The sequence below is a fragment of the Rosa chinensis genome, chromosome 2 (genome assembly GCF_002994745.2).
Source record: "Rosa chinensis cultivar Old Blush chromosome 2, RchiOBHm-V2, whole genome shotgun sequence".
Taxonomy (NCBI): domain Eukaryota; kingdom Viridiplantae; phylum Streptophyta; class Magnoliopsida; order Rosales; family Rosaceae; genus Rosa; species Rosa chinensis.
The window spans coordinates 53940697-54069428 of record NC_037089.1 but is presented as its reverse complement, the minus strand read 5'-3'; the positions used below and the strand labels follow the sequence as shown (position 1 = coordinate 54069428).

The following is a 128732-nucleotide window of genomic DNA, read 5'->3' as shown; positions in this document are numbered from 1 at the left end:
CCAAGCCTGGCGGTGGAGTCCAGCGGAGATGGTGCTAGCGGAGCACTCGACAGAGTTGGGCGGAGAGGAGCCGCTGGCTAAGTTCGGCGGAGGTTTTGCCGCTGAATGGAGCTGGGCGGCAAAAATGCCGCTGACTAGATCCTAGCGGAGCCACCGAGGTTGCTGCCGAAGCTGGGAAGGCAAGCGGAGCTGGTAACCGCCGGTGCCGTCGGAGCTGTACCTTGAGGTTGGAGGGTACCTGCTGAAGTTTGAGCTGGCGGTGGGTTACCGCTGGGTTGTGCAGGCGGTGGCCGCCTGTGGTGTTTGGCCAGCGGTGATGCTCGGCTGAGCTTGGCGTTCACCTGGAGCTTGGCGGAGATCACTGAGCTCAGTGGGGAGCTGGGGATCGGCGGAGACTCGGAGCTCAGTAGGGAGCTGGAGCTCGGCGGAGACCACGAGTTCAGCGGAGGCCCGAAGTTCAGCAGACTTGGAGCTCCAAGTTCAGCGGTGGTAATGGCTGGCTGCCATGATGAGGAACTCCGAGGCAGCGGCAGTTTGAGTCGGCGGTGGTGGCCAACGGAGGTGAGTTGGGCGGATGTAGGGCCGCTGCAGTGAGCGGAGGAAGCCAGCAGAGGGGAGAAGAAGAGTTTGGCGGAGGTGGTTGGGTGCCCAGAGCAAATCTCTGGGTGTCCAGAGAAGTTTGGCGGCAATTTTTCAATTTTTTTTTTTTTTTTTTTAGGTTCAGCGTTGACCAACCTTGTCAGCGCTGACCAGACGTTGACCGGACCCTGATGGGCGTTGACCACTTCCGCCAGGCGTTGACCGAGCTATGTTGAGCGTTGACTTGTCCCGCCGGGCGTTGACCACTTCCGCCAGGCGTTGACCACTTCCGCCAGGCGTTGACCACTTCCGCCAGGCGTTGACCGGCTCCGCTGGGTGTTGACCAACCCCGCCGGGCGTTGACCGGCCCCAATTTGATGTTGAATGAGCGTTGACTTCGACGCTTATGGGTCAAAGCTCGTGGTAGGTGACGAAGCCTTTGTGTTGGCTTCCCACAGACGGCGCCAATGTTAATGCTTAGATCCGTGGGATCTTATTAACGATAAGTAAAGAGAGTGAAAGAGAGATTGACACAAGATGTATAGTGGTTCGCCTCCGCATGAGCGGGAGACTACGTCCACTTGAAAGCTATACTAGTGTGTCGAGCCTTGCGGCCTAACAAGATTACAAGAGATGTAATGAATGTGTTGAGTTGTGGGAGGAGGCATTCCTTTTATAGATGAAGGAATGCCTCTCATTTACTTGTTCTTCGATGTGGGACAAGCAAAGTTACTATTCTAGTCTATTTAACATGTAGAAAGCTATGTTGTAGTGGCATCTTGGCAAGGGCGGAAAGGTGGCTTCCCGACGTCGGATTTGCGACTTCCGGATACCGTGGCGTAGCTTGAACATAGGGCTACACGATGCATGTCTCGGTTGGGCCTTGCCATGTCTTGTGGATGTCCCAAAGTAGGTGTTACTTATGCTTGGTGATGTAGTAAATACTCTATATTATTGGAGGTATGTACAGTTTACAAATTGTCTCTTGCAGAGGAGAAGACCTAGCAGGAATCTTGTTGAACTTCATACTCTTCTTATTTACTTTTCCATCGATCGTAAGGGGGTAGAATTTCCCAACTACGTTGAAGATTAGGTGCTAGAGGAGCAGATCGAATATGGAAAATTACTGTATTGATGATGATTTGAGTCATCTGACTTTCGCCCAGATGAAAGCTCTTTTTGAGTCCATGTTGGGTGCATATAATATCCAGATTGATGATGATTTGAGTCATCTGACTTCCGCCCAGATGAAAGCTATTTTGGAGTTCATGTTGCGTTCACGTAATATCCAGATTGTTGCTTGTAAGGAGTCTGAACCTCCTTCGCGCTTCAGTAAACAGATTCTTGAGGCAACTACGCACTATAAGTATAAGAAGCCAATAATCACCTTCTCCGGTAAGGAAGACCCTGTCGAACACCTTGAGATCTTCAGTGCTTGGTGGGAACTACAAAATGTGTCACAAGAATATATGTGTGTAGCTTTCCAATGGACCTTGACAGGTTATGCTTGGACGTGGTTCACATGCCTGCTGGAGCCTATGTCTATTAAATCTTTCACCCAACTCAGTCAATTATTCATCCAGCAGTTTCCGAGCATCGATGATTACAGCTTCGAGTCTCCCTTTACTAGCAAAGTCCTTGAGGCGCCTCTACCGCGTCGTTTTAAGATGAATATATAATTTGATCAAAGTTTACTCTGGTGAGGGAGATCCTACTGAGCATCTGGGGGTCTTTTGTTCTTGGATGGACCTTTATGCTCCATCAAGAGCAGTTATGTGCCGAGCTTTCTCATTGACCTTGACAGGTGCAGCTCGAGAGTGGTTCAGGAAGCTGAGACCTGGGTCTATTGGTTCCTTCACCCAACTCAGCATATTGTTTATCTATCACTTTGCGGGAGCAGCTGATTACACAGCTAAATCTCCCTTCACTAGACAAGTCCTAGAGGCACCTTTACCATCTAACTTTGATATGTACAACCACGTGGATTACTCTGGTGAGGGAGACCCTAAATTGCACGTCCTCCGTTTTAAAGTGGTGACCCAATTTTCTGATTTTCCGGATGCGATTATGTGCCGTGCTTTCCAGTTTACCTTGAAGGGTGCGGCATTGAAGTGGTTCAGGGGATTGAAACCTAAGTCTATTGCTTCTTTTAATCAGCTCAGCGAGTTATTTACGAGTGAGTTTTGGAGTCCAATCCATGAGACTAAACCTGCAACATACATGTTCTCAGTGAAGCAAAGGAAGGACGAACCATTGAGGGACTTCGCATGGCGCTTCAAGACTCAGGCGGTCCTGGTTGAGCGTGACGAACTTGTGTTTATGAGGGATTTAATTTCAGCTATAAAGAGTAACTTTAGGGAGAGGCTCGAAAATAAAGCGCTCTATAAATCTCTTCAAATGAACCTTCCAAATACGAGCTGTTGAACAGAGTTTTTTTTTTGAAATAAAAGGTTCATTTCATAGATGACCAGCTAAAAAGCCAGAGTCTACATACCCTTATAAGACAGAAAAATGGCGGGGTAACAACCAAACTCCTATCTAAGTACTGCAAACTCATTACAGGTCAAATGGAGCCTACTTTTAAAGCGGACTCATAAACAAAGAACAACTCCGTGTCTTCTGAGGCAAAATCATCTTCTAGCCAACCATCCCGCCAATCACGCAATTGTGGTACGAAATAGAAAAACTACTTCCCAGCAAACAAATAGGAGCCAATTCCCCATCTATAAGCCACTTTCTCCAGTCCAACTCAAGATAATTACCAATTCCGGAGAACCATGATCTAAGTTATGACCGGCACTTTAGAGACCATAAAGGCCCAACATCGCCCAAGGAGGTCCAGGTCTCGGGCTAGGTCTGCCCAAGCACTAGGTAATGAATGAGTGTGTCAAGGCACCCTCCCTACTGGCCCACAGCATGGAGCCCATCAGCCCAAGGTTAGACCCAGGCCCAAGAACCCAGGCCCAAGCCCGAGCAAAAAGGACAACAGCGCAGGCTGCTGCTGCCGCTTGTCGTCCCTCCTGTGGTCGCCCGGTCCACCGCACCATCAGATCCGGCAGAAACCGTCCGAGTAGAGACCACCGACGATCCAAGTCCTGCAGTCAATACCTAGGCAGAATCAAGAACGATCCACTCCCAGCCTTCAATCTGCAGTCAACACCCAACCTTCGACCTGGTCCCGATCCTCTTGCTGCACAGACGGCGCAGCCACCGAAACGACCACACCTCCGCGCTCTACCCTCACCGGCGAGCTATCTGACGAACCCAACTTCGCAATCTTCACCGGCAAAACAACAGCGAAAGCAACCTAGCAACTCTCGCTCCACGCACCGATGAGGTTGCCTAGAGAACAACCTCGACGGGCCTAGAGCAATCGAACAGCGGTCAAGCGCCGCCGCCAATATGCACGAAACCCTAGGGTAGGGTTTCAACTAGAGAGATCGTTATAATATGGTTTTCTTTCCCACTTCTTATAACTGTTGAACAGAGTTGTCACGTATTCTACGTATGAAGAGGAAGTTCTGCAGCTGGATCGGAACTAGCTAGTTGGGCTCATGAATACTCATGTTATCGATCTTTTAGGATAATCCCCAATTTTATTAATTATTATAGTATTTGGAGCTTTACCAATCTAGGGTGGGTAGATGATCATGAAGAAAATGTTTTAGTTTTCCTGATAACTTGTTTAATTAATTATTAATTATGTACGTGTATATTTCTTGCTATGTTTAACTATTTAAACTTGAATTAATTAGTCCTGAGTTGTGGTATCATGATGCATTTTGATATATGCTATAGATTTAAGATACATAGTTTCTTAACCACTGTAATTGGCCTAGTGGTTCTTGCCTAGTTGGGTGTGCTCCCTAACTTAGGTTCGAATTCCGAAGCTGTCAAAGTGGCCAGGTATTGTACTGCAATGCACAGTTAAAGCATTTCACATGCACTGAAGGAGTTTATTTTGGGCCTAGGAAGCTTTTGGGTTCCCCTTGACAAAGACAAAGACAAAGTCCAAAAAAAAAATATACCTAGGTTTGCTAGCCTTGAATTTTGATGATGGAAGAAGAGGCACCTTTACCGCTTAAGTTGAAGATTCCCGAATTTGAGGCTTACTCTGGTGAGGGAGGTTTTATGGAAGATAGGGAACCTAGTCATCCCTTTACTACAGAAGTTGTTGAGGCACCCGTGCCACTTAACTTTGATGCCAAGAATATATTGAGGCTCTCTGGTCAGGGTGATCCTGTCGAGCACCTTCAAGTCTTTCGTTCTTGGATGGAGCTGCAAGGTTTGTCACAAGCATTGATGTGTCGAGTTTTTCCCCTGACATTGAGTTGTGCAGCTCGGAAGTGGTTCAGTTCCTGCCTCAAACCTGGGTCTACTGGTTCTTTCACCCAGCTCTGCGAATCCTTTATCAGCCACTTTTTCATGGGAAGGCTTATTCTGGTGAGGGGCAGGGGGACCCTGCTGTACATCTTGATAAGAAGCCTATAACACTCTTGTTTTATGAGTCCATTGTATGAAAAGAAGCCTATAACACTCTTGTTTCAAGTCAGGCAAAGGAAGGATGAACCGTTGAAGGACTTCATGGTGAGCGTCAATAATGAGGCAGTGGCTTACTATGATGATGAGGTAAAAATTAGGGCTATGATTGCAGGTCTACAGGCCAACCACGCGATTGTATATCAGATATTAAATCGAGAACTATTGTCCGACATTGCAAAGGACCCTCCAATATCATACGCCGACCTCCTCGATAGAGCTTCTAGGTTTTCCTATGGTTTTGACCAAATGATCAATGGTATTATAGCTAAGAAGCATGCCGAAAAAGGAGCACCTGACAGGTCTAAGAAATAAGAGGAGACGAAGCAGGTCACCTACTAAAACTCATGATGCAAGGAGACTCCATCACTAAAGGGATGATGCCCAAGTTCTTTTGAAGGCCATATTGCATGTGCAACTGCTTAGTGGAGAAGTCTGTCATGTTTATTGTGAGTTAGAATTATATGTCTTTTCATCGCCTTATGTTGATGTTTATGACATCTTAGTGACTACTTACATTGGAAGGAGATATTCCACTGAAGTCTATTTCTTTTTATAATGCTTTTTGAAGGTCATGTTGCATATCATGTGAACACCTTTTGTTGATGTTTAAGATGTGATAATGATTATGTATATACATTCTGATGGGATCATTCAGAAAGATTGAGCATTATGACTTTTATTGCTACTAATTATTGTCTATTAAATTAATCTCATGGATTCATGATAATGATATGAATCATACGATGGCTTTTCTGATTATTTCTTGGATCTATCAATGACCCTGTTATTTCAATGACTTGTTGTTACTGGTTTCATTGACGTGGCATTCTTCGAAATTTGTTTTGATCGAGTCGTGATTGTACGATGTACATACACAGACAAGTCCTTGCAGGTCGAGATTGAAAGGTTTGAAATAGCCTTGCAAGCTGAACTAAAGTCTTTTAATTTATGATTTAATCACGTACATGTTTTCTGACCAATTTATTCTTTTTGTTTTGTTTTGTTTTCTGGATGGCAATAAAGGAAAATGGAAGGCCTGTTCTTTAGTATCTGTGCAGGAAAGAGTCGTGCAATTAGTTTGTCTGCAGTCTGCACTCAATAGCAAGTTAGCAACTGCCATTTTTACGTAAAAATGCATGCAAGAACTGTAAAAATGTCTCTTATTATAAAAGCTAGCTTCCAGCTGCGCACTGCGTTCAGTTACAATACATTCAAGCATATAACTACAATGATTAAAACAACAAGTCACAAAATGAAAACTGACCCGTATCAGGTCCTAAGGACTCGCAGTTGTTGATTTGCGAATTGATATCAAAACGAGATGAGATTATGAGATTCGGAGGAACTCCTTTTTTGTGTCAGACATATCATGAATCTAAGATCTTATTGGCTAGCTCACTATGATAAAACTATCTTCCTTGCCCTTTTCTTTTTTGTCCTGGAATCTCTTCCTTGCTCTAAGAGGGTCTATATATGTAGATTAGCTTGTAGTTCCTTTAGGACAGCAGTATGCAGCATTTGGTATGGCCGTATGGGTTTGAATTAAGGTCCATGTGAGCAGGATTGGCATTGTTGTATTGCTTGATTTGCTTCATATACTGTTGATAATGTACCAACATATATAGCAATGATGTTTTGAAAAAATGTTGATTCATTAGTTGCATTGGCAATATATGGTTGACTCTCTGACTTAGGGAACTCTTGATCTTCCTCAGTTTTCTTTTAGAAAGATTGGATTGCATCCCTATGCTCAGTCGAGGGTAGTCAGTTATGCTTAATAAGTGTTTGATGCTCTGTGATTGCATTATGTTGATAATGCCATACTACTTTTTTGCAGAAAGATACATGGATCAATATGATTGAGAATTTAGTATTTCTGGTCTCATCTAGATCTGCATTATCCCATTGTTTCGTGTCAGTTGGATGTTTCTATGTTCATACTGTATTGATTCGATGATCTTTATGATTTCTCAGACCAACGAGTGATCCGAAGATATCAATGATTTGATTGATTTCTTGTTAGTGGTTTTGTATGATAGTACAGTTTTGAGTGATGCAACCTTTCTTGGGAGTCAGTTATGACCCTATTATGTTCATGATGCAGTATACCGTATGGCCAGGCAGGCAATTCAAGTGGGAAATTCGTAGCATACATATATCACATAGCTGATGATAGATTCCATTTATTGGAATCTAGAAGAGAATCTGCAGTCCAGCAGAGAGTTTTAGATTGAATTAGTGACATGCATACACAGAATCTGGTCCGAGTGACGTTCCCTTTGATTGAAAGGAAGATTCTTCCTAGATTTTGTTGGATTTCAGGTTTAAGAATAGGCCGCCACCGCCACTCCCACCACCACGATATATATACCAGCTTTCGAATCCCTCCAGCTTCTTGGTTTTTTCACTTTTTGGTCTGAAAGCTTATGTGAAAGCCAAAGCCTTGCCCAAAAAGCTGGAGAGAAAGCCAGTAGGTTTCGTGGGTGTTGATTAATTACATGTTTCATCTCAAGCAATATATTGTCTCTCACACTAAATGTTATAATTGGATGAAAATAGAAGTAGGAAGGATGAGAAGGTTGTTCTTGCCTTCTTGGAGACTGCATTGTCTTATGAGATTGTCTTATGAGATCGAACATATCTACAGGTGACATCATATGGCTATTTTTTTTTCTGTTCGGTAACAAGAAAATTTCTTTATTACTACTAGTTGAAACTAAGATTAAGGTTTGGAAATCAAGTGCATGTAAAGTGGATTGATAGTATTTGTCATCTAAAAGTTACAAGTAGTACACATGTAATTTCTATATGAGTATTAAAAAAATTCTCATTTACGATTATGATATAATTATACATTTACACATCAATACGGTCAGTTAGAAAATGTATTATTGTGTATTAAAAGTACAATTACGTAGAAATTAAAGGATGTCCTCTCTCTTTCAAGACTAACATTCTTTACGTGAAAATCACACATACCACAACTTTTAAGAGACAAATCCATTATGTGTCAGGGAGCTCAGCTGTAATTGGAATAAAGAAGGATCGATCACAGTCTTACCAATAATGATACATGAACAGAATAAAATCCGCACCTATTCCACTCAGAAAAATTGATTGTGACAAGTGCGTGACATATAAACTTGGACGTATGGAAACCAACATTCTTTCGCGTTGATAATGATGCATGCAAAGGTCACTCTATCATTATCACAACACGTGTCGAACATATAAGATACACACTGCATTGTCTTTTCTATTTTTTACTATGAAAAATGGGAGCAAATGTTCAGAAAACCCTGACGGAGGAGAACAATTTTCATCTCTCTTTCAAAAATCAAAATCCCACACACACCCGAAGGCTATAAAAGTCGAACTAACCCTAAACCCTTCAATTCATTAGAATTTCACACCTGCAAGCAAAATCCAAATTAGATAGACACACCCCAAAGGTATTAAACAAAACACATGATAAAGAAATTAAAAACCTTCAACATCGAGCGTGTTTAGCTGTTTAAGACCAAATAAACTACATTTTCTCAAATCTTCTAGTTCTTTTTGTCAGATGCTTAATTTTTTTTTATCAGCAAATAGGTATGTATATCTTTGTTTTCATTACGAAATAAAAATAGGAAAAAAACTAATACAAATTCATTGCAATTCATCGTTCAACTACTTGAGGCTGCAGCACCGTGTGTTATAGTTAGCCTTGGTTTCTCATGACCCTAACTTGATCTCTATCTGAATTTTGTTTTTGTTGAAGTCTGTTTGGGGAGAAATTTTATTCACACATTGCTAAATGATATATACACATCTCTTACTAAATACACAACCTATTAACTTTAAAATAAATATTTGATTAGAAACACAACCCCAAACTTCCTAAACTATCCTCATTCACAATACACAATATCTTTTCATTAAATACCTATCCTTTTTTTTTTTTGCTGAAATAAATTGAGATAAATATTTGGTAAGAGACAACCTATTTTTTTCCTTATACAAGAGAGACTACCTATTGCATTGTTGTAGTTGAAAAAAATAATAATAAAAAAAATAAACAATACAATACCCAAAGAATGACATATTACTCTAGAAGACTCAACATCAATTCCTCAATGACTCAATGTGAGAGTTTCAGTAAATCACATGGTCATCACTAAAGTTGATACAACGGCACCCAAAGAATGTTTTAATTGCTTTTCACTTGTTGGGTCGAACATACTTAGATGTCAATGGGGAATTGCTTGTCATTGAGGACTTGACCAAGACAATATTCAGATGTCAATTGTTGAGATTTGTGAACTACTGATGATGAAGTTCGAGTGAAACAAAACCAAGAGTTTTTGAGGAATTTTTCAACGGTTTTCACTTGCACTTGTTTGTCCATATCATTTGGACAGTTAATACATTTTTGAAACTAGATTGATAAGAAGGCTGGATCCCATGCTTGCTTAATTATATATTGAGAATCAAATTCATGATATTCATCTGCGGTAGACCTGGAAACAAAAACAAAAAAACTGCATATGTTTCTTAATTCCAACTATGTTTCTTTATTGTTAATATAAATATCTCTTTTGGTAATTTAACTTACCCATAAAATGTGATGTTGGGTGTGTGAAAAAAGAAATGTGTATTTAGTATTTAGAGGTGTGTGAATAAAATTTCTCCTGTTTGGGTGGTTTGTGGCTTTCTGGTTTAGATAGAAGAAGTGGGTAAATATTACCATTATTACACTTGTGTGGCTCAATTTAGTTTAAACATTAAATTGACTTATGGTGATATGTCAATCTTTAGTAAGGATTAAAATATATGTATCTACATATTTATCGGAATTTTAACAAAAAAAATATTGAAAATATCAGGGATATTTGGAAAAATATATCTTAGAGTCAATATATTGGAATTACATATAAATACATATGAATATCAACTTCATCTACATCCAAAAAGAGACTCTAGGTGGCTGAAAAGTCACTATCTGGTCTACGAAAGTACAATAATCAGACCAAAACATATGACCCATATGTACAAATTGTAGTGATGAACATGATACTTATAGATCTTTTTAGAGCTGCCAACTTTTTACACTCTTGTGCGAATTATAACTCAATAGTATGTTTTCTGTGTCTGAATTGAAACTTTATTAATATAATTGAGGTCAATCCCATGTAATTGAGAAAGATGAAGTGAATGAGTTACTTTTTGAAACATAGCTCCATCAAGTTTGTTTTCTTTTGCTGAAATTATTCCATCATGAATTCTCCTCACCCATATTCGTCTGCAGGAAATGTCTTCTCACCTGAATTCCACTTCTCACTCGAATTTCCCTCGAATGGAATGCTCCTCACTCAGATTCGCTTTGAGGAGATTTCGATCTCCTCACCCATATTCGCCTTGAGGAGATCTCTTCTCACACAAATTTACATTTAGAGAATTACTACTTCTCATCCAGAATCACCTTGAGGGGATTTCTCCTCACTTACTCAGATTCACCTTGAGGGGATTTTGCTTCACTCAAATCTGCCTTCAGAGGTTTCACTTCGAGGTAACTTTCCCAAACAGGTTAATTTGCCTCTTTATTAGACCATATCCTAACTAGAAACCGTTGTTAAAATTTTACACCCTGATATAACCTCCATATTCCATAGTGTATGTTTCTCTACAAATAACTGAGTTTTGGTTCTAGTTAGACCTCCCCAGTTGCTATTTAGACCTCTTATAATTTTGTAAATTTTTATTTCCTATTTTACCCACTAAAAAATAACAAGAAAAGAAAAAAATTTCTATTCATCACAAACTCAACTATTTGATCTTCCTCGCAATGAGACCTTAAAAAACAACAAGAATTGGTCTTTGGGCATGGATCCGAGAAGCCAAACCTCCCTTTTGAGCAGTAAAATGAGCAAAGAATTTATCAAATCATGCTTTCATATTCCATATTTTCTTTTTGCGCGTAACAAATTCTCTATTTCATTTCAATTTAGAAAAGATCATCACATCATCATCAAAACTGCACTTTCCTCCAAAAAGGTTAAATCTTTGCTTCACAAAACATTATTGATGCATCAAAAAACCAAAATAAAGACCAATTCTTTGTGCGAAGCAATCCAATTTTGGTATCTCTCGCTTTCTCAGACCCAGGAAGTATAGAGCTCACTAAACCCAATTCAATATCTTGTTTTTCTCTGATTATCGTTTCAACTTATATAAAATTATAAATATGGATTTGGCAAGCCTTCAATTTGAACCTCAACCCAACCACATACTTAGCTGATAAGTCCCAATTCAATCTCAAAATCAAGAACAAGTAGTCAATGATTATTGAAGCCATTATTGTTTATATAGAGCTTGGGTGGAAAAAGAATAAAAAATAAACCTTTTTTTTTGTTTTTTTTTTAGAGAAAGACCACAAATTTTATTGATAGGACTAATTTATACATGAAGTAGAAAGAAGCCCATCAAGTTCTGGAGGCACACTCCCACTCCATGAAACTTGCAGCCCTAAAACTAGAGCATATTTAGCTAACTTGTGAGCTAAATTATTCGATTCCCTATAGATATGAGAAAAGAAAGAACTTGCTAAATAAGAAAGAGATGCAGAAATATCATCAACAATCCTTCCCAAATCAGAAGTATCATCACCTTTAGCTTTGATAGCTTAAACTATTTGAAGGCAATCAGACTCAAAAATTACAGGAGCCAAGTGATGATCAATCACCACACTACATGCCAACCTACTGGCTAACGCCTCAACCACCAATGGAGACAAAACATCATCGCACTACCCACAGGCACCAACGACTACAGTACCAGTAGCATCTCTAATCACCACACCCAATCTGCCTATATGCATTACCTGGTGGGTTGAACAAATGAATAGATCACTTCTGCAAATTTTCAGCCAAATTGATGATCGTTAAGGTATAAAACTAGATTAAATTAATGAACGAACCGAATCTATCCAACCTGAACCGTTCGTGTTCATAATTGTAAATCACAGTTTTGAATGCCTTAATGATTATCAATTTGGCTGAAAATTTGCAGAGATGATGTACTCATATATGCCTAAAAACTGAACGGTCGAGATGTGGATATGCGATCGAAAAGTGGGTATATCAAGGAAATCCTTGGATATTAATATCTATATAGACACACACACACACACATACAAAAAGTAAATAAAACATTGACTATATGGTATAGTGCAGTATGATGGTTTTTTTTTTTTTCAATGTCAAGGTATCCCAAAAGCTTCCTAGACCCAAAGACAAATCTCTTAGTGCATGTGAAATGCTTCAACTGTGCATTGCAGCATGATGTCTGGCCACTTTGACAACTTCGTGAATCGAACGAGGGTAGGGAGGTTCCCAACCAGTACGCTAAACCACTTGGCCGTTTACAGTGGTTGCGATAAGATGTTTTTCAGTTATACGTACAAATTTGTAAAATTTCATTTTTAGTCTACTATTATTGTTTAGAATGAAGTCCATTGCATCATAGTGAAACTATATTATTTCGTTAAACACAAAATGTTTTCCATTTTAATTTTTCCATGCATGGAAAAGTCTATGTAAGCAGAAGATTGGTTGTGGTTTGGTTTGCTGATCATCTTAGGATGGTTTAGGTGTTGTGTTTAGTCATGACGGAAATTTTATTGTCGGATTTGTAATTCACGAGTTTCTCTTATCTTTGCTATCGGAGAGGACGAGAGGTTTGGAATTTCTTCCTCTCTATGAGGTCATCATCAAGTTTTTTTAGAAAGCAAGCGACTTTAAATCTATTTAGATGTACAATATCTTTCGTATCACCTTTTAGTTGTGGAGCATAATAGTTGCCTCAAGTTTTCCTTCCTCCATTTTCCGTTTCAGTAGTAATTCTGGACTGCCTTGCATTTGGTTGTTGGGCATGCAAGCATTCAATTACACGTGGATGGATGTATTAGAGAAGCTTTTTCTGGGGTTCTTTTTTTTTAGTTATATTTATTTTTATGAAAATTATTCTATACATTGACGGTGTAAATGATCTAATACTTATAAGATAATCTCAACCCCTAATATTTATAATTAATATTTTTATTAATAATCTAAAAGTGTATTTAAAATAATCTAACCATTCATTTATGTCGGTGTATTGAATCCTCCTCCGTTTTACTAAAATTACATCTTCCACAAAGAAAGAAAAGAAAGACAAAATGGTCCACAAATCAATCAATCATATTTGGGGGATGGATTATTTTTATGTTCAAAATTTTTTATCAAAACATTTGAAGAATTGAATTAAAATTAAACTAGATCATTATATATTTTTCATTTCCTTCTCTATCAACCGTGAATTATTCTAGAAAAACACAAAGCATTACCACATTTTTTTTAAGTTACCCTTATTCTATTCCATGACAAATACCTATCCTCCCACATTCTATATCATATCCAACAAGCCTTATTGTTCCTCTAATATTCATTACTTCTCCAATATGCATGCCACTTCATCTACTAAATTTGGAAAAATAGCCTCTAAGCTACTCGAAGGAACTGGTATGGATCACAAATGTCTAGTCAATAGAGGAGAACCTGCTTCTTGCCTATGCACTCTATAATTAGTCTTTTATCCATTTCTTCAAGTTAATTAAAACCCTGGCCTTAATCAAATTGATGTTTATCTTCCTGTAGATTATACGTTTTTGTATCTGCATTCCAGCTTTGCAAAGGGAACAAACAAACATAGAAATTTTTGATGCATTGGTTTTAAATCAAAGTGTCAAAGTGGCGCGCGCGCGCACACACACACACATATATATATATATATATATATATATATATATATTGATGGGATGCTTAATTTGTACAAACTTCAAATAAAGTTCCAAACTAAACCATAATAAATCTAAAATGAAGTGAATTTATTAATCTCCAATAACAGAGTAGTGCCAACAGCATATTATTGTCTGTTTTAAAAAATTAATCCACAATTAGTATCAACCCATTGTCTAATTGACAATGATTCTTCCTCGATTGAGTGTGGAAAAAAAAAAGGAGGAGTTGACAAGTTAAAGGTGACTTTATTTTCTTTCCTTAAAGTAGGGTAAACTTGTCCTAATGCATATTGACCTTGTTATAAAGAGGATTAGATGCTTAATTAGTCAACTATTTTAATATGTAATCATGTACCTGGATTAAAATCACTCAGAAGTTTAAACCACTAATTAATGAATGTAAAGTTGCTGAGCTTTTTTCTAGGAGAAAATGGAAAGAGGCGCTGACATTTATATCGAAGTATATACATTATGGGATCGATAATACTACACATCCTTAGAAGTTTATTTGCATATGTGAGACTTGAGACTACTTGAGACTTAAGTTAAACAATTGAATTTTTTTTTTGAAGATTAGGAAAAAAGGAAAAAGCCTAAGGCCTACGCTCTCGAAAACCCTAAGGCCTACGCCATTCAATTTCTCGACCTCGTCCGGCGGCGCTCGGCTGTTGGGATAGCCTCTGGCCTCCCGCCGTCATGGGGTTGCTGCCGGACGGGAGAACTACTGCCCATGGTGACTTCGTCGGAGGAGGAATGAGCTCTGGGTTTTTCAGTTTGGTTCGGCTGGGATGGTTTGATGGTGGTGGTCGGACTGTACAGGCTGGTATTACGATCCATACTGATGGGTTTCCTGGATCGCCGACGTCAGGGATCTCGATCGATGGCGGTGGGGTTTTGGGCAGCTTGGATCGGGGATTTGTTTGGTCCGTAGTGATGCAGGTCGTGGCGGCGGAGCTTCGGCGACGTGGTGCTGCAGGTCGTGGCAGCAACATGGATCAGGAGGTCGTGGCTGCGATGTGGATCAGGCGACGGGGGTCGGACGGATCTTGCCGGACTGTGCAGTGCGGCGGGGATGGGTGGAGCAGGGTGACTGGCCCGAACCGGTTGATGGGCCGGGGCGAATTTCCTTGAAGACTACCATGTTGGGCTGCAAATTGATGGGCTAGGTTTCTGCCCTAGTTCAATGTTTAGTTGGGCTAGGGTTTGGGGCCTAGGCCCAATCCTATGTTTTTTAGTTTTATCTAAATTACAATAATTCCTGGTATTAGGAAACTACGCACCGATGTGCACTCTATGTCTCTTTAGCGTCTCTGGAGTAGTACCGAAGGAGGATATCCGCTATCTCTACAATCTGAAATGTATAATGAGTGGGTCTATTTCTATGTACCATTGTGGGTACTACCACTACCTTCTTGTCTGTCTATGTCCTTAAATGATAGCGGAAGGGTATGTAATGGCCTATTCTGGCTTGTGATGAATATACTATTTCGCCTTGTGGGCTTGATTCAAAAAAAGAGACTTAAGTTAAACAAGCAGAGAATTTATACATGTTGACATTAAGCATGTGTGATTGTTGTGTTTAACACGTGGACTAATTTGCTATGATATCTTGAAGAAATTTAAGCATTTAACTCCAAATCAATAGTACATGAAAAGACTCAAATCCTTGAAAATTCTACTATAGAGTTTATCTTCTTTCCAATGAGGGCAGCACCACACAATCTGCTCATGGTAAAACTTTATATGAGTTTAAAATACTTTTTATCTTCAACAGACGGTGGTTCATATATATACTATCAACTATTATAAGTCACTTACAGACGCTTGAGCAATTGATGCACGCTAATGTTTTAGTTTTTATTTCTTTAGATGATTCTTTAGAATTGTTCAATGTTTCTAAATTAGAGGAGCTTCAAATGTAAAGACATTCAAGATAAAGGGGAGGTTGGATTTTAACGTTGATTTCTTAGTTACAGGATGCATGAATTCTCCTTGTGAAAGACCTCACCATCACACAAAAAGAAAAGAAATGGGATTGGGGATCCATAAAATTAGAAGGAAACTTTCACAATGGTAAAGAAAGGAAAAAGAAGGGAAACAAAGTCAAACTTGTGCTTAGGAGATATTGAAAACAAACCTTATTGCACATTGACATTATTGCATGAAAGCTGCATCTTATAGGTGTGGCAAACATAGTGGTGCATAAATGAGCCAGGTTGAACCCTAAACTATTCTCTATAGGGCTTCTTAGAGGGTAATTGGTGGTTCTTATCAAAATCTATCTTCCATCAGGCTAGGACTTATTCTTGTCATGCTTTTGGAGTAACCTACCACAATCAATTTGTTAAAATACAAAAGAATTCTAACATTATGGATGGGCAATACCATTCAAGTTGTAATATCTTTTACTCATAGCGTAATAGGTGTCTAACTGTGTTTGTTTTGTTCTTGAAGAACTTTTATTTATTTCATAAGAAAGATTACAAATGTCGGGTATAACTCACGTACTGTAGCATGAATGACTCCCATAACGAAAGGAGTGCAAGTGCCTAAGAAATTTTATTTATTTTATAAGAAACATTACAAATGTCGGGAATAACTCACTGTAGCCTGAATGATTCTCATAACGAAAGGAGTACAAGAGCTTAAGAAATTTTTATTTATTTTATAAGCAAGATTACAAATGTCGAGAATAACTCACTATAGCCTGAATGACTCCCATAACGAAAGAAGTGCAAGAGCTTGAATGTTATTGCTCATATATTTCATCAAGACTTGAGAACAGCCACACCAATGCTTTATTAAAAAAAAAAAGGGTGCAAGTGCTACTTATTTCTCTCTCTTTAACACTGATTAAAAAGTCTAGTACTATTAATGATGGACATGAGCCATCTCTAACCATAAAACTCGGCCATTCTCACGGGCTACAAAACGAGCAATGGCATGGGGAGCTTTGTTTTGATCCTTTGACGTATGTATCTAACGGTGCTTAATTGCCTATATACTAAAATTACTTCAATAATGTTCCCTTGTCGTACCCCAAATAAGGTAAGACATTATTTGTGATATCGGTACTTAATACATTGTCATCGTCTCAGAAAAAAGATGAAATAGGATCATAAAAATCTTTGTTCACTTAGAGTACGAATGTAACTCTTATCACATATTGAGTAGAAATAATGCTATAAGGATTGAAAATATCAAGAATTTCAACGTTATGACACAATGGGAAAGTGCATAATATTGCAGCAGTAATGACACCTGTGATTGGTCATTTGAAGTCATCCAATGGAACCCAAAAACTACCAATGACACCCATGATTATTGGGTTTGAGATTTTTTTTTTTTTTTTTTTGGGGTCTTCCTCTGAATTCTGCACTTTCGAGCAATTTTAAAGTTGGAATACAGCACAAGAAGAGAAAGTAAATCTCAATCACACAAATTGGCTTCACAATTCATATAACGGGTAAATCAAGAAGGCATTTTTTTTTTCCTTTCTAGAAAAGGAAAATCAAGAAGTTTGAGAGAAATATTTAACACTAAACTAAACTCGTTAGACAAAAGTTGATGGGTTTGGCATTTCTAATGAATATAAAGAGACAGAGATTTGGAAAGGTTGGTTTTGTAGCGGAAAGCAATGCAAGAAAGGAGATGCAAGGATAAAAAAGTTCACATACTTTTCTGGTTGTCTCTTCATTTTCATTAGCAAAATCCAGGTTGGTGATATATGCACAAATCTTTTATCATCAAGTGTCATGTATTAAAATAAAACACAGATATCTGTGGGTATCAAACCATCAATCATATATAATTCCAAAATTATGCTTTAGAAAAGAAAAAATAGAGGGGAGAGATAGGAACCTAGAGCCCAGTTCTCAGTTCTCTCTCAGCCTGCTTCAGTTTCTAAGTTCATTTCCATAGTTGATATTTTTCATTTGTTTATATGAGTATAAGATAAATTAGACACTAGAAGCTTTAGTTGAGGTTAATGGGTATCCATCAATCATGAAAAATTCATTAACTAATGATTGAGAAAAAAGATATTTTCTTTTACAAACTTGGATTATTCTCTCTTGTTTTCAGCAATATTCTTGCAGGTTTTTGTGATGTTGCTGTTGGGTTTGCTTTATTTTCTGGCCACTGCCCACAAGCATAGATTCTTATCTTTCACTGTTGCAAGAGCTCTAAGGGATGGATGAATGTGCTCATCTCTGCCTTGATTGATTCTCTTTGCTATCCTCCTGCTTTTGTCCTTTTGTTAACCCTCTCCTTTTCATTGATGCCTTCCTAGGCGGTTTTTGGCGCAGTGTATAGCTGTTGTGCACACCTTTCCTCCACAGTGATGTGCATATTCACACATGTTTGTTCTATTTTCTCCCATCCCATTTGGTTATAAATACAGCATTGCCATTCTGAGTTTTCTACATTGCAGTGCAGTACCAGCCTCCTTCTAGCTCATTGCAATAGGTGGGGTGTGGAGCACAGTTACCCGAAAGGAAAAGATGAGCTATTCACGTTCTAATATGTCTTCTGGTTTGTTTCTTGACTAGCTTAGCACCTCTCATTGCCTCTATTTTCTCGAGTTCTTTCCTTCTGCTGTCATAGTGTGATCAGCTATATAACTATTCTTCCATTCAATTAGGCAACTTGGTTTATACTTGCAGAATCCTTGTTTATTTGCACCACCTTTAACTTGTATGATTGCTGAGTAGCGTCTTGTTCTTACGAAATTCAGGTAGCAGAACTGCTCGAAGAACACTCGAGTTTGGAAGGACACATGTTGTGAGGCCCAGAGGGAAACATCAGGCAACAATGGTCTGGCTACACGGACTGGGGGACAATGGCTCAAGGTATTATCGCTATTCCCATTCTGAACTAGTTTCACTCGTTATGAGTGATATATTATACATTGCAAGACCTTCTGAAGTCCTCTATAGTCTATCCAGTTAGGGAAGCTATGACTAGTGTGCAAACTTCTTTCTACTCAGCTCTGGGAAATTGCACGCTTCATATTAAATTAAGTTCATCATAGAGTTTGGTATTCAAGCATCATTTTCAATACACAACCAAAGGATAAACCTTTTTTTCTTTTTTGCTATGATCTCATGGGAGAGGTTGGTGAGAACTCATAAACTATGTCTATATTTGGTGTTTATTTCCTGATTTGTGATCAGCAGTAGATGCAATTCCGCTCCTTTCCTTCTGTATCATGTCCTGTATTGGAAGGATTGACTTTTTTGTTTTATAAACAAGAAAAAGAAACGTTTGCAAGAATGTCAACATCTTGCATGCTCTACAATTTGAGCTGGATGGGGGCTCCGTATAACAAATCTATTAAACACCAAGCATCTTTCTTTTTTGAGAATCTCGTTCTAATTAATTCGATTAAGACTTGATAGAGCAGCAGCGCCATCAGGGTATATGATAGATTGTGTGTCCATGTCAATTCTTGTCTGATTGATGTTGACTGTTTAGCTTATTCTGGGAAGCCTTGATTGGGAAATAGTATATGCCAAATTCATGACTGGGGGACCACTAGTTCCCTTTGTTCTCTAAGTGGGAAACTACAAATGCACTTTAGCTGCAGATAGGCATATTAGATGTAGTAAATACAGATTAGTGTTGCATGATCAGCAAATAAACTGGCTCTGTTCCTTTTATCCTCAAGCGATTGCTGTCTCATTATTACCCACCTGTGCTTTTTCTTTTTCTTATGTTGATGCTTTCTGAAGTAGTGTGATCCCATCTATGCCTTGGCAAAAATACTAAGCGGTGGCCATAATGCCTGTTATAGTTTAAAAGAGCTGCAGAAGCTCCATTTGCAAATTTAGTTTTATTTTAGCTGTTTAATTATCTGCTTGATTAATACTCTAAGACTTGCATTTCTCATTTTCTACTCCTTCTGGCAACAGTGCATCTCAGCTATTGGAATCTCTCTCTCTCCCAAATGTAAGTATATATGTATCTTCAGAAGCTCACAGTATTTGCATCTCTTTTCATGTATGGCTGTGTCACCGGTACTAATTCATTTACCTATTTGTGCATTATCATCTAAATTTTTAACTATATGACAGATAAAATGGATCTGTCCAACTGCTCCTACTCGTCCTGTGGCTATACTTGGTGGTTATTCTTGCACTGCATGTAAGATCATATGTTCTTCGAATGTGTATCAATATAAGATTCATATCTGACTATCTGTACACTTATATCTCTACATCTTCTGCTTTCTGATGTTGATAAATATATTCTGAATAGTTACGACTGTTTATCAGGGTTTGAAGTGGGAGAACTATCAGAAGATGGCCCAGATGACTGGGAGAGTTTAGATGCTTCAGCAGCACATATTGTGAACTTGTTGGCAGCTGAGCCAGCTGATGGTACTCTCAATGCTAAACTAATTAAAAATGATCAACTTGCTGAGATTTATCATATTCTGATGCAATAATTGATAGAATGTTCTGTGCTGATTGTTTGCTTTGCTGAAAGTTTAATTAGCATATCACTTTTTCTTGTGACAGTTAAAGTCGGTATTGGAGGCTTTAGTATGGGTGCTGCAATGGCCCTTTATTCTGCAACTTGTTATGCTATGGGTAGGTATGGAAATGGCAATCCATACCCTCTCAATCTGAGGGCAGTTGTTGGACTTAGTGGCTGGCTTCCAGGAGCAAGGTACAGCAAACTTAGAGATTCTCAATGTAAATAAGTATGAAGTTACGAGAACTAAACAGCAAAATGTTTGTTGGCTTCCTCCAACTCACTTCATACAATTTTCCACTTGTTGAATTGAGTTAAAATGTTGAAAGACTCCATGTTTGACAGTGAAAGGTATATGCAGGAGCTTGAGAAACAAAATAGAAGGGTCACATGAGGCTGCAAGGCGTGCTGCATCGTTACCCATTCTGCAGTGCCATGGAAATGGTATGTCCGCATAATTCTTAAGCTGATATTTCCATTTTCATTTATTTGAAAGGTTTCTAAAACAACTTGATATATGTGCACATGACAAGATAGTAGTTGCAATGGAGATTTTCATTTCCATGAATAAGAATATCTTTGTAGCTCTGATGACTCAGAAAGGCTTGAAGCTAATACTTTTCTGCTGTTGTAGCTGATGATGTTGTCCCCTACAAGTATGGAGAGAAATCGTTCCAGAGTTTGAATTCAGCAGGATTTCGATTCCTTACATTCAAACCCTTTGATGGGTAAAGTTTCCGATTTTAATTAGCAAAGTTGATTCAATCTATTTTTCATTTTGTAACTTTTTATCCATGATGAAACTCGACTAGATTTTCTGAATGTTTGGTTTAATTCTGCAGGCTTGGCCATTATACAGTCCCTAAAGAGATGAATGAGGTCTCCAGTTGGCTTACTGCAAGGCTAGGGCTCGAGGGTTACCGCTCCTGAATCCAACAGTTTGTAGTCGGGGCTAAAGTGAAAGTAGTAGCTAACAATAATGGGTGAGAAAGGGGTATGTACAAGTAGGTAGTATACAGAATGAGGCATGGAGGGTATATAGTATAGCTAAATTGATCAGTAATATCCTTGTGTTCTGTATCTCTACAAATAAGTTTTCTTCATTACACTTCGGTTCAGTTTTGGGTGTATTTTGTAGTCATTAATGTGATACTAATATAATAATTTGTGGAGTTTTACTTCTGCTTGCTCTTTTCTCTCCCTCCCATCACAATTGGAATTGGAATTGGAATAAAACATTCATCAACTATACGCACAATAACATCAATCCAAGCGGGCAATTTTGTTAAAGAAAGAAAAAAACCAGAAATAAAATGATATATCAACTGAATTACAACAGAGACCAAAAAGAATAAACCAAAAATGCAAATTCTGTCCATGGCAAAAATATCATTACCAATATACTTACACTAGCATTGTCACCACGGACACGAGCCTATGGTGTTTCTTGCAATGGAATCATAGAGAATTAGGCAGCCTTTCGAAACTGGGAATGCCAGAGGCAGTCTTTGCCTGAGCTTATGAAGTTGGAAGGAACTCAGCTGCTTGTCAATAATCATCTGCAAAAGCAATCTGATCATGACGCACCAAACTCCTTGTGTGTCGTCTAATTGTTCTGGGTACCTTTATGGTCATTCCTAGTATCATTGATAGCTTTAGAATCGCTGTACGGGGAGAGAGGAGGGAAAGAAGGCATAGCCTGCAAAATGAATTTGCGGCCACTTCTCAAGCCTTTAGGAGACCTTGACCGCAACTTCTCAGCTCGGGATTGTGGAGGTGACACACGTTTCTGGTTTGGTGAACCTTTGACAACCTTGGGGGGGATAGAAGGTTCCTTCAGTAACTCAGGTATATCATCATCCATTCTTTCATAACTGGCACCATCAGAACTGAGCTGAGAGGGCCCCTTGCTTTCAAATACTTGTGGGGTAAATATGACAGGTGACCGTCCCCTTTTCAAGTGACCAGTACCTGATGGCTGAAGCCTACTTGATTGTAATTGGGCTTGCGAAATTTTTGTGCGGTTTCTCATACTTGATGAAGCTGAAGAAACCCTTGTACTTGAGCAAGGATTTGACAATGGCGTGAGATTGCTTATAACAGAAAGTCCTTCCCATGGAGAGTACGGATCCATATCCGAGGCCTTGATGCAATCATTCCCACCCTTAATAGTATCCAGCTTCTCAGCAGGGTGGGTTTCCCACTTTTCAGCTCGGTTGTATTCATGGTCTGTAATTTTAGCATACAAGTAAGAGATTTATTGTATTGAAGGAAGAAAAGAAAAAGGAGACCATGTCAATGCAAATGCAAATGTTTGTGTAATTCACATTCTGTGAATGTTTCATGCATGAGGATAGGAGACATCAAAATTAATAGCTGATTTCCTTGGAAGATATCAAGTGCGTAAAGACATGAGACAAAACTGAAATATCATTTGTTGTCACACGGACGGAAAACCTAAGAGAAATTAGCTTTCTTTATTTTTCACCCCCAAAGAATAAGTGGATATTCAAAAGATATACCTCTCTCTCTGTGTTCCTAACTGTGGCCATAATAGCAATAGAGAATTCACATATAGAAATATGAATAACAAAGAGAACCATGCCAACTAACCTGCCTTAGTGCCACACGGATTTTGGCAACAATCACATCTACATGCGCCAGAACATCCAACATTAGCCTGGAGAAAATACAAGGGGCAAAATGAGGTAATGACATCAGGATAAGTCGAGAGCATAACATTAACCAACTTCATATGCCAATTCTTGTTCCATGAGCTAATTAGTCGTTGCTTTTCCATCATATCATTTATATGAAAACATAAAATTATTATCTAAATTTGGAAATTCTACCATCCATCAGTTCAGGAGCAGAACCAGAATGCTAGGAGAAACAGCATGTTTCTGAGCATGATACCAAAGTCAAAGCCATATATACATATCGAACCTGGAAGCATTCACAGTATTTTTTCAGGCACTTTGACTTCTTGCAATTGCAACCTCTCTTGTGCCTAGCTGATGATGGGGTCGTCCAGTCTGCTTCTTCCTGCAAAGAGTTCTCACGCTCAAAATACTCCCAAATTTCCAATTAAGCAACCCTGGAAAGATAAATGCTTTAACAGGAGTTACCATAATGTTAGGCAAAGAGTTGATTTCATGCTTCACAACTTTGGGAGCAAATGCCAGCGGATTACGGGATTCAATTTGCTGACGTGCATCAAAAACAGTGTCCTCAAACTCAGGCTTGTTGTAGCAGTTTTCACATGCACATGAATCCAAACAAAATACTCCAGCTGCAAAGCACTCACAATAACTGCCAAAGACAGAGCAAGATGAAAAAAACTGCAAGAATAAATGGCGCGTTGTGTGTGTGTTTTTTTTTTTCCTTGAACACGTTAATGAGAGAATTCCGTGTTATAAGCAGAAATTCAGGTGCTTGTTGATCAAGTTTTCTCTAGGAAAAAGGTTGGACAGAATTGAAAGTCTAGAGGAACAGTTACTAACTACCTTGTTTAATGCATCACGCATTTGAATCTACTTCATAGCCCAAGTAATGATACAACAATTTCTAAGAGTGATATCAACAAAGTTGGTGTTCACTTACAGTTTCAAACATTTAGACTTCTTACAGTTGCAGCGTTTGCAGCCCTCACTTATCTCTGCACCTCTTCTCCTAAACACATTTCAAACATGCAATATTATGTGAACCATGTAAAAAGAAAAATGAAGAATCATTGATTAATAGATTGATAAAAATGTACTTGCCTTTTCCTTTTTTGGCTCAGTTCGTTTAATTCCTCAATCTTGTTTGCATCCTGTGAAGCATTCATCTCCTCACAAGGAACTGAGTGCTGGTCAACCAGTATCTGATGCATAGAATCACATGGAAGGTATGGCACACCATCAGTAGAATAAAAAGTGAAAGTAGTGTGCGCAGCGGTTTGACTTTCTTGTTGATCATTGCCCACAGAAGAATAATTTTGCCCAAGTACAACTGAAATAAAGCTACTACTTGACTCATGTTCTATGTTGTTTCTGTTGTCATGCTCCAACATCTGGTCTGGTGTACTCAGACAACCAGTTGCTTTCCTGCTTAGCAATACATCTGAGCTCATGGATGTAGATCGAGTAATGCTATTCAGATGTAAACCAATACCAGAACGAATAGGAGCTGAGGTGGAAGAGTTTCCACCAATTTGGCTGGATCTAACTGACTCACAGAGGCAAGAAGACAATTGTGAAGTGTCACAGCTAACACCCTGCAGACTGCTGAAGGCTTTGCTATCTAAATGAGAAGAAGCTAGAGTCTTCAAGTTTGTTAGTTTGGATTGTGACCTTAAATTGTCAGTATCATGCGTCAGACTGCAAAGACTTCGATGGTTACCAAAGTTAGAACTCTTCTGGGCTACTGCAGTCTCAAATTGGAGATGCCTACGTATACCACGGTGGTGTTGACTAACCTCCTACAATTGAAAATAGATATTAGTCTATTGCATATATGAGTATAGTTTGCATAAATATAAAGAAACTAAATGCCTATGTATACTCATGCACATCGTAGCGCGCACACATAAATGGACAATGCAACATGTAATCCACATAAACAAAGAGATTAAGAACAAAAAAGAGGTACTCTCAAACTACACAGCCCCCTTATTTGAAGAGACTCTTTTCAAGAAAAAAAACTAAATAAATAAATAAACAGATCATATTGTCAGGGCTGACTCCAAAATTTTAACCAAGTACGAAGAATGATATATCATATATAATTTTTACCACATATTCTTTTAGTACTTTTCTCTTGCTCTTATTTGAATCTACATGTAATTGCACAGTAGCATTTTGTTCAACATAATGATAGCCTGCACTCTGCAACTTAACATGTAGAGAAACCAACATTCAATAGATAAATATATGTACTGAATTCAAATCATTTTCATATTCGTTCATAGAAATGCATCCACGCAAATACATTCACCTTAGCTGTATTCTGTCCACGGCTTTGTGCTCGGGTGACAAGATCTACACTATTTTTATCAATCTTCTCAATGATTGTGGTTTCAATCTGTGTCAGTGAAGGTAAAGGCAGACCCACTTCAGCTTGATTCAATGTTGGAAGGGGTTCACTCTTTGTACTACCATCAATAACCTCATGAACTTCCGTATTGGATTCTTTGCCGGCATTGATACTGCTCTGTATATCAGCAGAACCTGTACAGTCTACCTTCGCAGGGTCAGCCAAATATTCATCAATACACCCTGATGCACTGCACAACTGGACCTCCTTCTCAAAACTAGGGTTCTGGAATATAGTTGTATTACATTCTTTATAACCTGCTTCAACTATATCATTCCTGAAAACATATAGGATATATATGTCAATGAAAAAAAAAAAGAAGGGGGGGTTGTTTTGTTTCAGGTTGATCGAATTAGGAAAAAAGAGATTCAACTATAATGTAGGAAAGTATAATAAACTTATGATAAGATTAGGGTATCTCACACCTTTCCAAGAAACTGGTTTCGCGCTCCAGATCAATATGGGGAGATGTAAAGACAACTGGTGGCGTTGGGAAGAAGGTTCCTACTAATCTTTGTGAATAACTATCACTCTTCACTGTATTGATAGGAGTGAGATTGCTAAGGAAATTGGAGAAAGGCGACTCCTACAATACAAATAAGTCAAGGCACGAAACTCAGTTCCATCATTAACCAAGACAAAGCAAACAGCAGTGACCATCTTTCCTACACTATTATACGAATTACTCAACAATAGCCTTCTCAGCAACAACAGAGGGCTATCACATTCTTCTCAATTTAGTTCTTATTTTCATTCCACATCACTCAATTTCTTCAACTAACACAAAATAGAAACCCGAAAACAAAACCTAAATGGTCACCAAAAAACAAGATGGAAACCCTACCCCAAATTTTGGTTTATAGCTCTCATTTCTTAGCAGCCAAACAACAAACCCAGCCACACCCAATATTACTACCACAAACGAATTAGGGACTCAAACCACACCTCGACCACAACAATCGAAGCCATAACCTTTCAATATACACAATCACAAAACCAAAACGACGGCGTTTACAGCACACTCAGATATTAAGAACCGAATAGTTACTTGCACAGCCGGAGACGAGGCTTGGGCCGGCGATGAGGCGGCAGCCGCGGCAACCCGATTCGTTTCCGGTGACCCGTCCATTTTCCGAGCGCAAACTCACCTAAACCCTCCCAACTCTCTCTCTCTCTCTCTCCGCACCGCCAACGAAAAATTTGGTTGAAAAGTTTTCTGGTCAAAATGACGACATCATCAGTCATCATCGTTTTTACCCTTTTTGAACCAACACGAGCGGGAACAAGAGTCAGACTGGGCCACGTGTCCCTCTGACTGGGCCTTCTTGGGCTCAATTCCTTCTGGCCCAAATTTGGTTTAAACCCTAATTCCCGCTCCCACCTCCCCTTTTCGCTCCACGTGTAACTCAGAGTGAGTGGGCCGTATTGGGCTCATAACTTAACCGAGCCTCCCCCAGGCCCAAATTCAGCTAAACCCTCTGATAAACCCTAAATTCCCAAAACCTCAAAACTACCCCAAAACTTCTTACAGAGAAAACTTGCTCTGCTCTTCTTCCTCTGTAGCGATGAACTTCAGGTTCCAGAACCTTCTCGGAGCGCCGTACCGGGGAGGGAACGCCGTCATCGTCAACAACACGGAGCTAATCTCACCGGTGGGGAACAGAGTCTCCGTCACCAACCTCCGTGACTCCGAGACCATAACCCTACCAATCCAATCCTCCTCCAACATAACCCGCCTCGCCGCCTCCCCCGACGGCGTCTTCCTCCTCACCGTCGACGAGAAGCACCGCTGCCTCTTCATCAACCTCCGCCGCCGCGTGGTTCTCCACCGCATTTCCTTCAAGAGCGCCGTCGCCGCCGTCAAGTTCAGCCCCGACGGCGGTTACATTGCGGTGGCCACCGGTAAGTTGGTCCAGATTTGGCGGTCGCCTGGGTTTAAGAAAGAGTTCTTTCCGTTCGAATTGGTTAAGACTTTTGCTGATTGTGATGATAAGGTTACGGCGTTGGAGTGGAGCCCCGACTCGGTTTATGTGCTGGCCGGGTCGAAAGACTTGACTGCTAGGATTTTCTGTATGAAAAAGTTTAAATTGGGAGGGGTAAAGATTAAGCCTTTTATGTTTTTGGGGCATAGGGATACAGTAGTGGGTGTGTTTTTCAGTGTTGATAAGAATGCCGGTAAGGTAAGCCGGGTTTATACAGTTGCGCGTGACGGTTATATGTTTGTGTGGGGTTTAAGTGGAGATGATGAGGAGGTGCCGTCTCCCGGGACACCGGAGAGGGATGGGGAAGGCAATGTGGAAGGTGATGGTAGTGTTGTCGTGAAGAAAAGGAAGGGTTTCGAGGGAAATGAGGGTGAGTTGGATAAAGAAGGTGGTTATTTGATAAATAGGAAATGGGAGTTGTTGAAGAAAGAAAGTTTTGGGCAGGCGTCAATGAAGGTTACGGCATGTGATTATCATAGGGGGCTGGATATGTTGGTTGTGGGGTTCCCAAAGGGTGTATTTGCGCTGTATCAAATGCCGGATTTCGTGTGCATTCACAGATTGTCGATATCTAGAGAGAAAATTACAACAGCAGTTTTTAATGAGCTTGGGAATTGGCTGACATTTGGGTGTGCAAAACTTGGACAGTTGCTTGTATGGGAGTGGCGGTCTGAGAGTTATATTTTGAAGCAGCAGGGGCATTACTTTGATGTGAATTGTGTTGCTTATTCGCCTGATTCACAACTCTTAGCCACTGGGGCAGATGATAACAAAGTGAAGGTAAATGAGTTTTTAGAACATAAAGCTTTTTTATTCAAAGATAATGCTTGGCTAGTTTTATGTAAGTAGTTATAGGTTCCAAGCTCTTATCATTAGAGAAAGATGAGAATAAATTGTTAGCTCCTTTCTGCAGACCTCATATAACCTCCCTACAATAGGAAGGTCTTTTGCATGCATGCATTTGTTTGTGGGTTTTGTGTTCAAGATAATTATTAAGGTTTTTTATTTGATCCAGTTGTAGCATGTACTGTATTGAATAATAGTGCACTATTACTTTTGTCTACTATCACTTGTTTTTGTTCAAACCTCACTCTATTCTTTTATTTTGAAGGATTTGACATATGAGAATTCTAGAATTGTCTAGTGATTTCAAATATGCATGATTTGGAATGAAGTGATTTATGTGTTTTTACAGTACATCATGCCTCAGCTATCAAATGGAGTTTTCCAAAAGAATCAACTATTGGCATTCTTCATGCATGCTTCACCTTTACAACTGCATTTTCAGATATGTGAATCATTAGATAATATTGCAGACTTAATCTTATTGGTAACAGAATTCATTTTTGAAAATTTATTATTTTCTTTGTTCAGGTCTGGAATGTTTCTTCAGGATTCTGTTTTGTAACATTCTCTGAGCATGAAAATGCAATAACTGCACTTCACTTTTTGGCGAACAAAAATACGCTCTTAAGTGCCTCTTTGGATGGGACTGTTCGTGCATGGGATTTTTTCCGTTATCGAAATTTTAAGACATATACCACCGCAGAACCAAGACAATTTGTTTCTTTGACAGCAACTCAGAGTGGTGAAGTGATTTGTGCTGGAACTCTGGATACCTTTGAGGTATTGGTTCTTCCTTGCTCATAGTACATTGATTTTATTGTTTCATTTTAGTTTCTGTTTCCTAATTTTTCTTAATATTATGCATGCTAGATTTTTGTTTGGGATATGAGGACAGGCAATGTGAAGGACATTCTTAGTGGTCATGAAGGTCCTGTACATGGTTTGGCGTTTTCTCCTACAGATGCAAATGTGAGTCTATTCATATTAAATGTGATTGTCTAGGCTGGTTTGTTTTGCCTAAGAAATATATTGTGCGTGGCGATTTGATATGTCTATGCTTCTACAGCTCTTTAGTTGGTTTCTGTTTCTTTTTCTTTTTTTTCCTCAAGTGTGTTTCTCATTGGAATTCACTGTGCTTCCCTTGCTCTAATAACTGTTTTGTCTTTAGAGCTGCTCACCTGAGCGATTTTTTTTAGCTCCTTCCACCACTTGGCAATTTTGGTCATTTGTTAGAAGCGGTTCAATTTGATCTGACTGCTCAGTTCAATTGAGCTGTCTAAATAATCAATTATAAGTTTGTGGGAGCATGAAATGTTGTCTTTCACATGTAGGTTTTAGCTTCATCGTCGTGGGACAGAACAGTTCGGTTGTGGGATGTTTTTGAATCAAAAGGTGGTGTTGAAACATTTCCACACACACATGATGTTCTTACAGTAGTTTACCGCCCAGATGGAAAGCAATTGGCTTGCAGCACATTAGAAGGTCATATTCATTTCTGGGACCCAATTGATGGTGTATTAATGTATACCATTGAGGGTCGTAGGGATATTTCTGGTGGTCGTCTTATGACTGATCGTAGAACAGCTGCCAACTCAAGTTCAGGAAAGTTCTTTACAACCTTGTGTTATTCTGCTGATGGGAGTTACATATTAGCTGGGGGAAGTAGTAAATACATCTGCATGTATGATGTTGCTGATCAGGTTAGTTTGCTTAATAGTAAAACATCTTCACTTAAGTTTATATTTATGTGATTGTTTGCCCCTATTTAGCATCTGTCAGATTCTTTGAATGGCTTGTCAATGGTCTTCAGTTACTTCATTTTGTTCAGACATCAAATTAATGGGTCTGTTAATTGGATTTGTTTTTCCAGGTATTACTGCGGAAGTTTCCAATAACTCACAATTTATCTTTGGATGGAGTTCTTGACTTCTTAAACTCAAAGAATATGACAGATGCTGGCCCCCTGGATCTAATTGATAATGATGACAGTGATGTAGAAGAAGGTATTGACAAACAAACCCGGGGAAAGTTGGGTTATGATTTACCAGGGTCCATGCCTAATCGTGGAAGGCCTGTTGTTAGAACTAAATGCCTGAAAATTGCACCCACTGGTAGGAGCTTCTCAGCAGCAACAACAGAGGGAGTTCTAGTTTATTCTATTGATGATTCCTTTATCTTTGACCCAACTGATCTCGACATGGATGTCACACCTGAGGTACTTGGTGAAACATTAATATTACTACTTAACGATGCCATTGCTTATGATAGAGTCACAGTTGTGAAAGATTAATGGTCATGGAATATTTTACTTGTGCAAATATATAGCGAAAAAAGGACATGACATTAAGCCAACTATTAGTTAGCTCTTTTATTGTTATAAAGGGTTGCTATGTTGACCCTCTGAATAAAGAGGAGATTTTTATGGTTGCCTGGAATAAAGGGGCCAATGGCGCACCTCTGTAAAGAGGCGGGATGTATTAGGGTAATGGCGGCAGGGAGAGGAGAGGGAAACTTTTATCTTACTATGTCCACCAATGTCATTTTACTTTAGTGTGGATATGGGAACTAAAATTTTTAAGTAGCTTACTGAGCCAATTTTGGGGGTCTAAACAGTAATCACCCTTCATTTTAATGCAGCTATTTCTTGGTAATAGTAGAACTTTTCCATTGGTTTTCTTTTCTTTGACATTTACTTTCTGTTTATATTATTCTACAGGGAGTTGATGCAGCACTGAATGAAGAACAAGTAACCAAAGCTTTAATCCTTAGTCTTAGACTAAATGAAGACTCTCTAATTAAGAAATGTATTTTTGCTGTCAATTCAATAGACATCCCTATGGTTGCCTCATCAATCCCTAACAGATATTTAGAAAGATTAATTGAGGTATTTGCACATCTTTTGGAAAAATGCCCACATTTGGAGTTCATACTTCAGTGGTGTCAGGTACTTTTTCTTGACTTCATCTTCTATTCATTCTTAGATGCTGCAGACCTGTTACACTGTTTTGGGATTGAGATCTCACTAGTGTTTTGTGATTGATTTGTCTTGCAGGAGATCTGCAAAGCTCATGGTAACTCCATTCAACAAAATTCTCAAAAACTGAAGCCTGCTTTAATATCCTTGCAGAAAGCAATTACGAGAACACATCAAGATTTGGCAAATACATGTGATTCCAATGAGTGTACGCTCCGTTATTTATGTTCAAAAACCTCTATTGAAAATCCATGAAATGAAAATGATTGCAATGCTGCTAAAGCAATTGGGGGAAAATAGAGTAGCATTTTGCATCAGATGTTCAGCTGCCATGTGCTATATCAACACACTTTGGGTTCGAACCCTAGTTACACCGGGGATTGTGCTCAAGAACTCCCAATATGTTGGTTAATTGCCACTGAAGAGAGTTGTTAGTCGTGGCAGGTATTTTGGCGTCAGTTCATGTCATCCATCTGTTGTTAAAGTAGATTTTCTTGAAACATGGTTTGACGCATGTGCGTTGCCCTGGCATAGCATCAGGCATATATCTGCAGTTTTGTTGTACTTAAGAACAAAGAGAAATACATGTTAACATCTCCTGTTCTCCAGATTGCTTTTCTGTGGAGTTTGGAATGATATGAAAGAATGAATTGATTTATCTTATTTGCTTTCAGTCTCATCTCATTCCTTTTTATTTTGAAGGAATAATTTTCGTAGCACGTACTGTATCAAACGTTCGTATGGGGTGATTTTTCCAGTCACTTTGGCTACTGAAATTGAATATTGAATGATTCCGAGTATAATATGTGATATTTCCATCATTCTGGTTTCTGCAGTCACAACTTTAGACTATAAAATCTCTAACGGATTTTGTTTTGTTAACAGCCAAACGCACCTTCTCCATCAAGTATACCAAACTCTCAATCATACCTACTGAAATTAAAGGACATCCAAATCACACTTCCAATGTCATCCATATCTGATGTAAAAGGCATCAATACACCATAAAGGCTGGTTTTGTAAACCCGGTGATGTGCGGCAATGCTGCACATCACAATTAGAGACAGAGGGAACTTTGATTTAGAAATCTAAGTTACTGCTCCGCTCAATAGTTTTACTGCAAGTCCCCCATTTCCAATTCAAATCTCCACATTGAAATGCACCTTAGGCCCACCCACGAAGGTATAGATTATCTCCCAGACCCAATCTCGCACAAAAACTTCATACTATGCACGCAGATGAACAAAGAATAACTGACATTTTATTGCTGTATAACAAAAATTTGAAATTATTGACTCAAGGATACAAGACAACTACTTCTGTCACTTTCAGAAACAACCAAACTGAAATTTGTTATACGTCTTCAGATTCAACAACTCATTCAGACTTCTCCTGATTGGCTGCAATATCCTTAAGCTTTTCCTTAAGCTCACCGTTCTACACAAAGCATACCACAGTTTAAAGTAATGCAGTGCCCTGGATTTATAACTATTAAAGATAAAACAAGAACTGAATCACAAGAACTAACCTGATGCATATTGAGAATAATATCTGAACCTCCAATAAACTCCCCCTTGATGAAAATCTGTGGAAATGTTGGCCAGGTGCTTCAAGGAAAACAAAAACACTGACATTAAGAAAACAACACCAAATTCTAAGTTTATCTAAACCACCAACCCTGCCTCTGGACAACCAACAAAATTTTCAATTGTTACTCAAATAAAAACCCAGGGAACCAAGCCACTTCTTATTATTAATACAATTATACATTCTGGCTGAACCAAGGGTGAGGAGACTAGTCCCTAATTCCAATGAAATAATGAATATGATGGGTACTGAAAAAATTACAATGATAATTCTTCATTCAACCATGATTTCTTAAAATACTTTATGTAGTTCACCGGAACAAATTTAATTACCCTCATAACTATAACCAACCTGGGCCAGCAAAAGGAAGTTCTATAAACAAAGCTGTGAAAGCTTTGGAAAATATAACACAAATAGTACTGCATACCTATAGGCTTTCACAGCATTTTTCAGCTCAGGATCTTCCAAGATATTTCTAGCACTCAAAGGAACATCTGCAAGGTCCAGAGTCATCATAAGAATACTTTTTGCAATAATTTTAATTATCAGAAGTTAACAAGTTGCACACAACATATGATAAATATATATATATAGTCATCATAAGAATACTTTTTGCAATAATTTTAATTATCAGAAGTTAACAAGTTGCACACAACATATATATATATATATATATATATGTGTGTGTGTGTGTGTGTGTGTGTGTGTGTGTGTGTGTGTGTGTGTGTGTGTGTGTGTGTGCAGCTAGGAGGCCACTATCAAATATAATTGAATAACTAAAATTCGGTGTGTTTGCTTCATATCCTTAAGTTGTACCCAGGAATACATGACTAGTTTTTTCAAGTTCATCAAATTGTATAATCCAGGTACCCATTGAAGAGGTTGACCTAAAATAACTTCAATAAGTTCAAGAACCTAGTCCCTTCTGTATTTAAATTTCACCGAAAACAATATTGTACTTCATGTGGAATTACTACATGGACCAAGTTATACCTTGCTATATGTTCTACCCATTGCAGTATTCCTAATTCATTCATTTAGCTTGATCACATATAAAACAACATGGACAATCTTACGCATGTATCATCATATGAGCCTCAATGTATGTGTTCAAAATTGTAAGCCTTTCTTTAGATAAAAGCCATCACTGTGATGGAAAATATGAACAATCATGGAAACAGATAGCTTGCAATGTTTTTCTTTTAGTATTTCTAATCCTCTGAAAAATAGATTGATTGCTAAATGAACCTAACAAATCCATGAACGACGGCTGCAGTATCAAACAACTAGTCACTTACGGTATAGTGATAACACTCTCACTGCAAGTGAGCTGAATCCGCATTGAGGAGAATCAGGCACTCCTTTCATATAAAGCATTACAGGGTTTTCCTTGACATCCTGCACCACAAACAAACCAGAACCATTTAGTGCGACGACAGAGGGGACACAAATTCCTACATTGAGAAGTCATTCGGCATATACCTACCCGTTCAACGATGTCCTTCAAGCTAAGGCCAGAACCCTTAAACTTATCCGTGGGTTTAAAGTCATCATGCGTATCGGGATCATTCGGCACAGAGGTGGAGTATCTCATTCCATTGAGATAAAGTAGCCCAGGAGCCTAGTACCAATTCAAAAAACTATACCGTCATTAAGAGTACATGAATGATAAAACCCAATTCAAAACATGGGGTAATTTGATACTAACACAGTCAAATAACCCCCCCTCTTTTTTTTTGGGCTTTAATTTGGTTCGAACTAAAGCACTAAACCCTTTCGGGTTTTTCAATCTATTTGGTAATTTACTAGTTCAACCATTCAGATGTGGAAAACCCTTAAAATTCATAGTGGGAAACATCATAAAGAAAGAGTCTTTGAAGCTTACAATTGTGGAAGAACGAGAAGCTGGGACGCTTGAAAATGAGAGACCCTTGAAGAGCAAATTTGAAATAGACCTAGCCATGCTGTTCATCAATCAAATTGCACAAAGTTAACAATTAGAACAAGTTTGTGCGGTCGAAAACCAAACGAAAGATTATTGAGTTACCTGAAGAAGAAGAAGAAGAAGAAGAAGAAGATGGAAGGAAGAACCAACAGTACTTTTCCGCCTGGAACTGGCTGCTGTCCGTCTGCTATGTACTTCTGTTCGATTGAACCTCAAGAGTAAAACGGTCTTTTTGCAATTGTTTGCACCACTCTATTTTTGGTTTTACGGTTTTACCCATTTTAACCTAATGTTTTAACGTTAACCCAATTTAGTTAGAATTTTTCTATTGAAACTTCCAAATAGAGTTTTTCTATTGGAACTACCAACGCTTTTTACACATACTATCAAATTTTCAAATATTAAATTTACTCATTAACCCTCACTAAAGTTACTCAAATAACTTCACTAATATAATTTGCAAACAAACTATTATATTTAAAATAAAAAAACTTAGTCACTTTTATAATTACTCCATAAATCTTTTTTTTTTAAATAAGAATTGATTTCATTAGTAATCAAGCCATGAAAATAGGTTAGAGTCTAACAGAACTTACAGACGGAATCTCGGGACAAACCGGATAACCTATCCAAGTCACAACTTGACTCATTAAAATCTAAAGGGACGCTCGCTGAACAGCAAGCTTAAACTACGCAAGAATAATCTCGCTCTCTAAGGAAAATATATTCATCTAGTCTAATCTGCCAATCACACAATTGTGGTACAAATATCACTAGAAAAGTCTTAGAAAAGCTTATAGAAATTATCTCTACTTCAAAAGGCTTGAGTCCAGAATGTCTAAAAGCATAGAGAACTCAAGAGAGTGCTAGTCCCTTCCCCTTAGGGTTGGAACCAGCACCATCTTCAGCCTCCTCAGTAGCCAAAAACATCGGCAACAGGTTGCTCTTCGGGCTCTTCTTGAGGGTCTGCAGTATATAGCCACTCTTTTCAAAATTGAGCCAAACTAGCCCAATCACTTTTGGCCCACAAAACGCCTCCTTAAGCCCAGCCAACTACAACCCAGAAACCAAGGCAATCAACCCTAGTTCAAAACTACGGTTTCCCATGCATCTTTCCGGACCTTCTTCCTGCCCGTAGCCTTCCGCCGCACTGACCTCCATCAGACTAGTCTCAACCACCGGCCCAATCATCGTTGCCCTCCTGCCACCTCCACAAAGTGCGGCACACCGACGTCACCATAGCCTAAGTCGAGGTCGTCCTAACCTGACACCACCGAAGGAACCAGAGCCTCCAGCCGCCCAGACCTAACCCCAAACTCAGTCAATCAACGTGGCCACGACGATGCAGATCCCAATCGCCCCAAAAACTACTAGCGTCGACACCAACGTCGCAACTCCGATTCGATCCACCAAACCATGTTAAAAAAGCCACCCTAAGCCGATAATCGACTCAACCGAAGCCTTCGAAAACCTTGGTCGAGAGCCCAATGCCGTCGCAGAAGAAGCCACAGTCTCCCCAAGCCCACGCCGCCGTCCATCGCCTTTGTCTGGTCTAGAGAGCACGAGACTCCCAGCCACCATCAGGAAACCTAGGTTTCGCCTTCCCGGGTTGCTTCGTAAGTTTTGGAGGCCCTCTCATTAATCCTCCCCCCTTGTTACAATGAAAATAATTTAATAATCGGAACCATTCATTTACTCCATAAATCTTAATTACAAATCCATTTCTTAATCAGACAACATAAATCTCTTTTTCAATTAAAAAAAAATCAAACACAAGTATTGTAACATAATGTGAAGATCATTTATCTTTGTAAAAGGATTAATGAGAATGAAAAAAAAAATAGTGATAAACCGTCAAATTGGGTATATACCTACCTTTATGGATAATTGGGCATATACCTACTTGTTTAGTGATCACTTACCTGTAAAGTCATTCGAACGGTAAGTAATAGTTTTGTAACCATCAAATTGTACCGCCCATTAGTATGATACAATTTGATGGTCAAACCATCTATCCTATTGATTTTTTTTTTCTTGCAACATGATTTTGAAAGAATAATGCAAATATAAGTTGTTGTTCAAGTAAATCCAGAATATGTGTCTGGCCCAAACTCGAGATTACTTGCTCTAGTTGAAATAAGGTTTATATTAGAGATATTCTCGGAGAATCTTAGGAGATATCCAATCAATGTACGATTATGTTTCCATGTACAACTCTATGTCTATGCTTATAATTCTCTATATAAAGAGACCCCTATTATCAATGAAAGTATGATTCAATTCTCTCCCAATTCAGTTTTTCTTAAACACGTTATCAGCACGAAGCTCTAACCCTAAAACAAATAGCTAAACCCTGATTCAAGAAGCTAAAAACCTTGAATCCGAATACAAAACCTTGAAGCCTTTTCTGCCTCCACCTCACACCTTGAAGCATTCGATCTCAGGAGTCCAGAACCGGAGGAGCCACCCCAAGAACTGGTCGGAAACCTACCGAACTGGCCACCGGAAGCTCCATCCAACCCGCAACAAATATTCCACCGTTCACCATCTTCCGGCCATCCAATTTCAACCAAATTGTGTCACCAGATACCTCTCAATCAGAAAATTCAGGAACCGGAAGAAAAAGCACAAAAACATGCCTAAAAGTGAGTGAACCGGAAGACTGAACCTTCCAGCAGAAAACCGGCAGAAGGAAAAGAAAAGAAAAAAAAGGAAAGGAAAGCCCAAGGCAGAGGCCCACTGACGCAAACCCACGCCACGTCATCACCAGGACCCGCGCCAAGTCAGTAAGAGGAACCACTCCACGTCAGCATCGGGACCAGCGCCACGTCATCAAATGGGACCCACACCGCGTCAGCAAGGGGGACCCACTGCCACGTCAGCTCCCAGGTCAACGTCAGTCAACTATCGGTCAACGCCGGTAAACCCACGGTCAACCACTTTTCCTACCACTTTTTCCGGCCAACTTTTTCGGCGACCAATTTCGAGGTATTTTTTTCTAAAAGTTCCCGTTTTTACATTTAATTTCTCTTCTTTTTCGGGGACTTGCAACCTCCCTTCTTCTACCCCCCTTTATTTATCATAGGGGAGACCAAATTAAGCCGAACTGTGGGGGTTTGTGCTCACTCCAAGCTTAGAGCTTGTAGAGTCCTCCAAACTTAGAGTTTGTTGAGATAAAACGATCGACCGCAAACATCATTGTTTCTATCTAATCCAACCCCTCTTGGAATCGAATTTCTTGGAAGCGACTATGCTTAGAAATTTTATTTGTTTTCGTGGTAGCCTTTTTCACTCCGAAACTAACCCTAATTTCTTGTTCTTTGTCAGGATGAGTAACCTGAACAAATTGGACTTTGCTCCATTGGGAACAACTGGCTCTGAATATCACAGGTGGGTTCGTGATGTCCGCCAACATCCAAAGGCCGATGGAATCCTGGATACGATTCTCAAGTCTAGCCAGGACGTGTTAACTGTTGAGCAAGCTCAAGCTTTGGAAGCAAATAGAGCAACCTTAGAGGCAAATAAGGTTAAAGTCATCATCCTAATGACTCGTCATATGGATGATTCGCTCCAGTACGAATGTATGAATGAAGAAGACCCCAGAAGGCTGTGAGTCTCACTCGAAGAAAGATTTGGCAACGTCCGTGACTCCCTGCTTCCTGACCTAGAAGTGAGATGGCATAACCTCCGCTTCTGTGATTTCAAGTCAATTCTTGACTACAACTCAGAAGCACTTCGCATTAAATCCTTAATGGAATTATGTGGTAAAGAGATCACAGATGCGATGTTGATTGAGAAGACTCTATCTACCTTCCCCGTCTCTACATTGATGGTTACTAAGAACTATCAAATCGATGTTACTGCAGGACGAATCACAAGGTTTCATGATCGCATTGGAGTTATGAATGTCACTGAAAAGCATAACAACATCCTTGTGAAGAACTATAATTCGAGATCCTTGGAAACAGAGCATATTCCGAAATCCAATTATAGTCGCACCCCTAAGAGAGGGCGCCAGGAGTGAAACCCTAATCTTAGAGATACTTCTGGATGTTCTGGTCCATATAATCACTCTACTTGGGAAGGTAACCGCCACAGTAGGGGTACACAGAACCGAAGAGGTCAACGTGTAAAGAGAGAGAGAGAGGCAACGCCTCTGGCCATGTTGGTGGTGCCACCAATACTAAGAGCCATCTAAATGACGTTTTCAAAGCGCCTCAATCAATGGAGTTCGAGCAAAGAGGTGTATGTTCTCGATGTGGAGTGTCTGATCATTGGGCACACATTTGTAGAGCTCGTGAAGAACTTGTCACCGCCTACAGAGCATATTGTGAAGCAAGATAAGCTCACTATATAGAACAAGAAGATTAAGAAGATGATCTAGAGTGAAGGGTTGAAGACTAGAAATCTGGCTGGGATCAATAGATAGCCAATTCTGTTTAAGTCTTTATTTTTTCCTAGAGATGTAATAGGCAATTGCCATATATTTTTGTAGTAAATGCCAATGGTTTAGTCTTTCTTCAAAGTAGGCTCACCCAAAGTAAGTGTGATGTCTAGGAAGGTTCTGAGATTAGTGGTACTTAAGCGAGATTTGCTCCACCGACATCTCTCTACTCACCTGGTCACATTTATTTTGGAATTACCGAAAGAAGTTAGACGACTACCATTGTTTTGCATTAGCTAGCATTTTGGATTAGATTTTCTTCGATCAAAGAGACAATGATGTAACTCTGTTAGCTTATGAATAAAATTTCGAGTTCTTTTTATTATGACTCCATTTTGATTCGGAGCATATTACTTTGTGACTATGATGGCTGAGCCATCAGTATTAATTCAAGGACATGGAATAGCTCAAGTTCCACTCACTACAACAGAAAACCTCATTTACGAGGAACCTATTCCTCGCTGAAAACTGACATTTCGTCGCTGTAGTATTTCTGCGAGGAAATTTTTTTCGTCTTCAATTCGTCGGAGAATGCTCGTCAAGAAAAGCTTCAGCGACGAAAAAATAATTTCCTCGCCAAACACTTTTCTCGATGAAATTAATTTGTCTCGCTGTTATTCTTTAGCGACATTTTTTTTCCTCACCAAAACTCATATTTTTTCTCTTTAAAAAAGTTTGAGGATTGGAAAATAGTCGTTAAATATATTCTCCGACAAACTAAATTTCGTCGCTAAATTAATTATTTTCTTGCTAATGATAATTAAGAATTTGAAAACTATAAATAATAAAAGAATTAAACTCCGGTTTTTGGGACGAAAATCTTTTCATTGTTATAAATAGCTTTGGGCGAGGAAATTTTTCCTTGCTATAAGCTGTTTTTAGCGAGGAAATTTATTTCATCGTAACATGTATCCTTCAGTGAGAAAAAATTTTCTCGCTAAAGGTACTCAACAATGAAGAAAGCTTTTTTTTCATCGGTATAAGATCTAGAGTCTATAGTGGGGAAATATTCTTTTTGTTGCTGTTGTCTACTTATTACAATAAGACTTGTTAGCGATGCATATCAATTATTTTATTTTACAAAGAGGATTCTTATTCAAGACTAGTTAAACATTCAACTAAATAATAAAGGAAATAAAAGCACATAGCAAGGATTTTGGAACAAAAGAAACTTATATTGCAGCAAACATGGTTTACATTTGATCTATAGTACACAACTCTATTGGTAGTTCATTATTCTCAGACTTGAAGGAAACGATCCAAACCTATATTTCAATGGCAAAAGTACATTAATTTGCAGCAATTTGATCTTCGTCAACAGAAAGAATGCTGAAATTGGATACAGTAGCAACATCTTTACTCTTGTCAAATTTGCAGGTACCGCGATCAGTCCCACTGTTTTTAAGGGTAGTCCTTCTCTTGCTCCAGTCCTTGACTTAGTCCACCAGTACAGCCTGAGTCACACGAACCGTATCAGTACAGCCTGAGTCACATGAACCGTATTCTTCTGGATCACACTGCAAAATGTGCAGGCTCATAAGACAATGTCATGCCATCATAACAGTCAAGTCAACTATAGTGCATCATCAATCCATTAGAGATAAGGACGCAACCAACTGCCTAAACAAACACAGCTTCTACCACCAGTACTGAAAACTTTGCAGATATTATAAAATGAATGTATGTGAATCCTACTTGAAATCCCAATAGACAAAAAAAAAAAGAAGCACCTAGGTCCTAACAGACAGGATTACAAGGAGACTCATATTTTAAGCAGGAAAAGGATATACAAAAAACCATCTCAATCAACATTATGCTTTCTGTTTGATCTTCGAATGCAGAGTGCAGATAAAAACTTCAAAAAAGTAAGTAATTCTAACCAACTTGAAATCTGTAATGTCAAAATGTACACTCACTCAATCATCTGGAAAAGTTCAATATCTTGAAGTAAGGATACATCATAGATCTACTTAATATTCCATCTGCAACATACTAATATATACGTGACGGAGATCCAGATTCTACCACTGTCGAATTAGCTAGGCTTAAAGCCTTAAACTCAGTTAAGAAATTAGGTAAAGCTTCAGCCTTTAGGTTTCGTGGATAAAAAGTTCAATACTTTTAAGGATAAACATATATAAGATTGTAAATTATGAGCAAACCTCATGATCACAGTCCACAAGCTGCTGCTCACTGAGACTCACAAGCTCCCCTGTTGTCAAATAATGATCTCCTTCCAGTGCAAGCTCCCCTTATCTACAAGAATACAAGCAATAAATCATCATAGTATGTGATTCTTGTTTCTTCAATCAGTGTGAATTGCTTCAAATATCTGAACACACAAGTCAACGATAATACAAAAATTTCAGTGGGTATTAATCAAGGTTTGTTTCTATTTGATATTTGGTAGTGTTACATATATATATATATATATATATATATATATTCTAAAATAATTCATTTTGATGATCAGATACCTGGTAATTTATACGATATGTTCCAAGATAATTTGATGCCATATAGGTTCTGAACTGTGAGTGGTATAAGAAATCATGTGACCAAAACAGGAAGAAGAAAAAAATACTCCAACCTGTGTGTTCTGTTTAGCAATGTAAGAAACGTCTGAATTGAAGATGAGCTAGCTTCTCTGTATTTAAAGGACACAAGCCTTTGTTTTCTAAACCGATCCTAGTGACAATCAAAGACCTCTTTAGAAGGAACGACACCCATCTCACCTTACCTGCAAATTACTGACGATAATGGGGTAGGTTAGTCTATTAATTAGCTCTTATCTCATAACCTAAGAAACTGAATTAGCCAGAAATTAGAAGAACAAAACCAGCTAATCAAATGCATTGAATTGTCAGGAAAAAAAAATCATTGGTTTATCAAATTATCTATTGAGCCATGAAAAATATTCAACAAAAGACAGAATCCACTATCTGCTTTATATCAAGCAATACATGCATTTATCCTCAAGGACAACAAAGTACTAAGTATGCATATATAGACTCCTACTTAGTACATGAAACTTTTGATAGATTTGACATTGATCGAGGTAAAACAATATTGTGCTGTGTAATTTGGTAGGAAAAGAATAAGGAGTGATCTTTGGCACTGATGAGTGCATGAACAATCAAAAGATGCATAGGTCAAAACTAAAACAAAATAGAAGTCAAAGAGCTTAAGAATAAACAATGAACGCCAACTTAATTGAGAAGATATGATATATAATATGAAATAATCACAAACGAAAAAGAAACCAATTATTTCTCTCTACTCCTATTCTAGTTCAAATGGGCGTGTAAAGTCCTAAACTGACAATGTCACTGAGAATTAACCCACCAAACTACCAAATCACCCAAACTACACCAATATCCGAAAACCCAAATTGCAGGTGTGGGAATGTAAACTGACCTTGTGGAAGTTGAGACTCCAACCTGAAACGTGGAACCAAAATATGGCAGCACAGACCCAAATCGATCAAACTTTTATTTTGTTTCTGAAAACTAATTAGAAGAAAACATTCTCAATTCAGGGTTTAACAATTGCACAAATAATCAAATGAATAAGAGGGCAATTGAAATTACCCCAAATTACATACACTACGACATCTCACATTTAGATTCAGCAGAAAATAAGACCTTAGATTAATCAAGCTATACAAGAATGATATATAGGGAGGAAGAAAGATAAATCTAATCTTACTCACAGATATTAGAGCTTCAAAGATGGACGTAATCGGCGCCATGATCAACATCGCCAACTGCTTCGTCTTCGACCAACAACAACACCCAGTCACAACCCTTCAGGCCTTCATATCTTTATCATTGTCTGTAACATTGAATTGGCTATTATATTGTATAGAGAACCTAATAAAAGAGTTGAAGTTAGAGACGTACCTGAAGGGAGCGACTGAAGTGAAGCCAAACTCTCAATACCAGATCGCTTCTCCAGTGATAGAGCAAACCCAACGAAAAATTGAAGGAAGCCCCTATTTTGGTTGATTGAGATCTCCCCAATCACCATCAGGAAGCCTATTGATCACCCATCCAGTCTAGTTTTTCAGTTTACCCCTAAACCCCTGCCGAGCACTCAGACCCATTTCTTTTGTCCTTTAGGGTTTTTGTTGTGTTACTCTTCTGACCGATTTTTCATTTTTATCTTTGGGTGCATTTTTTTTTGTTATATTGCCGCTTGAACTTGCAAATGTCCCGCTTTTTATTTTTATGTTTTCGAAACCCGCCTTCTCTAATTCTTTTTCTTACCTCAACAATATAAAAATATAAAGTTTAGGTTTAGGGTTTAGGGTTTAGAGTTTAGGGTTTAGGTTTAAGAGTTTAGGGATTAGGGGTTAGGTTTTAAGGCTAATGTTATGATAATGGCTAATTGAATGATTATTTTGTAAAAGGTTTTGCATATACAATCTATGTACAAAGATCTAAGTATTTTGCATAGACAATCTAAATATAAAGATCTAAAGTTTGAATGGTTAGATTGTCAAAATTAAACTGCATAGTGTGTAGCATCTAGAGTACAACCCCCCATGCAATCATATTTCACGTTCGTCACGCCATCGGTCAACCAAGAGGATATACAAGTGACGACAGTTGACTAATTCGATCGGATTCGAAAATATGGTGAAATTGGCTAAATTTTTTACCACACTCATAATTTATTGTAACAATCTCATCCAACGGTCAGTTTTCCCATTTTGTTTTAATTGATAGTGGTTGCTCTTTGAAGTCTATGATATATAAATATAGGTTCATAAGAGTAACTAAGTTTGATCTAGTTGACCGAATTTGAAACGAGAACCAAATTGGCTGGATCTTTTACAACCACCATAAAACATTACAATCTCTCCATCGAGCGGTTGGTTTATCCATATTCATTTTCCACTTCATGGTTGCTTTAGAATGTATAAGAATTTAAATGCAATATATAAGTCAATACAACTTTAGGAAGCAAATTGGTATAGGTCAACGTCTTTATAATTAAAATTGAAATTTTTATCTTATGTCAACATACATCGATCGATGGAATATTTATAGACGTGAAGTGAAAAAAAAAAAAAAACACGTTTCGCGGTTGTCATGCCATTGGTCAACCAAGAAGACATATAAGTGACAACGGTTGACCAATTTGATCGGATTCGAAAATGTGGTGAAATTGGCTAAATTTTTTTACCACACTCATAATTTATTATAATAATCTCATCCAACAGTCATTTTTCTCATTTTCTTTGAATTGAAAGAGGTTGCTATTTGGAGTGTATGATATATAAATATAGGTTTATAAAAAAATTAGTATCTTTAAAGATTTATTTGTAAATAAAGTCCGCAAGTCCCGGCCCAAAAAAGCCCACAAGGCCCTGCCCAAAAAAGCCTGCAAGGCCCGCTTTATATGGACTGACTTGGATCCTTCGATTTACTATAAAACTCAGCCCGTTATTATTTAAAAATGTAATAAGGCCCGACCCAGCCCGTTGATGAGGCCTAATGCAAAGCACTTTGTATAACACGGACTTTTAGCGAGGAAATCATACTTTTGTCACCATTGAATTTGACGGGTTTTACATAATTTTTCGCCAAACTAATAATGACTAAATCGTTATTTCCTCGCTAATTGATGAAAACACGGACTTTTAGAGAGGAAACTATTCTTTTGTGCCATTGAGTTTGACAGGTTTTACATAATTTTTCGCCAACACAAATAACAATGAGATCATTATTTCCTCGCTAATTGCTTCTTTTGACGAGGAAATAGTTCCTCGTAAAGACGAGGAAATAGTTCCTCGTAAAACATGGACTTTTAGCGACGAAATCATACTTTTCTCGCCATTGAATTTGGCGGGTTTTACATAATTTTCCGCCAAACTAATAACGACGAAATCATTATTTCCTTCCTAATTGCTTCTTTTGACGAGGAAATAGTTCCTCATAAAACACGGACTTTTAGCGACGAAACCATACTTTTGTCGCCATTGAATCTGGCAAGTTTTACATAATTTTCCACTAAACAAATAATGACGAAATCGTTATTTCCTCGCCAATTGCTTCTTTTGACGAGGAAATAGTTCCTCATAAAACTCAGATTTTTAGCGAGGAAACCATAGTTTTGTTGCCTTTGAATTTGGCGGGTTTTACATAATTTTCCACCAAACTAATAACGACGAAATCATTATTTCCTCGTTGAAAGTCATTTTCGCGATGAAAAAATCCCTCACCCTAGTCTCATATTTCCTTGCTAATAACATGTTGATTTAGGAGACCAAACTATGGTCACATTTAGTGATGAACCGAAACATTCGTCGTAGAAAGTGGTGTACAGTGAGGAAAATATGTTTCTCGCAAAAAACCTAACGACATTTAGTGAGGAATCGAAATATTCCTTGTAAAAAGTGACATTTATTGAGGAAAATAAATTCCTCGTAAAAAAATTGGTCGCTAAAAAGACTTTCTGTTGTAGTGACTTGTCAAATGGCACCTTGATTACTGTCACAAAAATTCTCTACACTCTTAGGGCAAATCATACCCTATAAATAGTTAACGGATTCCATGCGAAAACGCATGTAGAGAACTGAAATAAGTTCCTTTGCAATACCTCTAATGATTGCAGACAAAGGCGCATCTTAGAGAAGTTTATGTGTCTCTCTAGTGGATTCTATGTCACTATTCGAGCTATTAATCCAATAAAAGTTATGAGAGAAGATCTCTTGGATTTAGACACATATTGGCTTTGTCATGACAGGATAGACCATCCTAGTCATGATATGATGATCCGTCTATAAAAGACTTCACACGGACATCCATTCTTTTGAGCTAAATGAAGCATGAATCAAAGGTTGATTCTTGGACTAAGTGTGACCGCCGCCGCTGCCCTTGGCACCGCTGTCGTCCACCACCAGCCTAGGGCTGGCGCAGTCCCTATCCATGACACCATGGATGGCGTCCATCATGGTGATGGCGCCCCAGATGATGCTGCAATCACCAACTTGCTTCAATTAGAGTTTCAGACGCTCAGCCCCAACCAAAATGCTCATTGGTTGCTTCTAAAGCCTTTCGCTCGTTTTACAAATTATGTTCATTAGGGAAATTAGGACTGAGACCGTCCTATGCAAAGGATATAAAAAAACTCATTATGTTCTTACATAGAATCCGTGGACTAGTTCAACCAACTTGCTGACGTTTAAATATCTCATGATGTTGGTTGAAACGCAAACACACTGGTCACGTGTTGTGCCATTGTCCACTTGTACATGCTGATTATGCTCCACTCCTAGTAAATATCATATGACAACGGACTCACTCCCCGGATCATCCTAATTTCGTCAATTGGACTTGACGATGCTAGAGAGTTTACATCGAAGACTTTCGATGGTTATTGTATTGGGACTGATGTTGGACATCATATTCCCATGAACACACCCAAACGGTCTCGCGGAAACGACTACGATGGTGGTCCGGACATTGGTAATGTGCACCAATCTCCTCATATCCGCTTGGGGTGATGCAATATCACATGCAGCTATGCTAATTAATCTACGACCCACCGCTACTCAATCTAGCTCTGCGTTATAGCTAGTGACTGGGTACAAGTATCGTACTTACGCATATTTGAGTGTGCTATTTATGTACCAATTGCGCCGCCACAGCGCTCTATGATGGGTCCTCACAGACGAATGGGCAACTACATTAGATTTGAGACTCCAACAATCATCCGCCACTTCATGCCATTGTTAGGCAATCTCCTTACTGCTAGATTTGCATATGTCACTTTGATGAGATAGTCTTCTCATCATTAGGGGGAGATAAGAACACAGATGTTTAGCATGAACGACAGGAATTGTCGTGGTCTGTTCCCACTATGTCTCATCTCGATCCCTGTTCAAGTGAAGAGATCACACAAATATGCCTGCAAGGAAGGACGTTCCTACGAGAGGACGTAGCGTCACCCTACACGGAGGTAGGCATGGCGCCAACGCCAAAGAGAGTGGCACTCTGGCGTTACAGGCCATGGCCCCAGCTAGGATACTTGGGAGGCCCATGAGTTCGAAGGATACTTTGACACATTTCAATCCTTTGATCATCAAAACTCAAAATCCGTCTCATGAGAATCTTCCGGGTTATGGTCATCGTTGGGGGACGCCTCAATGTCAGAACCTATTCTTGAGAATATAAAGCTCTATGAAAATTACACTAGTGTACATGAGATGTGGGATAGAAACTCCATCATAATTGATGCATTTCGTTGCGCATGAGTTTGTTGAGTCTAATGATATCGAATCACGCTCCGTAGATGAATGAATGTCAACGTTGAGAAATTTGGCCTAATTGGAAAGATGCGATCTAGGTTAAGTTGGATTCTCTAACGAAGAGGAAGGTTTTGAGCCAATAATGCCAACACCTTCTGACATAAAACATGTTGACTAATGGGTCTTCGTTAGAAAGCGTGATGAGAAAAAGATATGGTAATCTCGCCTTATGGCGCAAGGCTTCTCACAAAACGCCCTGGAATCGACTACGATTACGATGAGACAAATTCTCTCGTAATGGAAGTTACTGCACTCCACTACCCTTTCAGTTTGGTAGTTTCCAAATAACTGAACATGCAGCTTACAAATGTGGTCAACACGTATCTCTATAGGGATCTAGATACGGAATATACATGAAGATACATGGTGGACTTCATTTACCCAAGTTAAGAGGCTCTAGAGCACGGAGCGCGTTTGCAATAAGGTTAAAACGCTCACTAAAGTGACTACTTGATTGGGAAGGGATATGTCCGCGCGTGTCCATAACAAGTTTCGGATTCTATCGCGGTTCATGTTGGACATGATCTTCATTAGAACCCCTTAAAGAGTTAAGGGAAACCGCTGAACACTTGAAATCCGAGTTTGAGATGAAGGATTTTGGGAGAACACGACTATGTCTCGGTTTGAAACTTGGGCATCGTTTTGATAGATGCTTAGGCATTTTGACAAGGTCAAGCCTTCATGCACCCCCATGATCGTCCATTGTCTTGATCCTGAAAAGGATCCTCTTCGTCCAAAAGCGACAACACCAAGCATAATTAGCAACAACAGACTCTCCTCAAGATCAAAGTGAACTAGGTTCAATCTGAGGACAGTGTGGCAGACTTTCTCACTAAGTCATTGCCTAAATGGCTAAATTCCACTTTTGAGAAACATGTTGGTAGCATCGTTTGCGGAAGTTATCCGAACTCCCATGACCGTTGTCATCAGGGGGAGATGCAGACATCAAGGGGAGATGTCTACATGTATGGTCTCGAAACGTGAAGGGTGTGTTGTGCTCTTTTTCCCTTCGACCGAAGTTATTTTTGTCCCACAGGGTTTTTGTTACTCGGCAAGGTTTTTAATGAGGCAACGAGAGGAGCACCACGTTTGGGTGACACAAGGGGGAGTGTTCAAGTAAATCCAGAATATGTGTCTGGCCCAAACTCGAGATTACTTGCTCTATTTGAAATAGGGTTTATATTAGGGATATTCTCGGAGAATCTTAGGAGATATCCAATCAATGTACGATTATGTTTCCATATACAACTCTATCTCTATGCTTGTAATCCTCTATATAAAGAGACCCCTATTATCAATGAAAGTATTATTCAATTCTCTCCCAATTCAGTTTTTCTTAAACAGTTGTTAGATTATGAAATTACAAAGTGGATATACATTTAATCACAATGGGGTTGAAGGAGTTCACTCACCCAAGACGAACCTGAGAGTTGTCAATTTTGTATCTCTTGTTTTTTATTTTTTGATGCAACAAAGAAACTAAAATTAAAAAACAAAGCCTCAACCACATCCTGCTCCCAACTGATTTAAATAGAACGCTGGGACAAATGAGAAAATACAATGTTGCATTCAGTCGAGAAAATACACTTTGACCATAACTATACTGATACCCTACCCTGTAGCATCAAATGAGAAACAAAATTAATGTTGAAATTTACTTTCTTTCATACGAAGAAGTAAAATCAATGTGGATATTAAATAAAGAAAAATAATAATGAGAATGTGCAAAACTTCATTATGCGACAAAAAAATTATCTTGTGTAACACACATTACTCAACAAAAGAGGAACTTTGAAATTTATTGATACTTAGAAAACCAAAAATTTATTAATACTAAAAAAAATGAAATTAATGCTCTTCATTCTCTGGCTGCAAAATGACCCACATAGATTGGTAGAATACTTGGTTAAGCTTAGTGTGGACGTGTCTCATGGTAAGGACATGGTTAATCATGGCATGCAGAAAAAGGAAAACGAGAATCGTCCCCATATGCTAACTTTCCTCACAACCAACAAATCTGTGGGGCTGAGTGCAGAGCGTCTCCTATTGAAAAAGGGTAAGCACGTGGAGAAAGGAGACCACGTACTGAATGTGACATAGGTCATGAGAGGTAGAAAGAGGGTTAAGCTAGGGTTTATTAAGGGTTATATGTAGAGGTTGACATCTAAATCGCAAGATTGGTAAAACTCTAGAATTACTCCAACCGAAGGTGAAAACCAGTGGGAGGTGGTTTCAAACATGTAGCTATCAAGTACTAGATTCTCTCTTTCTACTTTCTTGTAGGTACGTGACATTAGAGTTAAGTAACAATTTGAGTGCAACATACACCACCAGATTGATGAGTTTGATATCAAATTTTTATTGATTAAGTGAGCTGCATGTACTTAAAAACTCAAAAATTGTTATGGATTATCCGATGTGCAATTTTAATTCAAAAATCACCTCGGTTGTATCCAACCCTAGCTAGAGGATGGAACGAAACGAGATGGGGAAAGTTTAGGACTACCAAGGGTCTAAATGAGTAGTTTAGTACTTTTCATAATTTAGTGGAAGTGTGAATAGGGTTGATGTTAGAGGGTGTGTGACCATAGGGTCGGGTTAACTCCTCTGCCTACCTTTAGTTTGATGACTTGATCTTTTCTTTTGTGTTACCCTCGAAAGATTCCTTGCGTCCTTGGTGATAAAAGATGCCTCCTAAAGAGTTTACCTGGGAACAATAAATATGCCAAGTGGGGCTCCAGCATATATCTCTATATAAACGAGCAATGTTTTGTAGCATACTCAAACTCGAAATCAGATCTCAGATCTAAGGATCCCAGAAGTTGCAGAGGTTAGTTTAACTCGAAGAAACTTTTCTTTATTCCTTTTAAATGATTCATGATTCATGTTTTGGTAAACTATTGTAGTAACTAAGTCATATACATGATTTCATATAGTTCAGGATTCGATTTTGTCGAGTGATCCAGATTCATATTTACTGAGAGATGGGAAAATCTGCCATCGAAGGATCAGGAAAAATTCATGATCCTGGGGGACCTTTGACCCTTTTCAAGTGGAACATGATGATGATGATACTGTCATGTGTGCCTGGTGATTTAGTGGATGCTTTGTTCCTTCTACATCCCTATCATCAACGAGGATATGAAAACTCTTCTTCCCCTGCTTTATATGGCAGGAGTTCTGTGTTCGTCATCCTTCGTGTACATCCTTGCTAGTCATGTAAGTTTTGATCTTGATTCTTGTCCTTACTTTATTGTTATACCATCCGGTGAAAGTTTAGCAGCTTAGGTTCTTTATTACAAGCATAGATGAGAATTTAAGATTATGTGATAAAATTTGAAGCTTTTTTCCTTTTTTTCCTTTTGATTAAGATAATTAACCAATTTATTATTGTTTTAATTAGGTACACGGAGTGATGGCTTACAGAAGAGTGATCATTTAGAGACAGCTTGTTTCTAAATGATCTATGCCCTATAAATCCACCAAATGCACTTCGAATTTGGTATATTTTTCAACAAAAATATGCGAAAATTCGAGTGATACTTTGAATAGGGCATGTAAAATCATTAATTAATTTTTTTTTTTTTAGTTTTTTTTTTTTTTTTATTAATTCCATTCATTCACAATGTGAGTGAGATTTGACCCGTAAACTCCAGTGTTTGTTAAGTCAACTAACAAACAAGATTATTGTCCTATAAATTCACCAAATACAACACTGTTTGATTTTGTATCAAACTTATAAACCTTTTTGGCGTGGCTGCCTGGCAAAACCAAGTATGGATGAACAGTGTCAGCAAGCAATCTGCGAGCATCTCAGAACCATGAGCCAAGTGGAGCAGCTTTGCGTCTAGGTCTTGTTAAGTATTTGTAACTAATGTAACGACCAATGTCTTGGAGCAGTCATGATTAATGAAATCAGCTTTTATATCTGGGTGCAATATCTCCAGTACATCATCTGTTCAGTTTGATTTCTGTTTTGTTCTATTGTAGCAATATTGCCTTTATCTTGCTCTTGACTTTCAATAGCTACACGTGATGCTAAACTCAAAGTACCTAATTGAAACTGGGACTCTGAAATGCCAAGATCATGATTAACTTGCCAAGTTCAATTTTGGAGTGCAAGTTAACCTTTGCCCAGTTTTGATCAGAGGAAAAGTAAAATAATAAGGTAATAAGGTAGTAAAAAGTAATATTTGATGCAGTGTAGTCTGCAGACATGAATTATGTGTGCCCTAGCAAACACATTTGGCATTATGGGATGAAACGATTCTGTAAAGCACAGTTTACCTTAAAAAAAAAAATCAAAAGCTTCTGAGTTCATTTAGTACTGAACTAGATATTAACAATCACTAGCAAAAAAAAAATGGAGATAAAATCTATGCTTAACATTCTATTATTCACCAAGACAGGAGTGTCCCAAGAGCCTAAAGCCGTTAAATATTGTTCCAACAAATAAAACTCCATGCTTTTGTTTTGTCATTCAACACTTCTTGGTCGATGGCATGATCGTTCCTGAGCAGACATTATTTGAAAAGTGCAGACTCAAATGTTTGAACTGAAAGCCAAAACAACAAAACAGTCGCAATGAGTTGGCAAGAGAAAGAGGAAAGAAGGATGACAAAAATATGCACAATATTGGAAAAATTACAATGATCCTTCTAGAGTGACTCACAATTGAAACATGACATGTCTTTTGTGAGAGCAAATTGATCTCAGAAACAATGAGCTGCAGTCACCTTCTGTTATTGTACGTTGGCCATTGATTTCTCCATCTCAGTCTTCGAGGACGGGGTGTGCTTTCTGGTACAGAAGTATTGCCCCATCTAGAGGCATGCCCAGCCTCTTCCGATAAGGAGTTGTTGCCCCATCTACTCTCCTCTGATAAGGAGTTGTTGCCCCATCTGTGGACACGATTACTCTCTGGCACGGAGTTGTTACCCCATCTGTGGACACGATTACTCTCCTCCGGCACAGAGTTGTTGCCCCATCTGGAGGGACGGGTAGTCTCCGATACGCTGTTGTTACCCCTTCTAAGGACACGGTTAGTACCCTCCTCAGATAAGGAGTTACCCCATCTAGGGGCACGGCTAGCCTCCTCCAATGAGTTGTTGCTCCATCTAGAGGTATGGCTAGTCTCCCCTGACAAAGAATTGTGGCTCAATCTGGAGGTACGAGCTGTCTCGCCATTATTATTTGGTGCTCGCCAACGTAGACCTCTGGGACGGGATGTGCTATCTGATACAGTGTTGTTCCTTCTAGCAGCAGGGATTGTGTCATTGTCTTGCTGGACCCTAGTCATTCTCCCTGATCTTCTACTATGAGTTTGTTCCATGTCACTTGAACTCTCCATCAATTGAGAAAAAATCATAATCTCAAACGAGCGAAACATAGCACTTAAAAGGGAAGTCATCCAGCCACCATCTGTTGATGGATCCGGAATAATATCATCTCCAGACCCTACTTGGACTATGCTAAGTACATCTTGCAAGTCCCTTTGACGTTCCAATCTCATCCAATCACGATGACGATTTGGATCCACCTCTGATGGCCGGACATAAGGGTGTTCAGACCTCGCATGCTTCCTCAGTTCTGAATAAGTTCCATTAAAGTCGCATGTCTCAGAAGAGCAGCTCCTCACTTTGCAATTCATGAAGTGACGAGCAGCCTCTACAACAATATACCCATAGATCTTTCCCCGACAAAGAGGGCAAGCTGGATGTGGTTGCAACTGACTTCCACAAGGGCTGGTTTGCCCAGGCAGCGATTCTTCTTCCCTAGAACCGTGAGAGGCTGTGTGTGTCAGAGGAAGTTCTTGCAACATCATTGTTGTGGACTCAGGTACAGAAGACTTACAAAACTGGTCAAGACAATTTGAGTGCCGGTAGCTTGTATTGCACATGTACGGCCTGCAGCCCATCTCATGAGAGGAACATTTTATAAGAACAGCATTATGTGGGTGTTCCATGCAGATGGGGCATCTAGTATCTTCCCATTCTTTTGCGTTCTCTGTGCTTTCTAACGGACTATTCAACTTGTATTGCTCAGCATCCTCAGAGGTGCAAGGATAAGGTGATGCCCTAGATCGATCAAGAGACAAGGAAGATGATCGTCTGACTTTGGGCATTTTGAAGTTAAGATACCACCAGAGAATACTAAAACTACCTTTTTCAACACCTAACACCAGCAACCATTATAAGTATAATCTGATAGAATGTGTAAAATTACTTTATCAGAAGTAAATGCTTCTAAAAGAAACATAAAACAACAGAGAAACATTATAAACTGATTGCAGATGTTCAAAAACCAAGTTAAACAATGTTACAGGTACAGATTTTTCAGCTTTTAGTATCATAACATATGATGACATACATGAAAGTCTCATGGAGAAAAGGCCTGCTTTTTAACCGTACTAACTGGATCCCTAATGTCTATATTATTACGACCCACAAACACATGGAACCAAATCCGTATAACAAACAAATCATTCAATCTGAATAACCGATCAATCTGAAACTTTTGAAACCTATCTAGATTTAACTACAAACCCTACTATATATACACAAACAACTACACCTAAAGATACTCATCACAACCCTCTTAGCCGCTACTAAGTCATAAACTGTAAAACCTAACACCACCAAGACACCTTCTAGTTCAATTCCCTAGGCTTCACATCAAATCACTAACCTTTGCTTTCCATCTTGGACATGCATATGTCATCCACAACACAATTACCATCATCCCCTATACCAAACAATCAAAACAACACACCCACATAGTGTCCACGCAACCAAATTGCTCTAATACAAAAACCCACAATCCTTACCTACATTCCTTATAGTTGACTATCCCATAATTTAAAAAAAGCTCCCAACTTTGAAAACAGAAACACAAAACAAAAGAACCCAGAACGTTCCTCAGAGCTAGAAATCGAAACCCAAAACAGAAACGAATGAAATTCCAAAAAAAAAAAAAACAAGAAGAAAGACAATCGAAACAAAGCTAGGAGGTAATAATAAAGATTCAATCTTTTCAGTGTTAACGGAGTCAAACAGCAAAATCGATCAAGACCCATGTAGAATTGGGATCTGGGAATCATGATGCGATAAGAGAAATTGTGGAAAAAGTGAAAGATCGAGGAATTTACCGGAGGAGAGGTCTTCTGTTGTTGTTCTGGGGAGGACTCGGGCAACTTTGAGACAGAGCAAAATAGAAACAAGGGCGTGGGTAGCTGCCTATATAGAGAGAGAGAGAGAGAGAGACAGCGCCTTCCACATGATATACAGAGGACGAAATTACGATAAGGCCCTCGTTCAATTGGTTGGCGTGGGAGGGACTTTGTTGTAAATTGCTACGGCGGTTGCTCGGCGAGTCGGCGTCATTCATACTCTGTCTTTTTTTTTTTTTTTTTTTTTTTTTTACCCTTTTTCACTTTCATTCAAATTCAAAAATAATAATAGTTTCTCCACTTATGAATAACAAGTACCTTTTCGTTACTGTGTAACGTTCACACGATTAGATAATTGATTAAGAAAATTATGCTTAATCATCTTTGAAATAAATTTCAATGACAGAAAAATATATTTTAAAGTTAATATGTTTTATTTCTCACTCTCGAATGTAAATCTAAAGATAATTTAGCATAATTAGTTACGGACAGTTCTAGAAATATATACACAACTATCATCAGATTTCAATCAATAAAATCAGGAGTAATACAGTAATGACGGGAACGTACAAAATTTGTCAAATTGAATAATACTGTAATGGTACTGTAAAAGCAATGACTCAAATAGAAAAGTTTGAAGCGAATAAAAGAGCTATAACAACTACCTACAACTATAAAACATCCTAATTTTTTATGACCTATACAACTCTAAATAAAGAAAAATTCTAAGAGAACTTGTAAGCATAAATTATAATTACACACACTAAAATCGTGTCATTATATCTTCAACGATTATACGTCATAACAAATTATTAACAAAATTTATCTAAACCCACAGATTCATATGGGCAAAATCACTTGAGCATATAATAGTGAAGTCACACACCTTAAGAATAGATCTAAATTTAGATAAAACAGGAAATTTTATATAGAAGAATCTAATAAAGGTATTGACTTGGAGAAAAGAAAAAAATATGTGATGAGGGAGTTTACCAGGAAATTCGCTAGCAAAGCTTATTTCAATTCACTACACGGGACATGTTATTCACCATAGGGGTCATCATGGGCCGGGCTAGGGCCGGCCCTACCCTAAATTTTAGGGCTTAGGGTAGGGTCGGGCCGGGCCTAGTCAAAGTCAACAAAATTTAGGGCCGGGTAGGGTCGGGCCAGGGCTTAAATATGCTAACCCTTACCCGCCCGAAAAGCCCTATCCGTTAGGGCCGAAAGGGCCGGGTCGGGCCGGCCCTCAAATAGGGCCGAAATGGGCCAAAAAAGGGCCTTATTTTGTTTAACAAAAAAAAAACATTATTTTTTTCTTCTCAAAATATGGCTTAATGGTATATATTGGTAATAAAAGACTCATTGTTTTTTATTGAACATATTTAATACACACACACACACACTTGTAACTTATAACATTTATTAATATTAGTTAAGGGGGTTATATTCAATTAACTATCTATATAAATCTCTCAATATTAATTGTTGTGTAAAAAAGAAAATAGAAATTAAAGAAAACAAAACTTATGAAATCAATTACAAAGAAATAAATAAATTGCATACTATAGAAAAAGAGAAACATAATTAAAAAATAGAAAAAATAAAAAAAATTTAGGGCTTATTCGGGCGGGCCAAAAATTTCGAAATGTAAATTGATCAATCTGACAATGGTCATATGCATATACAACAGTAGTAGGTATTGTGTAAAAAAATTATGTCGATCTGCATTAAATAAGGCACCAAACGGAGCGGTCAACACTTTGTATAAGCAAATTTCCGTAAGGGGAGCGGCACCTTTTGCCGACAAACATCCCCGTATTTTGACAGCAGGTGATAGACCCCCTCCCCATGAGAGTGTGGGAGCTGATAGATCAAAAAAAAAAATTGCAAATTCTTGGTTATGAGCATATTTGTGTTAGGTTTTATTTAGGGTATGGAGTTGACCGGGTCGATAGAGACCCAACCGAAGGTGGAAGTCACTGAAATTTTTACCGCTACCATATATTCATATACGGACGACATCCAACGGTGCATTTTAAAAAATTCCATTTCGTCCCCCATTTTGCTCATGGAGGATAACAAGCCTAATAAACGAGTTATACTACATTAATAGGCATATAAGGATTATATGTGATCCAAAAATTCTGAAATGGAAATCGACCAATCTGAAAATTCTCATATGTTTATAGAACATTGATAGGTATTGTGTAAAAAATTAGGCCGATCTACCATGAATAAGGCGCCCAATGTAGCGGTCAACGCTTTGCACAAGCAAACTTCCCTACGGGGAGCGGCACCATGCGCGGACAAACGTTGCGGAATTTTGACATCCATAAGTAGACCCCCTAGCCATGAGAGTGTGGGAGCTGAAAGATCGAAAAAAGTGAATTGCCAAGGACCGGTTAAGAGCATATTTGTTTTATGTTCTATTTAGGGTATTGAGTTGACCGGGTAGATCGAGGTCCAACCGAATGCGGGAATTGTTGAAATTTCTACCACTAACATATATTCATATGAAAACAACATCCAACGGTTAATTTTAAAAAATTCCATTTCGTCCCCTATTTTGCTCATGGAGGGTAACAAGCCTAATAAACTAATTCTACTACATTACAAGACATATAAGGATTATGTGCGATCCAAAAATTTTGAAATGAAAATCGATCAATCGGAAAATTCTTATATGTTTATACAATAGTGATAGATATTGTGTAAAGAAATTAGGCTGATCTGCCGTGAATAAGGCACCTAACGGAGCGGTCAACGCTTTGCACAAGCAAACTTCCCTAAGGGGAGCGGCACCATGCGAGGACAAACGTTGCGGAATTTTGACATCCATAAGTAGAACCCCTATCCATGAGAGTGTGGGAGCTGAAAGATCGAAAAAAGTGAATTGCCAAGGACCGGTTAAGAGCATATTTATTTTATGTTCTATTTAGGGTATTGAGTTGACCGGGTAGATCGAGGTCCAACCGAATGCGGAAATTGTTGAAATTTATACCACTAACATATATTCATATGCAAACAACATCCAGCGGTTCATTTTAAAAAATTCCATTTCGTCCCCTATTTTGCTCATGGAGGGTAACAAGCCTAATAAACTAGTTATATTACATTACAAGACATATAAGGATTATGTGCGATCCAAAAATTTTGAAATGAAAATCGATCAATCGGAAAATTCTTATATGTTTATAAAATAGTGATAGGTATTGTGTAAAGAAATTAGGCTGATCCGCCGTGAATAAGGCACCTAACGGAGCGGTCAACGCTTTTCACAAGCAAACTTCCCTAAGGGGAGCGGCATCATGCGCGGACAAACGTTGCGGAATTTTGACATCCATAAGTAGACCCCCTACCCATGAGAGTGTGGGAGCTGAAAGATCGAAAAAAGTGAATTGCCAAGGACCGGTTAAGAGAATATTTGTTTTATGTTCTATTTAGGGTATTGAGTTGACCGGGTAGATCGAGGTCCAAACGAAGGCGGAAATTGTTGAAATTTCTACCACTAACATATATTCATATGCAAATAACATCCAGCGGTGCATTTTAAAAAATTCCATTTCGTCCCCCATTTTGCTCATTAAGAAGTTAACATTACATTGGTAAAATGGTTTCAACTCGACCAATTGATTATTTTTAGTTATGTTGATTACTTGATTTATTTCAAAATTGGTATTACATGAATATATTGTCCAATTTGAAATAATAGCTTTGTAATTATTACAGTTAATTAGTTAACAGTAATTATTGGTAAATATTAAAATACCCATAAGATTATATTAAAATGGCGGCGTTTTTGCCGAATTAACTGTTAATTCTTTAAAAAAAAATATTTTTTTCTTCTCAAAATATGGCTCAATTTAAAAGACTCATTTCCTAATATGTAGATTGAAATAATTTTCTACACTTCCATAGTTTTATACATATAACACATGTAATAGAAAATAACAAAAATAAAATATAAATTTTAGGGCCGGGTTAGGGCCGGGCTTTTAGGGTCGGGCCGGGCCTAGCCCTTTCGGGCTCAATCGGGTCGGGCCGTAGGGTAGGGCCGGGCTTTATTTGGTTGACCCATACCCTACCCTAAATAAAAAGGGTCGGGCCGGCCCGCCCTAATGGAAGGGCCGGGCCGGGCGGGCTTAGGGCCCAAGGGCCATATGATGAGGCCTAATTCACCATAACGGACTAGACCAAAGGAGAAAAGAAAAGAAAAGTAGCCAAAGAGAAGGGGAGAACTAGAAGCAAACAATCAAAGGTGGAGCTTCATGGACATTCATTTGATGATTTAAAGATGTAATCAAACATAATTTTTGAATTTATTAATGGCACATGCGTTCACATCATGGGTTTAGCTTCTTTCTTATCTTTCGTTTTTTATTCAAAATAAATTACTCTTTATACTTTTAGACAGAATAGTTTTTTTTTTTTTTTTTTTAGAATTCAGACAGAATAAATTTAACCTTCTTTAGTTCTTTTACTGTTTTCTTTTTGGGTGTTGCTATTCACATACCATTTTTCTCTATTCACACACCTCTTCTAATTTTCTATTACTTTAATTCAATCATTTTTATAAATTACCCTAACTATCCTCCCATGTAAATCTTTTTCTTTTTTCTATTTGGCAATTCAATCATGAATCAAACATCATTATACAATAATTCAATTTTTTTTACCTATAAATGAAAGAAGAATAATACGTTTATTAAGTAGAAAGACCTGTATTATTAGATAAAGAATATGTTTCCCTGGTACACCTTCATCCAACTAAATCCAAATTGTAAAGTTTGTTCTCATACTTTGCAAAGTACTAAACTCAATGCTTGTTTGTTTATGACTCTTAATCCAGGTGCATCATCCTCAAATCGAAAAAACTATATATATGGAATCAACGTTTTATCCACTTCAGCCACAAGCTTCCACATTGCAGCTGATAATGTACACAAAATTTGGAGATGCTCTACATAATATTGAATGCAATGAGTTGCAATCTTCATGTCAGGAAAAAATTATGTTCTACTAGCATAATATAGTAGAACAAATCATATTTATAATCATAAGGCCATCATTATTAGGCTGTTGTAAAGTTCTATAGTTGCTCAATGGATTCGAATACATCAAATAATTTCAGTTAGAATCTTACCAGGAATAATGGATTCAAAGGGGCTCGAATGATCACTGAACTAAATTTTTTTTCCATGACTTCATTGCAAATCAAATGTAAAATTTTTCTCAAAAGATGGGTCTAAAGTTTCTTGTTTAAACTTCAAAATATCATAATAGAGAGATAGAATGACTATGTTAGAGAAGTTTTTGATGAAAAAGAAAAAAGGGAATCGAAAAGAGTTTTAGGGTAATTTTAATGTCCTCTGTGTTTGCAAGAAAATAAGGGTTTAAGATTTGAGAATAATTGACTTGCCAAATAGAAAAAAAGAAAATGAAACATAATTATAAGGAAGGGTAGTTAGGGTAATTTTTTTTAAAAAATTGAATTAAAGTAATAGAAAAATAAAGATGGTATGTGAATAGAGAAAAATGGTGTGTGAATAGCACCACCCTTTTTTTTTTAGGAATTGATATTTTCATATTTTCATTAATTATCCATGACCAGAAAGCACATACATCATATGTTGTCATACACCAAATAAAACCTAGATAACCTAAGCTACCAAGCAAATGACAGGTAACCCTCATTGTAAACAAAATGTGCACAATTTTTAGACCTAGCCATATGAACACAAATCCAACACTACCTAAATCCGTGCTAGAGCAACCCTAATTGCCTAGAGACCTAAGTTGGTATACAATTAGAGAAGCTAAACTTAAATAGTAAAAGACTAGAATCCAAATGCTATGTATCGAGAAACAGAAAGCTTAGAGCTTCCCTTTGCCCTTGTCCTTAGGGCTAACCTCCTTAACAGTAGCACAGCAACAGCAGTAGGGTAAATGAGACGTAGTGGAGCCACACCCACCTTCTTTTGAGAGCGAGGATTCTTGTTCTTGCTCCCAAGTGGTCTTCCCACATCCAAGAGAGGTGAAAGTGAGCTTTGGATGGTTACGGGTCAGAGGTTTTCCAATCAGGAAGGATTAGGAGGAGTTGCGAACAAGACCACCACCAATCTTCCCGAGGTTAGGAGCGCTGCCTTCTTCAGCGAGTGCAAGGGAAGCAGCGAAGCTTGTGGTGACAGCATCAATATATGGAGGTCATTGGGTGGAGAGAAGTCGAGAAGAGAGCGATAGAAGGGAGCTAGGAGGTGGAGGCTAGGGTGCCGTTGAGAAGCTAGGTTGAGAGAAAAACTCTCCTAGGTTTTTTTTTTAAACCTACTTTTACTGTTAAAAATTCATCACTCTTTTTTAACAAAAATGCTTGAGATCCCAAATAATTATACCAAATATCAATACCAAATGATGTGGCAAGTGCCATATCATCAAACTATTTTTAGCATGTATTCTTATGTTTTATTTTTATTCTTTAAAATGGAAAGATCAATAATTAAAAGTTATTATTGTTTAATTAGAAAAAAAATGTATATGATAAACAACAACAAAAGGAATGAAGAACCCTAAACCAACCCCTTAAATCATGGAGACTTTAACATGCAATTGTAGGAAAAGGCCATCAACCAAAACAGAGTAAATAGAATACAAAGTTGTGTATGACTTAATTCATTAGTTCATTGGCAATTGAATAATGATCTATTATATACTGCTAGTGGTGGTGGGCTTCATCCTATTGGAAATAGAGATATGTAGTGATGAAGTAAATGAGAAATAATGATTTTCAATTGATGGCCAGATCCATCTCTACTGGGTTTCAAATGAGTTTCAAATGAATTTAATATGAATTCTCATATTGTTAGACGGAGAAAGAAATAGTTGTACTATTATATACACGGTCTCTCAAATTTGATGTAATTTCTTTGAGCTATTCTCTAGATTTCTTTGCTCTTTTAATTCTGCAGATGTGGTTGTTCTGTTTGAGGAAGGGCGGTAGCAGATTTGGTTTTTAGTGAATCACGTTCTTCTTTTTTGCTGATTAATTAGTTTTCTAGATAAAATCAATGAAATTTGCTGAAAATTATTAAATTGAATGTCATGACACGTAAGACGCTAACTCAAATGCCATGTCATTTGGTATTACTTTTTGGTATAATTTTTTGGTGTCTGTAGCACTGCTCCTTTTTTAATAGTAAGCACAAGCAAATTCAGAGGGTTTAGGGGAGTCATTATAAGTAGTATTCTAAACCTAGGGTTATGTATTAGTTGATGGCGGCCTTTGGGCGTCTGGTTGTCGAGTAGAATGTGATCTCTGATCTTGTAGTACGTTTTGTACTCCTCCTAAAGTCAAGGGTTTGTTCTTGGTGAACCAGTGTGGTAACATGAGGTGTATCAATTAATTTTATTACAATTTATTTTGTGTATCAATTAGCATTAGTGCTATAGTTGACTTACGGGGGTGTATTCAATCTAGATTTTAAATGATTCTGTTTGATTTTTTATAATCCGTGGACTGTCATGGATTTTGCAGAATTCATGGATTGTTTTTATTCCATATGGATTTAAACAGATTCTAATGTATTGTATTTTGTAAGATTTGTTTGGATTTTGATAAATTCATGGAATGTTACTTTGAAGGGTTTTCCTAATTTGCATGTTGCATAGCATCAAAAGAGAATTCAACTCCTGCATTTTTTTGCTCGACCAAAAGAAAATTTTGAAGCAGATAAACAATTGAACATGATGAGATTGAGATAAACAATATAGCTTGATGAGATTTGTTGGACAACATGTATTAACATTTGAACCCAGCTATTTACCTTTTTAATTACACTCGAACTAGTTAATGCATCTCCTTATTTTGTAATGTTATATGCAAGATAATTAAGTTCAATGTAGAACCAGAAGCAAAGTACTCCTCTCATAAGTAACAAAATATATCCATCATTGTAACACTTGTAGTAAGCTCTTTAGTCAAATATGGCTCTGAAGGTACATGAGGAAGAATGACAATAAAGTTCTCACAATGAATCACAACAACCCGCAAATGTTAGGTTATAGGTTTATTGACAAGAATATTATCTAAACCTAATTCTAATCTCATCAACGACTAGAGGCTTTATTAAGGGAGGGGTTAGATCTGAAGCTTCTAAAATGCTGATCTAGAATTTGTTCGTTGTTGCAGCATTCTGGTGCCACCCCACATACTCCAATGTGTGTTATCATGTAGATTTACGACTGATATCCACTCAATTAATCAACTCTGATATCCTGGTTTTAAACACAAGAGAGATAGTCAGAAACTATAATTGAAAATTTGCTAGATATAATACAAATTAGGACCCGTATAAAATATTTGAAGGCATCTGGAAATCCTTGATTCAACTATGAAGATAATTATCCATGATTGTCATGAACTACAAATAAATAAACTTGCACAAAGATAACCAACTATGAGCTCTTGGGTTCCCTTTCTACAAATTGCATATAAATCAAGAAATTGTTCCACATAATCTAGATGAGAATTCTAAGTGGCTCGAAGTGATACCTCTGATGCAAATAAAGTATCACATAGAAAATAGGGAGCAACATTAGAGTCAATATGGAAATAGCACTACATTGGAGAATTAGGCAGAAGATACTAAAATGGCACAAAAAGACTATAGTAACCAGTCATTTGCAAAATCTACTGCACTAAGCATCTAGAGCTTTACACATCCTCCTATAGAAAAGAGTTTATGCTTTCCCGAACAAGTATGAGAATAACAGAACTGGTGCAAGAACTATTCTACAAATACATCAAAATGCAATTAGCATCATTGCATCAGTAAATCAAGCTATAACTATGTTGTGTAATATTAACAAAAGATTATATGGAGGGGGTGGCAAAAAAACAACCAAGTAACATTAGAATAAAGATACTAGAGCTTCTGTTGATAACAAAGATTGGTGGGAAAATACCTATTAATTTTTTTTTAGCGTCTTTCAAATTAACAAGGCAAGCATACCCTTTCTGCAAACTCAAATACTTCTATAAACAATTACGTTATTGGCAAATACAAAGTCATTACTCATAACAAATCATGCTTTTCCTTTTCAACAGAAAGATTACACATTATCCATAAACATTAAGCTGCACAGCAGAAGCATCTGGCAAAGTGCTTAAAGAAAAAAGGGAGAAGCAAACAGTTCGACAAATGAGAAAGACCTCGATAGAAACTCAACTCAAGCTAATCAAGTCTAGCAAGTAGACACTGCACTTGAAAAAAAAAATGATTCAAACAAGCTAACGTAGTACAATAAAAGTTCTGAACACTTAAAACTGTCAAGCATTGAGATGAAATTTAAATGGGATATTCTCAAAAGCACCATTGTAATCACACAAGACCAAAAAGCTCCTTCCTTCGCTGGAAACCAATGCTTAATACACAAACTTTATGTATGATTCTGAATAATCAACATCAACTATAATTCAGAGTTAGATATGAAAAATTTATACTCAAAGAGGCTTTACTTTATTGCTCTGAAAATTCCTAACAAAAGGCCTCTCTATATCTTCAGAAAGCTGAACAACCCAAAACCAATAGTCATCAAAATCATACCTATTTCAATTATCTTGCTCAGAGCAGAAACTTGAGGAGCTTTCTCGAAGATTCCATGCACGTAGCTCTTGCTGAAGCAGCGGTGGCCGGCGTCATATACTTGGTAGAGGACAACGGCCAGATTCGTCTTGCTCACTGCCACCACTCGGATCTCGTCGGCTCGACGACTGGATTTTTCGGCTTAGATAGACGGGTTAGAAAATTGAGCGGAGCGCGGTAGCTGCGACGCCGTCGACTGCGGCAGAGCTGGACATGGCTGGTAGTCTTCTCCAGATTGCCGTTCGTATTTTCATCTTCTCGATGAGAGAGATATTGTCGAAATCTCAGCTCTGTAGAGCAGATTTCTGAAAGGGTTTGCTATTTATACCGAGGGTCCTAAAATCCTTCACAATCCATCCACAATCCATCACCTAATAGAATCCTTCAAAATCGTTGGACTGTTGAATACCACTAGATTTATATTAACTTTTTAAAATCTGAATTGAATACCTCAAGATTTTAAAAGACTTTTTAAAATCTGAATTGAATACCTCAAGATTTTAAAAGACTTTTTAAAATCTTGATTGAATGCCTCTAGACTTCCAGAATCCAAAACAATCAAATAGACTCCTAATTGCATTCACCCCCCCTTAGATTAGCATTGATTACTTTTCTTTATGTATACGGATGTAATACTATATAAACCTTATTGAAAGATGAATAGAAATATCACATTATTCTCGTATACTTTATGATACAGTGGAAGTCTGAAAATACAAGGACAGAATCTGTTTTCTGGGAAACAGGGATTGCAAGTGATTCATCCTTACTGGGTAGCAGAAACCAAAATTAACGAACAGAACACTAGATTTTGGTTACGCAGTGAAAACCTTAAATATGAGATTAAAAACACTGCGGGGCTCTTACTCTTGAGAACCTAAAGTAAGAATTAACTTATGATGAATGATATGTTCTTTACAAACTTGAATAGCACAAGCTCGGCTACAATGATTAGATGAAAACTAATACCAAGTTTGTCTTCCGTCTTAAACTCCTTCTTCACTTGAACGATCACCAAATATCGCTCTCCTTTCTTCACAGCTCCTCTGCTGATCTCAAAAGAAGTTATGCATATGAAACAATGATCAAGAACACTTAAACATGGACCAAGTGTTTTGACTCTTGTGAAGACTCAATTAGCAAACATGCAAGACTCTACCAATATTCTTGCGTTTCCAAAAGCCTCTACCTTTGCCGTATGTTTTTCCATAACCAACACAATCAAAACAGCCTTTTTACCCTGATCCCCTTCTACAAGGAAAAACAAATCTTTTTTAGTTAACAAAATATAAACAATTAAGGAGACTAAATCCTAAAATATTTAGGAATCAATTACACCCTATTTAGGAATCAATTACACCCTTTTACACGGAGAAAAATATCTTCAAATAAATAAAAGATATTAAACCCATTAAGCTGCAAAGATATTTTCCCGTTTTGTATGGAATGCCAACGCACCAAGTTGATCAAAACTTGTACCTACAAAGTCTTTTCTTATTCAGTTTGGTGGTGACGGCTTCATTTTGGAATCGTAATATGCTTGGTAAACTTTATGTTCATCAGGTTGGTTTTTTGAGCTAGTGGTCGTCTGTGCATGATTAGTGGGGGCTAGTTTAATTGTTGCGACTGATTCGTCAACACCTCCCTACTCAACGGCAACGTCTTAGTGTTGCTCGACAAATGAGTCGGTGGCGGGTTTGGGCGCTGAGGTTGGCAGTACTGATCCATTCTTGGTGCAAGAAAGATAGGGTGGCTATGGGCCGGGTCTTTGGACCTAAACCATGTCGGATCTATGTTTTTTGTGGCCCAAATGTGGTAGTAAGGAGTAGGGGTTGGGCTTGGAGTCTTAATCTCTTTCTTTGCTACTTTAGTTTTCCTTTCTTTTTTGCAGGTTTACAGCTTGTCTCCTGGTATATATCAGTCGGGGCAAACTTCCTTGATTTCCTGCGTTAATTCGTATCACAATTGTGTGCCAGGAAACCTCCTTGAATAAATTGTAAAGTGATGCATTAGTCGATTAATTGTGTTTTGTTTAAAGTGTTTCTATAGTGGAGTTTACTTGTTAGGGCTTTGTTACCCATTTATACCAAAGTAGGCATCACATTTTATCATTGCAGGAACTGAAGACTTTGATGTGTGTAATTCTGACGGTAGCTCAATGCAGCCGTGCTAATATATGAAAATTTCACTTTAAAAAAAAAAAAGAGAAGCCCCAACTCGTCATTCAATGATTCAAAAATTGTCATCCTTCGTCCAAAGAGTACTGTCACCAGCTTTTTGGTGCATGCACCTGTTGTGGTCATAAAAATCATCATTTCCCAAAGAAGACCACAAAATAGACATAAAACAAAACCCAAAACACATGGATACACTCATACACCGAACTAGGTATATTGACATAATAGATCGCATGCGATTATCGAGAATCAAGCTACATTGCATGCTTTGGTGTGGGAATATACATCCCCTTTATAATGTTTTGCAATCTTACCTAGCTAATTATGCTTCTGCTAGAAATTGTGTGGATAAAGCAAAGAAGAAAAGCACATTCAATTAATATTACGTATATTAGCTTAATAACAAGCAAATTATCGAAGTTCAAGTGATTGGCTTTAGACTTGTAGAATGTCCACTTCAAGCTTAAGCAAAGGTGTTTTGGACGGGTCTTGAACTTGAAGACAGATTCTTATTAATTTATAATGCATATATTTATATAATGACTGAACCAAATACAACACTCCCCATTTCAAAGAGATGGGAGCACAGGATTTCCAAGACATGGCGCCCTTCAACAACACTAAGCTACAACAAAGATCGACCACCTAATAAAATGGCGGCTGTACATCCTGTTGCAACTCTTATACAACACTAAACAAACCAAATACAACATATCCCCATATCTCATCTCATAAGTGATGAGAGGGAAGAACAGGACTTCTAAAACTCGCCCAAACAGAACACACGACTGTAATAAACAACAACGATTCGAGTAATTAACCTAACTAGTAGTTCCTATTCCTTGGGTAATTCCCAGTCCCAGGTGCCCCTGTAGTCCCAGTATTAGTCCTAGTAGTGGTATTAGTCTCCCTATAATAAGGATCATCCTGGTCATCGTTCTTGGCCATCCCAATAGTGCTCCTCACAGCATCAGCCGCACCTTGTGCAACGTTCTTCATTGTTTCTCCGGTCTGCTGAAGAATCCCGCTCGTCTTCTCCTTCCCGGCCTGGGCAGTCTCTTTAGTCTTTTCCGCCGCCTCTTGGGCGTTCCGCCTTGCCTCCTCTGCCTCCTGTTCCGCCTTGTCCTTCACCTGGTTCATTGTGGACTGTGTTTTCTCCTTGGCTTGTTGCGCGGTCTCGTAGGTCTTGTTCTTCGCCTCCTCCGCCTCCTCCGCCTTCCGCCTTGCCTCTTGGGTCATGTCGTAGTCCCTGTCCTGTGACCTGTTCTGCCTATTTTTTTCCTGAAAAAACAACCGAACCAGAATTATTATCAACGTACAGGAATATTGATAATGACTCGAACAGTACTAAAAGCAAACACAAGATGACAAGAACATATATATATAACCTGAGTTTGGCCTCTGTAGCTCTGTCTCTGACCGTGAGACTCCATTTCTGCTTTCTAAAAAGAGTGAATGATAATTAACTGAGCTTCTGAAACGCTTGAGTTTATGATCAGAAAGTATTACTTGCTTCGAGTTTGCGATGAAGAGGAGGAGAATGCATGGACAAATATATAGGGTTCGAAGTGGGTGAAGGTGGCCACACGTGTCATCCTTGGTTGACACGTCGTGTGGCACGTGCCGTACTCCGGGCAGGTGAGGTTAATCGCTGCGTTGGTTTTAACTTTGTAGAGAGGATCACAACGATATGCGTTAGCCTGTGGCTCGATCGGTGTTCTGACAAGTAAACGGTGTGGACGTATTACAGTTTGTAGGATGATTTGTTGAAGAAGAATCATTGTGCTCCAAATCTATGTGCCACGAAAATAGAAGGAATAGGGGAAGAGACAAAAATAAGAAACAAAGATACATATATATATATATATATATATATATATATATATATATATATAGACTTCTGTGGCTATATTTGAGCCAGCTAGGGCATCAAAAATATTGTTATAGATCACTACCGTAATAGAACAGAGGATTAGGCAACGTATTGACATATATACTGTATATGTGTTCAAATTGTAGAATGTAGATGGACAAAAGCGTCTGAACAGAGGATTAGAACAAGTACTAGCTAGCTCCATATATGGGACTAACCAAGAAAGTAATCCTAATAGCTCCATATAATTCCCGAGAACCATTTTGTTATTAATTACCACAACATTATTCACACATATGGGATTTCTTCTGTTTTCCGTTTTAGTATGATAATTGGGGTTATGATCTATCTGTGGTTAGATCGATTGTATGTAACATTTTTCATTCACTCACCGTGATGTTCCAATTTGTGATTATTTCTAGCTCAGAGCCAAGCTACGGTAGCTTTTGTTTACTGTCTTGCAAAAACTAGGGTGGTATAAAGTATATTGTTCAGAAAAATATATACATTTGAAACGTCTTTCAAATTAATCAATTGATCGATTATCAAAAATATGACTGCTGCTAGCTAGAGAGGATTAAGTTTGCTATCCTAGCCATTGCAACATTATGATATAACAAGAGCATATCTAACAGACCAAAACAATTTAGAGATCAATGGCCTTGATTCAAACTCGATCAAAACAAATTGAATGTGACAAATAGATCGATGTTGATAAAAAAAAGCTTACGTTTTCGCGGAGCCTATGCCAAGGGACTCTCTTTTCTTGACTAATTAGCAACTTACTAATTCTTTGAATTATTCCTCCCCAAATACTTGGCCAAAGAACCAGTCGAAAGATGCCAATTATGCTAGTGAATGCACGCAAAAGAAGGACTAGGAACTAGGATGTTGCAAAAAATAGGAGACATTCACAAGCTATATATACTTTCCAGAAGGAGGAGCTTTAGCATTGTGCACTCTTAGTTTCAAAGTTTATTTTCGAATTTGATTCATTGAAGAAGAAATGGCAAGCCACCAACCAAGTCAGAATATTGGATACCAGGCCGGCGAATTGAGCGGCCAAGCTCAGGTTGTCTATAATTTAATATCTTTTTGAATAATGCCAGATGAGCTACGTTAAGTTATTTTTTTATTTTTTATTTTTATGAGTTGAATTTATAACCTCCCACTTATAAAAAAAAAAAAAAAACTAATGTTTTAGACCAAATGATACTGGGTATGGTATAAATCAATATAATTGACCTTTGGGTGAGTGTCAACTACTTTTAATATCTTTATAATACAGGTGAAGAAGGATGAGCTTCAGAACAAGGCATCAGATGCATCCCAGGCTGTAAGGGACAAGGCATCAGATGCATCTCAGGCTGCCCAAAACAAGGCAGGAGGTGCTTCTAGCACTGCCCAAGATATCAAGGAGCAAGCCTCCCACCTCCTTCAACAGGCATGCAACAACTACCTCGTTGCCTCTACTTTTCTATACCATATATATCTGTTGATTCCATCACAATTTCGTACTGTATAATGCACTTGAACTGCATTTCTGAATCGCATTACGTGTAGAGACTTTATTTGATACGGATCTGCATATCATAACAATTTGCATATATGATAGCAGACAGGAGAGCAAGTGAAAAGCATGGCTCAGGGGGCAGCTGACGCAGTGAAGAACACTTTGGGAATGAATAACCCTAACAACCCAAACAATCCAAGCAACAATCCAAGCAATCCAAACAACCCTAGCAACCTTAGCCACCCAAGCAACCCAAACAACCCAAGGATTTGAGGTGCATGATTTGTTCTATGCTTACTTTGCCAGCAGATTCATCAACAGTTTCTATGGAGAGAATTTTGTGGGGATTAGCCATTCTATCTGGGAGTGGTTATGTTTTCTTTCATGATATGCAAAATAGTGTATCAATTTTCCTATTTTCTTTTCCTTTTGGTAAATAAAACATGCATCCACTATTCCTAGTTTCATGTTAAGAGTGTTGTGATGTATTTACAATTGATTTCAAGTAAATGAATATATAATACTAAGCAAAAGAGAGAATAGTTATCTCTCAGCTATTTATATATTTGCCTCTCTAACCTCTATTCTTTTCCATTCAAATTGTACTGCACCACATCTCTAGTTTTCCTTTTCCATATGAATTCAAAGAAACAAATATGGGGCATTAAAGGCAGAAACACAAACAATTGCAAAGGAAATGGTCAGAAAGAAATATAAATGCATCCATAAATCAAATGGCATGGTAAAACATTTAGGTTAAAATGACAATATTCTGTTTTTTAAGGTATGCTGAAGATCGATCGAGTTTAGTGATGGATGAATATACTCAGTGCACTCCAAACTATTTCAGATTATACCGACTAGTGATGACTAGAAAGTGTGAGTGTAATTAATCAACCCTGTTTTGTTCCAATTTACTATATACACGAATGATAAGTTTCTGAAGATGTTTCATATCTGCCAAGACTGATATATCAAGCAATTTCAGTTGGTTACTCTCACCTATGAGCTGTAGATATTGCGTGCATGCCACTACCATGTTGTGGTTGCAAATTCTTGGAAATAAGAGCTGCTTCTGAGGCACAAAGGCAACAGCTCAATATGCTTCAGTCCCTGCATATGGAGGATAAAAGAGAACTTTAACAGAACCACCACATTCGTAGCTTCGTGCATTCTCAAAACTTTTAGCATCGGAAAACTTATTATGAAATTTGGTGCAACAAAAACTAGCTTCTCCAAGTTCAAGTATATTAGTTTTACTAAGGCCTTTAACTCAATCGGCAAGTCTCTTATACTAGTTCCTGACAAATGGAGATGCTGCAGTGATACCAAGTTTGAAACTCCAAATGGAAGTCGAGTTATGTACCGATTATAGGACAAATCCAAAACATGTAGAGTATGCATGCAATCAAAGAAACCTACGGCAATATCTTCAGATTATTTTTACAAAAAATTTATTCCTCCTGTATTCAAAGTGTAAATTTGCTTTGCTAGCCTCCTGGGACTCTTCAAAATGGTATTATTTGAGTAAAATGATGAATAATATCCCGCTACCGTTTAAGTGAGACAAGAATATGCATATCTGAAACAGGACAGGATGTGAAATTGTGAAAAGCATGGCTCAAGGAGCAGCTGAGGCAATCAAGAACGGATTTGATTTCCAGAGAATCAATGGGGATTTAACCCCTCCTGTGAGTGTTGTTTTCTCTATTAAAACGGTATTGCTGCATCTTTGTGATAATTAACTTTCTGACATTCTCAATATTCAAGCTAGTGGTCGGAAAGTTATCGATAGTCAAGCCAAGTGGTAGGGATGTCTAGATGTGATTATAGTTTTACATGGGGATCAACAAAGTTCTGGGTATTCAGCGGTAACCAAACACCAAAAAGGCAAAAAGAGAATATTGATCTGCAGATGCGCCACCAAGCTCGCACACCATCACTCGATCATAAATTTTGATCTGGTTATCTATAAAAGAAGCAGAAGGATGTGTCCACAGAATCCAAGTGAGGTAGTAAGATTAGGAAAAAATTGGTTCTCAATAGATGATCCCTCGACAGACAGACGGATGCATCTATTACACTAGTAGTCTTTTGAGGATGAGAACCAACTATCGATAACTTTCCGACCACTAGCTTGTATACATCGAGAATTCAAGATGGTGTATACATCATTAGTCAGATCCTCTGTAGTTCTGTAAACAAACTTGGAAAATGAATCCCTTTACAATAAGTTTCATTGTTCCTACCCTGCTTTCCCTCGATAGTTATTTGGACAAGTTATGTCTTGGTCTGAGTAGGCATAACGTTTCTGTTCTGCATGTAATTTTGAAAAATCCATACATCTCCAATAAATCCATAAGATGGGCACTATGTGATAAGCTAGAGTGGTTGAGTTTAAGAAATTTTTTTGTCAAAACTGGTACTCTGGTAGGTTGTTAATCAAAATGTCAAATAACCTTTGTTTCTCCATGTCGAGACAGTTCATCAAACCCAAATTTTCCGGGGGCAGTACTCTGCTTCACTGTAGTCTAACTATCATTTCACTTCCAAACACCAAGCAGATAACCACAGACGAGTTCAATTTTCATTACTGCATATGTATGGTTGTTGACATGGAACATTTTGGCACAACAACAGACTAAGATATAATAATTCAACATGTATAATGATCGAGAGAAAATGATGAGGAAAAATCTAATAATTCAAAAAGATTTAAAAGGATTCAGCAATGTACCATCATCCCATTGGAAACCATACATATTTAGAAACTTATAACAGTCAAATACCAAAAAGAAATAGCATACTATCATGTTCTTCAGCTGAAAAGAAAATAAGTTCCTAACAAAACATAGTTTGGAAAATCTTCAACTTGCTGAAATCCAAAGTAGCTCAAGCCTCAACCCTCTCAACAGCGTCCAGTAGTAGCTTACCGGTTGGCTTGGCAAGAAGATCAGTATGCTCTTGGAATGGGGACTTTGTGAAGCGAGTCTCCCTCCAGAATTCAGGTGTCAAGAAACCATAGGTTTTCAGAAGACAATCAAAAGTAGCCTGCAAATAAGACATCAATTTACACATCATTTAAACATACAAAAACAAATGCCTATGTAACATGCAGTCAAAACAGTGGTAATTGGGAGGATACAAAATCGTAGGTGCTTTAACCACAAAATGGAACTAGATAACTAAGAACAAAAGACAATACATCCAGGTTACATCATTTTCGATTGAATTTCAATCATTAACGTTCTGAAAACAAATATATGAATACCCCAACAGATATTGCAGTAACTATAAAACTGAAATGACAAATACAGTCCTTTTCTTTCTCGAATCACATTTCTGCATTAGCAATTCAAGAGCAACTACAACAATTACACTAACAGAGTTGAACTTCAATCAAAACATAGAATCAGAAAAACAGAACTTCAACAGATTACTCAAGTTCTTCTTTCAGAGACTATTGTCTTCCTATAAAAGGTGCAGAGCAACAATAAGATTCTATTGACAATTTCAACATTCATACATTATTGAAGTAAAATAAACCCTTTCATAAACCCTTTCATGCAACACAATCAATTTCATCATTCATGTATCAATACATTTCACAACATACACAACAGATAAGTATGCACCCAAACACATATATGAATCAGTAGAGACCATCAGTCCATTCAAGTATCAATTTTTAAGAATCGAAAATTAACAAAGAAAAAAAAAACAAATGCGTTTAAAGAAGCAAACCTTGACAAAGTTTCCGAGAGTCTTGGTAGACCCCCTGGATGAGGTGAACACATCATCAATACCAGCAAACTGCAGCACCTTCTTGGGAACCCTAGCGGCCACGATACCGGAACCACGGGGAGCAGGCACCATCCTCACAGTAACAGAGCCACACTTTCCGGTGACCTTGCAAGGCACGGTATGGGGCTTTCCAATCCTGTTACCCCAGTAACCCCGCCTCACCGGAATCACAGAAAGCTTGGCGAGAATAATCGCCCCCCGGATAGCGGTGGCGACCTCCTTGCTGCACTTGACGCCGAGTCCGACGTGGCCGTTGCTGTCGCCGACGACGACGAAGGCCTTGAACCGGGTCCTCTGACCGGCGCGGGTCTGCTTCTGGACGGGCATGATCTTCATGACCTCGTCCTTGAGGCCGGGGCAGAGAGTGTCGATGATCTGGTGCTCCTTGATCGGGAGCGAGTGGAGGTAGATCTGCTCCAGAGATGAGATCTTGCCGTCCTTGACGAGACGGCCGAGCTTGGTCACGGGGACCCATTTCTCCTCCTCGTCACGGCGGCCAGCACCGCGACGCCTGCCGCCGCGACCACGGTCGCCTCCGCGCCCGCGGCCTCCGAATCCGCGGCCGAAGCCTCCACGCTCGCCAGCGGCGCCGCCTCCTCCTCTTTCGGCCATTTTTGGTTTGGTTTTAGGGTTTTGGGGGGTGAATAAGCGAGAGAGGGATAGAGAGTAGAGGCAAGAGAGAGTGAGACACCTTGCGGCTTGATGCTACGAATTTATAGTAGAAGGGTGGAAGAGAGAGGCTCTAGGGTTTTTCTGTGTCTGACTGTGGATTGGGTTTTTCTTTTAGCCGGATGTGGATTGGGTTTACTTCAGATTATTTTTGCCTGCTCGGCCCACTACAAGGGTGACAATGGGCTTATGGTTAAATCTTGATAAGAGGATAATGTAGAAATCAAGCGTTTTTTTATTTCGGAAAGTTTTTTTTTTTGGGATGAACTACACCTGAATAGTAGTTGTAGGGGTGGACTCAGTTCTAGCGGTTCAGTTTTTCAGTACTAATCGAAACCGCACCTCAAATTCAGTTAATCGACTGTATTGTTTATCAGTTTGGTTCGGTTTCACTTAATTTCAACATTATTGATTTAATCCTTATTTCTAATGAAAATTATTTTTTTTTCAATTATAATCGCACAACATCAATAATTTAATCTAGTCGAAAAGACATCAATAATTTAATGTAAACAGAAAATACATCAAAAGATCAACATTATATAGGGTTGTCAATGGATCGTGTCGGGTCAAGGTATTTGTCGTGTTGCAAGAGACAAATCAAAACTCAACCCATTTAATAATCGTGTCAAAATTTAAACTCAAACCCAACTTATTTATTAAACGGGTTACTCATTTCCAATCCGCTTAACTCATTGAATAAATGGGTCGTGTCGTATTATATAAAATGACTCATTTAAGAGTTAACAATGCGACCCATTTAACTAAAAAAATGCATAAATTGATTAAATTCAATAAAAACTTCACAAGATGAAGAAAATAAATAATTATATATAATTCATAAATAATTAAGTCTATGTTTAAGGATATCTCTATTTTGTGTTTAATCCAAACTCTAGGTTACTTGACCTAGTGGTAATAGGGTTCAATTAGAAGAATCTAGAGATTCTCTTTCCTTGTATGATTCTAACTCTATGCATTGTAATCCTCTATATAAAGAGACCCCTATTATCAATGAGAATACATAGAAAATTCCTCTCAATTTCAGTTTCTCTACAACACGTTATCAGCACGAAGCCCTGACCATGAAAACCCTAATTTCGTAACCTTCAAAATCCTGCAACCACCGCCCCACATATCGAAGCCCTATTCCCAAGGAGCCCAGAACCGGCGGCGGAACCACCGGAACCGGCCGGAAAACCCCTGAACCGGCCATCGGAAAAATCAGACCGGCCCCTGCCTTGTGCCTGCCCTGTGCCTGCCCCTGCGAGCCCTGTCGAGCAGCTGCCGAGACCTGCCGAGTCTTGTGCTTGCATCTGCCGAGCCTTGTGCCTGCATCTGCCGAGACCTGCCGAGACGAGTGCCTGTGTAACGTCCCGAACCTAAATTCACCGATTTACTAGTCATTTGGGCGGTAAACGACCTTTACTTTCACTTTTACTTTCGGTTTAGTACTTTTAGTGGCCCTAAAAGTTGACTTTTTGTTTGGGTCAAAATTTGAGAAAATGTTCTTCATGGAAGTTGTAGAGGACGTTAAACCGAGCGCGTGCATATGTAGTACGTAAAAATCGGAGCTCGTATGCGAAAGTTATGAGCGAAATAAGGAAGTTACTGTTCATGATAAAATTTTGATAAAAATAGAAAAGTTACCGAGGTAGGTTTCCATTTCCGGAAACCCACCCCTTCCTCTTTCTCTCTCCTCTCCCCCGACCTCTCTCTTCTCCTTTCGGCCTTTTCTTTCTCCCTTCGATTCTTCTCTTTCCGGCCACCAACCGGCGTGCAACCGGTCACTAGAGGAGCGCCTCCTCCCTCCCATCACCCTAGTAACCTTGGTTTCGACGATTTGACTGGAAAAGCTCGGATAGAAGCCAAATTTCCCCCGGCTGCAGTTTGAAGTTTTTGCCGATTTCCGGCGATACCGGCCACCTCCGGTCCCCATCTCGCCGTCGAAGGTTCGGTTTTCATCACTGATCATTTCCTCTATGGCCTTGTATCACGATTTGTTGTGTAGATGCCTAATCGACGAATTGAAATTCTAGGGTTCTTGAGGATTTCTGGGTTTTGTTCATTGATCGATTTCGGCCGTTTTTAATTGTTATTAGGGAATGTTGTAGTTGAGAAGTTGAATCAGTGTGTTGAGTAGGTGCCGCTGTCAAATTTTGGTGTCCATTGGAGTTGGTGGCAGTGGCGGCGGCGCCGCCACTGTGGGCGGCGGTAGCGGCGGCTCGGGTAGCTTTTTAATTTCAATTTCTGGCTAGTTAAATTCTATAATTATCATAGAGCATATATGTGAAGTTTGGTGAATTTTGGAGGAGTTTGGAATTGTTTGTGAATTGTTGAAGTTTGGAGTTTTGTGGTGGAATTATGGGAAATCCGACGGTCGGATTTCCCTCGTTTTCATTATGGAATATGTAAATTGAGGAATTGGAATTGTGGAAGAGATTTGGGTTGAATTTGAGAAGTATTGGAGATAGGGATTTTCGGATTTCGTTTAAGTTCGTAATTATTTTATCGGATTACCGTTTATGGAAATATAATTGTGTACAGGGCAATGTCGCGAGCTACGGCTAGATGAAGGAACTCGTTTGCGTGGTTGCCCAATAGTACTGTGAGTGGACGTTTGTTTTAAATAAGTGATGCATGCATTTATTTATTAAAGCTTGTTCTATTTTATTAACGTATTTTCCGAGCATATAAAGATAATTGCGAATTATCTCATGAATTTACTTTTAAATAATGATTCTCATGAAGTATTTATGTTTTATACCGGTTGTGAGTTTTGGTTATGAAGATGTTATGCTCGGATTCGAAATTATAAATGATGTTGATTTTCGATGTGATTTTCGAGATTTATACTGTTTATATTATCTTTATAATCGTCGATTTGAGATTTCTGAAAAATTTTCGAATTGGGATTTCGATGGAATAAATTCTTGTTTATTTATTCGATTTTTGGCATTGGGAATGCCTCATTGACAATCTACTTATTTCTTTAGCGTGTGGGACACGCTGTTAATTTATACGACTCTTTGAGTATTTCCGGGTACGGTTGGGAATCGTACCCGTGTTGTCTTTATACGTGGGACATGGGGAAACTTTATTGATTTATCGGTTTTTAACCACCATACCCAGGGTCGTTATATATATATTATATTACTGGCTAGCCTATTAGTACTCCTCCCTACTTACTATGTGTTCGTAGGTGAGTAGAGGAGAGCATGGGATGCTCTAGAGTGTGGGACACTCCGACCCGAGCCAATAAGGCTCCCTTCTTTTGTATGGTGAAACTTCTTCCCCATATTTTATCGTTGCTTGACTAGCGGGGCTAGTCCGATTTTCACTGTAGCCAGCGGGGCTGGTCTTATTTTATTGAGAAATGAGATTTCGGCTTTACGATATAGTTTTCAAATGTGGTGACTAGCAAGGCTAGTCGATTTATCGTTTTGGAATTCTTGGATTTAAAGCCAAATGAATTTTTCTAATTGTTGCATGCATCGGTTATTAAAGAGAATAAATGTGGGAAAGTATGAAATCCTTTTTCCTTTAAATTGTTTATTTTTGTCCACTCACGCTAACGTTTTTCGTCTACTTTCCCCTAGGCCTTTCGGTTTCTAATGCCCAGTTTGCAGGCGAATTAGTGGAGGTCGGGCGTACATGACATTTGAGGCATAGTTGTCACTACTTCCGCAGTGTAGGATCACTTGATCCTTTACTCTTCTGTTATATCTCTGTGTATAGTAGTATTGCTCTGCTTAATCTTTGGGATTAGTATTTTTGAGTTTTGTGTTTTGTGAAAGTGGAGTTGTTGGTAATTGGGAGCAGGGTGGCTCCAGGAGTATAAGGTTGGTTTGCTTATAGTGTTTTGTGTGTTTTACAGGTTTTGGGTAGTCCATTTTAGAGGTGACTCTGCCGAATTTTTGGTAGAGTTATCCCTAAGGTGGGCCCCACAGGGCCACCTCGGATTTCAGGGTGAAATTCGGGGCGGGTCCTGTCAGCCTGCCCCTACCGACAGCCTCGCACACACCTGCCGACAGCCCAGCACACACCTGCCGACATCTGCCGAGCCCCTACGCAGCAACTGCCGACAGGCCCTGCACATCCTCCGCACAGCCCCGCACGCCTCCGCAATTGCCCTGCACCAACCTGCCTAGCTCCGGCCACCACCTCCGGCCATTTTTCCGGCGACCTTTTTCCGGCCATCTTCAACGACTTTTCCGGTCAAGATTTCCGGCTATTTTTCAAGGTAAACTTTTCTAAAAGTTCCCGTTTTTGAAGTTTCTCAATTTCTTCTTCTTTTCTCGAGGACTTCCAACATCCCTTCTTTTACCCCCATTTCTTCTTCATAGGGGAGACCAATAGCCGAACTGTGGGGGTTCGTGCTCACTCCAAGCTTAGAGCTTGTAGAGTCCTCCAAACTTAGAGTTTGTTGAGAAGAAAACGATCGACCACATACATCGTCGTTTCGATCTAATCCAAAAACCCTCTTGGAATCAGATTTTCTTGGAAGTGACTACGCTCATAAAATCCCTAATTTCTTGGAAGCGACTACGCTCAGAAATTATATAGTTTTTCGTGGTAGCCTTCTTCGCTCCGAAACTAACCATATTTTCTTGTTGTTTTTCAGGATGAGTAACCTGAACAAGTCGAGCTTCGCTCCACTAGAGACAACAGGCGCATGATACCACAAGTGGGTCCGTGATGTGCGCCAGCATCTTAAGGCTGATGGGATCCTGAGTACGATCCAAGAGCCAAGTCAGGACGTGCGTACTCCTCAACAAGCTGCTGCTTTTGAAGCAAATAGAGCTACGAGAGAGGCGAATGAAGCTAAAGCCATCATTCTCATGACAAGGCACATGAATGACGCGCTCCAAAATGAGTACCTCAATGAGGAAGACCCAAGAAGACTATGGGTGGAACTCGAGCAGCGTTTTGGCAACGTCCGTGATTCCCTGCTTCCAGACTTAGAAGTGAGATGGCATAGCCTCCGCTTCTGTGATTTCAAGTCTGTACTTGACTACAGTTCAGAAGCACTTCGTATCAAGTTTATGATGGAATTCTGTGGACAGAACATCACCGATACGATGTTGATCGAGAAAACTCTCTCCACCTTCCCCGTCTCTGCATTGATGATAGCCAAAAACTATCGGATTGATGTCAATGCTAGACGCATCACAAGATTTCATGAGCTAATTGGTGCCTTGAACGTAGCTGAAAAGCACGACAACATACTTGTGAAGAACTATAACTCTAGACCCGTGGGAACCAAGTCAAATCCGGAGTCTAATTATAGTCGCGCATCCAAGGGAGGACGCAAGGAGCGAAACCCTAAGAGTAGGGATAATTCTGGACGTTCTGGTCCATATTCTCGCCCTAAAGAGGAAGGAAATCGCCAAGATAGGCGTGCACGGAACCGTGGAGGTAAACGTGTGAAGAAAGAGATAGGCCTAGCCTCCGGTTATGGTGTTAACGCCACCAAAGGCAATAACCGTCTACAAAACGCTCCCAGAGCGCCTCGATCAAGGGAACCTGACCATAATGATGCTTGTCTCAGATGTGGATCAAGTGGACATTGGGCAAAGAAGTGTACTGCATCCCAGAACGTTGCAAACGCATACAAGATGTATCGTGAAGCAAGGGAGGCAAATTACATGGAACAAGAAGATCAAGATGGAGATCTCGATCTAAGGGTGGAAGACTACAAGGATCAAGACCCAGAAACTGGCGATTTTGATTAAGTTTTTTTATTTCCAAGAGATGTAGGCAATTGCCATAATATTTTTGTAGTAGATGCCAATGCTATTAGTCTTTCTTCAAGTAGGCGTACTCAATGTAAGTGTGATGTCTAGGAAAGTTTTGAGATAAGTGGTACTTAAGCGAGCTTTGCTCCACCGACATCTCTCTACTCACCTGGTCACATTTACATTGGAATTAGCGAAAGAAGTTAGACGACTACCATTATTTTGCATTAACTAGTTTATTGGATTAGATTTTGTTTGGTTAAAGAAACGATGATGTAATTCCGTTTGGCTTATTAATAAAAGTTGAGTTCTTTTCTTTATGACTCCTTTTTAATTACGAGCTTTTCTTTTAGGAATGGATGAACTTCAATGTCTTGCGGATAGTGCGACTACGCACACCATTCTACGACATAGGCAATTATTCTTGGAGATGTTGCCTACATATTCATCTGTGACTACGATGGCTGGGCCATCAGGTTTAGTTCAAGGACATGGAATGACCCAATTCCTTTTGCCTAATGGCACCTTGATTAAAGTCACTGAAGCTCTTTACGCTCCTAAGGCAAATCGAACCTTATTGAGCTTTAAAGATATTAGAGCCAACTGATTCCATGTGGAAACGCATAGTGTGAACGGAATAGAATTCCTTTGCATTACCTCTAATGATTGCGGAAGAAAGCGCATCTTAGAGAAGCTTATGTGTCAATCTAGTGGACTTTATGTCACTACAATTCGACCTATTAAGTCCAATAATATCATAAGAGAAGATCTCTTTGATTCAGACACATATTGGCTTTGGCATGACCGACTAGGACATCCTGGTCGTGATATGATGCTCCGTATACTAAAGACTTCACACGGACATCCATTCTTCAGAGTGAGAAGAAGCAAGAATCGAAAATTGATTCCAGGACTTAGCAAGACCGCAACAATTGCAGCATCTGGAGTTGCAGCCGTCTTGGGGCGCCATAAGGCCGCCCACGTCCCATGTGATGACGCCATTAATGGCGCCAACCATGAGCATGACGCCTTGGTTGTTCCTCCTAGTGGCCATGACGCCACACACACCAATTTCCATGGCTCTAACGCCATAAGGGAGATGTAGTCACACACTTTGCTTCTAATAGCGCTACGGACGCTCAGGCCCAACCAAAATCCTCATTGGTTGCTTCTAAGGCCCCTCACTCTTTCTGCAAAGCCTGTTCCTTCGGGGAAATTAGGACCGAGACCGTCCTACGTAAAGGAACCCAAAATACTCATTCCGTTCTTACAGAGAATCCAAGGGGATATCTGTGGACCAATTCAACCATCATGCGGACCTGTTAAATACTTTATAGTATTGGTTGATGCGTCGACACACTGGTCATAAGTCACGCTGTTGTCCACTCGTAAAGCTGCTTATGCTAAACTCCTTGCCCAGATTATTCGTCTACGGGCTCATGATGTCGCTTTTGGGAGCGCACAATTTAACCCTGAAATATCGTTAGTAGTATAAGTAAGTAGGGATCGTTCTATTCCGGGGATTGAGGGTACACTTGTAATTGTATAACAAATAAAGAAAAGTATTATTTACAGAAATGAAATAAAAAATATAAATATATACAATTGTATAAACAAATAAAGAATTAAAATAATAAAGTATTATTTACAAAAATAAAATAAAGAATAAATATATACAAGTAAACACAAACAAGAGGGGGATTAGGATTCTTAAAATTAAAATTAAAATAAATAAAATAAAGAAAACGTAAAAACATATATACAAGGGTGGAACGCAAGGAACAAAGATCAAAATCAATTCCATGTAATCAAATTCGATTCAAACCCTATAATTGTTCTTCCAAGTCATGAGAGAGGAGTTGATCATGTGAAACATTCGAAAGCAAATGATTTCCCATATTTTACTTTTCAATGCTAATTAACCTAAGCGAAAGCACCTAGATTAATCCTATCAAACATGCAATCAAGCCCTAGAAAGCTAGTCAATCATGACATGTTCAACGCATTAGACATAGAGAAAGGCTATCAACTCAAGTGTACAACTTAGTTATGGAAAAGTCCACCTAATTGCAATCCTCTTCAATTAAATTCGATTCTTGTCCAGAACCTTTACTACTTTTGATTCAAGTTACACAAAATGAAAAGTCGATTTCATGTTCTTAAACCTAGCACCAATTACATGCAAATCCTATAAGTGTCGACCCAAATAAGATAAACATATAAAAGTTTTCTGTAAAGCAAATTTAATCGAACAAACTCACATAAGCAACTTAGAATCACAATTATAGAATTCGAAAACTTTATTTAAACATAGAAATTGGGCTTAAACTTTGCCCTAAACGTTAGGTTAACTAGAAACAAGTTCATACGAAATCAAACAAGGAAACCAAAAAGGTTACAAGGAAAAGGAACGAATTACACCGTGAGTGGAGATGGAGATGGAGAGCTAGATGGTTGGATCTTGAATCTTGGAAGCAAGCCTTCAAGGTGGATGATGGAGGATATGATCTTCACGGCTCCTTCTTCTTCTTCCTCTCCTTGCTTGAAAATGCAGAACTTTGCAACTAGAGAATGGAGAAGGAAAATGGAAAGGAAATGGAGAGACAAAGAAGATGGAATGGATGAAGGAATGTGTGTTATGGATTCAGGAATTGGTGATTAAGGAAAATGGAGAGGAAATGGTGAGACAAGGAGATGAAATGGATGAAGGAATGTTGTGTGGGAAAATGGAAAGGAAATGGAGAGACAAAGAAGATGGAATGGATGAAGGAATTGGTGATTAAGGAAAATGGAGAGGAAATGGTGAGACAAGGAGATGAAATGGATGAAGGAATGTTGTGTGGGAAAATGGAAAGGAAATGGAGAGACAAAGAAGATGGAATGGATGAAGGAATTGGTATTTTGAGAGTGAGAGGAGAAGTGTATTTATAGCCCAAAAAATGATGAATGGAGGGTGGAGATGAACATAAATGAAGGGCTAGATATGTTAGACAAATTTGTAAAAAATATCTTCCCACTTGTTTATCACTTGTTCAACTTGAATTGATTTTCCTCCTCAAGATTTTCCACTTGGTTGCAACTTTGATTTTCCTCCTCAAGATTTTCCACTTGGTTGCAACTTTGATTTTCCTCCTCAAGATTTTCCACTTGCTTGGAGGTCCTAAAAATAGAAACTAATAAGAAAAATAGAAACTTTCCTAAAATGAAAAATGGCAACTTACTAAAAATGATAAATAGAAACTACAAAAATATAAACTTTCTACAAATAGGAACTTTCCCAATCAAAGAATGGAAACTTTCCTAAACAGGATTTTAATAAGGAAATAACGTAAGAAATGTAGGGAAATGCAGTTAAAACGTCGCATTAAAATGCTCCTATCAAATTCCCCCACACTTAGCTTTTGCTAGTCCCTTAGCAAAATCACACTAAGACTCAACGAAAATTAAAGACTCTACAAAAACAATGACTCTATTGCCCTTCAACTTTTTGTCTCAGAAATCTCCTACTTTCACAACATCAAGATTAGCACTCAACCAAGAATCAATATGTAGATATTCAAGAGTTAATTAAAACATATAATCCACACATATACAAGTAGGACTTGGTTGTGACAATGGTGATGGTTTCTGTTAAGCATGCTTCGAACAAGTATGATTCATATCCTCACAAGGTATATCCACTCTTTCTTCTCTCAGAATTCAAGACAATGCTTAAAAGCTTATAATCACTCAATTATATGTGAGAGAAAATATTTTGAGGCAATTAAATAGCTCACATATATAAGAAACGAAAAGCACTTTGTGAATATAATTTTTTTTTGAAAAGATCTCATGAAGGATATCAACTACTTGCACGGATGGACCCAAGCCATAGGTTCAACTCTTGTAACTCATCTCCACATCAAGGGCTGTCCCATCTTAAGGATCAAGAAAGTCTTCTTAAAGGTTGTAATGGGGCCAAGGCTCACGGTTTTAAGAAATGAAGGGTAAAGATTTATCAAAGTGTCCTAAAAACCTAGCAGAGCACATGTAGATGTAGAGACCTCAAGAAATCCACCAAGGCATTGCAAAAACGTCACTTTCCCTAGAGGTAACATAAAAGGGCCTAATGTCTTCATGTTGGGCCAAATCTTCATTGTAAACTTCCCTAGAACTATAGTGGAATGGACAAAGGCCAAATTTTTCTGTAGTGGGCCTTCAGTTCAAAGTAAACTCCAAAATCACTAAGTATGGGGGACTAAAATCCATAAACATTTTTCTTTCTTTTCTTTTCTAGCCGTACACAATTTTTTCTTTTCATTTTTCACGGCTTTCACATATTTTTTTTCTTTATGGACAAGTCTACCCCCACACTTGAACTTTCACCTCTTCTCAATTTTTCATCTTTAACACCAAACCCACGTAGTATGTCTCAAAAGATAGCTCCGCTAAGTTTTTAGAACAAAGGGTAGGAGTGTAGCTATACTAAGGTTCAGGGTTAAGGATTTAAGGGTGATGAAAGAAAAGGCTTAATGTAAGCTCAAAGGGGTTTATCTAAGGGAGTCCCACGACGGGCACAAATAGGGACACATGCTTATTTAGCAATGGTGGTAATTCCTAGGTTGCCTCTATCCCTTCCAGAATCAGGGCCATATATATTGACAAACGTCTCAACAAGCACAAGAGCGAATTCTAGCATTTTCTAGTCCATCAAACTTAATCTATGGCAAGCAATCAATCAAATGAAAGAATAATGAGATCATCAAAACATCGCCAAGAAATTAAGAATATATTTTTCAATTATCACTCCAAGAAAAAGGGACATGGCTCAAATATCTCACAGGGGCTTTTATGAATCAAAACTCATCCTAACATGCTCATATTCTGTACCAAGGTTACGAAATCCATATCCACTACACATGCATGCATTTTTCATATATCTCAATTAACCAAAAAATACCATTTTAAAAATCATCTCAATTTTGTGATCCTCTTTTAATCATGATTTCAGATATATAGAATCATCATAGACAGTTGAAATGGCATTCTAAGACTCAAAAACAAAAACAAAAGTAACAAAAAATTTTTAAATTTTTGACATTTTTCAATTTTTTTTTGTATTTTTTCAATATATATGACTCAAAATAAAAGACTCAAATATAAATCCCTTCCCCCACACTTAAATATTGCATTGTCCTCAATGTAATCAATTATTAGCATGCAATGAGACACTTAAGCATATATGGATGAAATTTACGAAAATGACTACTAAAACAAAGGAAAATTGGAGAAGTAAAAGGGAAAGAGAAAGCAAATCTGCGTTGACGACTCCTCCACAGCTACGTTGGAATTGGGTTGCCTCCCAAGCAGCGCTTGTATTTTATGTCTTGCAGCCAGACAGTACCTACATTAAATAAAGTTAGTAACTATAATTAACAAAGAAATACAAAATAAAAACAAGTATAACTATTAATTACAAACTACAAGTAAAATTAACAAGTATATTGTACATAAGACACAAGTTAAGTACTCAAGTGAGTATAAAACGTGAAAAGTATTTTTACAAGTTTAAAGTATGAAACAAAAAAAAAATAATTTACACGTATAGAGTATTCACAAGTATTTCTTTTATTATAAACATTATTGATATCGAATTAAATTCCAAGCGGTAAATCAAGTGAACGTGCGGCCCAAGTATAGTCGCCTAGACACAAACTCCCTTTCAAATCGTTTGGGCAACCTTACTGAAATGGCCAGGTGGGGGAGGGCGAACACGAGAGGAAAAATCCATTTTGGCATGAGCTACTCCCACATAGTGGTTTAGGCCCATTTGCAAGCACTTCTGGATTCAAAAACCCGTCATGAACGTTGTCCCCTTCCTAGACACCATTCCACATAGGCTTTCTTACTAAGATGAGAAAGTTCATAAGTGTGAAGACAGTTCAACAAGTGTTAATAAAGGCTGCCCTCAACCTTAAGGGACCTGAGCTAGGTACCAGTAAGGGGTTTAGGCCAATATTAACAAAAGAGACTTCACCTATTCCTCTCAATTTACAACCTACAATTAAAATTCGTGTTCAATAATATAAATAATATTTAAACTAAGTTTTAAACAATTTATATACAACAAATATATACAATAAATGACACAATTTAGCAAGTGATTTTTCAATCCCCGGCAACGGCGCCAAAAATTGATGTCGCTTTTGGGAGCGCACAATTTAACCCTGAAATATCGTTAGTAGTATAAGTAAGTAGGGATCGTTCTATTCCGGGGATTGAGGGTACACTTGTAATTGTATAACAAATAAAGAAAAGTATTATTTACAGAAATGAAATAAAGAATATAAATATATACAATTGTATAAACAAATAAAGAATTAAAATAATAAAGTATTATTTACAAAAATAAAATAAAGAATAAATATATACAATTAAACACAAATAAGGGGGGGATTAGGATTCTTAAAATTAAAATTAAAATAAATAAAATAAAGAAAACGTAAAAACATATAAACAAGGGTGGAACGCAAGGAACAAAGATCAAAATCAATTCCATGTAATCAAATTCGATTCAAACCCTATAATTGTTCTTCCAAGTCATGAGAGAGGAGTTGATCATGTGAAACATTCGAAAGCAAATGATTTCCTATATTTTACTTTTCAATGCTAATTAACCTAAGCGAAAGCACCTAGATTAATCCTATCAAACATGCAATCAAGCCCTAGAAAGCTAGTCAATCATGACATGTTCAACGCATTAGACATAGAGAAAGGCTATCAACTCAAGTGTACAACTTAGTTATGGAAAAGTCCACATAATTGCAATCCTCTTCAATTAAATTCGATTCTTGTCCAGAACCTTTACTACTTTTGATTCAAGTTACACAAAATGAAAAGTCGATTTCATGTTCTTAAACCTAGCACCAATTACATGCAAATCCTATAAGTGTCGACCCAAATAAGATAAACATATAAAAGTTTTCTGTAAAGCAAATTTAATCGAACAAACTCACATAAGCAACTTAGAATCACAATTATAGAATTCGAAAACTTTATTTAAACATAGAAATTGGGCTTAAACTTTGCCCTAAACGTTAGGTTAACTAGAAACAAGTTCATACGAAATCAAACAAGGAAACCAAAAAGGTTACAAGGAAAAGGAACGAATTACACCGTGAGTGGAGATGGAGATGGAGAGCTAGATGGTTGGATCTTGAATCTTGGAAGCAAGCCTTCAAGGTGGATGATGGAGGATATGATCTTCACGGCTCCTTCTTCTTCTTCCTCTCCTTGCTTGAAAATGCAGAACTTTGCAACTAGAGAATGGAGAAGGAAAATGGAAAGGAAATGGAGAGACAAAGAAGATGGAATGGATGAAGGAATGTGTGTTATGGATTCAGGAATTGGTGATTAAGGAAAATGGAGAGGAAATGGTGAGACAAGGAGATGAAATGGATGAAGGAATGTTGTGTGGGAAAATGGAAAGGAAATGGAGAGACAAAGAAGATGGAATGGATGAAGGAATTGGTGATTAAGGAAAATGGAGAGGAAATGGTGAGACAAGGAGATGAAATGGATGAAGGAATGTTGTGTGGGAAAATGGAAAGGAAATGGAGAGACAAAGAAGATGGAATGGATGAAGGAATTGGTATTTTGAGAGTGAGAGGAGAAGTGTATTTATAGCCCAAAAAATGATGAATGGAGGGTGGAGATGAACATAAATGAAGGGCTAGATATGTTAGACAAATTTGTAAAAAATATCTTCCCACTTGTTTATCACTTGTTCAACTTGAATTGATTTTCCTCCTCAAGATTTTCCACTTGGTTGCAACTTTGATTTTCCTCCTCAAGATTTTCCACTTGCTTGCAACTTTGATTTTCCTCCTCAAGATTTTCCACTTGGTTGCAACTTTGATTTTCCTCCTCAAGATTTTCCACTTGCTTGGAGGTCCTAAAAATAGAAACTAATAAGAAAAATAGAAACTTTCCTAAAATGAAAAATGGCAACTTACTAAAAATGATAAATAGAAACTACAAAAATATAAACTTTCTACAAATAGGAACTTTCCCAATCAAAGAATGGAAACTTTCCTAAACAGGATTTTAATAAGGAAATAATGTAAGAAATGTAGGGAAATGCAGTTAAAACGTCGCATTAAAATGCTCCTATCAGCTCACTACCCTGACCATCCTATTAAGTCAATTCGACTTGATAATGCTGGGGAGTTTACATCAAAAACATTCGATGACTATTGCATGTCACTGGGGATTGATGTAGAGCATCCAGTTCCCCATGTTCATACCCAAAATGGTCTCGCAGAAGCCGCTATCAAACGACTACAGATGATAGCACGGACATTGGTTATGCGCACCAATCTCCTTGTTTCTGCTTGGGGATATGCAATATTGCATGCAGCGACGCTAATTCGTCTACGACCCACTGCCACCCAATCTTACTCTACGTTACAGCTAGTGACTGGGTATTAGCCTGATATCTCGCACTTACGCATTTTTGGGTGTGCCATTTATGTGCCTATTACGCCGCCACCGCGTACTAAGATGGGTCCACAACGACGAATGGGCATTTATGTTGGATATGAATCTCCAACGATCGTCCGCTACCTTGAACCCCTGACAGGCGATCTCTTTACCACTAGATTTGCGGATTGTCACTTTGATGAGACAGTCTTCCCATCGTTAGGGGGAGATGAGAACACATATGTTCGACAGGAAGGACAGGAATTGTCGTGGTCTGTCCCCACTATGTCTCATCTCGATCCTTGTACCGCACAGTCCGAACTTGAAGTGTGAAGAATAATCGAGCTCCAGAACGTAGCAGACACTCTGCCTGATGCATTTTCTGATGGTGCCAAAGTGACAAGGTCACACATACCTGCTGCAAACGTGCCTGCAAGGATCGATGTCCCAAATACTGGACATCACGCCTCCCCTGTGACACCAGGAGATGGCGTCATTGCCCAACATGGCAATGATGTGGCATCTATGGCCGCAGGTCCCGCAAGAAAGAGCGGTAGACCAATTGGTTCGAAGGATACTCGCCCTAGAAAGAGAGCGAATGAGGCACAAACAAATCCTTTGATCATCGATACTCAAAATCCGTCCCATGAGAATGTTCCAAATTATGGTTATGTCTATGAGACATCATTAGGGGACGCCTCACTGTCAGAACCTATCCCTGAGAACGTAGAGATATCTGTTAATTACACTAGTGTACATGGGACATGGGAAAGAAACTCCATCATCATTGATGATGTATTCGCGTATTCAGTGGCGCGTGAGATTATTGAGACCGATGACATCGAACCACGCTCCGTTGATGAATGCCAACGTAGAGCCGATTGGCCAAAGTGGAAAGATGCGATCCAGGCAGAACTTGATTCTCTAGCGAAAAGAAAGGTATTTGGACCAGTTGTGCCAATATCGCCCAACACCAAACCAGTTGGTCACAAATGGGTATTCGTTAGAAAGCGTAATGAGAAAAACGAGATTGTAAGGTACAAAGCTCGCCTTGTGGAGCAAGGTTTCTCACAACGCCCTGGAATCGACTACGAGGAGACCTATTCTCCCGTAATGGACGTCATAACGTTCCGCTACCTTGTCAGTTTGGTAGTTTCCTAAAAACTGAACATGCAGCTTATGGATGTGGTTACTACTTATCTATATAGGGATCTAGATACAGAGATATACATGAAGATTCCAGACGGAATTCAGTTACCTAAATCAAGTGGCTCTAAACCATGGAGCGCGTTTGCGATTAGATTGAAACGCTCACTATATGGATTGAAACAATCAGGACGGATGTGGTATAACCGTCTAAGTGACTACTTGATTGGAAAGGGATATGTCAACAATGAACTATGCCCATGTGTGTTCATAAAAAGGACAAGTTCTGGATTTGCAATAGTAGCGGTTTATGTCGATGACATGAACATAATTGGCACCCTTAAAGAGTTAAGGGAAACCGATGAACCCTTGAAATCTGAGTTTGAGATGAAAGATCTTGGGAAAACACGGTTTTGCCTCGGTTTAGAACTTGAGCACCGTAGAGATGGTATCCTGATTCATCAATCAGCTTATACCCAAAAGATGCTTAGGCGTTTCAACACTGATAAGATTAAGCCTTCAAGCACCCCAATGGTCGTCCGTAGTCTTGATCCAAAGAAGGATCAATTTCGTCCAAAAGATGACGATGAAGAAGTGCTAGAGGCAGAAGTGCCCTACCTAAGTGCAATAGGCGCATTATTGTACTTGGCACAATGCACAAGACCAGATATCTCATTCGCTGTGAACTTGCTAGCTAGATATAGCTCTGCGCCTACACGACGTCATTGGACTGGTGTTAAAGATATCTTTCAATACCTAAGTGGTACGATCGATATGGGCTTGTTCTATCCCTACAGAGAGAAGATGGATTCGGACCCATCAAGTGCCAGGGACGCCACACATGGTAGACCGCGTTCCCTCTCCCCGTCCCAAAACGATATAAGTGTTTTGGAAGGTTTTGCTGATGCTGGGTACCTCTCCGACCCACACAAAGGTCGCTCCCAAACTGGTTATGTTTTCACTATGGGAAAGACCGCGATATCTTGGAGGTCTACAAAACAGACCTTAGTCGCTACTTCTTCGAATCATGCAGAGATTATTGCTCTTCACGAAGCAGTTCGTGAATGTATATGGCTTCGATCCATAGTTACGCATATTCGAAGCAATTGTGATTTGAAATCTACCACAGATTAGCCAACAAGCATTTATGAGGATAATGCTGCTTGCATTGAACAAATGAAGCAAGGCTACATCAAAGGCGACAACACCAAGCACATACCGCCTAAATTCTTCTACAATCAGCAACAACAGAAGCTCCTCAAGATCAAAGTGAACCAGGTCCGATCTGAGGACAATGTGGCAGACTTGTTTACTAAGTCATTGCCCAAATCCATGTTCGAGAAACATATGGCAAGAATAAGCCTGCGGAAATTATCTGAACTCCCATGATCGTAGTCATCAGGGGGAGACGCAGACATCAGGGAGAGATGTGTACATGTTCACCTCGAAACGTGAAGGGTGTGTTGTGCTCTTTTTCCCCTTCGACCGAGGTTATTTTTGTCCCACTGGGTTTTTGTTACCCGGCAAGGTTTTTAACGAGGTAACGAGAGAAGCACCGCGTTTGGACAACACAAGGGGGAGTGTTTAAGGATATCTCTATTTTGTGTTTAATCCAAACTCTAGGTTACTTGACCTAGTGGTAATAGGGTTCAATTAGAAGAATCTAGAGATTCTCTTTCCTTGTATGATACTAACTCTATGCATTGTAATCCTCTATATAAAGAGGCCCCTATTATCAATGAGAATACACAGAAAATTCCTCTCAATTTCAGTTTCTCTACAACAGTCTAATAATTATAAAGCAAAATATTTCAAATTGTCTAATCCTATAATCAAATACTCCCAACGTCTAAAATTTCAAGAAAAAGTATAGCATAATCGGGTTATACGGGCTCACTTCGTGTTGCCGAGTTGACCCATTTATTAAATAGGTCATGGCGGGTTGACCCACGGCTGACCCACTTTTTAATCGTGCGGGTTCAACTAGCTTTATTTCGTGCGGGTTTCAAGTTGTGTTATTGGGTCGTGTCGAAATTGACAGCCCTAACAATATATCGGTTTGGTTTGGTTTTTTCAGTTTATTAAGTGTACTGACAAAAAACCGCACCGCAAGCATTAATTCGATTCTGTTTCGATTAATTATTGTTAGTTGGTTCTGATTTGTCAGTTTTCAGTTTTAAATACTCTACCTTTAGATAACTGGATAGGTCGAGAACATATGCTAGTCTCGTGCCCGAAATAATGACTCAAATTAATGCACATTAACAATTTCGGATATTCTCCATCTCTGTATCATGTATTCTCATTTATGTATAGAAGAATAAGACTCGTTACCCACAATAATTCCTTTAAAATTTTAGTACTGTTCAAATAAATCCAGAATATGTGTTTGGCCCAAATTCTAGGTTACTTGACCTAGTTATAATAGAGTTTTGAATTAGAGATATTCTCGGAGATATTCATAGATATCTGATTAATTGTACGATTATCTTTCCTTGTACAACTCTGATTCTATGTCTTGTAATCCTCTATATAAAGAGGCCCCTATTATCAATGAAAGTACGACTCAATTCTCTTCCAATTGTGGTTTTCCTTAAACACGTTATCAACATGACGTTCTAACCCTAAAACCTAATAGCCAAAATCCTAAATCCGAATACAAAACCTTGATATATTTTCTGCCTCCGTCATACAATGTTGTGGACATCATTGAGAGTGTCGATGATCTGGTGCTCCTTGATTGGGAGTGAGTGCAGGTGGATCTGCTCCAGAGATGAGATCTTGCCATCCTTGACGAGACGGCCGAGCACTGGGACCCATTTCTCCTCCTCGTCACGGCTGCCGGCACCACTACGCCTGCCGCCGCCACCACGGTCTCCTCTGCGTCCGCGGCCGACTAATCCGCGGCCGAAGCCTCCACGCTCACCAGCGGTGCCCCCTCCTCCTCTTTCAGCCATTTTTGGTTTGGTTTTAGGGTTTTGAGGTGAAGAAACTATGAGAGAGGGATGCAAGTAGCAGAGAGGCTCTCTAGGGTGAGAAACCCTTGCAGCTTGATGCTGGGAATTTATAGTAGAAGGGTGGGAGAGAGATAAAACCCTAGAGCGTGACTGTGGATTGGGTTTTGCCTTTCTTTCTTTGTTGTTTTAGTCTGCTCGGCCCACTACAACGGTTACATTGGGCTTGTGGTTGAACCTTCAGATGGGATAGTGTAGGAATCAAGTGTTTATTTTTATTTTTTTATTTCCGGTATTTCCCATCTCTCTATCATGTGTTCCTCATTTTTTATAGAGAAATTATATCAACACAGCTCCAATCATTAAATACTCCATTTCAAAAAAAAAAAATACAGATACACATACTGGTTTTTTTTGTAATTTTTTTTATTTGATCGAAAGGAACTTCATTGATAACAAAGATTACAATGAGAATGGGTACAGTGATTTTAGAAAAAATCATGCCCACTAGACTTCAAGACTCGAAGTTGATGTCGCCTTTGGGAAGCGCGCAATTTAACCCTGAAATATCGTTAGTAGTATAAGCAAATAGGGATCGTTCTATCCGGGGATTGAGGGTACACTTGTAATTGTAAAACAAATAAAGAAAAGTATTATTTACAAAAATAAAATAAAGAATATAAATATATACAATTGTATAAACAAATAAAGAATTAAAATAATAAAGTATTATTTACAAAAATAAAATAAAGAATAGAAATATATACAAGTAACAAAATAAAAAGGGAGGGGGGTTTAAGAATTATAGAATTGAAAATTAAGATAAATAAAATAAAGAAAACGTAAAAACATATATACAAGGGTGGAACGCAAGGAACAAAGATCAAAATCAATTCCATGTAATCAAATTCGATTCAAACCCTATAATTGTTCTTCCAAGTCATGAGAGAGGAGTTGATCATGTGAAACATTCGAAAGCAAATGATTTCCCATATTTTACTTTTCAATGCTAATTAACCTAAGCGAAAGCACCTAGATTAATCCTATCAAACATGCAATCAAGCCCTAGAAAGCTAGTCAATCATGACATGTTCAACGCATTAGACATAGAGAAAGGCTATCAACTCAAGTGTACAACTTAGTTATGGAAAAGTCCACCTAATTGCAATCCTCTTCAATTAAATTCGATTCTTGTCCAGAACCTTTACTACTTTTGATTCAAGTTACACAAAACGAAAAGTTGATTTCATGTTCTTAAACCTAGCACCAATTACATGCAAATTTAATCGAACAAACTCACATAAGCAACTTAGAATCACAATTATAGAATTCGAAAACTTTATTTAAACATAGAAATTGGGCTTAAACTTTGCCCTAAACATTATTGTTAACTAGAATTCATAGTTTTACAAAATCAAACAAAGAAAACAAGAGAAAGGATATAATACACCTTGAAAGATGAATGATAAAGCCTTGAGACGAAGAACTTGAAGATCCTTGAAAGCAAGCAATCTTCTAGGGACGACACAAGGGTGGATGGCGGTTGGGAAATTGATGTATTGCATGGCTTCTCTTTCTCTTGGCTTGAAAATGAAGAACAAGAAAACTAGAGAATGGAAAAGAAATATGGAGAGGAAATGGAGAGACAAGGAGATGGAATGGATGAAGGAATTGGTGACTAAGGAAAATGGAGAGGAAATGGTGAGACAAGAAGATGAAATGGATGAAGGAATTGGTGACTAAGGAAAATGGAGAGGAAATGGTGAGACAAGAAGATGAAATGGATGAAGGAATTGGTGACTAAGGAAAATGGAGAGGAAATGGTGAGACAAGAAGATGAAATGGATGAAGGAATTGGTGACTAAGGAAAATGGAGAGGAAATGGTGAGACAAGAAGATGAAATGGATGAAGGAATTGGTGTCTTGAGAGTGAGAGGAGAAGTGTATTTATAGCCCAAAAAATGATGAATGGAGGGTGGAGATGAACATAAATGAAGGGCTAGATATGTTAGACAAATTTGTAAAAAATATCTTCCCACTTGTTTATCACTTGTTCAACTTGAATTGATTTTCCTCCTCAAGATTTTCCACTTGGTTGCAACTTTGATTTTCCTCCTCAAGATTTTCCACTTGCTTGCAACTTTGATTTTCCTCCTCAAGATTTTCCACTTGGTTGCAACTTTGATTTTCCTCCTCAAGATTTTCCACTTGGTTGCAACTTTGATTTTCCACCTCAAGATTTTCCACTTGCTTGGAGGTCCTAAAAATAGAAACTAATAAGAAAATAGAAACTTTCCTAAAATGAAAAATGGCAACTTACTAAAAATGATAAATAGAAACTACAAAAATATAAACTTTCTATAAATAGGAACTTTCCCAATCAAAGAATGGAAACTTTCCTAAACAGGATTTTAATAAGGAAATAACGTAAGAAATGTAGGGAAATGCAGTTAAAACGTCGCATTAAAATGCTCTTATCAGAAGTCCATACTGACACACTGCTGGAGCCAAATAGGCCCCGACTCCAAACAAAGAAAAGGCTAACTAACTAGCAAGGCTTCCTTTGCTAGTTGGTGAACTTTATTGCAATCTCGCTACACAAAGCACCAACTACAAGAATTAAAAGACTTAAACAGTTAGTTAACTTCATCAATAATGTGACCCTCTAAGCTTAAGTCACCACTGAGCTCATGCAGCAAGTTGATAACTGTTAAAGCATCTCCCTCAATTTCCAGATTACTGAAGCCAACATGTAATGCGAATATGAGGCCATGCAGCAAAGCCAACGATTCAATTCCTCTAGGTTTTTTTTATAAAATTTTAAATTCATATTATATCCCTCTTTTTAACTTAAAAAAAAAATTTACCCCTCGACATCAGGTTCTTAGTTTCCTTGTACCTTTGTATTGTGTTCTGTGGCTGTATTGTTGGTTCTGTATTTTCTTTGTTGCTGGATGTTTCAGGGTGTGGATTTGGCCTAGTCCTCCCTCCCTTCCTTTGTACTTTCTTTTCCATATTAATAAAATTTCGGCTAAGGGCAAGGAGTTAGCTCTTATGTCGCTTCTATAAAAAATAAAAAAAATAAAAAAAGGTTCTGATGAATATCTGCTTACTAGGTATCATAAATTACACGAGTAGGCATGACACCTTTGTTCATTGCCAGTACATCCCCGATTAATTGATCAATGCACACACACATGCCTTGTTTTTGTTCAATTTGTTTTAGTTATATATACTAAATCATATTGGCAAAATTTCTAAGACAAGGATTGTCTTCTTGACCAGTACCATTTGGTTTAGTGGCATAGTCTCCCTTTCGAAAGTGGGAGGTTGTGAGTTCGACTCACGAAATGTTATTTACCTGATCAAAAAAAAAAGGATTGTCTTCCTTGTTACATTAAGGTCATGTTTGGATGGAAGGAAACCATGGTATGTAATGGGAATTAATTTCATTTTCCATTCAGAGGTGATGTTTGGTTGTAAATAGATATTGGAAAAGAAATAAAAAATGAGATCTGACTGGAAATTAACTCCCTTATAAAGCCTGAATTGAATTACCTAGTTAGGGGTGGAACCCCCTGTCAAAGGCACAATTATATAAATTACCCCTCTAAAAAATAAAATTCCCCCCGCCATTATTCTTTTCGGGATCATAGTTCCTGCTATTGGATCAGCATATAAGATATCGCATAACCCTTCTTCTCCCTACAACTGTCGTCGTCTTCTTTAAGCAATTTGTCAACTACTGACAAAGGTAATCTTCTACAGAGTTGTTGTTGTTGTTGTTTTTTTTTTTAAATGTATTCTCTTCAAATTTCTTTCTTCTGCTCTTGAAGGAAGAAGATGATACGTCAAGAATATGATTATCTTCTTCTTGAGATCTGAGCAAACAATATACAAGGTTTTCATTTATGATTATCTGTTGTTTTATGTATGTTTCAATCAATTTTGTGGGATTGTTATTGGATTACGAATGATAGAATATCTGCTTTAGTGCATATGAGTTCTTATTGGTAGTTGTGTCCGGCGAAAAGTGAGTTCAAATGTTTTCTCTTTGTTTTATCTGTTCAGCTCAAATAATTGTACTTATTCTTTTTTTCTTCTTTATCATTTGAGTTGGACATTCATTGGATTACAAGATTAGAAACACTATTATGTTTATATAACATGAATCATCTGTTTAGGCCCGTAGGGATCTCAAAATCTAAGGGCTTAGTTACTAGCTAGAATATGAGTTTTTTGGTATATACATCAAATCATCAATTTGTTCTTTCTGAAAGTGATCTGATTTGCTTTTTAAAGAAATTGCTCTAGTGTTTATAATTACTTTAGTTTCAGATGCATTAGGCTATCTATTGTGTTTAATTTGTTTGTTCTTTATGCTTATCAGAATGTGAATCACGTAATGCCCAGCTAATCTTAATTTCCTATTATTTACAATTATATATGTTTTCTAACTTTGCAACATGGCATGTAGAATTGTGCAAAGAAAGGAAAAAAATCAAGCTTGCATTAACATTCATGATCAATGTATTCAATATTATGTGTATGATGTGTCATGCCGTAGAACGACATTATAGAAAATATTTGTTGAAGAATAAACCAGAAGCTAATAGAGATGGTATATGATATGATAATTTTAGGCGACTCATATATTCAAATGATTTAGCTTGTTTTGAGAACCTTAGAATGGATAGATATACCTTCAATAAGCTATGTTTAATGCTTTTTTTTTTTTTTTGAGAAGTATGTTTAATGCTTCGCACTACTGGAAAGTTAAAAGATTCAAAAAAAAATTTGAGGGTAGATGAAATGGTAGCAATGTTTCTACACATTCTTGGTCATCATGAAAAGAATAGAGTGATAAAGTTTCGTGTTGTAAGATCTGGTGAGACTATTAGTAGATGCTTTAATGAAGTATTGAATGTTGTTCTTCGCTTGAGTGGCAACCTACTTAAATCACCTGAACCAGTCCTTGATAACTCATTAGATGACAGATGGAAGTGGTTTAATGTATATGAGTAATATGACACTAAAAAGTTAGTTGTTTTCTTATACTTCTATAAGTCTGTACTAATAATATTATGTTATTTCTTTTGTATAATTGCTTAAGAGCACTAGATTATATATATATTAGGGTGAATGTACCTAAGAAAGAAAAACCTACATGTCGCACTAAAAAGAATGAAATTGCAACTAATGTGCTAGGAGTTTGCTCTTAAGACATGAAATTTATCTATGTTTTGCCGGGTTGAGAAGGCTCTACAGTCGATTCTCGAGTACTATGAGATGCTGTGAGTAGGATAAATGGCTTACAAGTTCCACAAGGTAAAAAAGAAATTTTTTTTAAGTATTGTTACTTTTCCTTTTATATTCTAAGATTTTAGTTTGGAAAATTTAAAGATAATTTGTTTTAGGTTACTACTACCTGGTGGATGCTGGGTACACAAATGTCAATGGTTTTCTTGCTCCATATAGAGGGCAATGATACCATTTAAATGAGTGGAGAGAATGACACACGCCAACAACTTCTGTAGAGTTTTTTTAACATGAAGCATTCTGCAGCTAAAAATGTTATTGAGAGGTGTTTTAGTTTGCTTAAACTATGTTAAGCTATCCTTAGAAGCCCCGCCTTTTACTTAAGAAAAACATAATGCTTGATCATTCTTGCTTGTTGTCTTCTTCACAATCATATAAGAAATTAGATGCATATAGACCCACTGGAAGATTTGTTGGAGCAGCATGTAAATGAAATAAAAGTTGATCCAATCACTGTTGTTGAATCATCTCCCCAGTGGAGTAATTGGAGGGACAATTTAGTAACATAAATGTTTAATGAGGAGACAGCTAATAGGCTAGGTTAAGTACTTATGTGTTTGCATTGCTAATAATGCTTTACAATTAAAGTTTGGTTTATGTTTATCAGTTCACTTTGTTATGAATTCTATGTTATTATAAATATTGTTTCCATTATTATATGGATTGCACAAATGGTCATGACTTTTTCTTATTTTAGTATGGATTCCAACTGCTACTGATTATGTAGATGAGATTGATCAAAACAATGATGGCCTAGATGACATTGCTGAAGTAATGACTATCCTTCCACTTGTAGTAGTAGAAGGTTCCAATCAAGCTCCAAGGAATTGGAAAAGGAAGAGGATAGACGCATATGTACTAGGGTTGACCCAAATGGTTGGTGCAATGTCCAAGACTATTGAAGCAATGGATAAGCTTGTGGGAAGTCTTGCATAACTTGATCCCATGCGTCAAGTCTATGATGAGGTATCCAAAGTTGAAGGTTTAAGTACCTCTTCTAAATTGAAAGTATGTCAGATTATCATGGCTGGTCCAATGAAAGTGAGTCTTCTTCTTAATCTTCATGGGGATGTTAAAAAACAATGTGTGGAGGAATTGCTTCAATAAATTATTTTGAGTTTTGAATAAACCCTCTTACTGGGTTCAAGCCACCAAGACATGAAATTTTGGTTGGTTTTAGTTATTTATAATTGAGATCATTATTGTTTCGGATTGAACACAACTATGTTGCTTTTGCTGTTTAATAAAATAATGTTTCCTTGACATATTTATCTTATTTTTCTACGTGACAAGTTCAATATATGCTCAAGTTGATGAGTTGATATCGAGATGGCTTGATGACTTGTTTATGTAGTTAATCTCTTGTATGAGAGTTTAATTGTTTTCTAGCTTATGCAATTCGGTCAAGTACCTATATACGATATGATAGACGTAAGCAATTTCGGTGGTTTTTTGTTTTGATGTCATATTTGTACTTTAAATTAGTAAAAGGGTGTTATTGAAAACTACAATTTTATATTTCATTCTTATGACTTACCAAATACTACAATAGGAATGGAAAAATTAATTTCATAATTTAATTTCCAATAGGTTCCAAACACCCACATGGAAATTCCAAAACCTATTCCATTCCATATCAGTTTGGAAAGGAAAATAAATCCTTTTTCTATTTCGACGTTCCTGCCAACCAAATGGGGCGTAAGAGAATAAGAGGGGACATCAATGTATAATTTTTCCTCTGCAATTCTGTGTATTTGTTGTAGTTGGAATGATGTTTGTTACAAGGTGATCGGGGCAGAGAGAAGATAGGCTAGAGAGAGAGAGAGAGAGTTGTGGACTTGTAGCCGGGAAGATAGAAAAGAAGAGAGACAAGAAGAGAACGGGTTGTAAGAGAGAAACTATGAGGGAAAAGAGGAAGGGTAAAGGAGGAAAGATGAGGGAAAAATGGCAAAAATACATAGAAGTGTGTATTATGGAAATTGGGATGTGCAATTAAAATCTTTTTATTTTATTTTTTATATTGGAGAATAAGATTCGTTAGCCACTGTGGCTGCGTTTGGGGGGCTTTTTAGCTCCCCTGCTTATAAGCAGAAGACCCATAAGTGTTTGGTAAGCCAACTTCTCATCAGCTTTCTCCAGAAGCTGCTGTGGCTTCCGTCGAAAAGCAGAAGCAGCCTCCCCCTTGCTTTTAAAAGCCAGAAGCCAGGAAATTACTATGGCGCTGGTTACTGTAGATTAATGAAATTTTGATAATACCGGTCTCTATCCTCCCTTGGTTGAGGCAATTACTTGATTTCCATGAAACCCGTCTTGATAGATGATGCCGCAGTAATCTCTCTCCCTCTCATCACATACACTGCATCAATCTCTAATCACAGACGCCCCATCAATCTCTCTCCCTCTGACGCCGACTCATCACGATTTTGGGTTGGAAATCGAAGCCTCACTCAAGCAAGGCTGCTTGGCGATTTGATTAAGGTTAGTTTTTTATCTATTTCAGTTTCAAATTTCTATGATTTTGATGAAGGCCTATGATTTGAGTACTACTAGCATCCTTGTATCATTTGATATCAGTGGGTTGAGTTCGATTTTGTTTAATTTGGTGAATTTTCTAGACCCTTTTCACTTGTGTTGATCCCCTTTTGTTTCTACTTCTAGCACAGACACAAAAGACTATTGTGATGCTTTTAAATTTTTGAGATGTTGATATTTTGCAATTGGTATAGACCCATGTAAGTAGATATTTAAGTTGGAACTGTGATTTTGGAACTAGGAGTGTTAATTTTGGGAACTGTTGCCTTCTGGTTTTGGATACTGATCTCAATATCATGGTTATGCAACAGTTATAGATTGGGATTATACACTCTGTGATGCAAGATTAGATTCAGCTGTATAGATTGGAATTTACTCTCTGTTCTCACTCTCTGTACTGGTTGCTTGTTGTTTTTATTTCACTTGATTAGATAGAGTTATAGATTGATGATAATTTGTACTCTCTGTTCTGTTTTTGCCTGTTCCTTCATTCTGCATTCTTCATTCTCTTCTGTCTATTCCCCCTGTCCACCATCACAGATTCACAGGTCAGGATGTCGTCCATTTTGCTAAAAATATCTGGACCAATACGTTTAAAATACCATTGGGTACCTTTCCTCAACTCTCTCAAGGAGAAATTTGTTTAAAATACATTTAATATTTTTTTGCTGGCGCTTATTAATCTTAGTACGGAAGTTCTGGCAAGTATATGTTAGGAAAGCTTGGTTAAATGAATGACACAGGTTTCAAGCAGGTTGTGTGGAAGTTGAATCCGTTTCTGTATATGTTGCTGTCACTGCACTACTATTAATTGCTCGTTTCTGGTGTTAAAAAGGTTTTCTGGATGTCATCATTCAAGGCAGTGATTAAACTTAGAAATTGATAAAATTATTTGATAGGGAAAGTGATATTCAGAATCTCATCATATATTCATATCTCAAAATTATGTGGGAACATTTCCATGTGTTTTTCAACTTTTTGGTTACATACTTTGTATAGCTAGAGCATCTCTATATGCTTGTATTCCTTTCAAATATGCGTCCTGGTTTGAAGAATGTAGATACGGCATCCTTTCACATGTTACAGTTTTTACTCTGTCTGCACTTTGGAGATTACAAATGGATAAGATCAATGGAGCTCCATCACATAATTTTGTAACATATTTTGTGTGGATAAGTGGTTTAAAGAGATACATGGGTATGCTTGTTGCCATCCCCTGCTTTTATTTTTCATAATTATCCTTCATTTTCCTTTGTTTTATACTAAAAGTCTCTTGGTTTCTTTTCCTACTAGATAGGTGACCTTGGAGTTCTTGGAACTGGAATACCGATAGGAAAACTTGATAATGTATGTTGTTGCAGCTGGTATTAATTCAGATTTATTGGGAGATCAAGCGGAATACCAAACTATGCAGCAAGTTATATTATCTTTCATCATGTAAAACTTAGCTAAGAAACTTGAAAATTGAAATGTATGAATGCAATAACAATGTTCATTAAATTTAGGATTTGATAAATTTATGTATAACAAGGCTTTTGGTACAAATATTGATCATGGTTTGCATTCAATTTGATTTCCAATTGATTATTATTGTGCATTAGGTAAAATAAACTAAAAAACTAGAAATCGGTTATCTAATATTAATCATATGGTCACTGTGATTTATAAAAATTAAAAGTTAATAAAAATTTATCACGACATAATAAAGATTACAATGATAACAAGAGCATTTGAATAACATTGTATGGTAATACAATCAAGGTAAAATAATCTCTTATGTCCAATTTGGTCATTCCACAAACAAAAAGCACAAGCCAGTTTGAGTTTACCAAACATTTGGACACTGCTTTTGTCACTGACAGCACTTATAAAAAGCCAGTTTACCAAACACTCAGCTACTTTGCTTTTCAGCTACTTATTCTCATAAATAAGCAGAATCCAGCTTTTATGAGAAGCACATCCATACCAAACATAGCCTGTAAACCCTTGAAATTTTTATCACAAATATTTTCAACTCTAAAAAAGCCACCACTATGCACATGTAATCAAATTATCAAAACGATAATGTTCACTTGATCAGTAAATACTATGCTCAACCTCCATTAAATGTAAATCCAATGGTTGAAAAAATTATCTTTAAATTGACTTTTTTATTTTTTATCGTTAGATTTACGTTTAGTGGGGATTGAGCATAACTTCCTTAGTCAGTTACTACTGAACAGGTGAACATCACTTATTATAAAAAAAAAAATCTAGTCATCAATAGTCAATTGGACTATGTCACATATTTTAGAGCAATGAAACCCGATTGCATCTATTTGTGTACACTACGACTTTATCTCACCATAATTTTTCAGGTTTATTATATTATCCTTCTTAGTGTGGAAATCTTTTTTCTTAAAGAAACCACATTTAATCCAGTGGGATAGCTTCTAATGAGGACCACTAAAATGAGGACTTCATGAGGACTTTCTTGTGAGACCACTTTTCGATGACATTTCCGTAAATCAACTGTTAGATGTTTAGATATTCATCTCTCATTTATGCAATTTTTCAACCAAATTGAAAATCTTGAAGACGTTTATAATCATGATTTATCATCTAAACATGAACGGTTCAAGTTTGACATATTTGGTTTGTCATTGATCGGTACCTTAACGGTTATCAATTTGAAAGAAAATTTTCAAAAGTGATATACTTATGCATACATAAACATCTAACAGTTGATTTGCCATAATATAATCAAAAAGAGGAACTCCCAAGCGTTGATTAAAAAGTCATCATTTCAGTAGTCCTCATTAGAAGTTCACCCGAAATCCAGTAGTGTTCTCATACATCTTTCATGCAGCGACATCTCATAAGAATTAAGTACGATCTTTAGCGACGGTGCCTTTTATGCCTTTTATGTATGGCTTTATTAAATAACGTCATCACTCCTCGTTATTTATAATGCCATTGCTCCGCTTTGTTAAATAACGCCATCACTCCACATTATTGATAACGGCATCGCTCCGCGTTATTAAATAACGTCATCACTCCACGTTATTTATAAGGTCATCACTCCGCGTTATTTAATAACGCGGAGCCACGTTATTTAATAAAGCCATAACACCAACCGTGTTATTAAATAATGCCATCATGCCACGTTATTATGACCATCTTTAAGAGCCTCCTTCATTGTGGTATTAACAACGGTAGTTAACGCCACATTTACGGTCGTCATTATCCGCGAACTTATAGCCAAGGTGAATCGTCACAATGATAGAGCTTAGTTGCAGAGGAAAAGCGACATTGATGCTGGGTTGGAAGGACAGGTCGCTGGAAAGCTTGTCGGCGGCAGCAATGGCTTGGCAGGAGGGATTTAGAGCTTCTGCTCACCTAGCTCAGGTTTGGGTTTGGGCTGGGGCTCAATCCGAGTCAAAAGAATGCAAAAAAAAAAAAGCAAGAAGAACAACCTTTTACAGAGGTTGTTGGCTACTGAAGAGCCTAGAGGCAAGTGCTAGTTCCGACCCCAAGGGGAAAGAGAAAGTACTTGCTTAGAGTTTCAAAGACATAGACAATCTGAACTCAAGCCTTTTAAAGTAGGAGTAATTTCTATAAGCTTATCTAAGACGTTTCTAGTTGATATTTATACCACAAATGCTTGTTGGCAGGTTAGACTAGATGAATGATTTTTCCTTAAAAAAGAAAAATCTCACTCCCAAACGGTAAAATAATGTATTATTTGATAATTTTCTAAAAAGTTTGAAGAATATTTATAAGAAATACGTAATATTATAGTAAGTATTATACAAATATCATATGCAAATTTACTAACTAAAACCTAATAATGCGATTAACAAACTCACCCACCTCATTGTCATTTGACTAATGACACGTTTACTTACTGGGAATGGAATGGAATGATTACGGAGTAAAAACACTCATGTGTTTACTAACACATAAAGGAATCGGAATGATTCCAAGTAAAAGAATTCCTATGTTTACTAACACATGAAGGAATCAGAATTGGAGTAGGTCCCACCTATTTATCAGGAATTGATTCCTGAATACTCAGGAATTTGATTACGAAGGGGGGAGATGGGTTTAAGAATCATTCCTCCGAAATCAATACCGATTCCTTTCTTCTCCCATTTCACTTGTCTCCGATTCATGATTATTTTCCATTCCAAGTAAGTAAGCGTGTCATAAAAGTAAATCCGTACTAGGGAATAGTAGGGATTAGAAAATGTTTACAGGGCGGCCAAAAAATAGAAGAAATGAGTTTGATTTCTACTGTGGTCGAAAATATTCTACATATTTTTTCATTTTGTGAAGCTAATTTCATTGCAAATGCAATTGCTTCTTTTGGGCCACAAGTATCAAGACACTCAAGTTCGGGTTCAAGACCTCCCTCCCTCGATATTTTCCGCCTACACTAAATTAACTTACCTTAAGGTCCTCGTAATTTTCGGTTATAATGTCTCTTTAATGCCAAAACAAAACAAAAAAATTGTCACTAGTTCTAGTGACAAAGTGCCAACTAATGTGATAGCAACATTTATACAGCCACCTACCAGATGATCAAAAGGGAATACAAAAAGGGATAGAAAATAGATTAAAAGAAAAAAGAAGGTGAAAAAAATACCAAGTCAGATTAAAAATGATGTCACCCAATCAACCCGACTCTAACGAAAGATCCAATCATCAAGATGTCATTGGGGGAGACAGAGAAGAGTACCATAAGCCAGTAGAACAGACCGTACTACATCACCACCTGACAAAGATCCATCACAATTAGGCATTATTCTTCCTTTCTCAATTAGCACCCTAATTTTTTTCTCTCACTCTCTTTCACTTCATCTTCATCTTCTTCTTCTTCTTCTTCAAAACCCAGTAGTTGCAGAAAAAGCTTCAATCTTTGGAGCGAGAGAAATAGAGAAAACATGTCTTTAACGTGTGTGACAATGTCGGAGGACGTCTGGTTAACTTGTATGACTCATGCATTGTCCACGGAGACCGAGGAGATCATGGGCCTCCTTCTTGGTGATATTGAGGTATGCAAGTATTGGGTTTTCTTACTGCAAATTGCTTTCTTTTGGGTGTTGAAAATTGCTTGATGGGATTGATGATACTTGTAGTGGTTTTGGTACTGTGGGTTTTTGGGTTGTTTCTGAATTGGGTTCCTTTAAAGTTTTAGTCTTTTATGGCCTTGGTGGAATTTTGGGTAATTGGGCTACTGGGAATTGTTCTTCTTTTCAAATGGAATCGTTTCTTGCTTTGGTTAGTGGTTGTGATTGTATTGGTTTCCCAGTTTTGTAAATTAGCAAGGAGGTTCTGCCGATATATATTGTGTTTCAAGGACTGAACTATAATGTAGTGTGGAAAGTTCAGTTTTTGTAAGCTTACTTCCATTTCCTTTGGATGTCGAATTTGTCTTGTATTAAATTTTAATGTTCAGTGCTCTCTGTTTCTTTAACAATTAAGTAGTGAATTTTGTGTCGAGTGTAAATTATTTGAGTTCTTAGTTGAGCTTGATTTCGAAAGGAGGTGTTACTTGCAGTCCCAAAAAGTCATTATGCCAACTATAACCAGAGTTGCATTTTAATCTTCTAGAGTTTGTGACCTGGCCTGAATGCTGTGATTTGGGGTTCTGGTTCCAAGGCTTGGTGTCCAGGTTCCGTGTCCCAAGTCTAGAGTTCGCCATTGGGGACTTGGGGTTTTCTCCAGAAAACAACTAAGGCTAATGTTGTTAATTGAATGTATAAAATGTGGCTGTAGCATGAAATGGATGAGAGGAGTGCAGAATGACTTTCAGAGGGGTTACTCGTTTTTTCAGTATTGGGCCATCCATAGCAGTCATATCAACTTTAGTTCCATTTGGCTAAAGTTGATATGTTTGCTCTTCTAATGACTATTATTCATCTGGTTATTCTTTTCTTCCCATTCACCTAATCTTTGCTGAATCTTGATGAATTTGGAAACATTAGCTACTTTACAGAATTGCTCCATGGATGGTATTTGCCAAAGCTTCTTCATGCCATATAGCAAACATTAGAACATTAAAGCAGAAGGTAAAAAGAAAGCCTTGGCCTGACTGGCTGACTCTCATATGGTAACTAATCTATTGTACTGTTCAACCAAAAAAATTAAAAATAAACTAATGCTCCCCCCGTGCGTACACGGCTATGCCTGTCCCTTGTACATGTGTATGATGTACCTGACCTGCTCTTGGCAACTACAGACTTCAAGAGAAGCATAATATAGGGTGCTGCTTTGCATTTGGTTAGCTGAAGTAGTGGCATCCACCACTGTTTGTGGTTGCCAATTTCCAATATCTCATTGATAACGAGTTCTGTCAATTTGTAGCCCAGAGTCTTTGTTTCCTGTGCACTCTAACAATCTGGCCGAACAACCCAGGCTTGTCTCTGATGTTTCATACACGGATTTTAGATATAAAACTTTAGCTGTTCCCTGCTTCACTTGTTATGGTGGTCTGTAGGACTGCATATCTAAGTGGAACCCTCCCAGTATTTTGTTTTTGTATCATGAATGCCCTTGTGTATAAACCTTACTCATTTAGAGGTTGAATATGAATTTTTTACATGTTTCGCAGTCTTTGAGAGTGAATTTTTGTACTGAAGCATGATATATATATTGACACCTGAATATGGTTGTGACTTAAAGAATGAAATTTTTGTAATTTGGATCTGTTACTATGTCTGGCTTTCCATTTACTGTCCTAATTTGGTCCACTGTCTTATAGTTATAACCTTTTCTTCCCCCATTATGTCTGGAATTTCAGAATTCTGCAAATGGGGGTGTGACTGCCGTGATTTGGGGAGCGTCACCTCAAACTCGATCAGACCGGAGGAAGGATCGTGTTGAAACTAATCCTGAGCAGTTGGCTGCTGCATCAGCTCAAGCCGAAATATCCTTGATGCTTCTTTAAGTGCTTGTCATATCTCTTTGAAAATTTCATTCTTTGATGTTTGCATAGTTTCAACATAAGCAAACCAAAAATGGTTCTTTGTATCTCTAATTATTCTTTTTAGAGAAATATATTCTTTCAAAGAAAAAAATTTGCCTGATTTCTCAAGATCCTCGTAGTAAACATTATCCAAGTATAAAGATGATATGCTGTAAGGTGATTGCTATAAGTCTATTCATTTCACAAATAATCTCAGTTTCTCTTGTTTGTTGAGTTTCTCTCCTAACTGAGCTTCTGCTCTGTCGATTAAGCAAATGCATTTGCCTAAAGAAGAGAATACTAACTACAAAAGGCATGCTTGATTTTTTATTACATGGGTACATTTGCCAAGTTAACTCTGGCTTGCTTAATGATTTGATAATCCATAGGGTTGTGCTCTACGTATTTCATGTTTTGCAGTTCTTTTGTATTTTGCGTAGTTTCCCCTGTTGAGTATTGTTCATTTTATTGTGTAATTAACTCTATAGCACAGAATGACAATATCATCTGGAAGAACAACTAGAGTGATTGGGTGGTACCATTCACATCCTCATATTACGGTTCTTCCTTCCCATGTTGGTGAGTGTTATTTAATTATCCAGGCTTTCTGTCATTATATACTCTCTTGAATATCATTAGGTTGGTATGACAACTCTAGGTCTAATTTAGAACTTGTGAGATTTCTGGGAATTGTACTACTTCTGAATCTAGTAATTCTCTTCTACACGTATCAGAAATAATTGAAACTTGAAACTTTAATATATTCATGGATAATCAGTTGCTTCTTATATGTATTTTCTCAAGTAATTTCTGTGTCATATGGAAAAATCCGCACATACTGTGGCAGAGGAAGAATATGTAGGGAACACTTGAACCTTTTATGTGGCTGGAAACTCATGGTGGCTCGTCATGAAATTTTGTTTTGTTCTACTCAAGAATCAGGCATGGGTAAAGGAGTGCGAAGTTGAAAGCCAAATATAGCTAATTCTTTATGTTGTAAAATTCTGTTATACTATTGCACCAAGTTTTGTTGTTTGACATTTGTTTGCTGCCAGATTTTAAAAAAGCTCATTCTCCAATTTCATCTCATCTTAGAGTTCCCTGATGTATCCAAATGTTGTACATGCATCCAAATGATTGTAAACCCAACCCAAAATTGAAAAAGAAAGAAAACCAACAAGAACTTTAAGAAGACAGTAATAGTTAAAAAGGAAAAAAGACAGGAGAAAAAGATAAAAGAAGTTTCAAATATATCTTTGCAAATCTTTTTCTAATTGGATAATTATAATCTTGTGCTCCCAGTTTGGTAGCCATGTTTTGTCAAGTTTCAAGAAGGAAGAAGGTGACGATAGGAGAAACTGGTTAGAGGAAGAAAGAGATTGGTAAAGGAGTAGCGATTAAGGTTAAGCATAGCTTAAAGGACACTCCTTTTACATTGGGTAGCAAACTAATATTTCCAATGAATTGATAAAGGAATATTCAACTATTAGATGATCAAGCATCTAAAAGTTGAAAGTTGGTGTCAAAATATGGTCTTAGCCGTGGCCCATGGACAGGATCCACATATTCTGTACATGTATCATTCTCTATTTTTTGTTTCTGGACTTCTGTGATATAATTTGAAGTATTTACTCTTTCAAACATTTGGATCTGATAAATTGTTTTTTGAAAGGCAAGTTATAGTCAGTTGCTGGAGATTGATATCGCAACTACCTTCTACTTTGTGCAGATGTACGGACTCAGGCAATGTATCAACTTCTAGATTCTGGGTTCATCGGGCTGATATTTTCCTGTTTCAGTGAAGATATAAACAAGGTTTGTATTAAATATGCCTGACATTAGAAAACTAGTGTGTCCAGATTAAACATAATGCTTGTGAGTATTCTTCTTACTCCTTAGTTAAACCTGGTATATTCAGGTTGGACGAATACAAGTCATTGCCTTTCAGTCCTCAGATGGGAAGCAGCATCACATGTCAAGACCTATATCTTTATCTCCAGTAAATAAAAGTTCAATTATAGAAGTTGACTCGTCTTTAAGTACCTCAGAAAATGCACCAGTAAGATCTGGCTCGACTAGAGCAGAAGCTGCTGAACAAGACACAGCTGATTCAAGAACTTCTGAAACTATAAAGGTATTATCCATTCTATTAAACGTGCAAAAAGACCCAAAAAAAAAAAAAAAAAAATTTTAAAACCCAAGTTAGTTTATCCAAGCAGCAGATTATTTAAAACCAGTTAGTTTTCCTGATGAATGATTACAAATCTATAGTTGTCTATTTCTTGTTTCAGTAAGTAAACATTTGATTATAATTTAATCAAATCTATACTATATATATATATATATATATATATATATTTATGTGTATTGGTGTGTCGTATAAAACACATAAGTTTCTCTAGTTGCAAATTTAATTTGGAAGTTAGGTTTTGTGCCTTTATGTAGATGTCCAATGGCTGCTGTATCTGACTATAATTACATACATCCATAAGCCTTAAAGTCATATTTGCAAAACACTGGTTTATGTGGCAAAATTTCATTTATTTAGGTTGATATGTAAATTTAAGTGGTTAATTGGAACTGATGGACTAAGAGAGATCTCGGTGATTATTTATTACGCGGATTATGCATATATATGGAATGGCATAAGCCTCGATTCTAGGGCGCTGTTTTCACACTGGTTGCTTTATGCTATGAACATATTACGGGTTATTTGCTTAGGCTGGCGGAAGATCTTCAGAACTTGGGCATTTCTTTGCTAGTGCTGAGGCAAATCATCAAGACAGAGAAAGAACCGGAGGGAACTACCCCACAGAAACTTCAGCCAACAATATTGTTGACATAGATCCCATGGATATGTCTGAGAGTATGCAAGAAGCAATGCACCGTTCGAATTTGGATATGAGGTAGGATGAGTTTGTAATAACTTGATTGTTCTCCTGTTTTCATTCTGCACTTAAAACTATGTAATTGTTGTGAATTAGGACGTTGGGCTTTTGGTTCAGATTCAGCTGCACATTGTTATACTCATTCATCCCTTCCCCTAATTGTCATACTGTAACACAAATTGAGAACCTTTGCTGTAAAACTAATTAAATTGGAGTAAGATGGAGTTGTTCTCATCCATGGTGTACAATGCCTAGGGAAATTATTCATGTTTTAACAAGAGTGGTTAATTTTTCCTAATTATAGAAGAAATACCGTAGATGACCTGTTTGAACCTGAGTTCATTTTAGCTAGTTCCTAGAATTTTTAAGGACCAAACCCCCAAATTTAAGTGATTCATGCATCTGTGGATTCTTACCATAAATCCACTGTAGTTATCTAAAGCCAAGAGACTTGTGGAATGGTCTAGTGTATTGATTAATTTGTTGTTTCCTTTCGTAATGATGTCATTCCTACTAATACCTGATCTTCCTTGGTGTTTATTTTTATGTAAAGTTGTCTTCTACCTATATAACTTATATGACTCTCGTCGAATCGTCACTAAATATCAGCATAGCACCAATTTGCATTTCAGATTTCAATTTGAGTATGACGAGATGATGATCTACCATTTCTCAGTGTGTTTGTGTTCCTATAGAATGTATCTAGTCTGATTCTAAACCACATGATCTTCCATTTTTACTGGGAACATGGGGAGCTTTGTTGTCTCCTAAACATGGATGGTTTGATTAGTACATTGTTGGTGTCTGTTGGAGGGGCCAGTTAGGTTGGCTATGTTGCTTCATTTCCTTTCACAATTCTTGATTTATCTTCTGATTCTTTTACATTTGTGGCAGAAAAAGATCATCTTCGATAATATCCCTTCATGAATAACCTGTTATTTCAAATCCTGAATTTTCTTCTTTCTTTGTGCTTGCAGTGGTGCTGAGTATGTAAGAAAAGAAGTTCCTCTTTATGTTTTACCGACCTCGTCTCTTATTAAGCTTGATTCACCTCTAATGTCATTTACGGAATTGCAACGAGTACTGTATGAGGAGGAGCGAGCGGCATATAACCAAGCAATCTTGCAAAATATGAGGTGAGCCTTTGTTATTCAGTCAATTGTACAAGTCGGACTACTGTTGATTCTCTAATTTTTTTAAAATTTTTTTCAGGGACGGGAAAATGCATCCACTTACTTTCATACATCACACATCAATGTATCAATCTTCCATGTGCAAATTAATCGAATATTGGTCAGAATTCAATACCGACCTATCAGTTTAGTTGTTTATGCCTGGCCTTTTCTGTTTGCCTAATGTTACTTCTTTGCAATCATATGCAGCTTAAGTCCTGCCATAAATGCACTGCAGTGTCGGTTAAGAGAGAATGAATTTCGGGTATAAAACCTTGCAATTTGTAGATATTATGGTTTTAAAGTTGAATGAAATTCGATTGACATGAGATTTCATCTTGTGGTTAAGCCATTTGGTAATTCCAACCTGGCAGTCCAATTTTACTTTACAAACTCATTCCTACCATGCAAATTTCATATTCACAATGGGCCTTCAATGCTAGACATACTTTGATGGCCTGGCATACTGGGGGGTGTTCCATCTCTTTGGTCTTTGGCCACGCACAGATGATTCTGATATATCCCCAAAAATCTTTGCTTCTGTTTCATAGTTGTTTGTGACATTTTTCCAGATGACTTTCTCATGTGAACTATATTTATGGATTGCTGATACAGTTGGCATTGCTCACTGATGAAGTGAAGGGTTTGGAGAACGAAACACGTAGAGGAAGCGAGTCAAGTTCTGGATCTCCTCGTCAAGTTTTGTCGCCTACACTCCGAGGAAGTACTCCTTTAGGCCATAGGGACTTGTTCAGTTCAAGGAGTGTAACAGGTCCTGGTAGTCGAAGCAGAAAAGGATCGTCATAGTGCAATCAAGAGGAAATCCGCCCCAATGCCTGCTGTATTATTGGGATAGCGTTGTTTGTTATGTTAAAACCAGTTATGCCTGTGCGGCTGCGCTTAGTATGAAATGTTTTTGTGTATAGGCTTAATTTTTATTCTTCAAAAGAAAGATGCCCTATTTGTGAAAAAAAAGGACAACTATGGTGCAAATCACATCTGTATTTTACATGCAGATATATCAAAAAAATTCAGCATATTTGTTTCATTGAAACCGAATCATGCATAGTATTGAAAGTCTTTGTATTACGCACACTTAATCTTCTATTGTGAGAATTACAGGTATTTATTAAGCAAACGCCGTTTCAGAAACTCATTACCTCTAAAGGATAACTCTTCAGTTCATTCACCCGTATTGCAATTAACACATTGTCGTAGCAGTTGTCAAAACCATTCAGTCATTTTTTTGATTCAGTTGTATGGTTAAATGACCTCTAATTCAATTGTATTTTTTAATATTTTTTTGGTGCAGATATGATCTTTAAAAGAGGGGGAAATGATAACTAAGGTCATTTTAAAATTTTTATTTTATTATGATCATTTACCCAATTTTAGCTTAAAATTTGCCTACTTGCTCCACTAACAGTTTTTTAACCTGATTTACCCAAAACACTCTAAGAGATTATTTCCCCTTTACCCAATTAATTCTTTTTTTAATTCTTTTTATTTATTTTTGGGACTTTTTTGCCCTCTCCTTCTTTCTCACTTAGAGAGAAAAGTCATCCTCCACTCTGCTGTGCTCCGGTGACAAGTGGCTGGCCGCGGACTCCGGCGATCGGTGACCGGAATCCGGTCAATCCGGCCACCGTACTGTTGACCGGATTCCGGCGTCTGAATTTATTGCCCCCTAATAATACCTAGTAACCATATTATTACTCCCCAGTAATCATATTATTGCCCCCCAGTAAACATATTATTGCCTCCCAATAATCATATTATTGCCTTCTTAGGGAATTGCATAATCTCCCAAAACCAAAATGAATACACTACAAGCACAATTAATCAATTAATATGCATATTATTTCCCCCCAAGAATCATATTATTGCATTGTTGATCAGATAGTAGATCATTGGCCTCCAATACAAAGTCCATTGTTTCTACTGCCCCCCAATAGACCACCAAAAAATGCACCATTTTGTAGGATTCACAGATAATTTGACTTTAATACACAGAAAACAACAGGTCACTTATCAAAACACCACACTATAGTGATCCCTGTCCCTCATTTCAAAGTCTACTGGGGGCCAATAATGTGTCTACTGCCCCCCAGTAGACTACCAAACAAACCCCACAGTTACATTGCAATGTCAGATTACTCACATTGTTGAATTCTTCCCGGCGGCCTACCCACCAGATCGTCCTTCGTCTCCGTGAGCCCATAAGGAACTGCAACACCGCCTCCCCTTCACCGGAGTCATTTGCAGCACCAACCACCTGCAGCACCGATCCTAACCGCCTGCATTCCGGCCTTTGATCCAGCCTCCTCACCGGAGCCTCCCAGCCTTTGATCTAGCCTCCAGCCGCGCCTAGTCCTTCTCCTGCTCGCACAGCAGCATCCCATCGTCCTCCTACCCATGCGCCCAGCACACCCGCGCTGGCCAACCTGTGCAGCCCACAGCGCATATCCCAACACAGATCGCTGCAGAATCTGGCAGGCCTGCCCTGCCGCCTGCGCACCACAGCACACCCACGTCTTGCGCAGCCCAACGCTTGCCCATCCCAGCGCCACCCCGCCTGCGCACGCCCAGCACGCTGCCACAGAGAGGGAGAGAGAGAGAGAGAGATCGGAGAATGGGGGATGAAAGAGAAGGAGCAGATCAGGGAATGAGGGATGAGAGAGACAAGGAGATGCATATGTAATTAAATAATTGAGTTAAGGGCAAAATTGTACTTAAATATTAAATTGGGTAGATGGGGTTAAAAAACTCTTAGTGGAGTAAGTGGGCAATTTTGAGTCTAAAATTGGGTAAGTGGTCACAGCCCCTTTATTTTATTCTGAACGACAATGTAACTCCCCACTTCATCTCATAGGTCAGTGAGATTTGAATCCATGACCTCTACCGTGTTAGTTAGGCTAGCTAACCAATAGGCCACGGCTCACCGACTAAGCTCATTTTAACATGTGTTATGTTAGATTAGGTCAAACAAAATAATTTATGTTAATTAAGTCCATCTCTTAGCAACCTGACATTAAAAATTACATTTTGATACCAAAATCTCTCTCAAAACTACTACGACATTGTTGCTTGTACGCCGAGTCCTTGTGTTGCCGCCAAGTCAACTCGATCTCGGCTATGTTCGACGCAGGTGACTGGAATTAAACTTTGAGCTTTGTTCTTGTCCTTGATTAGCCTCCTTCGATTGCCTCCCACACCGATTCAATTCTCTAATCAATCTTTGGTGATTCTGCGCCGCCTATGTGAGAAGATCATCTTTTCCAGTATGCTAACTTTTGCAAAAAGAGATTCTTTCTCTGCTACTAGCATAGCTCTCTCTTCTTCCAAATTCATTTTATCTTTTGTTAAGTCTCTAAGGACTTCTGATAGGACCTGCCCCGAATTTCACTCTGAAATCCGAAGTAGCTTTGCGGGCCCACCTTAGGAGAAATTCTACAAAAAGTTTGGTAGAACTTCCCTTAAAAGTGACTACCCAGAACCTACAATTACAAACTCAACACTTCTAATATCACAATCCAACCTCAATCTTCCGGAGCCTACCTACTTTTCATTATAACAACCAACTTCCAACTAGAAACTCAATGGATCATAGCCCTTAGATCTCAATCATATTATGATACAAACTCAATACTGCTTCTCAAGATAATATGTTTTAAAATGGGAATCAATAACATAAACTAAATGACTAACACTTCAACGTAGCTCTGACCAAGCGGCTACTAGGATCATCTCACTAAGCGGTACTCACCAGGAGGCCATAGGATCATCTCACCAAGTGGCTTCTCAACAGGAGGCCATAAGATCATCTCATCAGTAGCACTCACTAGGATCAACTCACCCGTAGTACTCACTAGGTGGCCACTAACAGAAGATGTTGCAAATGACAGCTACTAAATCACCCGAAGCTCTCACCAAGCGGCTACTAGGATCGTCTCACCAGTAGTACTCACCAGGCGACAACTAGTATTAGGTCACTAGTAGCACTCACCAAGTGTCCACTAGGATCAGTCACCAATAGTACTCACTAGGTGGCCACTAAAAGAATGATGTAAAAGGGGGATCACATCAAACAACCACTCGCCCTAACTGGAGTATTGTTGACTAACTCATAAGAAGTAGGGTGTGACTAGAGGGTACTGTTAACTAGTAGTCTCATGTCATTTGAAGGGTACTATGGACCAGATGACGCATTAGAAGATACTGCCGACCTGAATACTCTTCTCACTCTGGTTGGAATATCTGAATACTACTGCTCACTAACACATACAAATAGGTGATGACTGGAGGATACTGCCGGCTAGTCGTCTCATGCCAACTGGAGGATACTGTCGACCAGATGATGCATAGGACGGTACTACCGACTGGAATACTAGGAAGCGATGGCTAGAGGGTACTAGTGACCAGATGACGCAACAGATGGTATTGCCGACCAGATTACTAGGACGTAATGGTTAGAGGGTACTGTTGACTAATCATTTTCTGCCATGTAGAGAGTACTACCGATCAGATGACGCATTGGAGGGTACTGCTCACCAAATATATATTCTTGAGGCTACTGCCAACCAAATATATATTCTTGAGGGTACTGCTGACCAGGTAAGCTGGTAAGGCATGCATTCACTTAATAATATAATTAACCTCCTTAATAACATTCACTCATAAGCCTAAAATATCGACTCCCCATAGCTAATCTCTTAAGTCTCAAGGGGAGAAATATGATCATAATTTACATCACATATTAAAAATTTTCCCAAACCTTACTCAAACTCAAATCCAAAATAGTTATCGAAATTTGTAAATGATAATAGAAATCAAATTTGCAGCTTATGTCAGAATTCAATTAAATAATAGCCAAAACTATATTTATTTCTCAAATCATAAATAATTTGAACAACCTAAAGAAAAATACGCAGTGTGCCTTGTCTGGCCTAGTGAGGCTGCGAGCTATTTGCTTGAATAAATGGACGCAACCTCCTAGTGGCAGGATGAAATTGAGTGTCGCCGGATTTATTTCCGTGTTGCAACATAGTGGGAAAGCTGTGCTATTTGCAATGATGCTTCTTCGTTATAGAGTTATCTTTCCGGTATGTCATCGCTATATCAAAGCAACTAGAGTAGTCATTCGTGCACTCTTTGCTAATTGGTGCTTGTCAAAGTACATAGATTTTGTGGAGAGTCTTGATATTATTTCAGGATGTTCTCTTTATGCTTATTGTAATATAGGGTTCAGGCTCTACGTCCCCCTTGTATTTTGCAATTTCATTAATCAAGGCTAGAGGGCAGCCGCACCAGCCTCATTTAAAAAAAAAAAAAAAAATCACGATGATCCAACGGTCAGATTATCACGAATTCATAACCAAATTCCTGAAACATAGAAAATTCCTATGATTCCAAAGTTTAACGTATGCCTACCAAATTATACCCACATGTTTGTAACATCAAACTCTACCTAAAGGACTAAATTGGAAGGCAAAAAAAAGTTGCATGCGGCCCCATGCGCTGCCAGAAGTGGATGTTCTTAGGATTCACGCGCCACCAATTCCGACTTCAAATTGGACAACAATGCTTTTATCAAAATGACCATAACAAGACAAGGGTCAACGTTTATACCTGCATAGAAGACCAATTCAGCGTGGAATGACCAAAAATTGCTTCGAAATTTTCGAAAGCCTGAAACTTAAATTTAACTGTTCAGCCTTTGTGCTATGAATCAGTCTATAAGGCATGGGGAGTTCGAATCACCAGTTGAGGAGCTTCCAAACACAAGTAGTTTCATAGCTAGAGGTGGTCGGAGGAGAGAGAATCGTTCGGGCAAGGATTTCGAACCTAAGATGTTTTGTAGTATCGAAATCTCCAGAATTTCTATCAATCAACCTAAATTGAACCCATGAATCGAAGGAGAAGAGAATGGCGATCCTTTTCCAGCTTGTGGTGCAGCCAATGGTGGTCGGATGAAGAGGGGTAAAGCCGGGTCAAAGTCTGGTTTCGTTCCTGGTCGGGTCCATGAAAACAGGTCAAACTCGTGAATCTCTTATGTGTGTACCGTTCGAGAAGAAAAGGGGGTGCCCTAATAGCTAGAGTCACTTCCTATAAGTACTTATAATGTGAAAAGTCAGTTTTTCCCTCTAAATTTTTAAGAAACTTCGATGTAAATATAAACTTCCATAGACCATAACTTATATGAACTCTAATTTCAGCGTGCCACGTCTCAACAAACTCTAATTTAATATCCTCTACAACTTCCGTGAATGAAATTTCATCGAACATTGAACCGATTAAATAGTCAACTCTAGATTCTCCAAAAAAAGGAACGTGAAAAGAGAAAAATCTTATCGTTTTCGGTCCAATTGATTAGTGAGCTGGTAACTCTGGGTACGAGCTGTAACAACTTCCTCCTTTCTCTCTAATTCAGTATGCAATCTCCACTACTACAAATTGGGCCTTAGGGCACCAATAATAGACACTATTAGACAATGGTTTGTTTTATAAATAATGATACACCATTCAACACAAATGGTGTCAACGATTAGGCTTGACACCAATAGTCAGTGGCCCATATATCACATCTAAATAAATAATTAATATGCCTTCTGTTGTAACACCTGCCACCAAAGCATACACTCTCTTTCTTGGAAGAATGGGTCATTCAAAGCATAAAAAAGCATGGGTCAGTAAGCATGGGTCAATCAATTGGTATATATTTAATACCAAAACTCAAATCTTCACATTTATATCAATATACAATTTACAAAAAAACGATGGAGTACTTTTGGCCTCTGCAACAGAAACAGCCATGGCATCGTTTCTCATAATGCCTTGCAATTTTCAGTTTTTCACCTTTAATCATTATTTCTGACAAAACCTTGTAAATCTAGACTACAATGGTACAAAGCCTTAAATATTGTTAACAATAGTTGCTGGGTTCTTCAATAAGCAATTAGCTTTTGCTTGCAGTCCACCTTCCCTTGTATATTATTCCTTGATTTACACTTGCCAATTGAGAAATCCTAGCATCATTTCTGTAGTTCAAATCAGCATATCAATGATTCCACATATATATACCAACATTTATTGCATGCAATCATGAATCATATATAAAGAAAAAGATGTAATATTACAAAGAGCTTCGTCAATCTCCTAAACCAATAATCCTTCCTACCACCACTACTTCATCATCAACATGTCTTTTGAGTGCCTTGCAATTGAATATATGAATGACTAGACCTAATGACAACTGATTTGATCCAATCAAACTAACTAGGCAATGGGAACTCAGTGATGTGTGCACCTCAAAGTATGGCAATGCAGTTCATACTTGTTGGAATTTAATATTGGTTGTTAGCAAGTAAAGCTTGCTGGTTATCTCTTCACCTTCTATAAAAACAGCACAAGTCCCAGTCCATAATTACTACAACTCACTACTAGTTCATTCTCTATTGTACCCAAGCTTGCCAAGCAATGTCTGCAAGAAAATCATGCTGCAGAAAACTCATATTTTCAGTAGAAGAGGAGACTAATACTCTCCCTTCAAACCCTCCCCAATCACCATCGGTTGTTAACTCTAATCCTATCATGCCACCACCTTCAAATGACCCCAATCCTTTACTAAAGGTTTACCTTCCTAGGTTTGTTGAACTTTTTCCCACACAACCTTATGTGAATGCTGTGGAGATTGAATCAACTCACCCACGATCTCTTTCTAGTGAAATATTTACCTCCCCAAGAAGTGAGTCACCTCACTCCTTTAAGCCTACTGAATTGACTCTGACCAGCCAGCTTGACAACCCTCCAAATATGAACCAAACTACCAACAAGCTTTCTATCCAAGCTCCTACACATGAACTTCGCCTAGACCAATGTGTGACCCCTAAAAATAACAGGTTACCTGTCTTCTACTTTGGTAGTCCATCCCATAAGCTCCACAAACCCATTTTCCTGACCCCATCTAGCTTTGGGACTCCAACGACCAATCCCTTCTGTGAATATTGTGCAATTCCTGACTCCATCAGTCCAGATTGGAAGACCTACCTCAAGCAAGATATACCTGACCTAGAGACACCCCCACATCTCTATGATACCGCTACTGATGAAGATGAAGGTTGATGATCAGTGCTTTTGGGGCTGGTGAGGCTAAGCTAGGGAAATCAGCTGTTTATGGAGGTAGCCAACTATTTTGTAGCTACTTTTTAGTGTTTCCCAACTAGGTATACCACCCCGTAAAAGCCAATGTGTTGTTCTATTATCTGTGTTAGTTTCTACTACTTCTTGTGCATTAGGGTTTTATGCTTCCTTTCCTATGTGAGCTTCTCAAGACATAAAGAAGCTCGTGTTCTATGTTGTACGAAGCATCAAGTGAATGTAATCTTTCCATTCAGCATTCTGTTATAATCACCAATATCTACCATCTTATAAATACCTACATTCTGGTTTAGGTAACCAATTAGTTTAACTTCCCTAAATTGTTCTATGAGGTTCTAAACTGGAATTGAAACGTCTATGATTTATATCATGATCCCAAAATACATGTGAAACTCCACCACACAACAAAATACCTCATTATTGCAACCACAAACATCAACCATATAATTGCAATTAGATAGTATATATCAAATAATAATAGAAAAACAAAGAAAAAGCAATCTAACCTCATAAATTATAATTTCCAGAGTCTTCTTCATCCCTCGTTTGATGGTTAATTCAGACATTGGATCAGCAATCGTGAATTCCATTTTGCAATCACAATAATCCACACTCAAACCTCCATATTGGCTAGGAACATGCTCAGCAGAAATGTACCTACAGGACACGTCAAATTTTAACTTCAAGTTAACCAACCATATAAAAGGGCCCTTTAGAAACCCCTATTGACCAAATCATGCAATGTAAGATGGACAGAAACTAACTTCAAAGGGGTCTCTGCAGATTTGCCTGGGCTTGCAAAGACAAACTTGGTTTTGGTCCTCAGTGTCAAGAAGGGGCTTGTCAATATGTAGAATGCAAGATACCACGATGGACCATTGATCAAACACCTGTATAAACAAATTTAACAGCTTTGTACTTCAAACCTGTGAGTAAAAGTACCCCTATATAAAAACTGTAATGAACAATTTGATCCTAAAGATTAGCATACCTCTAAGAGTGTCTCCAAATTCACATGATTATCAAATTGAACACCTCGAAAATACACCAATTGACCACCAGTAATTTGTTTGCCCAAACAAACATACAAGGTAACTTCTGAGTACGAAGACTTTGTGGGTCCAAAAATGCTTAAGACCTGGGAGGAAAGGAAAGAGTACAAACTAAAAAATCATATAAGGATAAATCATACTTTCAGAAAGAATCAAACAAACTGCTATGTGAGAAATGATTTTATTTCTTTTGTGTAAAGTTTGTTATTATAATGGGGAGAAATAAGGAATAAAGTGCATTAATCTGTTTAGATATCAAAGCCCTAGCATTACTCTACACTGAAATCCGATAGAGTAAGAAAGAAAGAATAGGAAATTATTGAAATCCAAAATCTCAGATGGGTAAGTAGCACTCATATAATCTTTGGAATATGGCTTTAGGCAACATATCCCTCTTTGTTTGGCTTGCTTTCTACAACATTTACACCATAAGATAAATCACAATCTAGTAGGGATATGAGTAGACCTACCTATCGTAAGGGTACAATGGTTGACTTGGATCATTGTATGGCCGGTTGGTCATGGTAGTCAGCACACGCAGAACAGAGAAAACTCCATCAATTTAAAGTTTTGTATGCAACTATAAAAAGAGTAGCACAATCACGACTACGAAGCTGTGTATGTACAAGTAACAACTACCTTGCAGAAGCATTCAATGCACAGTTCCATACTAAAAAATAGCCTAGCTATATTTATTACTGAAATTAAAATTGATAGGATTAATGAAAATTCTTCTATATGTTGAGATAATCTCGAAGATTTTGTAAATTTACAATTTCACAAGCAAAAGTTGGATGTCGAATAGCTTTATCATCCATCTTTGTTAAGTAATTCCTGAAAAGAATCAGATGCCACACGAATATATGTATGCCAAACATTAAACACATGCTGATTTCTATTTCCTGGTCATTTCTTGATATCAAACTATTCAATACCAGTTTGGTGGCAGCAACTGATTGATGCTGTCTTTCTTTCTGCTGATGATGTCAGTCTCCGCACCAGTTACAACAATCTTTCTGATATTTTCTTAGCTCTCTGAAGACCAAACTACAAGAAGGTTGTCGAAGCAAATTCATCCACATGAAAAACAACACTAATTAATCAAATTAATCCCATGCAGTAGAAGATGTACTATTGACATAGAAAAACTTCTTATACTAGTACCACAATGAAATAAGAACCTACTATTTTTCCATGGGCTGCTCTTAATTACATCATAACGCAATTGTAAATCCCAATGGCCAAACAAGAAGAACATGCAAAAGATATTTAGCCTAAGACTGCTTTGTTTTATTTTGTAGAAAAAATAATCCTTTTTAAAGACAATATACATTTTCCACACCATTGAGTGTGTTGTCGATCAATTACAATCAATTCGGTAACCCAGAGGGCAATCTATAGCTCGTACAAACAGCCTAAAAGAAGAACAAACGCACAACAAGAGTGAAAGGCAATACCTTCCTTCGCCTGTTCTAGCTTCAAATTGTTTCGATAGTGCGTTCATTCTGATTGAAAATCCAGAAGCTCCAAAATCCATAACAATCTCAGCAACCCTGCATCACCCAACCCCATAATTAGTGACATACAAAGATCTAGATTGAGTTTGGAGATATTCTTTGAAAGAAACCCACCAAGTACCCTTTTTGAAACGAAGAAAGGTGCTCTGTCTCTCTCGTCGACGAAGTTCAATCACCACATGCAGAGAACATGAGACCCAAACCAATTCTCAAAAACACTCTCCGTCTCTCCCTTTAAGCCTCGTTCGTGCTCTATCAATCCTCTCATCAGTTTTTTTTTTTTTACTCATATTTGTGCTCTTTATATGACCAAAACGCAGCGTTTTGGTCATAACTTGTACCACCTATACTATATCTTCTCCTTTCAGCCAAAGAAAAAAAATCAAAAAACAAAACATACCTTTTCCTTTCTCTGTTTCAAACTGGGCTTTTAATGTCGTCCGGCTTCTTCAATAGCCGATCTCAATACCCACCTGACATGTAGAACTTCAAATTGGTGTTCTAAGGGATTCAATTCAACTCTCGTCTTCTGGAGCAGCTCTAACTGGTATTGCAATAATCTTCTGGCCAAGTTTTTTTTTCATATATCTATATATATTGGTATCGAAATCTTTTAGACAACTAAGTTGTTCAGTAGGTTTCTCAGGCTTGTATGATTGTTGGATTTCCAACTTTTTCTGATGGACCCGTTATTTGGTTATCGAACTACAACAATACCAGAGTTATGTTTTCCCAATGAAAAATGAACTTAGTCTTCCCAAACTATTTATAGTTAAATGTAACCAAAGCCTTCTAGAGGTCTTCCCCCAATTTACAACAATGAATTGTGCAGGGGCTCAGGTCTCAGCAACCCAGAGCTTTGTTATTATTCATATATAAACTCCCCACCTGTCTTATGCAAGGAGTGAAGCTACATAGTTTATAAATCAACTCCTTTCTATACTTTTTCTTATGTACTTGCAACTTCTAGTTTGGTGGTAAATTGTACAGTCTTAATTAGTGAGTGCTGTCATGATAAATTTGGATTTCAGGTATTTGTGAATGATCAATTCCTGAACCACCCAGAACATTGAATCAGAGTTCGAGTTGTATCTGCAAGAGCTTACCACTCCCTCTTTATGCATAGCATCTAAGTAATGAGGATGATATGATTACCTGAAATCTGTAAGGCTGCTGTATCTCATAACTATGCCATTTGCCCCTAAGTAGGTTCCTTATGGTTTGCACTTTAGTTTGAACTTTGTTACAGTGTTCTACTTCATATTTGTCAGAGAATATGGACAAGAGTTGGGTAAGATTGAATAGGGGTAGTGCAAATTACAAGTTACGATTACGAGGCTGGATCTCACATGTCTTAGCAGTTGCATCCTTTCATGGAAACATCAAATGTCCTTGCAGATCATGTGTAAATGGGGAGTGGCATGATGGGGATACTGTCTATGACCACTTGGTGGTTGAAGGTATTGACCATTCTTACATAGATGGTCCTTGGGTGTGGCATGGTGAAGCATTCGGTGTTGAACAGCCTGTGTGTGCGACCTATGGAGAAGATACTAATTCTGGCATGGCTGACATGATACATGATCTTTTCCCAAGCATAGATGGACAGGAAGGTCCATGTGAGAATGAGAACAATGCTCCCACTTCTGAGGATGAGAACCATGGTCCATCCCAACCTATGCCAGATGATGTTCATCGTTTTCGACTGTTGCTGGAAGAAGCCAATCAGGACTTATATCCAGGTTGCAGAGCAATGAAAAAGCTGGAATTTCTTATCGAAGTATTCCAGAACAAGTGCTTATATGGCCAGAGTGATGTATCTGTATCTGCGTGGCTAAAGCTGATTAAAAAAATTCTCCCAGAAGGGGAGACATTGCCTACCAACTTCTATAGGACAAAAAAGATAGTCAAAGCATTTGAGCTGAAGTGTGAGAAGATCGATGCATGTCGTAATGATTGCATGCTGTATTGGAAACAAAACAGTTCATTAGATGCATGTCTTACTTGTGGGACAAGCCGATATACAGAGGAGATTGGAAACAACAGCAACAGTAAGAAGAAAAGGGTACCTCAGAAGGTATTGAGCTATTTTCCGATAACTCCTCGATTGCAGCGTTTGTATATGTCCCAGTATACTGCTGAAGACATGGCATGGCATTCTGATAAGCGCCCTTCTGATGGTAATTTGAGGCACCCTGCTGATTCTCAAGCCTGGAAGCATTTGGATACGAAATTTCCAGACTTTGGTAGTGAAGGGCGTAATGTGAGGCTTGGTTTGGCTAGCGATGGATTCAATCCATTTGGTGATATGAGTTCCTCACACAGTACATGGCCAGTCATTCTGACAGTTTATAATTTGCCTCCCTGGAAGTGCATGAAGCAACCTTATATGATGATGGCTCTCTTGATCCCAGGGCCCCGTTCTCCTGGTAATGACATTGATGTGTACCTGGAACCTTTAATTGATGAGCTTAAGAGTTTGTGGGAGAATGGTATCCCCACCTATGATGCATTCAAGAAAGAAACATTCAACATGCGGGCTGCAGTGATGTGGACAATCAATGACTTTCCGGCATATGCAAATTTGTCCGGTTGGAGTACCAAGGGCAAGTTAGCATGTCCCAACTGCAACTACAACACAAGATCAACATGGCTACCCCATGGCAAAAAGCATGTCTACATGGCACACCGCCGTTTCCTGCCACTTCTACATAGATTTCGTCGCTATCGAAAATCATTTAATTTGTCTGCTGAAACAGATCGTGCTCCCACTCCAATGACAGGATCCTTTTGTCTTCGACGCTTATCTAAACTCAGGTTTAAGTTTGGTAAGCCCCCACCACCCAAGGTTGGGCAAAAGAGACCTGCTCAACCAGTCTCCACTGAAGGGCCATGGAAAAAGAGGAGCATTTTTTTCGAGTTGCCGTACTGGGAACATCTACTCATTCGGCACAATCTCGACGTAATGCACATCGAGAAAAATGTGTGTGAGAGCTTATTAGGGACCTTGTTGGAAGCTTCCACCAAAAACAAGGATACAATTAAGGCACGATTGGACATGCAATTGATGGGGATAAAGCCTGATTTGTGGCCTGTCACAGAGGGAAATAAAACTGAATTGCCTTTGGCTGAATACACCATGACGAGTTGGGAGAAAGAGCTTTTCTGCATGATACTAGCATCTATAAGAGTACCTGACAATTATTCATCAAATATAGCCCGACATGTGAATGTAAAGGAGCGGACTATTCATGGATTAAAAAGTCATGATTGTCATGTAATCATGCAGCAACTCCTCCCCTTGATGGTTCGAAGGTCACTTCCTTCTGCTGTTGCGAAGGTGTTGATGGAGTTAAGTGCTTTTTTCCGACATCTTTGCAGCAAAAATGGTTCAGTTGAGCATTTTCTTGATCTGAAGAGAAGGATAGCTATGGTGCTTTGTCAAATGGAGAAGATGATGCCCCCATCATTTTTTGATGTAATGGTTCACTTGCCAATACATTTGGCAGAGGAAGCTGCACTTGCTGGTCCGGTCTTCTTCAGATGGATGTACCCAATCGAGAGGTTAGACCCGAATCTCATAGCTACCTATGTCTTTGAAACTCCTCCCCTTCTGTACAGAATTTGACGTTTTAAATTGTAGATAACTAGTCAAACAGTATTCCAGAGCTGGGATATCCTGAAAACGATTTTTTTATAGAAATAGTTACAATTTTTTTAAGTTACAGGTCTGCTGCATGATTTTCTGAAAACAGCACCACTTCCATGTTCTGTTGTTGACTGTATTATGCTTCTAATATATCATTAAATAGCACAGGTTATGTTTGCTTTTGTTTTGCATATCTTATGCATGATATACATGTTGTGGTCTTGTAGTCTTATCTACCTAACGGTCTTCAGATAATAAATGCATGATGTAAGAAGCTAGATTGCAGTATATAAACAGTTCATAAACAAAGGATAATTTGTGGCTAGGTACCTATATACACTGCAAAAGTATGTTCGGAATCAGAATCGACCTGAAGGGAGCATTGCCCAAGGGTACCTATCTGACGAGTCTATGTCCTTCTGTGCAATGTACTTAGAAGACGTATTGACACGAAGAAATAGACCTAGCCGTAATGAGGATGGAGTCGGTCGGAATGTAGAAGGTGGACTGTCCATATTTCAAGGTGGTGGACGTGCACTTGGAGCTGCGGAAGAGTATCAACTCAATGATGATGACTGGGAGAGTGCTAGGTCTTGTGTTTTGGCTAATTGTCCAGAGGCTAAGCCTTATGAAAGGTATGGGAAAAATTCAGTACTGTGTTATTACAATGAATAATTATTAATAGAATACAAAGGATGTTTAATTCATGTCTTAACACTTTTGACACATGAGCAGAAGGCATGTAAGGGAAGCTCAGGCCAATCGAGGCCGTCGTGTCACCTTGCTGCAATCTGAAAAAAGAGCTAAGAAGTCATTTCCCAATTGGTTTGACAAACTTGTAAGTAATTGAGCCACAATTTTATACTACAGAATTTTGTAAATAGTTTTGTCATGGAATGAGGTTATGTAGTGAACTAATCCTTGTATGTATAGGTTAATGGAATGCACAACGAGGGTGATCCACGGGTGACTGAAGACTTGTTGGCTTTGGCTAATGGCCCCAGCAAATGGTGTAGTAGATACAAAAGTTATGTAAGCAATGGATTTAGATTTAAAGTGAGGAATGGATTGGAAGATGGTAAGCGTCAAAATTGGGGGGTGTGGCTCCAAGCAGAAATGTCTAGTTATGCAACTGCAAACGATTGCAACCATCGGGAAGGGATGGTTGGTTTCTACGGCGCCCTTGTTGATATAATTGAACTGCAATATCGGGGTGACAGAAACATTGTGTTATTTAAATGTGATTGGCCGGAAGTAAATTCACGCGGTGGAGGAGTGAAGAAGGATGAATATGGTTTTACTCTAGTTAACTTCAACAAGTGTATGGGACCTGAGGATCCATACGTATTTGCATCGCATGCCATTCAAGCTATGTTTGTCAAGGATCCAACTGATGTTGAATGGCACGTTGCCATCAAGACCAGGCCTAGGGACTTTTTTGATATGTCTTCAACACCAATTGAAGATCCATGTTCAAGGCAAGATCTAGAACATGTAACATGTGATGATGATCATCTACCCATTAGGACAGATGTGAGAAATAGAAAGGATTAAAAGCTGTTTGGGCAAGAGTTTTGAAAATGGGAGGACAGGTTGGTGACTCTTGAACTTCAAGTTGTATTATAATCAGTCAGCTTCAAAAGTTTGCTGCTATCTGATTCATATCTTTTTTTTTTATGTATTTAATTACACAAATTGTAAGGTGGTTAATCTCCAGGAAGCTACTTTATGTGAGATTGATTTTGTGACTATTAACTTAAATGCCATATACTACTGAATATGGCTTTTGTTAGTCAGTACATGTCCATTGTCTGCAAGTTTATGCTTGTGATCCTATTTCACATAGCATGTTATATCGAAGTGTTCTGGTAAGCTCAAGGTGATGGACGTGCATAATATATTGAAATTTTTTTTTTTCAAATGTACAGGTGGCAATTATGGAACAGGATCCCGCTTGATTGTTTGAAAAGGACAGGAGTGTGGGAAAACCACAACTCAAACTAGAGCCAAAGTTGCAAACCCGGGAAAAGGAGGTTTGTGGGACCTGAAAAAGTTTTTAAAATGAACTGCCACGGGATGGTCAGCCATATTAACCCTTATCAATGTTAAAAGCATTCTCCAACCTCTCTCTCATCAGTTAGAAGAACAGAGAGCTCAATCACATTTACAAATACAAAGGTAAGGAAGGCTGAGCCATGGTGTTTGAACATTTCAAGGCTGAAATGTTGAATTGTATGGCTACTCTTTTACAAGTGAATCCAATTATCATTTAAGTTTTCTATACTTTCTTTTCTGTTTCAGCAAATAGGCTTCCTCTAGGGTGGGATAGAAGGTTTGAAGGTATGTAATTCTTTGGCTTGTGAGTTCATTTAATGATGCATATTCAATCTTCCTCTGCCCATAAGTTATATAATTGATGTGCTGTTAAACAAGACTATATGCTGTAATTTGGTGATGGTGCATGTTTCCGGAAATTTAATATCCATATTAATATTTAAATGGGGTTGCTGCTTCTCATTAATATGAGAGTCTGTGCCCAAAGGCGATCCATTTAGTTGGCTAATACATATGGGCAACATTGATGCAGATGACCAATGATACGGTTGGGAACGGAAGTTGGGCTGTATCATTAGGTGCAGACATGGAGACGCAACAACCGCTAGATCCTTTGTACCATTACAACATGGAGGTGAATTCTGCTATGAATGATACAGCGGAGGAGACTGAAAATCCAAATTGTGCTGAAAGATCGAGTGCAGCAGAGATGCGT

At 38.2% G+C, this 128732-nt stretch overlaps 9 protein-coding genes and 3 long non-coding RNA genes across 16 annotated transcripts; 5 read left to right on the top strand and 7 right to left on the bottom strand.

The window, feature by feature from the left end:
- Positions 1-18365: 18365 nt before the first annotated feature.
- LOC112188621 (acyl-protein thioesterase 2) lies at positions 18366-21598 on the top strand. The gene is made up of 9 exons (XM_024327773.2): positions 18366-18472; positions 18675-18789; positions 19852-19888; positions 20014-20083; positions 20215-20319; positions 20461-20611; positions 20778-20860; positions 21051-21144; positions 21259-21598. The coding sequence occupies exons 1-9, from the start codon at positions 18442-18444 to the stop codon at positions 21344-21346; spliced, it is 774 nt and encodes a 257-aa protein (XP_024183541.1). The 5' UTR covers positions 18366-18441; the 3' UTR covers positions 21347-21598.
- Positions 21599-21725: 127 nt separating this feature from the next.
- On the bottom strand, positions 21726-26737 carry LOC112185385 (CRC domain-containing protein TSO1). The gene is made up of 9 exons (XM_024323622.2): positions 26541-26737; positions 25918-26078; positions 25394-25769; positions 24181-24878; positions 24020-24088; positions 23545-23728; positions 23363-23461; positions 23030-23096; positions 21726-22645 (listed from the first exon to the last, which is right to left on the bottom strand). Exons 1-9 carry the CDS (start codon positions 26619-26621, stop codon positions 22023-22025), a joined length of 2358 nt encoding a protein of 785 aa, XP_024179390.1. The 5' UTR covers positions 26622-26737; the 3' UTR covers positions 21726-22022.
- Positions 26738-26997: 260 nt separating this feature from the next.
- On the top strand, positions 26998-31967 carry LOC112187474 (periodic tryptophan protein 2). Its single transcript, XM_024326275.2, has 7 exons — positions 26998-28254; positions 28849-29100; positions 29191-29289; positions 29652-30020; positions 30191-30535; positions 31037-31264; positions 31373-31967. The coding sequence occupies exons 1-7, from the start codon at positions 27058-27060 to the stop codon at positions 31547-31549; spliced, it is 2667 nt and encodes an 888-aa protein (XP_024182043.1). The 5' UTR covers positions 26998-27057; the 3' UTR covers positions 31550-31967.
- A 566-nt stretch (positions 31968-32533) lies between these two features.
- Positions 32534-35069, bottom strand: LOC112187475 (monothiol glutaredoxin-S15, mitochondrial). Of its 3 annotated transcripts, none has more exons than XM_024326276.2 (7): positions 34929-35069; positions 34767-34845; positions 34368-34502; positions 34180-34279; positions 33309-33375; positions 32823-32901; positions 32534-32731 (listed from the first exon to the last, which is right to left on the bottom strand). In XM_024326276.2, exons 2-7 carry the CDS (start codon positions 34842-34844, stop codon positions 32672-32674), a joined length of 519 nt encoding a protein of 172 aa, XP_024182044.1. In that variant the 5' UTR covers position 34845; positions 34929-35069; the 3' UTR covers positions 32534-32671. The 3 variants fall into 3 exon arrangements, with proteins under 3 accessions (XP_024182044.1, XP_024182047.1, XP_024182048.1); XM_024326279.2 differs by having other exon boundaries at positions 34767-34848; positions 34935-34988; XM_024326280.2 differs by having other exon boundaries at positions 34767-34848; positions 34938-34986.
- A 5692-nt stretch (positions 35070-40761) lies between these two features.
- Positions 40762-43200, bottom strand: LOC112190510. Its single transcript, XR_005805557.1, has 3 exons — positions 42688-43200; positions 41475-41526; positions 40762-40787 (listed from the first exon to the last, which is right to left on the bottom strand). It is a non-coding gene; the product is annotated as an uncharacterized LOC112190510 (long non-coding RNA).
- A 7061-nt stretch (positions 43201-50261) lies between these two features.
- LOC112189505 lies at positions 50262-51536 on the top strand. 2 transcript variants are annotated; one of them, XR_002931950.2, is made up of 3 exons: positions 50262-50417; positions 50529-50806; positions 50991-51536. It is a non-coding gene; the product is annotated as an uncharacterized LOC112189505 (long non-coding RNA). The 2 variants fall into 2 exon arrangements; XR_002931949.2 differs by having other exon boundaries at positions 50264-50417; positions 50524-50806.
- A 270-nt stretch (positions 51537-51806) lies between these two features.
- Positions 51807-54853, bottom strand: LOC112187487. Of its 2 annotated transcripts, none has more exons than XR_002931096.2 (3): positions 54735-54853; positions 52260-53761; positions 51807-52142 (listed from the first exon to the last, which is right to left on the bottom strand). XR_002931096.2 is itself a non-coding variant. In XM_024326305.2 (3 exons), exons 2-3 carry the CDS (start codon positions 53709-53711, stop codon positions 52130-52132), a joined length of 1401 nt encoding a protein of 466 aa, XP_024182073.1. In that variant the 5' UTR covers positions 53712-53761; positions 54735-54853; the 3' UTR covers positions 51807-52129. The 2 variants fall into 2 exon arrangements, 1 of the variants encoding a protein (XP_024182073.1); XM_024326305.2 differs by having other exon boundaries at positions 52324-53761.
- Positions 54854-62688: 7835 nt separating this feature from the next.
- Positions 62689-64792, bottom strand: LOC112189305. The gene is made up of 2 exons (XR_002931825.2): positions 64355-64792; positions 62689-63023 (listed from the first exon to the last, which is right to left on the bottom strand). It is a non-coding gene; the product is annotated as an uncharacterized LOC112189305 (long non-coding RNA).
- Positions 64793-67163: 2371 nt separating this feature from the next.
- On the bottom strand, positions 67164-68334 carry LOC112184981 (late embryogenesis abundant protein 2). The gene is made up of 2 exons (XM_024323200.2): positions 67959-68334; positions 67164-67851 (listed from the first exon to the last, which is right to left on the bottom strand). Exons 1-2 carry the CDS (start codon positions 68001-68003, stop codon positions 67396-67398), a joined length of 501 nt encoding a protein of 166 aa, XP_024178968.1. The 5' UTR covers positions 68004-68334; the 3' UTR covers positions 67164-67395.
- A 1044-nt stretch (positions 68335-69378) lies between these two features.
- On the top strand, positions 69379-70521 carry LOC112185426 (late embryogenesis abundant protein 7). Its single transcript, XM_024323679.2, has 3 exons — positions 69379-69515; positions 69732-69887; positions 70062-70521. The coding sequence occupies exons 1-3, from the start codon at positions 69450-69452 to the stop codon at positions 70227-70229; spliced, it is 390 nt and encodes a 129-aa protein (XP_024179447.1). The 5' UTR covers positions 69379-69449; the 3' UTR covers positions 70230-70521.
- Positions 70522-72630: 2109 nt separating this feature from the next.
- LOC112188557 (40S ribosomal protein S2-4) lies at positions 72631-74461 on the bottom strand. The gene is made up of 2 exons (XM_024327695.2): positions 73701-74461; positions 72631-73007 (listed from the first exon to the last, which is right to left on the bottom strand). The coding sequence occupies exons 1-2, from the start codon at positions 74370-74372 to the stop codon at positions 72849-72851; spliced, it is 831 nt and encodes a 276-aa protein (XP_024183463.1). The 5' UTR covers positions 74373-74461; the 3' UTR covers positions 72631-72848.
- A 30852-nt stretch (positions 74462-105313) lies between these two features.
- LOC112190266 (COP9 signalosome complex subunit 5) lies at positions 105314-112682 on the top strand. The gene is made up of 10 exons (XM_024329691.2): positions 105314-105614; positions 107363-107488; positions 108019-108106; positions 109257-109342; positions 109446-109661; positions 110249-110433; positions 111393-111551; positions 111628-111708; positions 111798-111852; positions 112203-112682. The coding sequence occupies exons 1-10, from the start codon at positions 105504-105506 to the stop codon at positions 112392-112394; spliced, it is 1299 nt and encodes a 432-aa protein (XP_024185459.1). The 5' UTR covers positions 105314-105503; the 3' UTR covers positions 112395-112682.
- Positions 112683-128732: the final 16050 nt, after the last annotated feature.

What these genes read in the sequence shown, in the direction of transcription:
- LOC112188621 (XM_024327773.2), top strand. Translation starts at nt 18,442, where the DNA reads ATGAGCTATTCACGTTCTAATATGTCTTCTG. An exon ending in TGGTTATTCTTGCACTGCAT is followed by an intron (nt 20,084 to 20,214) that starts GTAAGATCATAT and finishes ACTGTTTATCAG; the next exon opens with GGTTTGAAGTGGGAGAACTA. An exon ending in GGCTGGCTTCCAGGAGCAAG is followed by an intron (nt 20,612 to 20,777) that starts GTACAGCAAACT and finishes AGGTATATGCAG; the next exon opens with GAGCTTGAGAAACAAAATAG.
- LOC112185385 (XM_024323622.2), bottom strand. Translation starts at nt 26,621, where the DNA reads ATGGACGGGTCACCGGAAACGAATCGGGTTGCCGCGGCTGCCGCCTCA. An exon ending in GTGGACAGAATACAGCTAAG is followed by an intron (nt 24,879 to 25,393) that starts GTGAATGTATTT and finishes TTTCAATTGTAG; the next exon opens with GAGGTTAGTCAACACCACCG. An exon ending in TCCGTGTGGCACTAAGGCAG is followed by an intron (nt 22,646 to 23,029) that starts GTTAGTTGGCAT and finishes CTAAAATTACAG; the next exon opens with ACCATGAATACAACCGAGCT.
- LOC112187474 (XM_024326275.2), top strand. Translation starts at nt 27,058, where the DNA reads ATGAACTTCAGGTTCCAGAACCTTCTCGGAGCGCCGTACCGGGGAGGG. An exon ending in TTTCTCCTACAGATGCAAAT is followed by an intron (nt 29,290 to 29,651) that starts GTGAGTCTATTC and finishes TTTCACATGTAG; the next exon opens with GTTTTAGCTTCATCGTCGTG. An exon ending in TCATACTTCAGTGGTGTCAG is followed by an intron (nt 31,265 to 31,372) that starts GTACTTTTTCTT and finishes TTTGTCTTGCAG; the next exon opens with GAGATCTGCAAAGCTCATGG.
- LOC112187475 (XM_024326276.2), bottom strand. Translation starts at nt 34,844, where the DNA reads ATGGCTAGGTCTATTTCAAATTTGCTCTTCAAGGGTCTCTCATTTTCA. An exon ending in GAGAGTGTTATCACTATACC is followed by an intron (nt 33,376 to 34,179) that starts GTAAGTGACTAG and finishes TGGACCTTGCAG; the next exon opens with ATGTTCCTTTGAGTGCTAGA. An exon ending in TTATTCTCAATATGCATCAG is followed by an intron (nt 32,732 to 32,822) that starts GTTAGTTCTTGT and finishes TGCTTTGTGTAG; the next exon opens with AACGGTGAGCTTAAGGAAAA.
- LOC112187487 (XM_024326305.2), bottom strand. Translation starts at nt 53,711, where the DNA reads ATGCCCAAAGTCAGACGATCATCTTCCTTGTCTCTTGATCGATCTAGG.
- LOC112184981 (XM_024323200.2), bottom strand. Translation starts at nt 68,003, where the DNA reads ATGGAGTCTCACGGTCAGAGACAGAGCTACAGAGGCCAAACTCAG. An exon ending in GCTACAGAGGCCAAACTCAG is followed by an intron (nt 67,852 to 67,958) that starts GTTATATATATA and finishes TTGTTTTTTCAG; the next exon opens with GAAAAAAATAGGCAGAACAG.
- LOC112185426 (XM_024323679.2), top strand. Translation starts at nt 69,450, where the DNA reads ATGGCAAGCCACCAACCAAGTCAGAATATTGGATACCAGGCCGGCGAA. An exon ending in AATTGAGCGGCCAAGCTCAG is followed by an intron (nt 69,516 to 69,731) that starts GTTGTCTATAAT and finishes TTTATAATACAG; the next exon opens with GTGAAGAAGGATGAGCTTCA. An exon ending in CCTCCCACCTCCTTCAACAG is followed by an intron (nt 69,888 to 70,061) that starts GCATGCAACAAC and finishes ATATGATAGCAG; the next exon opens with ACAGGAGAGCAAGTGAAAAG.
- LOC112188557 (XM_024327695.2), bottom strand. Translation starts at nt 74,372, where the DNA reads ATGGCCGAAAGAGGAGGAGGCGGCGCCGCTGGCGAGCGTGGAGGCTTC. An exon ending in CTCTCGGAAACTTTGTCAAG is followed by an intron (nt 73,008 to 73,700) that starts GTTTGCTTCTTT and finishes TCTTATTTGCAG; the next exon opens with GCTACTTTTGATTGTCTTCT.
- LOC112190266 (XM_024329691.2), top strand. Translation starts at nt 105,504, where the DNA reads ATGTCTTTAACGTGTGTGACAATGTCGGAGGACGTCTGGTTAACTTGT. An exon ending in GAACTTCTGAAACTATAAAG is followed by an intron (nt 109,662 to 110,248) that starts GTATTATCCATT and finishes TTATTTGCTTAG; the next exon opens with GCTGGCGGAAGATCTTCAGA. An exon ending in TAAGAGAGAATGAATTTCGG is followed by an intron (nt 111,853 to 112,202) that starts GTATAAAACCTT and finishes TTGCTGATACAG; the next exon opens with TTGGCATTGCTCACTGATGA.